At 42.2% G+C, this 144,179-nt stretch overlaps 1 protein-coding gene across 2 annotated transcripts; it reads right to left on the bottom strand.

The window, feature by feature from the left end:
• Window positions 1-24,009: 24,009 nt before the first annotated feature.
• Window positions 24,010-73,012, bottom strand: LOC126268132 (proline-rich protein HaeIII subfamily 1-like). 2 transcript variants are annotated; one of them, XM_049973662.1, is made up of 6 exons: window positions 72,963-73,009; window positions 55,217-55,278; window positions 41,416-41,466; window positions 34,459-34,482; window positions 31,620-31,709; window positions 24,010-24,230 (listed from the first exon to the last, which is right to left on the bottom strand). In XM_049973662.1, exons 1-6 carry the CDS (start codon window positions 72,972-72,974, stop codon window positions 24,203-24,205), a joined length of 267 nt encoding a protein of 88 aa, XP_049829619.1. In that variant the 5' UTR covers window positions 72,975-73,009; the 3' UTR covers window positions 24,010-24,202. The 2 variants fall into 2 exon arrangements, with proteins under 2 accessions (XP_049829619.1, XP_049829620.1); XM_049973663.1 differs by lacking the exon at window positions 34,459-34,482 and having other exon boundaries at window positions 72,963-73,012.
• Window positions 73,013-144,179: the final 71,167 nt, after the last annotated feature.

A 144,179-nucleotide genomic window follows, 5' to 3' on the forward strand; every position in this document is an offset into this window, starting at 1 on the left:
GATTTAGTCTTTGGTGCTGGATAAAAGTGACACATCAACAGTTCTTTCAGAATTCACCTTAGTGTACATAAAACTATATATTTTGTTTAATTTCTCATTTATTGTGAACTTAAAGTACATTTGGCACCTATACCTACTAATAACTAAGCTTCATGTTTTGAATGTCTTTCTGCATGGAAAGAACACCAGAATGTGTAGCACTCATTCAGAACATTGTTACTATATAGGCTAACAACAAGCAATGTATTAACCCACTGTAAATCAACAGTCATGCAGTTATTATGGCAATGTTATTGTGAGCACTCTACTGCTGTCACCTTACAGCATAAGCAACAGCCTGTACAGAAAGTGACATTAGTTTCCACATTTGTTATGAAAAGTGTTTGCCATATTCTGGAGTTGTTGCAAGAGAGATCATAAGAAGGCCATACAGGTGGCACTCTAGTTAAAGGCATTGAATTCACATTTGGAAGAAATGAGATTCAGATTTCCATCTACTTATTCAGAGTTAGGTTTCTCCATCGCTTCAGGTAAGTGATTAAAGGGTTTATTTGAAAATATTAAATCAGTTTGCTGTTCTCTGTCAGATTATAAGCCATCTTTAATTGCCTCATCCTTAAAAAGACATGAAACACGTCTTCCTTCATCTTCCAGGGAATTCTAAATGAAACAAATAATTGTAGAAGGTAGCAGAAAAACTGAAAATTGCAAACACAGAGTGAAAGAAATAGATATCAAAAGAGGATTTAGTGGCAAGGTGAAGGAGGCTAATTTAAAGAGGAGGACATTGGAGAAGCTACTACAGTGCTTCAGTTCTCAGCCAATGTCTGCATTCCATTGTCACCACAATCTATTCAAATACAACATTTATTCATACTGATGTTTGTATAAGTAATCTGATTTTCATTTTTACCATCCACATAGAACTTCTTCTTCCATAATTCTTCTGTCCCTGCGTAAATTCTAAGTACAAATGCTTCTTAATGCCTAAAATATGCTTCACTATTTTGTGGAATTTAAGCTTCATGAGCATACTGTATACAGCAAATGACACAGTTCTTCCACTTCTTACTACTGTCTTCATTCACTCAGCAGACTGAATATGTGACTGTGGCAACATTTGGTTTTCTTCACAGTACAAAAAATTATATTAATTTTTTAGTATCTGCATATAAAACACTGAAAGCTCAAATTCATCAAAGAAAATAACCTCAAATTTCTAAAGCTACTAGCTGAAGATTTTAAACTGCACAAAATATAATTTAATACCAAAGTTTCTTTGGATTTTAGTCTGCATACCTGGCAATATTTTTCTCACATTTTATGAATTTATTTTGTTTCTGTAATTACTCCAAATCCACAAAATATATGTTGTTTTCCATTACAAAAAGTGTCTTTGAAGGACAAGGAATGCATCTGTGTTAGCATTTTGCTCATTTTGTACCAGTTTGGATGAACAGTGATACTTCTGTCAAATATACCTTGTCACTAAAGTACAACCTGCCTTTAAATAATTCCACAATATGGCCAGACTAATTATGTGTTAATGATGGTTCAATCTTTTAACATTATCGTATTCAGCAAAATTCCCTGCCACCAATCTATGATGTAAGTAGATAGAATGTCTACTGACTTTTTAATCAAGAGATTCTCGTCAAAGACAGACAATGACAGCAGGCTATAGCATCAGAGTTAGACATAACTGCACATGAAAAAACGAATTAACTAATTATCCTACATGACTGATGCATCACAGTGCGAAGTAATTTTTTATATGGGTGCTTCAAATAAAAGGGTAAAGGTTCCTTAAATTGTGCAGAAAAAAAATAGGACCAGAATATTCTTTTTATGTGGGTACAAGTCCACAGCTGCTGAAAACTTTTTTCAAAGGGCATCATTTTCATGTGTATGTGTTGCACTTTTTCAATTTTAAATATGGACTTCATATAACGAAGAGTCATGGAAAACTCTTATTAAGTATGCCATCACCTTGTGCTTCCCCCCTCAACCCCCCACCATCATTGATGTGTGGAATTTAATGTGCTGCAAGCATAACAATTTTTATTCTGATGTAGCTTGATAATTCTAAATCGTATGAAATTAATAAATGGTAAATAATAAAATAAAGTGTTTATTTCAAAATAAAAGTTCAGCTTGTACAGGAAAATGACTTCCTTCAAGAAGTATATAACTCGATACAGGTAACAGAATGCATTTGTTTATCAAACTGATGTAAGCTTCAGCATTTCTTTTCTGTGGAAGTTACTTGGTATGTTCTCTGCTACAGTTTTTCTGCTATTATCAAAACATTTAAACATCGCTAAGCAAAGCTGTGACTGGCAAGCTCAAGACGTTATTAAATTAAATGAATTTGTATCATTCCCAAGATGAACTATCACAACAAACTTTCTGATTTCATATAAAATCTTTATAGGAATATCAGAATCACAGATTCCATTAATGTGGTTTACTTTGACAATATATTTTTTTGATAAATTTATCCCAAGAAGATAAACGTTGATGACAGTAGAGTTGTTGGTGACACGGTCCCAGATTTACGCAGCTGTTATAACTTGTCTGCTATCTGATAACATTTGTAGCATAGCTCATGAACAAAATTTAAAACTCCACTTCTTGTTATCAACAAGAAGAAAATGAGTAATAGAAAAGATTTTAAAACTCTGCAATAATGTACAGTCTGCCTTAGATATGAAAAATATGTGGGGTCGTCTAGCACACTGCTCTAATAGCTTATCCTCCAATGAAATGTCTGTATTGTCCAGTGGTCTTATCTCACTTTGATACCTAAAGGCACTGTATGTGTACACTGTAGGGAAAAATCTAGCTAGATACTGTAATCTACACCTAGAGAAATCTAGCTGTGGTATAAACAGAGAAATTTCCTCTAACCTGAGCACCAGTAGACACAGCTAAGAAAAAGCCTAGATAAATAACTGTATAACTTATGTACTTTAGAGATTGCCTGGACATATCTGCATAGATTGAAATAGAGCTGGACCCTCTGTATGGTCACCATGCAATAATAGTTACAATATGTCACTTGTACTTTTGAGAAACATTTTTTTAAGGAGAAAGGCAGATGTAATTAAAAAGGAAGAAAAGTCCATGGGAAAAAATATAGAGCACTAAAATAGGAGAAGAAGGAAGAAAATCATTTTTCTAAGGAAATAAGAAATGGAGGTGTGAACCCTTAAATGGATTTTGTAAGAAGGTCTCATCATGTTAGTCATTGTTTACTTGAGTTAATTACCAGAAATGACATTGAAACTGAAAATAAAAAACTAATTGAGGGATTGTTCCAATGCTCTATGAACCACTCTTCTCTTACTTCAAATTTCTGACTTCCAAAGTCATTATTACAAATTCTGCAGTTTCCTGACTACTTCTCCTACACTTCTCTCTGTAATAGTGTCAAATACTTAACCTTTTTTGAATCCTCATGTTCTCATGCCATAGTTCTTGATCCATAAAACTGCAGTAATTCAGCTGTGTTCTGCTAACATTTTGGCTTGCTCCAAAGATGGCTGAACAGTTTATGACCAAAGTTTTAACAGATCACAAAGTTTGATTACAGATGGAATCCATAAAATTTGTGGATCACTTTAGCCTTTTCATTCCTTGCCTCTATGCAGTGACATACTTCACAACTCAGTATGCAACTTAATAAGTCCAGTCAAATGATATGTTTTTTGTTGTCCCAGGCAAAACTCAGCATTCCATTTTCAAATCTACAAAATATGTATATCTGTAAAACATTTATAGTGGAATTGTAGAACATGAGGTCTTTCTTACCTGATAACTAGACAGACAACCCTCAATAAAAAGTGGAAATCTAAGGATTCAAATTATCTCTGCTAAGGAGTTCTTAATGGCATCTGGACTTTTAGACACCTCAGAGAGAGCTCTAGATCCCAGAAAAATCTACAGTGTATGTCTATCGCAAACAATCTACTGATATAATCACAGCTGACAAAGCTTCTCCTACTATGGATTTTCTGTGCCAAAATTTAGGCAAAAGGACTCCAGCTTTCTGGCATGTTTTCTTAACTATGTACATTTAAAAAACCATTGCCATAGCACACATAGATTTGCATGAAACTAAAAAAACTATGAATTCCATAAGCAATTTCCCAAACTACACACTATGTTCCACTCATCTTTCAGTTCTTGCTAACTGGTTCATTCCACTGTTGTATTGATTTCATGAAACTAACAAATCTAATCATCAGTGTTTTTGAATAATTACTGGCTTCATCCTCCATACAATATCTACCCAAGTCATTATTCATTAACATCAGCAATGTATTGTCATGAACTGTCTATTGCACAGTGCCTGTGCCATCGTAACTGATTATGTTGTTCATCACTGTTGAAACCACCTCCCCCTTTACAAATAACTTGATATATATGATTACCAAGCATATTATTTCCCTGCTCTCAAAGGATAACTTGTTCAAAATTATTTCTTTTGATGTTATCAGTCATATTTACATGTAGTTTTACCTTAATTTATAGCTAATGTGGGAATAAACATTTTTTGAAGTCCATTAATGATTTACAATAGTCAGTAAATTAAATGTATTTTGTTGTTTCAGTTATTATTTGCTGTTAAAGAAGTTTGATAAATTTGGGGATTGTCTTTCTTCTTGCTCTTGATAAGCACTTCATCTCTCCATAACGATATTCTTATTTTACTGTATTTTTAAGCCGCACATGAATGTATTATTTATATTCCTCATAGAAATTCAAATTATCATAGATTCAAAATTTGCCAAGATGACATGACATAGCATGACAGTTAAAGAGATGTTAAATAATAATGAAAGCAAGGAAAAAAGCACTTTGCATTTGCAGCTTGATAATGAATTACACTGAGTGACTGAAAGTCAAACTACACTTAACTTGTTGTACACCAGTAGCTTTCATTTGCAGAGGCCACATTTACAGAGGTACCAGAGATTCTTCCCTGAGAACTGTTATGGGCCCTCCACATATTAATATGTTCATGAGTTATGAGGAAATATGTTTCTGTGAGTCTCCTGATCTGTCTCAGATTGCTTGATGAAATCTTTCTTTTGTAATTTCTTGGAACTGGGGTCTACAACAAGTCTTTTTGTTTATTAAGCTGTGCAATACAAGACAAAAGTCTGTAGTCTAACATTAGACAGTATTGATTGTTGTCTAGTAAATATTGATAAATACACCCTAACAAAGGAAAAATAATGTCACTTTAATTTTTTTCCATGAGTGTGGATGTTAAGTGATATTTTTCTTTTTCCTACTGTGGTACACATGCCATCATTATAGACATTTGACTACAACTGATAGTGGCCATCACCACATAGATTTTCACACTGAAGTTATTAATAACCAATAATGTATACAGTTTGGTAACTGTCACATTTTCCTTATCTTACAACAGCTACTCTGCATTATTTTCTTACAGTTACTTACCATGGCTTTGCCCAAACTTTATCAAAATTCATTAGAATGCTACAGAAACCTTATTCCACATCACTGCTACTTTCCCAAACTGGAATACTTTACGGCTGACTTTTTTTTCAGAAGTATGTCCTGAGATAAGGTCTCTATCAGATACACAGCAGCCACTCACTATCTTTTTAGCTTTCATAATGTTTTTGTGAGCCTCCAGCCCCCTCCTCTCCTCTCTCCTCACTCTTTCCCACTCTTACATCTCTTATTGGCTCTTACCTTTGTGATAGTTGTATTTCTAAAATGTAACCCATAAATGAAATCATCTCTATCTGATATTCAGCTTCCTATGTTATCACACAGCTGTTCATTAGATAGAATGAGAGTAATGATTACACTGGTGACATATGTACCCTGTTGCAGAACATACTTTTGTAACATAACATTACAGACGTAACTGCTTGTTTCACTACATCCCTTGGTATTTGCGCTAATGACCAGCACTTAAAATTTCAATGAGTAACACATCCCTCTGCATTCCACCTTTCCTTCGTTTCCCATAATCCTGGAAACCATCTTATTTTTCTGCTTATTCTTTGTCTGTCTCTAGATGTCAGCTCCAGTTTGGCAAAGCAAATGTTCAATTTATTTGTGTAACTTCTTAAGATCTGAATGCTAGTATCATTCCATACAGTATTCTTATTATATTCTCATCTCAGGTCTAGCAAGCTTTTTCCCCTATTTCTGCATTCTGAATGATTTTTTTCTATGTATGCTGTACTTTTTATAGCTAGAAAAATGTTAATAACTACAGTCAGAGAATTAGATCATTTGATGAATATCGCTGCATGGAATAAGAGCCCATGGTTATGAAATAGCATGTTCCTCATTATTATATTTCTGTCTGTCTACCTCTATTTGTGTATCTCTTATTGTCACTGAGCTTAATTTTTGTGGTTAAATATTCTCTCTCATTTCCTTCTATGATTTCTATATAGTATTTTTTTTACACATTTCACATGAAAATACTTTTCATATTTCTACCTGTACACACATATTGTGTAAACAGCTATGAAGTACAAGGCACACGGTACACATTATGATTTCTTGCCAATCCATTTGCACATGAGTTGTGGAAAGAGTGACTGAGAAGTGGTAAGCGAAGGGCTGAAGTGTTTTTATGAATGAAGGTAGACTTCTGTTACGCTTTTCAGATTATAATACTTTTAATACTTTTTATTATGAACTATAGTTTGACACACCTCCTTCTCAAAGAAGTTCTTATTTTATTTTATGGATAATTTTTTTAGCTCATTAAAGATGAATTCCTTTCATACTGAACATCACATATTAATAGTTTCAGTGTTTTCTCCACCTGAATACAGAACAACATTTCCATCAAAGGATGTGCAATAGTATCACTCACGTGACTGCTGATATCCTAATGGAGACCATTAGTTGCCCCTCATACTGCTAAACTCAAGTGCAGATGGTTTGATGAAGTACCCAGGCTGTGATTTTACATCCAGTGCCATTTTTAGAATACTAATCTTTAATTAGTAATGACCTTGCCTACTATGTGAGGTTACTCTGTTAACTGCAAATATTGCTAACATAAAGATGTGTGAAATAGTACAACAGACAAAATACCATCCACATAGAATCTAAATAGCAGACTACATGTGAAGCATTCTAATTAATTATTTTGCTCTGATGAGATAATAATAAAAGCCACTGTGCTAGGATGGTGCAATGGTTAACACATCCACATACTGAGCAGGAGACCTGGTTTGATTCCTGGACTTAGCACAAAATTTCATTTGTTGTTTCAGTTTGAGTATACGCATCATAAATGTTTGATACTTGAAAAGGTCTCTGGAACCATATAGCTTCATTTTATAATAAAACTGCCTTAGAAACTCCATACTCATCAAAAACACTCTTTTAACACCACAGCATAGAGCAAATACCAGTACTATCAGCTTTGCAAACTTGCAGAAAAGAATTGCTGAATTTAAGAATGAAATAAGCTATCATCTTTGTAAAGTATATTCTTAGTTTCACATATATGATGAATGTTGGCTCCTGTTTTGTAGCTATACCTTAAATACCAAGTCCTCCAACAGAAAATTGCCAATGTGGACTGATAATTTACTAGCTTTAGTCTAGGGGATCATTATAATCTCAAATTACCCTGCCCTCACAAAAAATAAACGAGTATTCTTTGTAGTTTTAAATACTAGTGAACTTACAGAGACACTTTCCCTAATCTTGAGTGTAATGTTATTTTATTCTTACTGTCATAACAGTAGCATAAGCAACCTGAAAACAGCAAAAGTTGTATACAGAATATACACTAAATTATGAATGTTTGGAAATCACAAATAGAAATGGATAGTCAGTGGTAGGTATCCAACATCATTCCCTAGAAATATCAATTCATACATTCACCAATGGTGTATTTAAAAAAATTATTTTTCATTATTGTCTTTGTAAGTAACTACAATTTACTTTTTAACTTGTATCATTTTCAAGTATGAATTGTGAAACACTGATGTTTTTCTACTTGAATTTTCAAAATAAACTCACATTCAGTCCAAAAACACCATAATTTTATAAGGTGACCATACATATATAAATCATGTATGCTGTGCTGACTCTGTATATTAATTTATATGTTAAATATACATCTCCAGTATTGTAACTCACTTGTAATTTTGAGATACTAAAAGGAAGCATACCAATGACTTGTGGATGCTGCTTTATTTGCTGTAAATAGAACCCTTTGAAGTAGCATTGGACATCATCTGGAAACAAGTATTCTTAGAGAATAACTTTTGTTGGTTTTGTGAATTTGTATCGGAATTGCTATTAATACACTGTCCTTCAGTTAATATTGTTAAGAAGCTCGTATTTTACTGTACCCCATTTGTCCCACAGCTGTGCTCTTATGGAACAGTAAAAACTGAACTTTGCTAAAGATACTTGATCATCTGATAGCAGGTCAACTGCAATAAATTGTATGGACCAGTAACATACCCTCCTACAATCAGACATGTAGTTTATTATAGCATATCTAAGGAAACTGGTAGTATACATCAGAGTTCAGATTAACAATGTAATTTGCAACATTTAACCAGAATTATAACCTCAAATCTTATGTTGGACATATACGTTGAAATTATGGAGCTGTATTTGTGAAATAATGAAACATGTATGTATACTTTCCTACAATTCCTTCTACATTCCTTCCATCTACATGCTTTCCTTAATTACTTCTTGATATGTACACACCAAAACATGGCCTCCTTAGTTCTGCTGCTGTTTCACTCATTAATTAAAGAAAAAATAAAAAAATAAAAATTCAGTTGCCTCTCAAATCAGGACTGAGGATTGGGACCCTTGGCCAGGAGATTATCAGAAGAAAAGCACACTCATATAGCATTTCCTCCAGTTAAACTTAATAAGAACTTCTTAAAAACATTTGAAACATAATTTATACACTTATAGATGCACTCAGTATATACCCCTAAAACTACATCGATCTGAAGTCAATCAATAATTACCTTGTACATGGGTGTGCAAAAAACGTAGAGACAAAAGTAACTTTCACATGATGTGTCACTACCAGTTAACGTAGCTCAATGATACAGGGACTATACGTAGAAAGAACTGCTACAGTTTAGTGCAGAAGGTAACTGAAAGAAACATGTAATGATATGAGTGGAAATGACAATTTTATTCAAAAACAGTAATTACACTGAAGTTATTATGATTCATGGCAGTTCCTTAGGTATTACAAAACACATGAAATGGTTCTTAATAGGGTGTGCAATCACCATTCATGATAATGCTTACTCTGTACTGGCTCCCATGCTAGCAACAATGTTGATATGGAATTCTTCTGGTAGGGCATTCCATTCCTCCACCAGCATCGTTGATGACTGGTGAATGGTTGTTGGTGCACATGGATGTGCTGCAATATGTCTCCACAATATATCCAACATGTGCTCAATGGGATTTATGTTGGGGGAGGGGGCAGGTCAGTCTATTTGCTAAATGTCTTTTCGTTTCAAGAAATCCTTCAGCTGTGGGGTTTGATGCACTCATGCATAATATGGCAGAAGTAGGAATGCAGCACCATAATAACATTGACTGATTAGTGTACTATGTTCAAAGATTTAAAGGTCCTACATTATGTCTCCTCACGCCACTACACTGGACAACAAGGCTGATCACATTCAACAGTGTTCCTTGCTGCATTAGGTATTCCCACCTCTCGCAATTTAAGATTACATCCAGCATTGTCAAACATGATCATCTTGGTGGTCAAGGTGTTATGTTGTTGGGAGACATAATGTTGTATAAGCATGCTGACATCCAAATCTTTTAACACCATAAACTCACCAATCCACGTTATTGTGACACTGTGCTCCTTCCCCATGTGCATCCTTTCAGTGGTGCATTTGGCCATGACTTCATTTTTATGAATGAAAATGTGGCACTGCATCAAATAGCAGAAGTAAAGGACCTCCTGGAACAAGAGGATACCCAGTAAATTGATTGGCCTGTGTTTCTTGACTTAAATCAAACCAAGCACATGTGGGATGCATTGGGGAGATTTACTGCAGCACATTGACATGCACCAGCTACCATCCAGCAGTTGTAAAGCACACTGATGGAAGAGTGGAATGCCCTACCAAAAGAACTAACTACCAACATGTTCACAAGTACTAGAGCACATTGCAGAGCATGCATTGCCATCCATTGTGATCACACACACTATTAAGAACCATGTATCACTGCTGGTAATGTTCAGGGAAGCATTATGAATTGTGATGACTTATGTGAAATTATTACCTTTGAATATAAGTGTCATTTCTGTTCATCTCATTACATATTTCTTTTGGCTACCTTCTGTACTAAACTGTAGAAGTTCTCTCTATGTATGGTCCATGTTTCATTGTGCTATGTTACTTGACAGTGACACATCCCGTGAAAGTTAATTTTGTCTTTAAGTGGGTAAAACTTTGAGTTTGTTTCAACAGAAAAGCAACTTTCACTAAAACTGAAGCAATTTTATTTTCAAAGTCTGTCTGTTACTGTATATTTTGCACTTAATGTACGTATAGGGAAGAGTGTTATACCTAGAAAATAGTATAGCTAGGAACACTTGCTGTTTTTTTGCCAGTGCTTCAATCAAGTGACTGAGTTTAGAATCACTTGAAATAATGTACACTAGAGACAACTCCAAACAGTTTCTGACATTTTCTACAAGTTTTGTTAATGCTGACATGAGATTGTATTTTGTACAGCATTTGCAAATACTTCAAGTGCTATGCATTTAAGTGCTGTACAATATATCATTTATTGTTAGTTCTTGAGTTACAGAACTTTATAGGGAGTAAAATTTCATATAAATTTTAAAACTAGTTATATAACATGTGGACAATTAAGCTATACTTCATCAGTTATGCACCATTTTATATCTAGAAACAGAAGAAGGTACTTTGCCTTGGGATTTGGGATATTTACAAATTATCTGAGTTTTGTTAGTTTCTTAACAATATTATCTGTTTGGTGAATGAATATTTGTTTTAGTTTCCCATAATTTCACTTTCAAAATGTATTTCACTTGTAACTGGTTGTGGAGTAACACTTCTGCTTAATTTGATTTCACTTACTGATTTTTGATAATGTTACAGACAGGCAACTAAATACAGTATTGACAAGATTTTCTCAATTGTAACACTTCAAAATTGCCATAGAATGTTGTTCCTAGGTACAGGACCATGGTGGACCTTGGAACATGCTTTTATCTTTGAAAAAACCTTAATTTCCTGAGTGACTTTCGAATTTTAGAAAAAGATTGCAGTACATAGAAAGTGGAAGCTAGAAGTGAAAGTCAGCAAAGTGTCAAGGTAAAACACGGTCTCATACTAAAAATAGTTGGTGAAACTTCTTTAAATTTAACACCAAAATGTGGCTGAAAATGTCTAGGTGATGCCTTCATTCACTGCATTTATTCATTTGCATACTGTGTTCTTTGAATGCCATCATGGATGAGAGACTTCAGAGATGTAGCATAAATCAAGTTATATATTAATATGCAGAAGCAGTCACTGCAGACTATTCCTGTAAAGTATACTAACAGATTATGACACATGATAAGTTACTCATATTGATAATCGTGGGAATCAGTAACAAATAACTTTATGTATATTAGCAGAAAAACAAATACTTAAAAAATTCTACCCAGTCTCTTCTATTAATCAGCTGCTATTTATTTATCTGATACTTCAGACAAAGCATTTCTGAAACTCTAAACATACTGGTACCACTATCAGCTGTCCATATACTGGAAATTATGCATAATTTGTTCATGTGTCCAAATATTCTGATAAGCTGCATAAGGTGAATATAATGAGGTATTATTTGGGGATTTAAAATTTCCTTTATGATGCCTGCCATTGACCTATTATATACTTTTGCACCAATACCATTCTGAAGGCTACATAGGGAGGCATAGTCTACATGGTAATTATTTTTACTTCTGTTATTGTGGTTGTGAATTGCACTGTATGCCTTACACTAATTGTTAACTGGAGTTACATTAGGAAGTACTAAACATGCAATATAACTTGCATTTTTCATAGAGAATCAAGAGTTGGGTTTAGTTAGCACACAGTACTGTTAGCAGTAGATTTGTATAAGAGTATTTCATAATTTGTAGCAACAATATCTCTATTTAAATTATATGAAATTATTTAATGAGCTGTTACCTCCTTGTGTCACCTGTGCTGCCATAGAAACACTGATGCACATTTGTTTTATGAGCTGCCTACCCTACAAAATAATGTTTGTGGAAGGCTCAGATAGCTTCCAGCAGGCTCTTTCTCCATACATAGTGGCAACTTATGTCATTTGCACTGTGCATGTATTGGCACTTTAGTCAAACAATCCCTATGTCTTTGAAGAGGCTCCTTCAAGATATTTACTTATCAACTTTACACAGTATTTGTACTGGATGCTTCCATAAAACAAATTCTTCTGTTGACAGCTGTGTTGCCCCAGATTATTATGCTACAGGATGGTACTGAGTGAAGGTGCACTTGCAATCCCATTTCCATGTAATGTTTATTAGTCCCCCACCTTAAGAATTGGGCTACTGTCAAGGTGATGTGTGCTTCACAATTACAAACTACATCATAGAATAGTTGTTACTCAGGGATGTGGAGTGATTTGAGGGCATTGCACAAAGTGGTTTGGGAACAAAAATTTACTACAATCCAATCAGTTATTGTGTCATGATTGTTGCATTTGTTTAACGAGATAAAATGTTACTCTGCCATCTCACTGCTTACTCTGTGTGTGAAGAGCATGATTCTATGTGCTCTTAAATCATATCAGGCCCATAGTGCTAATGTACATGGCACCCATCTTTAACAAAGGTACTTCTATTTTTGAAACACATTATTTTACTTCCACATATAATAAAGTTCTCATCACAGAACTGAAAAAAAATTTTTGGATCACTACTTACCAAGATACCACGGGCTATTACTATTGTTTCCACTAAGTGAGAAGAATAACATATGACTGTTCCACATTTTTACCATCCTTGTAACCATACTAGCAGAACACACAGTTGCCACCATTTAAGGTGCTGACTTATAAAGGCTATTAGAAATTGTAAAATTCTTACTGTTGTAAACACATAGAGCTTAGACTAATGGATAGAACAAAATTTCATGACAAACTCCATTGCATGGTGTAACACAGTAATCGTCATAAATCACTGGTTGGGACATTCTGTTCAATATTGTGCTTATTGGAGGACATTGGAAAACCAACAATATGAAATTGGCAGAGAGAATGAGCACTGGGGTGGCTCTTACTATTATAGTTTCATTTTTTCCTTGATGCAACAGCTTTTTTGGTTCTGTTGCACAAAAAATGAGTTGCCTGTGATTTGGGCTCAGCAGAAAAAGTGAAAAGGGTGCCCTCTTCTTCTACATTTGTGGAGGAAAAAGAGGGAAAGAAAAATATTATGTCTTGTTGGCAATGTTGTGAGTCTCTCTGAGAAGAAATAATGGTACAGAGAGCATTTCATCTTCATTTTGGGCAATGAGACTGAAGTTGAGGGTGGCTTCAACATTCATGAGCACAGTTTGTAGCCCCCCCCCCCCCCCCCCCCCCCGGTAGTATACCTGCCATATCTGAAGAAAGCATACTGCTGTCTCACAGCATGTCTGCTGTCCCTGCAGAGTCGTAGATCTGGTCCATACTGGGCATTAATTGTGTGTTTAGCAGTTACAACAATGATGACATCATAGTATGGTCATCATGTGATTTTGTATTCATGGTACTGCTAATTACCTTGCCACTGATTTGTGAACAGGATGTATTCTTTCACACTTGAGCAAGTGTGGATCCAGCAGTTCCATTCTGCTGAGTAGGGGGGGGGGGGGGGGGGTGGAGGGGTCACACTTTGTTACTGTCTCTTGCTCCTCAGAGTGGTATAGACTAGTTTGGTCATGTTTTCATCTAGGCCCAGTTCTCATAGACAAGAGATCAGGGTCTGTCTGCGTATTGAATCACATGCATTAAAAAAAAAAAAACATTAGGATGTCTACCCAGAGGTGTCCACTGTGGCTCTGGTATGTAAGGGTGGTCTTGAGGTTTTGTATTTGCTCTGTGCAAGATCTACTGGCTTGATATTCAACTAGATGGGTGTCAAGTTGGTTGGTGACTCTAGTTAACAGGCCTCTTGAGAAAATCTTGTAGTTGACTTAACAGAGATATGCCTCTGTAATTGTCACATTCGATCATACTACCCTTCCTTAAAAAAAAAAAAAAAAAAAGAAGGGTGGATGACAGTGGAGGTTCATCCTTTGACAGTTAGTTGAGAAATTTGAAAATTGGTGTATTTAAAAATATAACCACATACCGGTTTGGGGAGGATCAGCACAAGCACTCAACATACAGTAATACTGAACTCAAAATTCTTATAGTAAGGCTTTCTTTCAGAGCCTGTTTGCAATACTTACTATAAATTATTAAATTAGCCAATAAAGCAATTTTGTCATGTCATGAATGACAAGTGATAGAGCTGACTCCTGTTACTGCTACCAATTGCCATTGTCACCTCCTTTATGTTACACCATCAAACATGCTCTGTAACATGGCACAGCATCAGTTGTGGTTTATGGTGCTGTCATCCTATTTTTCTCTCATTTACTTAAAGTTCATAAAAATCAGGTTGTTTGCAATGGCCCACAGAATAATGTAATCGTTTAATTCATACAAGTTGCTAAACAAGCAAACACAGCTTGAGAGCTTTCAGCAACACTGTAGCACATGAAGTGAATGATGTATAATCCCTATTCCATATTATGAGATAACAAACCTGTTGCCCATAGTTCAATTGTAACATGAATTTTGTATCATTTCAGCACACAACTGTGAAGAGTCCATGCTTGATGCAAACCAGGGATCCATGAATAAAGCCAAAGTTTTGACAGCTGTCAAAAGCATTTCATGAAAAAATTCTACACAAATAGAAATTACATGACTTACAATAGTCTAGTAATAAATGGACAGTTGACAGAGCACTCAATGATGCCATTTGGGCATCTATTGCAAACCGGTGTTTACTTGAGAATGGTGTTATAGCCAAAACAAGTTTCTAGTAAGGCAGAAGCACATTTAATTAAACTTAATTAAACTATCTGCAGCTTGCCTGAAATATTTCATTATAAAATGTCATATTACAATGTATTCTATGTTGCGATAATAGTCAAAAAGAAAATAGGGCCAAAGTTGTCATGAGTGGAGTACTGAGCAAACTCCAAGAATGTAAACCAGAATGCCCAAGTGAAAAGCAGGGCTGAATACTAAATAGCAACTAGTCATGATAGAACTAAATGCATGCTAGACTGAGATGCAGCCCATCCACTGGATCCAGGCTGATATAGGGTGAGACCATGTGACTTTGCAGTGATACCTGACTGAGTCTAACTGTAGTACCTCTGCTTGGCTGTTGTTAACCTTGGTTGGCTGGGATATTAAATCCCTGTCCTCTACATATAACATGTAGGGCTAAAAATGGCCAAGACAGTAGAAGTGACTGTTGGGAGAAGATTGGAAAAGTATTGTTCACCATCAGAGGATCAAGGATCATTGGCTAAAGGATGATCCTGGCAGGAGGCTCAATCGAAGGCTGTAGGGACAGAGGAGATGGCAGAGCACTCATGCCTTGGGACTCTTCCTGTGACGTTGGGGCAAGGAATGGTTGGGGCAGACGGAGTCGTTCTGTTTGCATAGGTTCCCAAACTGTGACCATATCACCTGCCCATGTGTGACTGGGGGTACAGAAGTAGAGGTTGTACTGTGGTGTAGGAGAGGGGTGCAAAACCTGGTTGGAAATAACCAAAGTGTGTGGTCTGTGAGACAGAAGAGGGAGCAAGGAAAGAGTGCCAAAGTACAACAGCAATTTCAGTGAGAGCTGGTTGTGGTGGTGGACCAGGTGAATGCCCACAGCCTCGGAGTCAAACAGCTGATGGCCCTTGTAGTCAATGACAATACCTTGAATCCACACTGAATGCTAGATGAATATGCGAGCCCAGACTTGGGTGCCCCATGCACAGGCTGGCCTATAGGCAGGATGGGAATGCAGCTTATGATACAGGAGGTCGAACAGGGTGTGATGCCTATGCTCCTGTAGAATTTTAGCTGGATAAATGGCTTTGATGGGGGTGGACCAATATGTTGGGCTGGGTTGGGTTGTTTAGCGAAGAGACCAAGCAGAGGTCATCAGTCACATCGGATTACAGAAGGACAGAGAAGAGAGCTGGCCTTTCAAAGGAACCATCCCAGCATTTGCTTGGAGCAATTTAGGGAAATCACAGAAAACCTAAATCAGTATGGCCGGACGCAGGATTGAACTGTCATCCTCCTGAATGTGAGTCCAGTGTGCTAGCCACTGTGCCACCTCTCTCGGTGGACCGATATGTCACGAGGAAACTGTGCAAGGCACCCTCAGTCAACGATATCTGCAAGGCCTTCCACATATGCGTCTTGAAGGTACTGACCATCAGTTCAGCCTCCATACTGAAGGCAGGGTGGAAAATGACGTTGCTCATATGGTCAATGCCACTGCAGCAAAAGAAGGTCTCAAACTCAGTCAATGTAAATTGGAGCCCATAGTCTGATATATAAGAAACTATCAGCCTCGATTGCGGTAATGAAACCAACCTTTACCTAGGTTTCAGACCAAGTAATTGAGCCTTCTTCAGAAGATAAACCTGATTCTATAATATGCCTACGAGGGCATAGTCTAGAAATAAAACTAAAACAGTTTGAATAGGCATAGTCACATTTTAAAAATGCGGTACATAGGTACTATTGTCTGACACCAGAGCATAAAGTGCCTGCTCAGTGGCCAAAATGCTCTCAAGAGCATAGATGGTGGCAAGGGAGATAGTGGATGATATGCACACCACATATGGGAAATTGGAAAGGCCATCCATCACAAATAGTCATGTATCTATCTGCTCCCTGAAATAGTCCAAAGAAAATTAATGTGGACCCTTTCCTATGGCTGTCAGGATGGGCCCATACAGAAAAATATTGCACTAGGAACACATGATTGAGGGAGCAGAAGTAGCATGTCAGTACTCATCCTGGCCGAACAGGTGTGCTGCCAATCCAAGGTCTCCAAGTGCTTCATCCCCCAATGTGACACATGAAGAGCTGAAGGATGTGAGGCTGGAGTGGGGGGTAGGGGGAATGAAGATTGTGCAGTCAGAGCCCTCCATGGGCAATGTCAAGGCAGTGAGCTGGTAGCACAGCACAAAATAATTATGAATTCCACATCGTTAGTGAGAATTAGTCGAGAGTTGTTTACAGCTGTTGACACAATGCAAAAAAAATTAAGAAGAAACAGTTTCATGGTGATAGAACTCCATGGTGGGCCATGGGAAGGCAGGCAGGGTGTCTCCTTTGGCATGCAGGCCATGGGATGAATGTCGATGATTTAATGAAAGGCGCTTAAAAGTAGAGACCAGCTCCGCAGGAGCTGTGCTGTTTCAACTGGGAGCTTTGACTGATGCCGAAGCATGAAAATAAAAGGCTTTTCGCCAGTCAACAGGTGAAATTTGCCACCAAACAAATGTGGTAAGGTGAAAATTTTTGACGTCATAAATAATCGCTAAAGCCTCTTTCTCAGTTTGGGGTAGTTGAGCTATGCAGAGTTTAACGATTTAGAGCCCTTTTGCAATGGAGATGAACCAAGCTGACAATATGTGTCCTCATAGATTAAGGACACAACAGCGCCGATGTCCAGCTGGGATACCAAAGAATGACTGAACAGCATCAGATCCAATATGAGCCTCTGTAGCGGCAGAGAAACTGCCAGCAGCAAAACTGTGACAGAGTTGGTGGCTGGGTTGTCCTAGCACAGCATAGGACACGGCCGGCAGATTACCTGTTGACACACGACAGCCAGATGATTGTCCTCTCTGTAAATTCAGCACACCACAGCACAAAATGTGCACTAGCATGTGGAATGCCAGTTGCCACACTCAGGACAAGACCATATGTCTGTGATGTGCATGATCGATGTTGCAATGCTGAGGAGGGAGGGAGTTTCGGACCCCCGTGCTTATCATTACAAAAAAGGTCATGCGATGCTGAGGTGGGGCGAAGGAGGCGGTGGGAGGGGGGGGGGGAGGTGTAGGAGACTTAGTATGCGACAAATGAAAGTCTCTCAGAGGATATTAGTGGTCCAGATACCCGTGAACTCTGATGTGACTTAGAAGTAGAATTAGAGGAGGACGAGTCAGAATCATCAAATGATGACCGCTGCTTAAGATGGGGACTAACAATCTGAGAAACGGGAAAGTCATTTATAAAGCATGCTGAGCTGCTGAAGCAACCTTGACAGATTTAGCAGTATTAAGCAGTTCACTGAGACTGGGATCGGACTTGACCAAAGCTTTAGCTGTGAACTCCCTGTCAGGGATGAGATGCATACTCATATATTGAATCAAAGATTCCGCATACAAAACTTTACAGTTCTGGCACGTAAGGCTGCACTTGCGTGTGAGATCCTGCAGCTTGTCAGCCTATACTGAGTACAATTTTCCATGTTATTTTTGATACTGATTAAAGTGGAGCTGAGTAGCAACTATTAGTATCTGCTCACTGCAGTATTCGATTAGCAGTGCGCAGAGGCCACTGAAAGACAATTCACTTGAATTTGAGAGTGGCCTCAATTTCTGCATGACGTCATATAAAAGACTACCAGAAGAAAAAGAAAAGCATTTTGCTTCCTATCATAAATGTTACAAGCGAAACAATGGAATTTGAAACAACGGAGTTAGATTTTCTAGCTCTCCACTGCCAACTCGTTGATTGCAGTGAACGGCAGTAGGGGCATGGAGATGGGCACCGCCTGATGTGGTTGTTTCTGTTGAGACACCAACTGCAGGAGAGCGATTTGCTGTTCTTTGTGCTTCTGCAAGTGAGATGTGATCTGTTGCTGTTACAGTGGCAGATGTTGCTGCCATATTTAAATAAACTTGCGGTCCATAATACGTGAACACAACGCCGTTAACGCAAGGGGGTAAGAACTCACTGTCACTTGAGCTGGAACACTTGGGCCGGCCGGTATGGCCGAGCGGTTCTAGGCGCTACAGTCTGGAACCGCGCGTCCGCTACAGTCGCAGGTTCGAATCCTGCCTCGGGCATGGATGTGTGTGATGTCCTTAGGTTAGTTAGATTTAACTAGTTCTAAGTTCTAGGGGAATGATGACCTGAGAAGTTAAGTCCCATAGTGCTCAGAGCCAATTGAACCATTTGAACCTGGTGATGACCACTACCTAGCCTTCGATTGCGTTAAGCTGCCATTTGGTAGTCCAGGCGCCAAGCTTATTGCAGGCATCTGTGGAGCCTGTGCACACTGATGCTCTGTACAAACAGTGCAGTGTCGTTGGTGTATAATGCCAATTGAACTCTTGGCATTTACAGGTCATCGACAGTGTATAGGGAATACATAAGGGGTCTGAGCACAGATCCCTGCAGCAGTCCTACCCTGCTGTGCCTTGCTCCTGAGATGCTTCCAGCAGCATGTACTTGAAATACATGTCCCTCTTGGTACGATTACAGCAGACAGGCATGCAACTCAGGTACCCCCTGCACAACTATCATGTACAGAAGGCTCCGTGCCACAGCAGTTGAAGGCTATGCACATCATCCCATCATCCCAAGGCGCAAGTGACACTCCACAGCCCTATCAATGTGCCCCTCCTGCTGTACGAGTTGATGCTGTGTAGAGTGTCCCCTGCAGAAGCAAACTGCTCTTCAGGAAGTAGATCTTTCTTGCTGATTTGACGCTTCAGCTTCTTGTTGTAGAGCTTCTAGAATGCTTTGGAAAGGATGGACAGCAGGCTGATGGGCTAGTAGCTCTGCTCCAGCCTAGTGTCCTTGTCCACCTTTGGAATGGCTACCACTTTTGTGTCTTTCCACACAGAAGTGTAGTGGCAGGTTCTGAGTATGCCGTTGAAGATCGCCATCAGAATGTATACGGTGTCTGGTGGCAGTTGCATCAGCATATGTTGTCTACAGGGCCACACCCTCCTGATTTCATGCGACTCAGATGACTGAGCTGCTGTTACACCTCCACCTCGATTTCTTCAGTGTCATCATTGTTCACCAGGAACACCAGTCAGTCTGGGTATAGTTTGCTGCAAATGTGTCACCTACAATGTGGGCATTGGTGTCTGGCTCTGACATGATGTCACACCCAACTTGCAGTGGAAGAGTGCACTGGCTCCGCCTCAGAAACTGATTCGTCATCCTCCAGGCACTGTCGCCATCCACCCTGAGTATGGCAATCTTGCCAGCCCAATGTCAATTCCGATGGTTTGTGTCTGCCACCAAGATGTTACAATGGACCTGATTCAGTAGCCGTTTGGTGGACGGGTTTCACTTGATCTGCCATTCATGAAAGATCCAAGTCTTCTTGGTTAACGCCAGTAGAATGTCCGGCAGAAGTTGTTGGGAGTTGTTATCTGCCTTCTGTGGTTGACGTGCAATGGCTGCATCAGCTGCATCCAGGGTCTGATGTGTGAATACAGCAAGTGTAGATACTGCACCCTCTATTCCTGGCATGGTGGCGATGGTCTCAGCATGTGTAATCGAAATTGCTCCAAGTTAACATCTTTCAGTTGTCAGTAGGATTCCAATGGCGAAGCTCTGTCTGTTTCCTTGTCAATGATCACTGACAGTTGATCTGATGACAGTGCTCAGGAGGTGGTTCTGACAGCATTGTGGTGCCCCCCTTGATGATTCCGGTGTCAAGGACATAAGGGAGGCTGCAAGCTGGGTAGATTGTGGGATGAAAAGGTGACACCACCAGTGCATTGTGGTTGTTGGCCACTGTGAGCAGGCAGTGTCCACTGGCATTACTGATGTGGAAGTTTCAGTCCAGGTACGTGATGTTTAAGTCGCTGCCAATGAAGAGGTTGCCATATATTGACAGCAGTACATCGAGGTCGTTTGCTTACAGAAGGCATTGTGGTGGTCAATATACCATCAAAAAGTTTATCTAGCTCACCCCTGTACTGACAGTGATGCCAGTAACTTCCATCATAACTGTCTCCAGAATTTTGCAAGAGATGATGAGTCTGTGATGGCTCCACATACACTGCCATGTCACTGCCCACCATCTTACAACCTGTCTAGTAGCAGAAGTAGTTTGCCACCTGCATGTTCACTCAAGACTTGAGGTGAATTTTGGTGATGGTGCATACATCCACTGCCTCATCCCATAGAAATAGTTGAAACTCGCCATCCTGGTTCCTGATGTCATTTACATTCCATACGCAAACAGCTAAATCACAGCACTGTTGTATTATGCTGCTTGATGAGCAGCTTGAACCTTATGCGATATCAACTTCAGTTCGTTTGTGTCACGTGGTGCAGGTGAGTGATCTGGTCTTGGAATGCTCTTTGTTAGCTGGAATAGTTTGGAAAGCTGTTAGACCTGGATATCTAACTGGGCATTCTCTCCAACCTCCATGCCTGCCTCCAGCCGTGTCTGGTGCTGGGGGCTCTGTCTCCAGTCTGCTACCATACACACCTGCCATGGTAGGTACAGAACACTCTGTCTGTGCTTCAGGCCCCTGTGTGTGTGCTTGGATGGCAGGTGGCTGGTCTTGATTCTGTTCCTGCAGCAGCGTAGCTTCTCCCTGGCTGCAATGGCTTAGATAATGCAGGTGGTATGGTTCATCTGCACGGTCATGTGGTTGCACACTTGAAAGCAATGCAGCCACTGCAGTTTGCCATATGCTTTTTGGAGCTGTTGTGGCACTGTGATGGTTCCACCTTCCAGAGTGGACACACTTTGTTGTGGTGGTTACCAGCACACTTCACACAGTATGCAGGATCATGCAGAAGCGCGAGATATAATCGATACCTTGGCACATGAAGCATTCTACTAGTCCCCATGTCTTAAGCAGCTCCGCCACTTACTTCACTTGGAAAATCTTCCTGTAGCTCTACATTGTCCATGAGACCAGCGCGGAAGAGAGTGGTGTGTCAGAGTTAACCTTGGGTGACTTTATATGCATCATGGTGAGTACACCAAAGTCCATATGCTTCATGGTGAGGACACCAAAGCCCATCTCTTTGAGAAGTTCCTTGAGGTGGCCAGGATCAATGTTGAACATAAGTTTGCAGAAGACTGCCTTCCGAATCTTCAGTGGCTCCAAAGAATGGGTAAGCAGTGGATGCCCTACTTGGTTATGAGAGTCTTGATCTCATGGTAGTCATGAGTATAGTGACTGGCAAATCAATACTGATACATCACTGAGATACGAATGGTGAAGTTACTTTTCACTGCTGCAGTAATCTTCTCGTGGAAGTTAAAGGTACTAGCCCACTGAATGACTATCAGTTGGTCCTGTGGCTGCTTCCTCTGTCAGTCTTCCTTTTCTTCCCCTACATTATCAGTGAGGTGGGGAATCGGTTGCTGGTTTTGACCTCAGTGGCTTTGGCGAGCACCAATACCTTGGCGGAGTGCTTACATGTGGGTTTCAGGAAGCCATCGTCTACTGAGTGCTGCAGATGGGTTCTAACTGCCCTCCACGAGGCCGTTTGTTGTGCTGCACTGCTGGTGGAGCTTGGAGCCTGTCTGTTAGAGCAGTGGCTTTACTTGCATGAGTAGAATGTTTCTATGATTGATGCTCCACCTCCATGGTTTCTTCTGCTGGTTTTGTCTCTTGTGTGAGGCCTGTCAGGAACTCCCTCCAATGACCAAGTTCTTTTTGTCCTCGGAAAAAAAGAGAAGCTGCGTGATACTAAGTCTATGGTGATGACGCAGCGTTACCACGCTACTCCAGGTGAGAAACTCTTGGGATGTAGCAACAGGTACAGAGGGCTTTAAGGAGCCATACGTGAATGGAATGAGAGGAAACTTTAATACGTAATGCAATGGAAGGTACCTTCTATCTTGCTCATCACAGTGTTTTCGATGAGTGTAAATATAGATATATGTATGAAGAACTAGACTTAGCGTACAACACATATCGGAGTGAGATAGTTTCCAGTTTTGTAGATGTTCGGTGTGAATCATAGAGCACGTTTGTAGTAGCAGCATTACTCGGTTCTGAAACAGCGATTCTCTTCCTTCCACAGTCTCTGTGCTGACTTTTCCGCATCGTATCCTGTTTCCAGTCAAGAAAAGTTCGAGAAACCGCCCTCCAGTCGGCCTGAAATCAACATCGTTGAAACAAAGAATCCAATAACAAGTTGCTAATTGAGCAAGCTGGGGCAAGGAATGGTATGTTGCTGCTCACAATTTTTTCCCGTCGTAGCAGCTGTTCTCGTGATGCTTTATTGTGTACGAAAATACCGTTAGATTTGAACGGCTAATAACTACGACACTAATATTGCGTAAATATTGGTTGAACTCCTACAATGCTAACCTGAAGGTACCCACTCACTGGATGACAGTGGGTAAGACCACGATTCAAGGTTAGAATAACATGTTTAGATATGGAGTACTGGCATTTCTTCTTTTGCTCCTTGCTAGTTCTTCGACAGCGATTTAATGCTCTCTTTCAAAATTTACTTTCTGCACCATGTAACTCACACAATGAGGGCGAAGTGCTGCATCAGACAAGGATAGATTAGTGTAGCAGTCAGTAAAAGTTAGAAGTGATCCCAATACCTCTGCAGGTGGACAATGGCCTGTCCATCCAGAGAAAGCACAAGAACTGAGGGCAATATCTGGCATCCTTCTGTAGACGATTAGTCCTGCTCCACTCACTCTATACCTGAGAACTCGAGTGTGAAGGGACCTAGTGGAAGTGGAACAATAGCAACTCAGTACAGTACAAATCTCATGAGCGGACAGGTCACGGAATTGTCAGAAAAACTACAGTGATATTTCATAGTGTCGTTCACTTACACTAAAATCGCCTTAAATGCCAAGCGAAAATACGTTTTAAAGTAACATGTAGAACGTGAGCCAAAGGAAACGACAAAAAATCTTTGGAGATAATTTTTTATTGCAGGCAGGTCTTTATTAATATCACTAAATAATGCATCTTCCAACACACTGCTTTTATTTTACCATTTGGTAGATTACGGGCTGACAAGCTGAACTGTTACACAGATTGGTTCTAATAGTAGCATAAGTACTTGAAGACGTGTTACGTTCCAGGTCTGGTGCTGTTTCTACTTATGGCCCAGGTCTCTGGACGGGTGGCCTGCAAACGTAACAATAACATTAATAATTTCATTGTCATTCGGCTATTAGATACCAAACACATAGTACATTAGTAAAATTATGCATAACACAGAGTGTTCATTTAAACTTAAGACATTGAAATATCTCGAAAACTACACATCAGATCAAAAAAATTATAATTCCAATTCGTTTGTTCCGTAAGAGGACATCCAACAATACTTTACTCGACCCGCCACCCGATCTAGAGCGAGGGTAGCGGAGGAGAGGGGAAACTTTGAAACCTTCAACGGGAACCCCATTTATTTTTTGGTGCAGATTACGACTTGACGGCAAAATCTACATACGTTTTGTCTGAAGCATTTTCTTCGTTTCGCCACAGATGGCGCTGTAATAGGAGGAATACAAATGAGTAAACAATGCTAACTTACCTCATGCTACTCAATGGCCCTTGAATATCCAATGGTACGTGGGACCGTACTTCCATGCTGCGAGGGTAGGACATGCTAGTATTCCATAACTTCTAATTGGGAACCCCATTCGCAACGTTGTATTCCTCCAATATATTGAACAGGGGACTACTCGATGAACCACTGAGGCCAAGGCTCAAGGCGAACGCTGCTCTGCTTGTCCAGTTAGAAATTGTGTTCCAGCGTAATACCACCAACTTCAGTACATTTAGTGATCCGCTTCTCAAAAGACAGTACGCAGGGCAGAAGCATATCTATGAGAATGTTACAAAATGCGTTTCTGATGCAGACGACAATGTCATCACGGTGTGCTGGCACTTGCTGCTACATCTTATCTTTTAAATAGCTTTACCCGTAAAATCGTAATCTGCAATAAAATATGGGTCTTCAAAGCTGAACACCCCCCCCCCCTTTCCCCCCCCCCCCCCCCCCCCTATCAACGCCTGGGTGTAGTATGGCAGGTCGAATGCGGTATCGTTGGATATCAACTTCCGAGACAAACAAACTGGAATTTTAGAGTTATAGCTTTTTGTGATATGATGTGTAGATTTCGGGATATTTCAATATCTTCAATTAAACTGGATAAAAATTATGTAGAGTAGTGAAATTTTTGGAATACATTTGTCCAGGTAACATATTTAAGTAACACTGCAAGATCGCAGGTTAATGCTAAATGCGAGGCAAGATATGGGAAATGTGAAATGCTTGTACGTTCATAACCGTTGTAACCGCCAGAATGTTGAATGAATCGGACATCCCGGCTGGGATGTTCGGGAGCTTGGTGCAAGTTCTTTTCCCTGACTTCGATGCATGATGAAAACAACCCACACATCCAGACGCCAGCAGAAGAAAAACCTACCCGGGTGGGATTCACGCAAATTTGGCGACGACAAAGAAATTATAAGAGACGCATGACGCTCAGCGGCTAAAATGTGACAGGTTTGTGACTGATATTAGTATGGGAGTTTAGATTAAACTCGCAGAGGATTGTATACACATTGTATTCACTACGTCGATTCATATAATGTAGAACACATCAAACTAAAACATTTTCACAATAGTCAGAGAGCAAACTCCTTATTCAAAGAGTAATTATTGTTCCATATTTAAGTAATTATTGTTCCACCAACTGCGACATAGTCGCGTGTACAAACAGTGATCCAATACTGTCAAATGTTTTTTTTTTTTTTTTTTTTTATTCCAGTCTTTCATCACAATATCAATTCTTTAGACGATGACCGGTTTCAGTCCGTAATGACCATCCTCATTGTAGGACATGGTGTAAAAGAGATCTGAGGATAGTCATTACCGACTGAAACCGGTCAAAGTCTAAAGAAATGATACTGTGCTCAAAGACTTGAATAAAAAACATTTGAATCATTGTTCCCTATTTCAAGTTACAATCTTCAAATTCAGTAAATATTTTATATTCTTCAAATTAATAAATATTTTGTAGAACACTGTTTAAAGTAGCCTATGCTCTTCCTCAGTATTCAAGATATCTCCGTATTTTATCAAAATCGATTAAGCGGTTAGTCGTGAAAGCGTAACAGACAGTGTTACTTTCGCATTTATAATATTAGTATTTAATATTTTCGAAGACGAATGGCGACATTAAATAACCATTAAAAAGCTCCAGCTCCGACCTTGTTGTAAACCGGCGTAATACAGACTTTTAAATTATCTTCTTGAAAGAAAAATACCTGACTGCTTTATATTTTTTCCTTTCTCTGAGAACTTCTTGTATCGTAATGCTGATGGGCAGATAGACAAGCATTTTCGCACTTACGTTGCTACTATTGTACAGCTCGGACAATCCGATTGGCTAACAGCTACAATTTACGCTACGTGGCTGCCGCCCAGTGGGTGCCTAAGATACCAACTAACAAGGGGAGGCCACGACGTTTCGAACGCGGATTTACTGCAAATTTCGTACGCTCGTAGTACTTCATTAGGACAACAAAATGTGTAAGCACTAGCGCGTACTTCTCAAGCATTATTGAGAAAATCGCATGATAATTTCGATCGGCCAATATATACCTGTGCGTGGCCATTTACATCATCAACCAGAGGCAGCCGACTGGTTAACGTTCAAGCCCCGTAACCATTGGGTCGCTGGATAGAGTCCCGTTCGTCAGTATTTTATTTTCAACACAGTCATTTTCTTTACTATTTATATTACAATTGATGTAATGGGAAAAATACGTGTAATCAGATGAACTTTCATTAAATTTACAATGTTATTTGGCAGCGTACAAATTTTTATTATCACAAATAATATAATATTCATAACTATCTACTAGTAAACCACCAAATGCATAAAGTGATACTGAAAATGTATGCTTGTCCGTGTCTTCAAAATTGTTCGTATTTAATCGAAAGAGAACGAGAAATTGCTTCTCGTGAAGACGCTATTAAAGTACAGTCGATGCTGCGTGACCAATTAGTAGCGCCGATATTTAAGGAAATGCTGTGTTATGCATGGTTTGCTCTCAAATTATCGTCTGAAAGAGAGGTTTTTGAAAATGTTCACGAGGTTTGTCTCCCCACGGAAAACCCCAAAAGACCTTGCGTATGCGGAAACAGAGCATTATTCAATGCAGCTGGTGCCGTTGAACATTATGTTTTCCATGTTTTTACGAAAAATACCATCCTACAACTTGTACCGTCGAAAGCGACGATTAATTGTACATTTTTCGAAAGCCGTCTGTGCCGCTCATAAACTTGGAGGTAACAGGTCGCTACGGGCTCCTTCCAGGTGCGAGGAATTTCACGAATCACGGACAAGCATATATTTTAAGTGTCACTTTATGCATTTGGTCAGTTACTAGTCGATAGTAAATCATATTGTTTGCGATAATAAAAATTTGTAGACTCTCAAATAATATTGTAAATTTAATAAAAGTTCATCCGATTACAGGTATTTTTCCCATCACATCAATTGTAATATAAATAGTAAAGAAAATGACTGTGTTGAAAATATTTAAAAAGACTGACGAACGGGACTCGATCCAGTGACCCAGCGATTACGGGGCTTGAACGCTAACAATTTTTTTTTCTTTTTTAAACCATTTTGTTCGTTTACGTTCGTTGTAACTGCTCGGGGCGAACATCGAAAGACACACGTTTCAGTTCGTTGTTGATCCATTAACTCATTTTTTTTAGTACAGAGGGCAGCTAGCCCTCTGACTAAATACGCTGAGTTACCGTGCCGGCAGCCACTCGGCTGCCCAACTTCATTGGAAGAAATGGCCACGCACACGTATATACACTCCTGGAAATTGAAATAAGAACACCGTGAATTCATTGTCCCAGGAAGGGGAAACTTTATTGACACATTCCTGGGGTCAGATACATCACATGATCACACCAACAGAACCACAGGCACATAGACACAGGCAACAGAGCATGCACAATGTCGCCACTAGTACAGTGTATATCCACCTTTCGCAGCAATGCAGGCTGCTATTCTCCCATGGAGACGATCGTAGAGATGCTGGATGTAGTCCTGTGGAACGGCTTGCCATGCCATTTCCACCTGGCGCCTCAGTTGGACCAGCGTTCGTGCTGGACGTGCAGACCGCGTGAGACGACGCTTCATCCAGTCCCAAACATGCTCAATGGGGGACAGATCCGGAGATCTTGCTGGCCAGGGTAGTTGACTTACACCTTCTAGAGCACGTTGGGTGGCACGGGATACATGCGGACGTGCATTGTCCTGTTGGAACAGCAAGTTCCCTTGCCGGTCTAGGAATGGTAGAACGATGGGTTCGATGACGGTTTGGATGTACCGTGCACTATTCAGTGTCCCCTCGACGATCACCAGAGGTGTACGGCCAGTGTAGGAGATCGCTCCCCACACCATGATGCCGAGTGTTGGCCCTGTGTGTCTCGGTCGTATGCAGTCCTGATTGCGGCGCTCACCTGCAAGGCGCCAAACACGCATACGACCATCATTGGCACCAAGGCAGAAGCGACTCTCATCGCTGAAGACGACACGTCTCCATTCGTCCCTCCATTCACGCCTGTCGCGACACCACTGGAGGCGGGCTGCACGATGTTGGGGCGTGAGCGGAAGACGGCCTAACGGTGTGCGGGACCGTAGTCCAGCTTCATGGAGACGGTTGCGAATGGTCCTCGCCGATACCCCTGGAGCAACAGTGTCCCTAATTTGCTGGGAAGTGGCGGTGCGGTCCCCTACGGCACTGCGTAGGATCCTACGGTCTTGGCGTGCATCCGTGCGTCGTTGCGGTCCGGTCCCAGGTCGACGGGCACGTGCACCTTCCGTCGACCACTGGCGACAACATCGATGTACTGTGGAGACCTCACGCCCCACGTGTTGAGCAATTCGGCGGTACGTCCACCCGGCCTCCCGCATGCCCACTATACGCCCTCGCTCAAAGTCCGTCAACTGCACATACGGTTCACGTCCACGCTGTCGCGGCATGCTACCAGTGTTAAAGACTGCGATGGAGCTCCGTATGCCACGGCAAACTGGCTGACACTGACGGCGGCAGTGCACAAATGCTGCGCAGCTAGCGCCATTCGACGGCCAACACCGCGGTTCCTGGTGTGTCCGCTGTGCCGTGCGTGTGATCATTGCTTGTACAGCCCTCTCGCAGTGTCCGGAGCAAGTATGGTGGGTCTGACACACCGGTGTCAATGTGTTCTTTTTCCATTTCCAGGAGTGTATTTGACTATCGAAATTATCTTGCGATTTTCTCAATAACGCTTGCGAAGTACGCGTTACTGCTTACACATTTTGTTGTCCTCATGGAGTACTACGAGTTTACGAAGTTTGAAGTAAATCCGCGTTCGAAACGTTGTGGCCTCCCCTTATAAGTTCACCCGCTACGGCCAGAATTGCGCGCTGAGTAGGAAAACTGTGCATAACTAGCAACAGAAAATGTTGGTGCTGGGTCAGTGGGATGTGTTGATATTGGCTCGGCATGATGTCAGGATTGATAACTAAAAGTGTTACGGCTTGAAACCGGTACTACTAAAATTGTTTTTGCGTTTTTTTTGTTTTTTGTTTTCGCTTGCTGCCTTAAACTAGCGGCAATGGAGTTACGGCAAGGGAAAAATGTATCTATTGCGTAATACCAGGCAACAGGCATCTACAGCTGCATCTACATCCATACTCCACAAGCCACCTGACGGTGTGTGGCGGAGGGTACCTTGAGTATCTCTATCGGTTCTCCCTCCTATTCCACTCTCGTATTGTTCGTGGAAAGAAGGATTGTCGGTATGCTTCTGTGTGGGCTCTAATCTCTGATTTTATCCTCATAGTCTCTTCGCGAGATGTACGTAGGAGGGAGCAATATACTGCTTGACTCTTCGCTGCAGGTATGTTCTCGAAACTTCAACAAAAGCCTGTACCGAGCTGCTGAGCGTCTCTCCTGCAGATTCTTCCACTGGAGTTTATCTATCATCTCCGTAACGTTTTGGCGATTAGTAAATGATCCTGTAACGAAGCGCGCTGCTCTCCGTTGAATCTTCCCTATCTCTTCTATCAACCCTATCTGGTACGGATCCCACACTGCTGAGCAGTATTCAAGCAGTGGGCGAACAAGTGTACTGTAACCTACTTCCTTTGTTTTCGGATTGCATTTCCTTAGGATTCTTCCAATGAATCTCAGTCTGGCATCTGCTTTACCGACGATCAACTTTATATGATCATTCCATTTTAAATCACTCCTAATGCTTACTCCCAGATAATTTATGGAATTAACTGCTTCCAGTTGCTGACCTGCTATTTTGTAGCTAAATGATAATGGATCTATCTTTCTATGCATTCGCAGCACATTACACATGTCTACATTGAGATTCAATTTCCATTCCCTGCACCATGCGTCAATTCGCTGCAGATCCTCCTACATTTCAGTACAATTTTCCATTGTTACAACCTCTCGATACACCACAGCATCATCTGCAAAAAGCCTCAGTGAACTTCCGATGTCATCCACAAGGTCATTTATGTATATTGTGAATAGCAACGGTCCTATGACACTCGCCTGCGGCACACCTGAAATCAATCTTACTTCGGAAGATTTCTCTCCATTGAGAATGACATGCTGCGTTCTGTTATCTAGGAACTCCTCAATCCAATCATACAATTTGCCTGATAGTCCATATGCTCTTACTTTGTTCATTAAACGACTGTGGGGAACTGTATCGAACGCCTTGCGGAAGTCAAGAATCACGGCATCTACCTGTGAACCCGTGTCTATGGCTCTTTGAGTCTCGTGGACGAATAGCGCGAGCTGGGTTTCACACGACCGTCTTTTTCGAAACCCATGCTGATTCCTACAGAGTAGATTTCTAGTCTCCAGAAAAGTCATTATACTCGAACATAATACATGTTCCAAAATGCTACAACTGATCGACGTTAGAGATATAGGTCTATAGTTCTGCACATCTGTTCGACGTCCCTTCTTGAAAACGAGGATGACCTATGCCTTTTTCCAATCTTTTGGAACGCTACGCTCTTCTAGAGACCTGCGGTACACCGCTGCAAGAAGGGGGGCAAGTTCCTTCGCGTACTCTGTGTAAAATCGAACTGGTATCCCATCAGGTCCAGTGGCCTTTCCTCTTTTGAGCGATTTTAATTGTTTCTCTATCCCTCTGTCGTCTATTTCGATATCTACCATTTTGTCATCTGTGCGACAATCTAGAGAAGGAACTACAGTGCAGTCTTCCTCTGTGGAACAGCTTTGGAAGGAGACATTTAGTATTTCGGCCTTTAGTCTGTCATCCTCTGTTTCAGTACCATTTTGGTCACAGAGTGTCTGGACATTTTGTTTTGACATAAGACCAAAATTTCTTAGGATTTTCTGCGAAGTCAGCACATAGAACTTTACTTTCGAATTCATTGAACGCCTCAAGCACAGCCCTCCTCACACTACAGCCAAGTAAGAGAGATTAATGTGTGATCGGCTTACCGGGGGCGGATGGTGGCGGGCCGAGGGGTGGATGCGGGCTCACGCCCCCCTGGCGGCGGCACGTCCCTCTGCTGGCGGGGTGGCGGGGGCCTGAAAAACACGCAGTGTATCGAGTTATTAGTGTTCTTCATGTTTTATAGTAATAACAATGATCCATATACGACAGACAGACTACTAACCACTTGTAAAAATCGCACCATACCCCCTGTTAGAGTCAAAAGGTTGTCACATTACGTTAAGAGCACTAGTGGTTAGTCATCCTTAAGAACAATGATGATAATATCGCCTAGTCACACAAGTAAACATACAGATATATTCTAAAGTAGTGTCCGGCAACCATTGTAAGAGCAACAGAAACTTTCTAGAGACGGTGTGTCAAAGACGCAGATGCCTGAACTGTTTATCACTATTGTTGTTGTTGTTGTGGTCTTCAGTCCAGAGACTGGTTTGATGCATCTCTCCATGCTACTCTATCCTGTGCAAGCTGCTTCATCTCCCTGTACCTTTTCCAACCTACATCCTTCTGAATCTATTTAGGGTTTCCCTCTGCGATTTTTACCCTCCACGCTGCCCTCCAACGCTAAATTTGTGATCCCTTGATGCCTCAAAACATGTCCTACCAACCGATCCCTTCTTCTAGTCAAGTTGTGCCACAAACTTCTCTTCTCCCCAATCCTATTCAATACCTCCTCATTAGTTACGTGATCTATCCACCTTATCTTCAGTATTCTTCTGTAGCACCACATTTCGAAAGCTTCTATTCTCTTCTTGTCCAAACTATTTATCGTCCATGTTTCACTTCCATACATGGCTACACTCCATACAAATACTTTCAGAAACGGCTTACTGACACTTAAATCTATACTCGATGTTAACAAATTTCTCTTCTTCAGGAAAGCTTTCCTTGCCATTGCCAGTCTACATTTTATATCCTCTCTACTTCGACCATCATCAGTTATTTTGCTCCCCAAATAGCAAAACTCCTTTACTACTTTAAGTGGCTCATTTCCTAATCTAATTCCCTCAGCATCACCCGACTTAATTCGACTACATTCCATTATCTTTGTTTTGGTTTTGTTGATGTTCATCTTATATCTTCCTTTCAAGACGCTGTCCATTCCGCTCAACTGCTCTTCCAAGTCCTTTTCTGTCTCTGACAGAATTACAATGTCATCGGCGAACCTCAAAGTTTTTATTTCTTCTCCATGGATTTTAATACCTACACCAAATTTTTCTATTGTTTCCTTTACTGCTTGCTCAATATATAGATTGAATAACATCGGGTATAGGCTATAACCCTATCTCACTCCCTTCCCAACGACTGCTTCCCTTCCATGCCCCCGACTCCTGTAATTGCCCTGGTTTCTGTACAAATTGTAAATAGCCTTTCGCGCCCTGTATCTTACCCCTGCCACCTTCAGAATTTGAAAGATAGTATTCCAGTGAACATTGTCAAAAGCATTCTTGAAGTCTACAAATGCTAGAAACATAGGTTTGCTTTGCCTTAATCTTTCATCTAAGGTAAGTCGTAAGATTAGTATTGCCTCATGTGTTCCAATATTTCTACGGAATCCAAACTGATCTTCCCCTAGGTCGGCTTCTACCAGTTTTTCCATTCGTCGGTAAAGAATTCGCGTTAGTATTTTGCAGCTGTGACTTATTAAACTGATAGTTCGCTAATTTTACACATCTGTCTTTGGGATTGGAATTATTGTATTCTTCTTTAAGTCTGAGGGTATTTCGCCTGTCTCATACATCGCGCTCACCAGATGGAAGAGTTTTGTCAGGACTGTCTCTCCAAAGGATCTATAATAGCCAACTAGATAAGATGAAGGTCTCAGCTGTAAACAATAGTAAGGTACCGTCGAAGAGAAACAGAATTATTGTGTCACATTATTGTGTGTGTTATTTATTCATATTAGTTGATAGTTCCTAGAAAAACCGGGAAATTGCACCTCTGTCTCTAATTTTAATTCTTACTAACGGCAGCTTTGGCAGGATTACTGCATGTGAACTGTGGTATGCGCCAAAAACCAAGCTGCCAGTAGTCGTAACGTCTGCGGTATTCCTGCCAGGAAAACACTTCTCAGAGACGATTTGTGCAAATCCGAGGATGATGTGGATATCTAAGAGTCAGATAAAGATCCTGATTTTGTTCCCGAACGCAAATGCGCTTCAAAATTGTTGCTGAACAGGTGAATGTGACAATTACTTAAGCAAATAAACCATGGTAAGTTGTGATACTTACTATTGTTTGCATGAATTTACGTGACAGTGTGACGGAGGAAATGTTTAAGGGTCATCCTTAAAACTATTTACGTGCTACAGCAAGGTGACAACAACATTACAGCTGCAGTTGGTTTCTGATTGTAAACAAGCGTTTACGAGATTCTTCTTTAAACACTGGCGTATTGTGAGATTGTAGTTAGTACTTCTAGTTGATTGGAGTTGCATACCAGAGAGAATTTACGTGACTTACAATCTTTAGGTCACATTTTTGTGCAACGAATGTCTTAAATCTAAGAACAGAATTGTGTTACAGTTTGCATATGAATATGAAGTTAATGAATGGAAATATAAAAAGGAAATTAAGTTTCTGGTAATCTAGTTAACAAAATAAGCAATCAGAGGCATAGTGAAAATTGTCAAAGTTAAGTATATGTAAGGTAAATGATTTCTAATTGTGGTTCAAACCGCAAGCTTGAAACGCAGCTACTCGCAGTGGTTTAATTCCCGCTGAGTACACATGCATATGCACATATTTGTGATAGTTGCAAGAAGGTGTGAAGGTGCGGATGCAGCGATGTTGAAGGCACAGCGCTTTATGGTGATGACTTACTTGGGTCCACCCGGAGTGACGGGCCTGAAACAAATGGTGTACATATTACGTAATCAGAAAGACGTGTCTTGTCATACTGCTAATGTTACTCCTAATCTAAGAGGGAGAAACTTTCTTTAAAATTAATTCTCAAATAGCGAAGTTGTTCCACTCTGATCACGTTGCCGGACTTGCTTTTTATTACTTTTTCATTGGCATATCGTATGCACAATAAAAAAATTATAATCATCAGTACATAATTGCAGAAGCTTAATGATTAGCGTACAAGTGTAGCATAGTCACAATAAGATCCCTACATTAAATTATTGCATTATGTTTCAGAAAGATGGCGTCAACTAAGAAGGTAATATGATGCTCTGTACATTAAAATGTGTTATGATGCTAACAGTACATTTTTTCTTTATTGTTATTTTAACACTTTATACAAGGTAGGCCGGCAGCGGCAATACTACACCGCTCTTCAGCCACAGATAGTACAATATAGGAAGACATAGAAAAACAAACCAAAATGATGAACAAAAAACAGTAGACACACTAGGTAAAAAACATGGAGCCATTCATGGGCGTAGTAAAATAAAAAACGTTCAACACTGGTACAAGAACGCAGATGACTGAAATGACACATGTGAACGGTGGAGCATAGTCGGTGAAACACTAAAGCACTAACACAATTGCACAAAAAAAAAGATGGCGATCTCTGGCCCCGTGAATGTTCACTGTACGTGTAGGAGTTCAGGGACCTGCCAAAGGGGAAAAGGTGGGGGAAAAGGGAGAGGGGAGGGTGTAGATGTCAGTGGCAGAGGAGATGAGAGGGGGAGGAAGGAAGGTAGGGGGTAGGGGAAGCCCAGGGGAGAGGAGGGAGGGAGGAAGGGGGGAGGGAGAGCAGGGAGAGAGGGCGCCCTTGGTAAAAGACACAGGGGGTGGAAGGGGAGGATCAAAGTTGGTAGGAGGGGTAGATGGAGGGAATGAGGGAATCATCAGGGAGGGGGAGTTGGCGGAGGCCACCTTCGGCAAGGGTATGGAGAGTGGAAAACCTAAACCAGGACGGCTAGACGGGGATTTGAACCGTGCGAATCAAGAGTGCTAACCTCTGTGCCACACTGTCCGGTCGAAGATAAAAGTGTCCACAGCACATCCACAGCATCCTCGTCATGAAGATATAGAAGAAAGAGTAACATCTGATCACCGAGAATGTTTAAACTAACATTCTGGTTCATGTTCATGGTAACCTGAACGAGTGGGCCCAAATCAAGGCACAAAAAAATAAAATAAAGCTCCCGAAACATCATAAAAGCACCTCCGGTCTGAGCTAAACACTCAACCCATCGCGCTTTACACGCTTCGTTGGGCGCTGTGTATTCGCCGTTTTGCGTCATTTGAAAAGAGGCGAAATCGTGACTCGTTGGTCGACACAATACGCCATTCAAGACTAGCAACTGTATGTGCCGCAGCAAGCAATGGTCTTTGGGAGGTTCGTGACTCCACATACTCACTGCATGTGGTTCCCTTCGCAAAGCTCGCTTGGAAAGTTGTTCAGGTGGACCTTTATTTACTGACACCAGCAACTCTTCTTCCGTTCCAAGCCAATTGTTACTGACAAGGTATGATATTCCCCTCCAGTCCCTTTCAGGATCTTTTTACATCCACTGTTCTTATGTCCAGTGGTACAACATTCCTTGCAAAAACATTGGACAGGCCACATTGATAACCTACAAGTTGGACAACTTCATTGAGGGTTTGTGCACGCACACGTCCAAACATGATATCTCCAGAATCAGATTTTCACTCTGCAGCGGAGTGTGCGCTGATATGAAAGGAGACGAGATACTGGCAGAAGTAAGGCTGTGACGACGGGGCGTGAGTCGTGATTGGGTAGCTCAGGTGGTAGAGCAATTACCCGAGAAAGGCAAAGGTCCCGAGTTCCAGTATCGATCCGGCACACAGTTTTAATCTGCCAGGAAGTTTCATATAAGCGCACACTCCGCAGCAGAGTGAAAATCTCATTCTGGAAACATCCCCCAGGCTGTGGCTAAGCCATGCCTCTGCAATATCCTTTCTTTCAGGAGTGCTGGTTCTGCAAGGTTCGCAGAAGAGCTCCTGTAAAGTTTGGAGGGTAGGAGACGAGATACTGGCACAAGGCTGTGAGAACGAAGCGTGTGTCGTGCTTGGGTAGCTTAGTTGGTAGAGCAATTGCCAACGAAAGGCAAAGGTCCCGAGTTCGAGTCTCGGTTCGGAACGCAGTTTTAATCTGCCAGGAAGTTTCATGATATCTCCAGTCTTCCGTTCTGCTATGTCTCCATCCTAACTCATCTTACTGCACTGATTAATACATCCGACTATCAGACTTCACTGCCATGATTTGCGTAAAATTTTTGTAAATTTGTGGCATGATCTTATGGGGTCAAACTACTTAGGTCATCGGTCCCTAAGCTGAATCTAGGAGACATCACGCCAGAACCGTGAAAAACCGCCTCCAACGTTCATAACGGCATCAGTATAGCAAGGAAGAGCGTTTACAAATTCCTTAAAGTATGCTATACACAGCATAACTTCACTATGGACAACACACACACGCATGCCCGAGGGAGGTCTCCAACCTCCGACGGCCGGGGGGGGGGGGGGGGGGGGGGGGGGAGCCGCGCGGACCGTGGCGAGACGCCCGCGTGGCTACCCCAAGCGGCATGATTTACGTCAGTGATGGACTCTCGCGTATCCGACTGGTTGCCACGCTCCAAAGTGACCACAGTGCTCTTTCAAGGAGGTAACTAATATACCGTCCAGTCACATTAATGTGACCACCTGTCAAAAGCCTGAATAACCACATTTTGCAGCGCGGGCAGCTCCAAGACGAGCAGGAAGAGCGTCAGTGAAGTTCTGGAAGGTACTGACAGGGATGTGGAGGCATGCCGACTCCTGTGCCTTGGCTAGCTGCACTAGCTTTCTTGGTTCACGATACACTGCACGAACAGCCTGATCGAGGTGTTCCCACAGAGTCTCTCGATTGGGTTAAAATCCGAGGAGTTTGGTGGCCAGGAGAATACAGTAAGCCGCGCGGGAATTGGGCGAGCGGTCTCAGGCGCTGCAGTCATGGACTGTGCGGCTGGTCCCGGCGCAGGTTCGAGTCCTCCCTCGGGCATGGGTGTGTGTGAGTGTGTTCGTCCGTAGGACAATTTCGGTCAAGTAGTGTGTAAGTTTAGGGACTGATGACCTTAGCAGTTAAGTCCCATAAGATTTCACACACATTTCAACATTTTTGAATACAGTAAACTCACTCTGGTGCTCTTAGAATCGTTAACGTACGCTGCCAGCTGTGTGACAATTACATTGTCCTGTTAGTAGATGCCATCGTGCCGAGGAAAACCAAACTGCATGTAGGGGTGAAAATTATCTATAAGAATGGATGCATAATTGTGTTGATCCACTGTGCGTATCACAACGAGGAAATCACCCAAGGAATGCCATGAAAACATTCTCCAGTTCATAAAGCTGCTCTTCTGGCCTGAACCCTTCCGACGATTGCTGCACGATGTTTGCAAACGTTTCATGCCGTACGCGCCAACAACCATCTATCCGATGGAGCATAAAACGTGATCGTGATTCATATGAAGAGCGCCAACTGTCGGCACTCAGTGGACTCCCAGCTGCGTTATTGTCGTCGTTGATGAAGAACAGCGGACATGGTTGCGTGAACCAATCGCCTGTTGCGCAAGCCCACACGCAGCAACATTCGCCGACCGATCGATGAGGAGACATTGCTGATAGCCCCCATGGATCCTATGGGTGGTTAGTTGATAAACAGTTGCACGTCTATTCGCCCATACAAATTTCTGCAGCAGTGAACTGTGGTGCAACACCGTTACCTGGGCTCCATTTGGGTAAGCATGGTATAGTTTAACCAAGGCAGCATATGAATAGTTTACAGACATAGCCGTTTGGGAAATGCTCCCATCCGTGGCCCGAAAGCCTACGATCATGCCCTCATGGTCGTCAGTTAAATCGCTCCATTTCTGTATTACGACAACGACTAGACTGTGTGTTTGTATACCCTGCACTGCTGGTACTGCTACATGCCGTCTGTGTGTGGTTATTGAACGGTTGACGCCGAACATAAGCGTTTGTCACGTTGTTGTGACTGGACTGTGAATTTTGAGCGGAGGATTTATGTTCTCTTATCCAACAAAATTAGGTATGATCTACTTATCCGACGCAACAAAGTCCACTGGACCTGACGGGATACCAATTCGATTCTACACAAAGTACGCGAAAGAACTTGCCCCCCTTCTAACAGCCGTGTACCGCTAGTTTCTAGAGGAACGGAAGGTTCCAAATGATTGGAAAAGAGCACAGGCAGTCCCAGTCTTCAAGAAGGGTCGTCGAGCAGATGTGCAAAACTATAGATCTATATCTCTGACGCCGGCCGCGGTGATCTTGCTGTTCTAGGCGCGCAGTCCGGAACTGTGCGACTGCTACGGTCGCAGGTTCGAATCCTGCCTCGGGCATGGATGTGTGTGATGTCCTTAGGTTAGTTAGGTTTAAGTAGTTCTAAGTTCTAGGGGACTGATGACCACAGCAGTTGAGTCCCATACTGCTCAGAGCCAATTGAACCATATCTCTAACGTCGATCAGTTGTAGAATTTTAGAACATGTTTTTTGCTCGAGTATCATGTCGTTATTGGAAACCCAGAATTTACTCTGTAGGAATCAACATGGATTCCGGAAACAGTGATCGTGTGAGACCCATCTTGCTTTATTTATTCATGAGACCCAGAAAATATTAGATACAGGCTCCCAGGTACATGCTATTTTCCTTGACTTCCGGAAGGCGTTCGATACAGTTCCGCACTGTCGCCTGATAAACAAAGTAAGAGCCAACGGAATATCAGACCAGCTGTGAGGCTGGATTAAAGAGCTTTTAGCAAACAGAACACAGCATGTTGTTATCAATGGAGAAACGTCTACAGACGTTAAAGTAACCTCTGGCGTGCCACAGGGGAGAGTTATGGGACCATTGCTTTTCACAATATATATAAATGACCTAGTAGATAGTGTCGGTAGTTCCATCCGGGTTTTCGCGGATGATGCTGTAGTATACAGAGAAGTTGCAACATTAGAAAATTGTAGTGAAATGCAGGAAGATCTGGAGCGGATAGGCACTTGGTGCAGGGAGTGGCAACTGACCCTTAACATAGACAAATGTAATGTATTGCGAATACATAGAAAGGATTCTGTATTGTCTGATAGCGGAACAAACACTGGTAGCAGTTACTTCTGTAAAATATCTGGGAGTATGCGTGCGGAACGATTTGAAGTGGAATGATCATATAAAATTAATTGTTGGTAAGGCGGGTACCAGGTTGAGATTCACTGGGAGAGTCCTTAGAAAATGTAGTCCATCAACAAAGGAGGTGGCTTACAAAACACTCTTTCGACCTATAATTGAGTGTTGCTCATCAGTGTGGGATCCGTACCAGATCGGGTTGAGGGAGGAGATAGAGAAGATCCAAAGATGAGCGGCGCGCTTCGTCACAGGGTTATTTGGTAACCGTGATGGCGTTACGGAGATGTTTAGCAAACTCAAGTGGCAGACTCTGCAAGAGAGGCGCTCTGCATCGCGGTGTAGCTTGCTCGCCAGGTTTCGAGAGGATGCGGTACTGGATGAGGTATCGAATACATTACTTCCCCCTACTTATACCTCCCCAGGAGATCACGAATCTAAAATTAGAGAGATTCGAGCGCGCACGGAGGCTTTCAGACAGTCGTTCTTCCCGCGAACCACACGCGACTGGAACAGAAAAGGGAGGTAATGACATTGGCACGTAAAGTGCCCTCCGTCACACACCGTTGGGTGGCTTGCTGAGTATAAATGTAGATGTAGTGTTAGCCACTATCATATAGGCCTCAGGGTCGTTCCAACGTCCATCCCCACTCACCCACCCCACCTACTCACAAATCCTTAAGTTAAGTAGTAGGAGACCTGGAATTGGACAATGGGGGAGAATACTTCGTGGCTCCAAAGAAGGCTGTAAGCACAGCAGTCATTATAGTGGCTCACTGCGTTTTCTTTCGAGGTTAATTACGTTTCAGCAATGTAACAATAGAACCTCATGTATTTGAATTTTGAAGCTATGTCTTCCCATCTGTCTTACAGCAGATTAACCTATAGAGCGAGAAAACGAGAAAGACCTATGGTTAGAACAGAAACTCACATACCCTTTATACGAACGGTATTTCTGATGAAACTAAGAGACTACAGTAAAATGTGTACACTATCACAGATACTTTTACAGACAACATGCACTGTATAAAATATATTCAGCAGGTTCGAGTTAGGCAGGATACTAACTCCACATTACAAACGGTAAAGCTGTTAGAGATAATTTGCATAATCTGAAATCTGTAGGGATTGTTCCTCATCATACTACAGTACATTTCCAGGCTAGTTCCTTGATGAAACAAAGAAAAGAAAACAATATTAATTTGAAATTCTCGCCTCATTCGTCACATAAAATTAGTTTGAAGCTTAAATTTCCGGGGATCATAGCACTGTCCTCATTTCCCTGTGAGGTTCGTGGTAATCGTGTTGAAAACTTCGGGTTACTGTTTTAACTTGTCGCGGTTTAGTACCAAGAGTGTTATTTGCATTGTTGTTGTATTGGAAAACTCAGTAACCACATCATAACATGTAAACAGATAGTGCAGTGTGAAAATTTTAAGTAATCTCTTTCGTGGTATTCTACGCTTGCCCAGTTACTCTTAGTAGACAAAGTCGTTTTCATCATTTAGAAACCTTCCAGTCGAATACTATTCGAAAGGTGGTCTCAGTGCCATTACTGCAGTGATTCATAAATACTCACGCTTAACTATTTTAGATTACTTGGATGTGACAAGTCGCATCAAAACAATAATAGCTTCTTGTTCAATATAGTATGTACGTTCCACCTTAGGCCTACAGCTTACCTGGGTCTGATGGTGGTGGGTCGTGATTTCTCCTCGCCACCTTGCCGCTCCCTGTAACAAGAGCGACAGTTCCTCAGCATCAACTATACAGCTTTTTTTTTTACTACTATCACATTATTTATGTTCACGTCTTCCTACAGAAATTCCTTTCATTACGCATCTACTGCTTTTTCAACTGAAGTTTTGACTAAACTTTTGATGAGACGGTTAACTGGCGTTGTCTGCTTGCTTATTTATCTCTTTTCCCCCTTTTTCCCTTAGCGAGTTTGTTTATAAATGCCACGTTTGTATATAATACCGTGTACATGTAGCCAATTCTCGAAGGTTCCAATGTGTTGCATTAATTCCTACAAAACTCTCCAAAGGGTTCGACAGAGTTCTGTTCTTCTATTCTTTTAAATTTAACCTCATCAGAACTGTCACCAGTCACCCTAGCGACAGAAAAGAGTATGGATTTGACAATAACATTGAACGTTTTTGGATATCTGCGTGTCATCCTTTGACAGCCCCGAGAAGATATTTTTTCCTAGTGCCATCCATTGACACCTCTGACGACGCCTCCCTCTCCCCCCCTCCCCTCTTTCTACTTAAAATGTCGTAGATCAAGCAAATTTTGTTAACCTAGGTGTTCTAGGGTTTCGAGTGTTGTTTTTTGTTACATTCAATACAATATTTTTTTCAGGTAGTAAAATTGTGTTACAGATTTCAGTTTTCGTTTTTGCATTATCCGATATGATGTGATGAATCGGTTTACATTACAAAATCAGAGTAGCCCGCTGCCCCTACCAGCGAGAGCAGAATCGACAAACATAACCGCTGCACGTGTGGCGAGGTACATCATCTGGTAACGTCAGATGTTCAACATTTGTCATCCATTTTTGGGGTGTTTCCCCACATTTGCTGCTCCATATGTCTTATATTACATTACTTGTCTCCGTGACAACTACATCGCTTCGGAAGCTTTTAAACGTCGACAAGAATCACTCTCTTACAGGATCAGTCGCATTGGTAACACTGTTTTTATTTCTTGAAGTGTTCAGGACATCGATGTGGGGTTTACGGGTGCTGGCAGAAGACAGAGGGACACGTAATACTGTCACATGTTTATGCTTAAACTCTTATATCGATCTAGATAGTGAAGCAAATATATATTTTTGATGTAACTGTACAAGTTTTTAATGGCATTCAAAAGCTCTTGAAAGACGAGAGTGACGCTCGTTAATGTTGGCACTGAATTGTTTAACAAAAGTGTCTGAGAAATGTATGGAAACTAAGACATAAAGATTCCGAAATCCGCTATTGTGGCGGAAACACCTTCAAACTGCTTGCTGCATATAACGATGGAGTGTGATATGAGTGGCCCATCTGGTGGTGTTCATACCATAATAACGGATGGTGGCAGCCTTTTCACTCAACTTCAGCACTATTATGAAATTAATTTGTGAAAAATCTGGAACCAACATTAATACACGTTATCTCCTGACATCTACCATTTACCGAAAACTTCGTTTCGATATCTCGAGCCATCCATGAAATAACATCTAATATGATTCAACTGTACACTGAGAAAAACACTATCATTAACCGTATTGTGAAGTGCTTAAAAATGTCATTAGGAAAGCAGATAGCAAACGATTATTTATGCAGTAATAAGAATGGCTATGAGGTGGCAGCCGATAGGGGCATGGTTAAGTGGGAAGTGCCTTAAGGGTCACTGCTGGGACCACTACTGTGACCCTTGAGGCACTTACTACTTAACCATTCCCAGCGTACCTTATTAACCTACTTTGCAGGGCAGCCTATACATCAAGGGCGAGAAAGAGATGGGGAGAGAAGGGGGTGAGGTGAAGATGGACAGAGAAAGAGGGAGAGTGATGTGAACAGAGAGAGAGGGTAGAGAGAGAGAGAGAGATTGTTAGTAGAGGGGGGAGGAAGAGATGCACAGGGGGTGAGGAGGAGATGGAAAAAGAGAGAGAAAAGGCGTACAATTAGTAAGCCTGGACAATCCATATTGCTATTTGTTAGGGTACGTGGTAAGCTGTCATGGAAAGTCCATGTTCAGGGAGTCATTCAAAACCTAAATAATGCTATATTTACCATTAAAGCAGTATTTGCAGTAAGTGATAATCCAACATGAAAATGAGCCTACTTTGCGTTTTTTCATTCGCTTATGACATAAGGCATTACATCCTGTTCGAGGTGGTTCTTTCTATCCAGAAAGGGATTTTTGGCTCTGAAACGGGCAATTTGAGCCAGATGTGAGGTAAGTTCGAGGCCTTCTTGTCGACGCAGTAATAGCAATGTAAGAACAATGTAATGTAATCGAGCAAAATTTTCCATATTACCATAGGTTGGAAATCAACTGTTGTGGCGTTATGAACATAAAACGACAGTCAATCAGCAACGAGCGAAGGCATTTTAAGCCGCTACAATCATTCGTATCATTTCATGAATTTTCGAAAGAGTACCAAATTTGTAGCGAGTTTGGATGAAAAATTTTGAACATTTGCTGCAAACAATGTGATTTGAGAAAAAAGAAGTGTTTAAAACTTAATTCTTGTTTTCTGTTTCACCGTTGTCTTTGGTCACACTGACTGATATGTTGTACTTGTTAGAATAGAAGTTCATTCATGCATATATTGGCAAACATTAAAAAATGTGGCCTTCAGGTTTCATTATTAACAACATTACAGTTGTCAAGTAGAGTTTAATATTTTAAGAAATTATAACATAATGTAACTTCCAGCAAAGTTGATTTTCACAGAAAACATCGCAGAACATTCTCATGTAGTCACGAATAAAGCTGTTAAAGTTTTTCTTCGCTTTGACTGCTAAGCTGAAACCATTATCTTCAATAATTTTTTAACTAGTTGCGCTCCTTAGCAGTTATTAGCTGCGTCGAGTTCATTTAACTGTACATACTTCAGGGCACCCGTCGCTGACTGGCTATCGTTTTGTTGTCGTAGCTCTTTACCTATAGTAATGTGGAAAACCTGCTGGATTCGACGTTCCCTACCATGCACTGAACTTATCAGTTTGTTTCTCTCCACCCCGTTTATACATACTGATGTATGGTGTGCTTTTGAGATGAGTAAAGAACAACGATCCATAATAACCCCAGCACCACTCAGAAGCCGCCATTGCCTTCGATAGGATGCATGCATTTGATGTGCATTGTACACCTAGCGTAAGAGACAAAGCTCAAATAAGGACTTTCTCTACTCCAAAGAATACTGTGGGGTGTTTGAAATAGTGCCTATTATAGAGGCTCAGTTCTTTCCAGCTAACAGAAGCGTTGCCAGCACGTTCAAGAGTAGTGTTGCTCCGCAATAACTGTTAATTAAATAAGAAACTCGGCTGAACGGAAACGTGTGTGTAGAATTTATAAGACGTATTAGTCTTTTTTCTTCTTTTTTTCTTTCCCGGCAAAATTATTTTTTTCTACATTGTAGTTATTGTGGTCTTCAGTCCAGAGAGTGGTTTGATGCAGCTCTCCATGCTACTCCATCCCTTGCAAGCTTCTTCATCTCTGAGTAACTACTGCAGCCTACATCCTTCTGAATCTGCGTTGTGTATTCATCTCTTGGTCTCCCTTTACGATTTGTACCCTCCAGCACTAAATTGGCGATCCCTTGATGATTCAGACTGTGTCCTACCAACCGGTCCCTTATTCTAGTCACATTGTGCCATAAATTCCTCTTCTCCCCAAATTCTATTCAGTACCTCCTTATTAGTTACGTGATCTTCCCACTTAATCTTCAGCATTCTTTTGGAGCACCAAATTTCGAAAGCTTCTATTCTCTTCTTGCCTAAACTATTTATCGTGTTTGACTTCCATACATGGCTACACTCCATACAAATACTTTCAGAAAAGATTCCCTGACACTTAAATCTATACTCCATGTTAACAAATTACTCTTCTTCAGAAACGCTTTCCTTGCCATCGCCAGTCTACATTTTATATCCTCTCTACTTCGACCATCATCAGTTATTTTGCTCCCAAAATAGCAAAACTTCTTTACTAGTTTAAGTGTCTCATTTCCTAATCTAATTACCTCACCATCACCCGACCTAATTCGACTACATTCCATTATCCTCGTTTTGCTTTTGTTGATGTTCATCTTATACCCTCCTTTCAAGACACTGTCCATTCCTTTCAACTGCTCTTCCAAGTCCTTTGCCGTCTCTGACGGAATTACAATGTCATCGGCGAACCTCAAAGTTTTTATTTCCTCTCCATGGATTTTAATACCTACTCCAAATTTTTCTTTTGTTTCCTTTACTGCTTGGTCAATATACAGATTGAATGACATCGGGGAGAGGCTACAACCCTGTCTCACTCCCTTCCCAACCACTGCTTCCCTTTCATGTTCCTCGACTCTAATAACTACCAACTGGTTTCTGTACAAATTGCAAACAGCCTTTCGCTCCCTGTATCTTACCCCTGCCACCTTCAGAATTTGAAAGAGAGTATTCCAGTCAACATTGTCAAACGCTTTCTTTAAGTGTGCTAATGCTAGAAACGTAAGTTTCCCTTTCATTAATCTATCTTCTAACGAAAAGTCACAGAGTCAGTATTGCCTCGCGAGTTCCAACTTTTCTACGGAATCCAACCTGATCTTACCCGAGGTCAGCTTCTACCAGTTTTTCCATTCGTCTGTAAAGAATTGGTGTCAGCATTTTGCAGCCGTGACTTATTAAGCTGATAGTTCGGTAATTTTCAAGCCTGTTAACACCTGCTTTCTTTGGAATTGGAATTATTATATTCTTCTTGAAGTCTGAGGGTATTTCGCCTGTCTCATACATCTTGCTCACCAGATGGTAGAGTTTTGTCATGCCTGGCTTTCCAAAGGTTACCAGTAGTTGTAGTGGAATGTTGTCTATTCCGGGGTCCTTGTTTCGTTTCAGGTCTTTGAGTGCTCTGTGAAATTCTTCACGCAGTATCATATCTCCCATTTCATCTTAATCTACGTCCTCTTCCATTTCCACAATTTTGCCCTGAAGTACATCGCCCTTGTACAGGCCCTCTTTAAATTCCTTCCACCTTTCTGCTTTCCCTTCTTTGCTTAGGACTGGTTTTCCCATCTGAGCTCTTGATATTCATGCAGGTGGGTCTCTTTTCTCCAAAGGTCTCTTTAATTTTCTTGTAAGCAGTATCTATCTTACCTTTAGTGATACACGCCTTTACATCCCTACATTTGTCCTCTAGCCATCCCTTCTTAGCCATTTTGCGCCTCCTGCACATCTAAGTTTTGAGATGTTTGTACTCCTTTTCGCCTGATTCATTTACTGCATTTTTATATTTTCTGCTTTCATCAGTTATATTCAATATCACTTATGTTACCCAAGAATTTCTACTAGCCCCGGTCTTTTTACCTTCTTGACTCTCTGCTGCCTTCACTATTTTTCATTTTCTTCTTGTAATGAGCTAATTGTGCACTGCAGCACTGAGGATAAAGGAAAGAGTCTTATAAGTAAAACATGAGTCTAAAGCGTTTTAAAAGTTAGAAGAATAGATCGAAATTACGAGATCTTTGTGAAGGAATCTCTGTCATTTGTCTGACATTCTTCTTTTGTTACTTCCTTCATTATCTTTTCTCCTTCTGGCTTTGGTTGTTATAAAGTTGTAAAACTACCGTATGCTACTGGAGACTATATAACTAACTGCAGACTACAACTGTTTTCCCGTTAGCTTTTGTTAGTTAAAGTTGTACCTGCCTTACCTGTATATTAGGTGTGTAGCATAGCTGTCAGGTGTTACTTCACAGCGATCACTTTATTTAGGTATGTGGCAAGTGTGGTACTACGTTCCCCTGGAAACCGAGAGTGTGAACCGTCAAGAAAAGCAGTGAAGATATGCAAAGGGCCGTGTAACCTATGGACAGTTTTTTGTTCTACATAGTTATCCTCCTGTCTGTTACGTAAAAACGTACAGTATTTATAGTGAAACTGAAACCGTCAAATTTTAACTGAGGTTTTACTCGAAAATTCTTGATTTGTAACGTGAAACAAAGGAACGTTGTAATAAAAGAAAATAAAACACTACGGATCACCATATAGAGCTAGAAAATATAACTTCTTCAAACTTCTTCAAACTTTACTTCAGCAGTTCGTCGAACGTATATAAAATATATTTATGTTATTCACAAACTACTTGTGCATTTATAAATCATACCGGGGAACCCTTGCCTTTGATTATGATGAATAACGTTCTACTCAGGACTTAATACCAACAATAATTATATATATATATATATATATATATATATATATATATATATATGTTTATGCATCTAAATTGTGCTTGCATCAAAAGCAATTGACCTGGTCCGATAACAGGGCAGACGTTACGCGATCAGCTAATTTCTATTACTTATAAAATGCAACTTATATTCTGCAGGGATATAATATATACAATAGACTAACACTGAATGATGTGCAGTTCTAATTACGTTCAAAACAAATAACCATAGAAACAGAAACGATTCCCAGTATCTAGCTTACACATTCATTAACTAATCTCTCCCTACCAACGCTACCAGTACAACCGGTAATCCTACCATTTACTATGTCATTTATGTACTCCACCAAAACTGCCAAACCGTAGCTTTGGTAAATCGCAACTCAGTTCTATTAAAATGTATGTATCATTGTAAGCTCATATAAATGAGAATAATTATTTATTTTCGCTCAAATATTGACTCATTTCTTAATATTTATTACCATTAATCACTCTGATATGTTATTGACAGGTTCCCAAGTAACATGAATAAACGGCTTGGGCTGTTTCTGTTTAGCCGCAATTACGGCTATCTCATTGAGAGAGCTACGGATTCTAATAATTATTGAGGACCTGCTTGCCATTTAATTTGACAAAATCCGGTTTGTTTTGGCGCACTTTAGATACTGGTATTCAAAGCTAACATGTTCGCGAGTAATAAGAAATTAAGCTAATTTTTCGACAAACAATTACTATTTCCTAAAAAATTAGAATTTTCAATCACTCATCAATTTAATTCTCGCGCTTTGAAGGATTAAAAATTGTATTAAATAAATATATAACACCTTTAACTGTAAAAATAACACCGAAAGTCTTTTGTAGTGACATAGAATATAACAACCATCTGCGAGTCTTTGTAATGAATAATCTGTTGCCTGCACTTAATGAAATAGGATGAAAATTAGGCCACCGGAATTGGGAAGACACCGTCCTGCCTTACATTTTCTAGAATTTTCATAATGAAATGGAAATGGAAAAGCTTTCCAGCAAGGGGGAGTGTCTGTTCGGCTATGAAACAGTCAACCACATGACGGAAGCACCTTCCATAATACCGCAGGCCAAAACTACTTAAAGCTATAAAATGTTGACGTTTATGGGTTTGTATGTATAACTGGAAAGTGGCGCTTATCTTATTAAATGTGATTAAGTACACAAACATGGAAATGTGGTTATTTGGTAGCTACCCGCATAGTGTGCTGTTTTTGCATGGGATACATTGTAGCAGGCGCTATTGGTGAGTAAATACATGATCTCGTCTTAAGTCTATTATGGAATTAATATGTTGCTGACATAATGTAAGATTTTGACTAATGTTTCTGACGACAAGGATTAGTTAATTGTACTTGTAACAATGACTGTCAGAGCATTAGAGAGGAGACTAAATCTAGTAATTGTAGTTAAAAAAAATCAGTTGGTAAGAGGCTGTCTGTTGACGACACTAAAGTGGATAAAACTGAATTAAGAGGCAAGACCATTGACAGTGTTAATCAACATAAAGTTCCTTATGTTATTACGAAAAACAGGTAATATCTACTGTCACTTCACTGACATATGAAAATAGGGCTGCAGATATCTCAGGATTAGTTTTCTTTTATGCATTGCTTCATTTGAAAACGTGGCTCCTTTTAGTGTTGTGATATGTTGTTTGATGGAAATTATATTACACAAACAGGAGCAAACATCATTTAGTTACCACTGCAGACTGTATTTTAAGTGATAATGAGAGCTTTGAATAGTTTTCCCATTAATACTGAAGGTTACAAAAACAATGATTTTGTTATTCGTAAATATTAGATGTGTACTATAACTTTAGTGTCTTGTACTGATGTCATTCCTTAGTCACTATAATTACTGACGCATAGAAAATTTATGCAGTAACGATATTTTCCATTCAAATGCGACAACGTGGTTGAATATTTATGACACACTTAATATCATGATGTATATCTGTAACACAGAGATTTCATTTAGATCTCCTACATAACTATATAATGTTGGATGCAAACACACTATTGTTATCAGAATGAGATTTTCACTCTGCATCGGAGTGTGCGCTGATATGAAACTTCCTGGCAGATTAAAACTGTGTGCCCGACAGGATACGGCAGAAGTACAGCTGTGAGTACCGGGCGTGAGTCGTGCTTCGGTAGCTCAGATGGTGGAGCACTTGCCCGCGAAAGGCAAAGGTCCCGAGCTCGAGTCTCGGTCGGGCACACAGTTTTTAATCTGCCAGGAAGTTTCACACTATTGTTATGTTCCTAAATCACGAGGGACATTGAACAAGTAATGAATCACTTATTTTTCTACGTCAATTTGGGTTGAAGAAATACTGAATTTGTTGTGGGCATCTTGGAATATTCCCGCTTCACCACCTATAGTTTAATGAAGATACAGCAGGTGGCTGCGCCATACGAAGCATTTAAAATGACATCTGTAGCGGAGGTGCGATCCATGCAGAAAGCCGTCATTAAGTTTCTTCTGGCGGAAATCTAGGGCATCGCAGGTATTCATAGGGGCTTGCATAATTTCTACGGAGACCAGGCAGCGAACAAACGCATGGTGAGTCGTTGGGGGAGGCGTTTGTCATCAGCGCAACAAGGTCGCGCAAATCTGTCAAATCTCCTGCGCGCCGGCCGGCCACATACAGTTGTAAATCCTGCAATGGTGGAACGTGCGGATACTCTCTTTCGAGGTGATCGACGGATCACAATCAAACATCTCGCTACACAACTGGACGTCTGTGTTGGTAGTCTAACACGCTCGTCCAGGATTTCGGATACTTAAAGGTGTGGGTCAGCCGAATTCCTCGACGCCTAACAGAAGACCACAGAGAGCAACGGAGGACCATCTGTGAGGAACTGCTTGGGCGTTACGAGGCTGATCGTGATAATTTTTAGTCTAACACAGTCACAAAACCACACGACTTCTCTTTCACATCCATTATACAGCCTGGAATTCCATCTGTTTGGCCCGATTAGGGATACACCCCAACAGATGCATTACGTGGAAAACAGGGAGGCTACTGATGCAGCAAGACTTTGGCTGCAACGTCGACCAGTAAAGTCATTCGGGTATACAGGTCCTCCCAGTGAGGTGGCGTAAGACCGTTGCATTGGACGTACATTATGTTGAAAATATGATTTTGCAGCCAAAATAATGGGGAATAACATGATGTACTGAAATCTTGAATAAAACCATCCTAACCTCAGACAAAAAAGTGTTGCATTACTTATTGAACGCCCTCCATATTTGCACTACTGGCCATTAAAATTGCTACACCAAGAAGAAATGAAGATGATAAACGGGTATTCGTTGGACAATTATATTATACTAGAACTGACATGTGATTACATTTTCACGCAGTTTGGGTGCATGGATCCTGAGAAATCAGTACCCAGAACAACCACCTCTGGCCGTAATAACGTCCTTGATACGCCTGGGCATTGGGTCAAACAGAGCTTGGATGACGTGTACAGGTAGAGCTGTCCATGCATCTTCAACACGATACCACAGTTCATCAAGAGTAGTGACTGGCGTGTTGTGACGACCCAGTTGCTCGGCCACCATTGACCAGACGTTTTCAATTGGTGAGAGATCTGGAGAATGTGCTGGCCAGGGCAGCAGTCGAAAATTTTCTGAATCCAGAAAGGCCCGTACAGGACCTGTAACTTGAGGTGGTGCATTATTCTGGTGAAATGTAGGGTTTCGCAGGCATCGAATGGAGGGTAAAGCCACGGGTCGTAACACATCTGAAATGTAACGTCCACTGTTCAAAGTGCCGTCAATGTGAACAAGACGTGACAGAGACGCGAAACCAATGGCACCCCATAACATCACGCCGGGTGATACGCCAGTATGGCGATGACGAATACACGCTTCCAATGTGCGTTCACCGCGGTGTCTCCAAACACGGATGCGACCATCATGATGCTTTAAACAGAACCTGGATTCATCCGAAAAAATGACGTTTTGCCATTCGTGCACCCTGGTTCGTCGTTGAGTGCACCATCGCAGGCACTTCTGTCTGTGATGCAGCGTCAAGGGTAACCGCAGGCCATGGTCTCCGAGCTGATAGTCCATGCTACTGCAAACGTCGTCGAACTGCTCGTGTAGGTGTTTGTTGTCTTGCAAAATTCCCCATCTGTGACTCAGGGATCGAGACGTGGCTGCACGATCCGTTACAGCCATGCGGAGAAGATGCCTGTCATCTCGACTGCTAGTGTTACGAGGCCGTTGGGATCCAGCCCGGCGTTCCGTCTTGTCTTCCTGAACCCACCGATTCCATTTTCTGCTAACAGTCATTGAATCTCGACCAACGCGGGCAACAATGTCGCGATACGATAAACCGAAATCGCGATAAGCTACAATCCGACCTTTCTCAATGTCGGAAACGTGATGGTACGCATTTCTCCTCCTTACACGAGGCATCACAACAACGTTTCACGGGGCAACGCCGATCAATTGCTGTTTGTGTATGAGAAATCAGTTGGAAACTTCCCGCATGTCAGCCACCTGCGCCAACCTTATGTGAATGCTCTGAAAAGGTAACCATTTGTATATCACAGCATCTTCTTCCTGTCGGTTAAATTTAGCGCCTGTAGCACGTCATTTTCGTGGTGTAGCAATTTTAATGGCCAGTAGCGTACATTTAAACATTTATGTTCTGCATAGTAAACACTGAAACCATCTTTACTAAAAAGTGTTTTTGGACCCTCAGTAGATAATGAAGGTAAAATAAAATATGGCAAAATAAAATAATAGAGAGAGGTAAGGGATGACAATTGGTGCCGTGTTGATGGGATCTTCAGAATGCAATGGTCATTAATACTCTGTAGCATTAAAAGGTAACTAAAAATATACACAAAACGAGTAAATATAACGAGGTGCCGTTTTCGCTCAGTTATGGTGGAATATGTGATGAATTGCTTGATGTACGCAATTAAATATTATTGTTTGTAGCTGCCGAACTTCGAAACTTACTTTTTACTATGAAGCTACACACTTTTCCTGTAAAATTTGTCAAGTTGTTCACTACAAGTTAGCGAAAGTCACATTTCGATATAACTTTTTCTGGATATACATTCTAAGAACAAAAACGAGGCACCACGAAGATATCATCAGAACTGGGCGGAAATCGTAGATGCGGTGTACGTGTACAGACAAAGGATTACAATTTCAGAAAAAGAGAAAGAGCTTCTCAAACTGGGCAAGTCAGTGACGCATTGGTCCACCTCTGACCCCTATACAAGCAGTTATTCCCCTTGGCATTTAAAGACACAGTCGTTGGATATCCTCGTCACGATTCTGTCCGTCTGGCGCCTTAGGTCCTCAAAATGCCGAGCTGGTTGGAGAGTCCCGTCCAAAACGCTCCATACGTTCCCAATTGGGAAGAGATCCGGCGACCCTGCTGGCCAAGGTAGGGTTTGACAAGCACTAGACACTCTCGCCGTCTGCGGGCAGGTATTATCTTGCTGAAATGTAAGCCCAGGATTATTTGTCGTGAAGGGCAGCACTACGGGGTGTAGAATATCGCCGACCTACCGTAGGCTGTAACAGTGCAGCGTATGACAACCAAGGAGATCTCACTATGATGGCACCCCGGGCTATCACTCATGCTTGTTGGGCTGTATGACAGGCGACAATGAGGTTAGTATCTCATAGTTGTCCAGTAGTCTCCAGACTCGCCTTTGGCCTGGAATCTTATTAACCGACGTAGAATTGTCTTCAGCGATGAGACCCGCTTACAACGAAGCCCTAGTGACCGCGGTACACCTACGGAACAGCGGTACGTCGACCATATTCTGTGCCCTGTTTTGTTGCCCTGCATGGCAAGCCACCGTGGACTTCCAGCAAAATAATGCCCGCCCGCACACGGCAAGGGTTTCTGCTGCTTATCTTCGCGCTTGGCGCATCTTGGCCAGGAAGGTGGTCAGACTAACATCTACACCTGCATGGTTACTCTGCAAATCATGGCTACTTTGCAAATCACACGTAAGTGCTGGCAGAGGTTTCACTGAACCACCTTCACACTAATTCTCTGTTATTCCACACTTGAACAGGGCGCGAAAAAAACCTATATCTTTCCGTGCGAACCCCGAGTTCCCTTATTTTTATTATGAGGATCGTTTCTCCCTTGGTAGATCGGTTCAATAAACTATTTTCGTATTCGGAGAAGAAAGTTGTTGATTGAAGTTTCGTGAGGAGAACCCACTGCAACGAGAAACGTCTTTGTTTAAATGATGCTCACACCAAATCCTATAACATGTCGGTGACATTCTCTCCCATGTTTCTCGATGATACAAAACGTGCTGCCTTTCTTTGAAATTTCTTGATGTGCTCCGTTACTTGTATCTGGTAAGTATCCCACACCGGACAGCAGTACTCCAAAAGAGGACGGACAAGCGTAGGGGTAAGCAGGCTCTTTAGCAGATCTTTTATCTGCTAAGTGTTCTGCCAACTAAATACAGTATTTGGCTCGCTTTCTCCACAACATTTTCTGTGTGTTATTTCCAATTTACGTTGTTCGTAATTGCAATTCCTAGGTATTTAGTTCAGTTTACAAGCCTTAGATCTGATTGATTTATCGTGTTACCGAAGAATAACGGATTCCTTTTAGTACTCATGTGGATGACCTCACACTTTTCATTGTTTAGGGTCAATTGCCAATTTTCGCACCTTAAAGGTGTGTTTTCTAAATCGTTTGGAATTTTTTTTACCTTCTGATGATTTTACTGGACGATAAACGACAGCATCATCGTCAAAAAACCTAAGACGTCTGCTCAGATTGTCTCCTAAATCGTTTATATAGATAAAGAACAACAGAGGGCCTATAACACTACCTTGGGCAACGCCAGAAATCGCTTATGTTGCACTCGGTGACTTTCCGTCAATTATTACGAACTGTGGCCCCTCTGACAGGAAATCACGAATCCAGTCGCATAATTGACACGGTTTTCCGTAAGCACACCAATCTGATTACAAGCTGCTTATGAGGCCCCGACTGAGAACATTTGAATTATTATGTCTAGGGCCCTCCAATCACCTCGTGATTTTGACGATCTAACGCGCCAATTGGACAGACTTTGGCACAATATCCCTCAGGATGACACCCAACAGTTCTATCAATCAGTGCAAAGTCGAATAACTGCTTGCATAAGATCAGAGGTGGAGCGACAGGTTTTTGAACTGCTCGTTATGTGAAGTTCTTTCCCTTCAATAAATCATCCAGTTTTTTTCTGATCTTGTAATAATGTGTTTGGTTATACATGTATATCACATCTACCGATTTCCGTCCAATTCTGATAACTACTGCGTGGTGCGTTGTTTTTTTTGTCTTGGAGTGTATTGAGGGAGGTACGTCTTAGCTGACTCGCCCTGTAGATGTAGAGGGCTAAGGCAAACTCGTGCTAAGCATGACTTCTGAATGGATCTATCGCAAGCTTAGAGTGTATGTCCGGCAGGTGTCCGGATAACCTTAGGCACTTACTGCTATCTGCGCAGTGGAGCCGGCGGCGTACTTACTGCGAAAGGGCGCAGGCGACGGCAGCCAGCAGGAAAACGGCAGTTAGCAGCCACGCGGTCCTCTGAAACACACATGGAGGGAACAGCTGACTGACTGTCTACCTGTCCAGCTCAAGCCACGCATGCAACAAGCGAAGAGCGTCCGCAAAGCCATGAACCCGCCACTTGCTGGAAAGTGCGTTGACGCTTGCAAGCCTCTGGTCCTGTACTGATACATTTAAGTTTGCAGTACGAGAGGACTCACTGCCTTCCCATTATTTCCACCCCACATGATGTGACGAAACGCATTGTTCATGTGACAATACCTTGTTCCGTATTACCTTACAAGTGCACAAGGTGATGATTAGTAATACATTACAAAGGCCCGTGAGATGCAGCCCTTGACTGGTCGAGACATACGTCTGCTCTCTACAGTGTCTCCAGGCAAGAGTGGACTCAGAATACCGTGGCCAATAGATGCGAAATCAGCAGGGCAGACGTGGGAGAGCAACAGTCGTGAGGGTTACAGGCAGGGCTGTAGGGGAAATGCCGAATACCGGAAGGGACGTTTCGTGCTAAACTGAAGCTTACACTCACATATTTTGTAAATATTAAGCAACGATTTATTTTCGCCTTGCTTGTTAACCATTTAACTTCCAGAGAAGCATCATGAGTATTGAATTTTTAGTTCTCTTGTTACCATGTTAAAATTTACTTCTTTTGCCGTAACACAGCGGAGTTTACACAATGTCACCTCATTAAAATGTTATTCAGATGCAATTGCGAAAGAATTTTGAAACAGACGCTTATTAATTGAAGAGCGAAGGAAAAGTAACGTCAATAGCTTATGAAAAAGCACATACTCGGTATAAAAATAAACGTGTAATGTCTTCACTTATGTTGTGCAAAACCCAGAGCATTTCTCGTTTCACCAGCAATAGATGACCCTTAAAAATTACTTTCTTTCATCGGAAAACTCTATAGTTAGTGGAATGGCACGGTAGATCACTAAGTTTCGTATAATAACCATATAGAAAAATACTCTCCTCTTTGTGTGTTATCATTTACCAAAATATCATTTCGATATCTCAAACCGTTTATGAAATGTGATAAATGTTGTGGATATTTCATTATGGCTATACCACTGGCGCACGCTACTGTAATTGAGTCTGCTAGATCAGATCAATTTTCCCGAGACTGTTATCAGATAAGACTCCATCCAAATTTCAATTACGTTACCTAAATTTCATATACAGTAACATGTTATGTAATATGTACCAAACGCAAAATCATAGCGATCCCTATTTTTCATAGTAAACCTTTTCAGATTTATCGCAGAGTTTTACTTAAATGCGAATAACACAATAAATATAACTACACTCCTGGAAATTGAAATAAGAACACCGTGAATTCATTGTCCCAGGAAGGGGAAACTTTATTGACACATTCCTGGGGTCAGATACATCACATGATCACACTGACAGAACCACAGGCACATAGACACAGGCAACAGAGCATGCACAATGTCGGCACTAGTACAGTGTATATCCACCTTTCGCAGCAATGCAGGCTGCTATTCTCCCATGGATACGATCGTAGAGATGCTGGATGTAGTCCTGTCGAACGGCTTGCCATGCCATTTCCACCTGGCGCCTCAGTTGGACCAGCGTTCGTGCTGGACGTGCAGACCACGTGAGACGACGCTTCATCCAGTCCCAAACATGCTCAATGGGGGACAGATCCGGAGATCTTGCTGGCCAGGGTAGTTGACTTACACCTTCTAGAGCACGTTGGGTGGAACGGGATACATGCGGACGTGCATTGTCCTGTTGGAACAGCAAGTTCCCTTGCCGGTCTAGGAATGGTAGAATGATGGGTTCGATGACGGTTTGGATGTACCGTGCACTATTAAGTGTCCCCTCGACGATCACCAGAGGTGTACGGCCGGTGTAGGAGATCGCTCCCCACACCATGATGCCGGGTGTTGGCCCTGTGTGCCTCGGTCGTATGCAGTCCTGATTGTGGCGCTCACCTGCACGGCGCCAAACACGCATACGACCATCATTGTCACAAGGCAGAAGCGACTCTCATCGCTGAAGACGACACGTCTCCATTCGTCCCTCCATTCACGCCTGTTGCGACACCACTGGAGGCGGGCTGCACGATGTTGGGGCGAGAGCGGAAGACGGGCTAAAGGTGTGCGGGACCGTAGCCCAGCATCATGGAGACGGTTGCGAATGGTCCTCGCCGATACCCCAGGAGCAACAGTGTCCCTAGTTTGCTGGGAAGTGGCGGTGCGGTCCCCTACGGCACTGCATAGGATCCTACGGTCTTGGCGTGCATCCGTGCGTCGCTACGGTCCGGTCCCAGGTCGACGGGCACGTGCACCTTCCGCCGACCACTGGCGACAACATCGATGTACTGTGGAGACCTCACGCCCCACGTGTTGAGCAATTCGGCGGTACGTCCACCCGGCCTCCCGCATGCCCACTATACGCCCTCGCTCAAAGTCCGTCAACTGCACATACGGTTCACGTCCACGCTGTCGCGGCATGCTACCAGTGTTAAAGACTGCGATGGAGCTCCGTATGCCACGGCAAACTGGCTGACACTGACGGCGGCGGTGCACAAATGCTGCGCAGCTAGCGCCATTCGACGGCCAACACCGCGGTTTCTGGTGTGTCCGCTGTGCCGTGTGTGTGATCATTGCTTGTACAGCCCTCTCGCAGTGTCCGGAGCAAATATGGTGGGTCTGACACACCAGTGTCAATGTGTTCTTTTTTGCATTTCCAGGAGTGTATTAATGAAATGATGGGCACGTCATCATGATGGGTGACATATAACTGTATATTGAGCGCAAAATGAATTTTTTAACGAATAGTTTCTGTAAAATAGTTTGAGAGAGTATGCAGGGCGTGCGCCTCTATTCTGTCATCTCAGTGCATCGCTGACCGGCCGATAGTGGGATAACAGGGTCGGCCTCTCCTTCTGAAGAAACAAACTCGCCCAGCACTATGGGCGAAAATTGGTCACGGCGCATCGGCCACCGTACTCTGCGTGGACTCTACATGAGACGTTCGCTGTCAACGGATACTCGGCAGTACTTGCGTGAACACAGGACCTGGGAAGTCCAGTTCCGAACATACAAAGTTAAAACATTCCCGACAGTCAGCGGACTGTACTGATCAGACCAATCTGACCGCCGGCCGCTGCGGCCGTGCTGTTCTAGACGCTTCAGTCTGGAACCGCACGACCACTAAGGTCGCAGGTTCGCATCCTGCCTCGGGCATGGATGTGTGTGATGTCCTTAGGTTTGTTAGGTTTAAGTAGTTCTAAGTTCTAGGGGACTGATGACCTCGGATGTTAAGCCCATAGTGATAAGAGCCACCAATCTGTCCGGTTGCAAAACGCCGCTAGATGGCGCTTGGAGTGGCAAGTGAGCTACGGAACTCAACTGTGGAACAAGTTAATGGTATTAGAAGCTTATTGTGATGTGACATCAAAATGAATTGTCCCACAATGCTACCCCATAAGTCGATAGCAGTCGAAAAATGAAGAACTTTGGAGATACTGGATTTGGTCGTTTTTCAGTGTTTTCGCATTTTAATTTGTGTTTTATGACAGTGTGCAGCTGCAAGGCAATGTCACATTGAAGATTTATCACAAACACACCACTCTTGGTATAGTTTGCTATAGTTAAATGTCGGTTAATGACTCACTGGCGGTAACAGCCTTCAGAGAACCTAAGAAAAAAGCTTCTGTTTGGTAGTATGTATTCATTGTGATCGAGAGCTTGCCAGCATGGCAGATCAACATATTCGGTGACGGGACTGCCAAGCCTTTGTAATAAAAACAATAAAAGAGTAAAATTTCTATCGAAGAAATATGAGACATGTTATGTAAATCCACACAGAACAGTAGAAGAAAAACGACAAAGAAAGAGAAAGAAAAAAGAGGTTAGAGACGTGGAGTTACGGAGGCGTTCTGAGTTTCATTTTTTTTTTTTTCGTTTTTGTTACTCTTCTTTGCGTTTGTGTTCTGATTACAGACCGAAAGATTAAATTTCTGCGAATGAAACGAGCATAAATGACATTGGCTTTCTTGCTTGTCAAAAATTTAGCTGTTTATTTTAGAAGATGTCGCGGTTTCCGTGAATCTTGTTAGGCAGAATTATATTCGCAAATTTTAAGCTTTTTTCCAATATTTGCGATTTCCGAGGGTCAGTTTACCCATGGAAGAAACTAATGTTACTCGCGTCATTATAGAATGCTATCGACTTTTATGGTTATGTGGTTTCGTCATTTTGATATCACTGCACAGCAAACTTCTACTGAAACTAGATGCTCCCTCATGTTGCAGTCGCCTACGAAACTATTCACTGCTAGTCGGGTTTTGATGCTTGTGCGTAAGGTGACATGATATTTTCATACTATTATGTTGGAAGCAAAACTACACACGTTTCACAGTATGACGAATGTATGAATGAGACTTCGAAAGCTCAGAAGTACCGCTAAAATACTGTTAGCTGCTGCTATAGTAGAATGTGTGTCTTTTTTCCTGTACCACGGAAGACTTTCCCGCATATACGATATACGGAAAAGCACGATATCCAATAAATTTTGTGTTAATGTTAATTAGTACTCACAGTAATAATTGTCTAAAGTAAATCTAAAACATTTTTACTGTTTTGCCGGCCGGAGTGGCCGTGTGGTTCTAGGCGCTACAGTCTGGAACCGGGCGACCGCTGCGGTCACAGGTTCGAATCCTGCCTCGGGCGTGGATGTGTGTGATGTCCTTAGGTTAGTTAGGTTTAATTAGTTCTAAGTTCTAGGCGACTGATGACCTTAGAAGTTAAGTCCCATAGTGCTCAGAGCCATTTGAACCATTTTTTTCTTTTTTTTTAATTACATATACGACGCAGTGTTTGGACAAGGGATGACAGTTGTTCTTTCAGCGGGATCAGAATAATATGTAGCCAAAGAAACTGCTATAGGTATGCGTATTCAAACACAGAGATATGTAAACATGCAGAATACGGCGCAGCCGTCAGCAACACCGATATAAGAAAAGAAGTGTCTGGCGCAGTTGTTAGATCGGTTAGTGCTGCTACAATGGCAGGTTATCAAGATTTAAGAGAGTCTGAACGTGGTGTTACAGTCGGTGCACGACCAATGGAACACAGCACCTACTAGGTAACGATGGAGTGGGGATTTTCCCGTACGACCGTTCTACGAGTGCACCGTGAATGTAAGGAATCCAGTAAGACATCAAATCTCCGTCATCGCTGCGGCCGGAAAAGTATTCTGCAAGAACGGAACCAACGAGGATTGAAGAGAATCGTTCAACGTGACAGAAGTGCAACTCCTCCGCATATTGCTGTATATTTCAATGATGGGCGATCAAAGAGTGTCAGCGTGCGAACCATTCAACGAAAAAACATCGATATGTGCTTTCGCAGACGAAGGCCCACTTATGTACTCTGCACTATACAAAACTTTACGCCTCGCCTGGGCCCGTCAACACCGGCATTGGACTGTTGATGACTGAAAACATAGTGCCAGGTATGACAAGTGTAACTTCGAATTGTATCGATCGGATAACCGTGTACAGGTATGGAGACAACCTTATGAATCCATGGACCCTGCATGTGAGTAGGGGACTGTTCAAGCTGGTGGAGGCTTTGTAATAGTGTGCTGGCCGTGGTGGCCGAGCGGTTCTAGGCGCGACAGTCTGCGACCGCTGCGGTCGCAGGTTCGAATCCTGCCTCGGACATGTATATGTGTGATGTCCTTAGGTTAGTTAGGTTTAAGTAGTTCTAAGTTCTAGGGGACTGATGACCTCAGAAGTTAAGTCCCATAGTGACATGTACGTAAGCATCCTGTCTGATTACCTGCATCCATTCAAATCCATTGTGCATTCCGATGGACTTGGGCGATTCCGGCAGGAGAACGCGACACCCCAAAAGTCCAGAATTGCTACATAGTGGCTCGAGGAACACTCTTCCGAGTTTAAACACTTCCGCTGACCACCAAACGCCCCGTACATGAACAGTATTGAGCACATTTGGGATACCTTGCAACGTACTGTTCAGAAGAGACCTCCCTCCCCCACCTCCCCCCCCCCTCGTACTCTTAATCATTTATGGACACCCCAGCAGGATTCATTATGTCAGTTCCCTCCACTACTTCAGACATTAGTCGAGTCCATCCCACGTCGTGTTGGGGCACTTCTGCCTGCTGTCGGGGGCCAGTTTCTTTGGCTTTGCGGTGTATTTCACTTGGTCGACGGACATACGGAAGAACCCTGAAGTGGCGCCATTTATCCTGAGGCGATTGTGACGGTACCATGAATAAAGAAGAATACTGAAACATGTATATTGTAACAGTAATCAGTTCTCGTTCTGGCCACGATCAAGCGAACTTATACGTTATTGCTTAAAGTTTTTGGGGTAGAATAAACACATTTAAATGGGAGATAAAAAGTGATCGTCAAGTCACAGTACCTAACAAAAATGTGAAGCACCCGAAAGTGGAGGAAGAAACGATTTGAAACTTCAGGGATCGAAAAGGTTCGTGATGTTATTTCAGTGATTATAAAACCGAGCCAAATTTACGAAAAACTTGGAAGTATAAGCCCACCTATCCGTATGACACTGCCGCCCTTTGGCCTGGATGCATGTGCTGATACAGTTGAGAAGGACCTCACAAAGCCGTCGTATCCTCTCCTGAGGCAAGCTGCCCACTACTACTGTCATTTGGTCCTTGATATACAGCGTACTGGCTCATGGACTGAGTTGACGTCCAAACTAGTCCCATATATGCTCTATCAGGGGCACACCTAATCATCTTCCTGGTCAAGGAAGTACATCAAGAAGCTTCGTAAGAAAGCGAGCCATGCGTGGACGCGTATTATCCTTTTACAGAATGGTACAACGATACTGCCGCATGGGAAGTAAAAGATGATGACGTAGGATGTCCGTAGCGCACCGTTGAACTATTGTATTTCCCTCAGTCACTACTAGCCGTGACCTGAAGTAATACTAGATGGTTCCCCGCGCGATAAAGGCAGCCGTAACACTGCTGTGCATCTCCGGAACATTGGAAGGATGGCACCTCTCCTCATGTCGCCGCCATACAGTCCGACAATGGTAGTGTAGAAGCGCGCTTCATTACTGAACACAATACGACATCACTGATCAGCAGTCCATGTTCCTACTCTCGGCACCACTCCGAACGCAGCCGTTTGTCATATGGTATCAGCGGCAACCTACGTATTCTCTATCCAGTAGTTTCTGCTCTTCGATCGGTGGTGCGGAACGACATTGAATGTTGCAGGGAATTATTTACTTGTTCTCGGGTGGTGGGTGATGCTTCGAAGGCGTTACGATGTGCTTGGTGCACAACACGAGGGATCCTCACTTGCGGTTGTTAGAGGTGGTCGAAAGAGCCCTTTACGGCGAGTACGCCTGCCATCATGTTTCCAGGTAGTCCAACATCGGGCCACGGTCGCATCCAAACGTCCTACAAATATGGATACTGCACTATGCGACCAGCTGGGTTAATGAACACTCACAAAGAGCCCCTTTCCCGTTCAGTCAGGTGTTGATAATCTTGTGTCGCATCAGAAGGCATCTCCGTGTTGTTCGCCGTGATCGCTCAACCCCTGACACTGTTTACGCTGCTTTTGTTCCCCGCTGTGCCAGATAACATCGCTGAACACTAATAATATTAATACAGCAACAATTAATTTTCCATACAGCAGCTGAATGTGTGCTGGTATGAAACTCCTGGCAGATTACCACTGTATGCGAGAGTGAGACTCGAACTCGGAACTTTACTGTTGGCGCATAGGTGCTCTATCGACTAAGCTATCTGAGTACGACTCCCAACCCCTCCTCACAGCTTCCTTCCGTCACTTATCTCCTGACTTCAAAACACCACAGAATCATTTTCTGGAATCGCAGCTACAGGTAAAAAATTCATTTGGTAAAGATTCCCCGTTCGGTGACCAAGCCATGCGGCCGCCATGGCCCTTCTTCCAGGAGTGCTAGTTCTGCAAGTTTCGCAGGAGAACTTCTGTGAGTATATATGAAGATGGTATCTGTTCTTTCGGACATGTCCGGTACCATCCACACAGAAGAAGATGGTCAATGGCCATTTGACCATCTTCTTCTGTGCGGATGCACAAACAGTGCCCAAACTCTTACGGGAACCGGCAAAAAGCCGCAAGTAATGAGTATAATGGGCAGGGGCACTATGAATATAGTGCGGTACAATAAGGTCTGAATGTGGGTCTCACGGGAGGCGTGCCAGAGATAAGTCCCTGCAGTCGCACTGTCCTCTGTGTCCTCGGTGGCTCAGATGGAGCCGGCACGGTAGAGAGCCGGTTGTCCTCTGTAATAATAATAATAAACTGAAAGAAAGGATCAATAACGAACTTGAACCGATGTCATGTGACGTCCGAAACGCTCAAACACAATGATAAAAGAAAAAGACGATCGATAGAGCGTCTGCCATGTAAGCAGGAGTTCGAGTCCCAGTTGGGGCTCACATTATCAACTCTCTCAGTTGACTTATATCAACGCCTGTATGCAGCTAGGGGTATTCATTTCATTGTAACTTCTGTGAAGTTTGTAAGGTAGATGATGAGGCACCGCCGAAGGTAAAGCTGTTCATGAGTGGAGCTTGGTTAGCTCAGCCGGTAGAGCAGCCGCGTGCGAAAGACAGAGGTCTCGAGTTCGAATCTCAGTCCGGCACACAATTTTAACCTACCAGGAGGCTCAACATTAATGCATCGGGGTAGCCATTCTACATCTCACAGAGCAATGATACGGTAAAAATTGCATTTGATCAAGAACTGGTAAGGTAGATGGCAAACGGAACAGAAAATTTGATACAGGAGGCGTGAACAAAGCTGAGTAGTGCTGAACTCTACAACACGATTGCGAAAAAGTGCGAGGGAACATAAAACTCTGTCGCAGCAAAGGTGCTGTGTAAGTTGCTGGGTTCGGAATAAGAACCATAAGAACTGTCGAGGTTCTCCTTAAAATTACTGGCGAAATCATAAATTTTGTTTCACAAGGTGGACTAGTTTCAAATTTAGCTGAGAGGTGATCTGCGCTTCAAATGTTTTCACTTTTGAATGCTGTCAGATAATACAAAATAGAGTTATAGCAACGTGTACCATCATACATAATTGTTTATGGGGTTCATACTTTAGTAAGACGCGACGACCAACCGCATACTTGCACGATTTGTAATCATCTCTGTCATATACAAGCTGAGTGCAACGGAAAACACACGCCGCTCCTTCCTGAAGACAAATCGACACCTCCGTATCCCGTAATTAGCATGCAAGTCTCTTAGCCGCTGCAGCCTTGGGCAGCGTGGCATCGGAGCGCGAGCCAGGGGGCCTACGGAAAAACTCCGAGCCACGAACAAAACCTCACAACAGAGAAATTGCGCTCCCAACTTCATAAAACAGGAAATGCTCCACCTTCTACAACAATAACTATCTCTTCAACATACCTATGTGTTCCTTACTTTAGTGACCCCCCCTCCCCCTTCCAACGTTTCCCTCCAATTTGTCTGCAGAGTCCACAGTGTCATCTCTTGCATGTCGTGCGAAAATACTTCCAAATCCCACATTAAATATAAATTCGGAAATACGACGGGAGAACAAAAGGCCAGAGGAAAAACGGTGAAACAGCGGCACGATGATTTCTCAGCAGGGAAAGTTTGCCAGTGATATTCGTATATTAATCAAACCAGGGAGGAAGGCCTATAATGAATCGTAGCCAAGGTACTTAATGTTGGCAGGAAGGTTTGTAATCTGGGTACAGTTTTGGGTGGAAGATGTGGAAGATGAAACAAGAGAAGAAGAATACGCAGTTGCAAGAGGTTAAGCAAATTGAAAATAAACGAAACGAAATTTCGAACCAAACAACTAAAAACAATAAAAAAAGAACTGCCCTATGTGACTACAACAAAGCATACAGCGAAACAAATTTATTTGTACTCTAAATATAAATAATAAAACGAGTTATAGCGAAATTGGCTATGTCGAAGTAAAGTTCACATCAGACACCCATATAGTCCATTTGGGGGAAAAATAGCAAGAATATTTAAATGTTACCTGACTCCTCTTGTGGCACTGCTATTCTTGTTGAGGAAAGTGTCACTATAAATCTGTCTCTTACAGTTGAAAAGGACAATTAGCTATAAGACCTTCACTGACATTAAAATAAATGCGAGAGACAACAGGATAAACGTTTCTTTAAAAGAAGTGATACAGCATATTTATAAAAAGGAAGCCTTGCTTAAATGTTTATTGACGATGACTGGAATTGCGTGTTAAGCAGAGAAGACCGACGTCTAAATTTCGTTTACTCTATAGAACTTCGTAAAGTCATAAAATATGAAATGGTGATATAGGAAATTAAATATGCCAACCAAACGCACCTCCATCAGCGACAGAACGCTAAGCGGAATCCGTAGAGTTCACGTGACATCGAATTTAGAAGACAATCACATTATGAAGGAAATGGTATCCAGATTCTATTCGGATCACCTTTGCGTAAGATGCAATATTAGATATCTGCACCAACAAACATAAAGGATTCGACCAACTTGGGAACTGAACTTACACACAACCCCGGATTACGTTTTAAGAGAGCGAACAAAATAAATGAAGCATGGATTTTAAGGATAGAACAGAAACAACGTCAAACATAGAATGGCTAGTTATGCACAAGAAAAGTACTTTAAAACATATTTTCTATGGGACGGACAAATCGAAACTGGTTTTAGATTAGATTAGATTTACTTTCATTTCAATTGATCCGTAGTGAGGAGGTCCTGCAGGATGTAGAACATGTCAGAAAAACAACAATACATGACAAATATTTACAACTAAAACAAATAAGCTAATGTACCATTCCACAGGTCCCAAGTGAAATGATCGTCATTTTTTAATGAACCCTTTATAAAAGTCACTTTTCAAATACTAATGCACTGAATTTAAAATAAAAACGTATATTTATTTATTTATAAGGTAATAAACGTGTAATGCAACTACTGTAATACTTATTTACAATGAACACATTACTGCACTGAAATGGTGCAGAAGTTAGATTGTACACACCCACCCACCCACCCACACACACACATATTTACAATGAAAACATTACTGCATTGAAATTGTGCAGAAGTATATATATATATATATATATATATATATATATATATATATATATATATATATATACTGAGAAATTCATCAATGGAGTAGAAGGAGTTGACCACCAAAAAATCCTTTAGGCTTTTCTTAAACTGAATTTCATTGGTTGTTAAGCTTTTTATGGCTGCCGTTGAATTTCAGTATTCATGTGTACGTGACGCGTACGACGTATCGGTAACGTCTAAGGAACAATTTAAACGAAGAAATAAGCTAAAGGCAAAATCAATAAGTAACAAAAGGGTACTTTACATTATTTGAGGCGCCAAAAATACGAGTACGAATAAAAACGATCTTACAACAAGGAGATGCGTCTTTATACCACCTAGCAAAATATGCACAAAACAGGAGGAGAAATCAGTCGGCGGAAGGCGATATCGGACACAGCGGTAGGCGCTTTAAATGCGCTTCCTAGAATTTTCGGTATACTATACGACAGTGATGAAATGGGATTATTAAAACATGTCGAAAACTGGTACATATTAACACGAGGGTTGTCCAGAAAGTAAGTTGTGATCGGTCGCTAAATGGAAACCACAGCGAAAATCAGAAACATTTTATTTGCAAGTGTTAGCTACGCTTTCCAGATACTTCTTTACGTAGTCTCCTCTCCTACTTTACATTTGTCAGAGCGTTATACCAAATTTCCAACACCACCGTCATAGAAGGCAGCCGCCTGTGCTTTCCGATAATTCTCTATACTGGTCCATAGCTCTTAGCATGCGCCCAAGTGTTGTCTTCGTATCCAACGTTTCATGTGAGCAGACATGCTACTCAGGACAAGCCAATTAGTGCTGTGTTGTGGGTGATCGAACACTTCCCATCGAAAAGGCTGCATGAGCGTCTTCACTGCCCCTGTCGAGTGCTGCTGAAACTTGCCATGAAGAAGGAAGTGCGTGGCAGTTTTGTTGAGTGGGCTTCATTCATTAAGGCGAAGGGTATCAGCGGGCCCTTCTACTTGGCGGGAGACATCGTTGTTCTAGGCACATTTACTCACTCACAGTACACTCACAACTGAAAAGAGCGTCTTGGTGCGATCGACGGTCATACTACAGACACTACCCAACACATCTGTGCAAAGCTTCATCAAGTTTTCACTGTGGTGTCCATTTCGCGACGGATCGGAACTTACTTTCTGGACAACTCTCAGAGATACGTTCCAAGCAAAGAGCTGTCATTGAGGTTCGGCTGGCGGAAAACCAGAGCAGACAGTCATAGGCGCTTGCAGAATGACTATGGAGGCCTGGCAGTGAACAAAAACACGTGAGTCATTGGGCAGAGATCATCACAGCAAGGTTGCACAAACCTGTTTGATTTCTCGCGTGCCGGCCAGCCGCGAACGGCTACGACTCCCGCAAATCTGGAACATACTGACACTCTCATTCGAGATGATCAACGGCTCACGATCAAATACCTCGCTGCCCAACTGAACGTCTCTGTTGGTAGTGCTGACACACTCGTCCACCATTTGGGGTACTCAAAAGTGTGTGCCCACTGGATTTCTCGCGGCCTAACGCAAGGCCATAAAGACCAACGAAGGGCCTTCTGTGCGGAATTTCGTGCGTTTTAGGAAGCTGATCCTGACAATTTTTTGCCGAACTTAGTCACAGGCAGTGAAACATGGGTTTATCACTTCGAACCAGAAACAAAACGCCCGTTCGTGGAGTGGGGCTGTACACCACCTCTTCTCTGAAGAAAAAGTTCAAGGCCCTGCCCTCAGCCCGCAAAGCCATGGCGGCACTCATCTAGGACCCTGATGGGGTTACTTATTTGCTGTCGTCCATCTTGGTGCAACGATCCGCTCTGAAGCGTATTGCGCTGTCTTCAGGAAACGGAAGACACGAATTCAGCGTGTTCCTCGCCAGAAAAACGTATGAACTTTCCATGACAACACGAGGCCTCACACAAGACTGCGCAAACGAGAGGAGTTCATAGAACTTCATTTAACTGTTCTGCCTCATCCATGCTGCAGGCCGGATCTCGCACCTTCCGACTTCCATCTGCTTGGCCCAGTATAGGATGCACTCCACGGAAAGCAAAACGTAGATGATGGGGTGGTTATTGATGCAGCAAGACGTTGGCTCCGACGGGGATCGACCAGAAGAATCGAACTGTGCGGGCATACAAGCCCTCCAAGTGAGCTCACGTAAGGCCGTCGCAGTGAACGGAGATTATGTTGAAAAAGTGGGGTTGTAGCCAAAAGAGTGGGGAATAATATGATGGATTGGAAACCTGAATAAAACAAACCCGCTTTCGGAAAAAAATACGTGTTGGATTACTTATTGAACGCTCCTCGCAGTATGGCCTGACAAGTAGCGAATGTATCTCTTGTCAAATGATGCAAGGCGTCGCTTGCACCGAAGGGCCAATGAAGCGTTTAACCTGCAGTGAATGAAGGTTGTAGTTTAGAGCAGAAATGGTTCTGTGATGTTTCAGGGGTACTTCTCGTACCGTGACTTGGACCCAAGTTCGCGGCCCAGGTCGACACACAGTTTTAGTCCGCCAGAAAATTTCATGTAGAAACCTCTTTCGCAATAATGACAGCGATACATAATGATATGTACTCAAAACTATATAACAGCTGGCGACAACTCACAGAAATTGATCAGTGCTGACTTATTCCCTGTCAGACGTTGTTAATAGGACTGACATCAGGTGGCCTGGGGTTACACAAGCACATTCTCGTCTTTGGGGAACTAACCAGAATCCGGGAACGATGCGACAGTGCAATGTCTAACTGAAACGACAGGTCCCCTGAAAGGAACTGTAAACGAACAAAAAGGTGCACATGCATGAACAGCAGGTTTCGGTAGTTCTCGCCGGTGAGAGACTTGTCATCCCATGAGAAGATCACCCACACGTAAATACCTCCACCACGAGCCTAAAAGCAGCATCTCCTCATATTGCATTCTTATTTGTACCCCATCATCCAGACCTACCAGTGTATACCATCATGACTTCTTCTCCTCAGTGAAGAAGTGATGCTGGGTTGTATGGCTGTTAACCTACTGATGTTGTCCATCAGTCAATAGGTAATTGATTTGCTTCATAGTGTAGCTGCTAACCGCGATAGTACACAGCATCCCCCAGGCGGTGGCAGATGACTCTGGAGCCTACGGTTTTCCCTTAGTAGTAGTAGTAGACACGGCATGTGGATGACTAGTACGTGTAAATGGGAGAGGACTATGGCTGAATGAGTTCCGCAATAACTTTCGTCTGTTAACGGCAAAGTCACTGTTCAAAAATCGCAAGCGAAGGAGACATACTTAGAAAAAGGCTGGAGACCCAGAAGATTTCGTTTGGGTTACATCATGGTCAGACAGAGAGCAATGAGAAAAGCGTTCAATGATTTTGAAAGTAAGACGTTGTCAACCAAAATTGTTCAAATGGCTCTGAGCACTATGGGACCCAACTTCTGAGGTCATTAGTCCCCTAGAACATAGAACTACTTAAACCTAACTAACCTAAGTACATCACACACATCCATGCCCGAGGCAGGATTCGAACCTGCGACCGTAGTGGTCTCGCGGGTCAATACTGCAGCGCCTAGAACCGCACGGCCACTTCGACCGGCCGTTGTCATCCGACCTGAGCAAAAACTCTAAGACATTTGGTCGTATGTAAAATCAGAAAGTGGGTAAAAATCTTCAATTCATATTCTCAGCATCAACACCGGCACTGAAACGGAGGATAATAGAGAGAAGGCCGAAATAATGAATTCGGTCTTCCGAAGTTGTTTCACCGCGGAAGATCGTAGCACTGTACCTCCTTTCAATCGTCGTACGAACGTCGAAATGGCAGATATTGAGATAACCGACGGCGGAGTTGAAAAGCAGCTACAATCGCTTAGTAGTGGACAGGCGTCACGACCCGATGACATACCTATAAGATTCTGTAAAGATTAGGCGAAAGAACTTGCTCCCCTTCTAGTAGTAATTTATCGTAGATCGCTCGAGCAATGAAAGATATCTAACGACTGGAAAAAAGCGCAGGTCGTTCCCGTTTTTAAGAAAGGCCTTGAGACAGATCCACACAATTGTAGACCTATATCGTTGACGTCAATCCGTTGCAGAATTATGAAACATGTTCTATGCTCAAGAATTAGGACGTTTTTGGAAAATGAACATCTCCTCTATAAAAATCAACATGGATTAAGCAAACAGAGATTCTGCGAAACTCAGCTCGCTCTGTTCCTCCATGAGATTCACAGCGCAGTGAACAACGGAGCTGAGATTGATGCCGTGTTCCTCGACTTCGGTAAGGCAGTTGACACCGTCCCGCATTGTCGTTTAATGAAAAAATTACGAGCTTACGGAGTATCGGAGCAGACTTGCAATCGAATTCAAGACTTTCTTGCAGATAGCACTCAATAAGTCGCTCTTAACGGAACAATATCAACAGATGTAAAGATAATATCCGGAGTACCACAGGGAAGTGTGATAGGACCGTTGCTGCTTACAATATGTATAAATGATCTAGTAGATAGAGTCAGATGCTCTTTAAGGCTATTTGCAGATGATGCAGTCGTCTATGACAAAGTAGCAACGCCTCAAGATAGTAAGAATTTGCGGAACGACCTGCAGAGAATTGATGAATGGTGCAGGCTCTGTCAGTTGAGCGTGAACATAAATAAGTGTAAAATATTGCGCACACATAGGAAAAGAAATCCACTTCTGTACAGCTACACTATTGATGACAAAAGACTGGAGACAGCATCTGCCGTAGAATAGTCGTAACTATCCAGAGCGACCTTAAGTGGAATGACCACATATAACAGATAGTGGGAAACGCAGGTACCCTACTCAGATTCATCGGAAGAATCTTAAGGAAACATAACTGATCCACGAAAGTAGCGGCTTGTAACGGCGCTTGTTCGGCCGATTCTTGAGTATTGTTCATCTATCTGGGATCCCTATCAGGTAGGACTGATAGAGGAGACAGAGGAGATCCAACTAAGAGCGGCGCGTTTCGTTACGGGTTCGTTTAGCTGGCGAGAGAGCGTTACGGAAATGCTAAAAAAAACTCCACTGGTAGACGTTACAAGAGAGGCGTTGCGCGTCACGGAGAGACTGACTATTGAAATTTCGGAACAGCACTTTTCAGGAGGAGTCGGACAACATATTACTTCCCCCCACATACATCTCGCGTGTTGACCACGAGGAGAAAATTCGAGAAATTAGAGCCAATACAGAGGCTTACCGACAGTTATTCTTGCCACGGACTGTCCGCGAGTGCAACAGAGTTGGAGGAATCAGATAGTGGCACCGAAAGTACCCTACGCCACACAGCATTAGGTGGCTTGCGGAGTATGATGTAGATGTAGATGTACAGAGATTCCAGAATTAGATATTGTATTGGAAGGCGTACCCACAAACATATATAGAATCTGAGCTAGAAAAAGTGAGTGATCTTCACTGCAGTATTGCAAAAAAAACTCTGTAAAATTTTGGCTACACAATACATTACCGGTATTTTTGAATTGTCGATACAATTAAACGATGATTACAATCATAAATTACTTAAATTGAAACCATCACATAGAAAATATTGTGGGAAGGCGAAACAAAGACTATGTTTTATTGCCAGAACACTTCCATAATGCAAAAAATTTATTAAAGAAGCTGCCGACGCTACGCTTGTCCGTTCCGTTATGAGCACTGCTACTCGTCCTGGATCTTTGTCAGTTGGGACTGACAAAGGGCATCGAAACATTCAGAAAAGGGCAACTCATTTTGTATTGTCACTATTGAAAAGATATGATAAGCTGCCTGTTGTAGAAAACACTAAAAAGAAGGCGTTTTCCATTGCGGCGCGACCTTTAACGAAATTTCAGTCGTCAACTTTCTCCTCCCAATGCCAAAATACTTTCTTGACTACCAGCTAGATAGGGAGAAATAACCATTGTTATAAAATAAGAGAAATCAGAGCGCGCCCGGAAAGGTTTAGGTGTTTTCTCACGTGCTATTCGAGGGTGGAAATGTGGAGGAATAATCTGTAAGCGCTTCTGTACACCTTTTGTCGAACACTGAAGTGTAAATTACAGATCAACCATGTAGATGTAGATGTAGTGTGTCTCTTTCTTAGCTTTTCTCCCGTCATAGGTGGTCCGGTTGTTTTCATAATTTCCAAATTTATCTTTAACTTTGTAACCTGATACACTTCTTGCCGCCACGGTAAACAAAGGGGAAGGTAAAGACCTATATAGAGGGAGTCATTTCGGTTATCTGTGACGTGTATGAACTTCGCTCTCTGAGTTGTCAAATGTTAACCACTTGTGCATCGTATTTTCTGAGGTGTAAATTGAAAAGAAGCCCAGCATTTGCCTAATACAACACTGAGACTGGCCACTGGACCAGACCCGAGCCTGTGTCCCCCCCCCCCCCCCCCCAGGCAAGCTATTGCAGTGCCCGTTCAGCTATACGAGCAGTCAACAGCATGTGTACGAGCATAAACGCACTATGGAGCTCAAGAGCGGATGAACTAGAGCGTGTTGTGAGCGCGGTCGCAGACCTAATAGCCAGCGCAGTCTTACCTTGAAGGCCATGGCGGTGCGCCAGCGAATGCTGCTTGCCACCGCGCTGGCGGCCTTTATAGGTGGCGTTGGGAGCGTCTCTGCAAACAAACGACTGCTGGTCACGCCTCTTCAGAGAAACCAGCAGCGTCACCGCCTCTCCACAACAGACAGGCTTCACACACTTCTCCGAGATGGCCGCTAATAAACACCTGCGAGAGTTCGTGCAAATATACTCTTGGCCGCCAAAATTAACTAGTCACATCACAGCAAAAAAAGCAAATAAATATTACGTCTCATGCAATAGCAAAATAAGAAGTACATGGATTCCGGTCGTAGCAAATAGGCACTTCGACGTTTTACAAGTAGAAAAAAAGTTTTAAAAAACCTGAAATTACATTATAACTTGGCAGGTTTCAAATTAATATGCACTGAGGTACCAAAAGACATGGCATACCTCCTAATAACGTGTCAGACCTGCTTTTGTCCGACGTAGTGCAACAGCTCGATGTGGCAACGACTCAAAATTCTGTTGGGAATCTTCTGAAGAAATATTGAGCCATGCTGCCTCTGTAGCCGTCCACATTTGCATAAGGGTTTCCGGTGCAGGATTTCGTGCACGAACTGACCTCTCGATGATGCCCCATAAATGTTCAATGGGATTCACGTCTATGTAGCTGTATAATTCGCTCGATTTGTCCAGAATGTTGTTCAAACCAATCACGAACAATTGTGGACTGATGACATCTTTGTTTGGAAACATGAAGTCCATGAATTGCTGCACATGGTCTCCAGATAGCCGAACACAACCTTTTCCAGTCAATGACCGGTTCACTTGGAACAGAGGCGCTGTAGTTGCTCATTTGTTTTGTTTTCAAAGCAACCATACGTTCGTTTCGGAAGCAATTCAGCCAGGCTCTAGCTCTCAGCTGATATAAAACTACAGAGCGGCAAGTTAAGTGTTTATTTTTTCTGTGTTTTCCTTGCAGCATATTTATTAAATTTAATGCGAGTTTTTCTGCTGAGGAGCTTTGGTTCAAATGGTTCAAATGGCTCTGAGCACTATGGGACTTAACTTCTAAGGTCATCAGTCCCCTAGAGCTTAGAACTACTTAAACCTAACTAACCTAAGGACATCACACACATCCATGCCCGAGGCAGGATTCTAACCTGCGACCGTAGCGGCCGCGCGGTTCCGGGCTGAAGAGCCTAGAACCGCTCGGCCACCGCGGCCGGCTGAGGAGGTTTAATTTTGCGTTTTTGTAAGGGTAACTTCATTCAGTCTGTAGCACAGTAGTTGGTCGCTGGACAGCCAGCTACATAGCTCATTCACGCATATGTGCCCATTGGTGACACAGGAAGGTAACAAGTTGCATATCTAGAATTCTGTCTGGTTTTATAGTTTATTTCTCTCGGTTAGTCTTGCTAGGATGTGTGCATGCTGTGTGCGGAGCTGGCTGCAGTTCGCGAACAGCTGAGCATTCAGCTACTATGTGTTTGCTACTGTGTGTCACCTTCAGGTTGCTGCCTGCGTTGTAGCGGTGGCGGAGAACCTTGAGCGTCGCGTGGAACACCTCTAGTGCCGCTTGTTACGTCCACGAGCTCTGCTTCCGAGGCATCTCCTAGTGCAACCGACACGGTGGATCCACCCTCACAACAGGGTGAGTGGCGGGGGTAACGCTCGAGGCGGAGGACCAGTGTGTAGACTGAGCGCTTAGTCTAGCCCACTCACCATGTGAGTGGAGAGGTGCCCGCTCCCTCAGCAGGGTCCGAGCAGGCACACGGTGGCTAGAGTTTGGTAGTTATTGGGAACTCCAATGTTAGGCGCGTTTTGGAGCCCCTTACGCAGATAGCGTTGAGAGCTGCAAAGAAAGGCAATGTGTCTGCTGGGGAGCCTTATTCGAGATGTGGAGGTGCACTGCTTGTTTCTATCGAGCGCGCAGTGTGCAATCGTCTGCAAGAGGTGGCTCACGTCGGCACCAGCAACGCCTGCCCCATGGGTTCTGAGATGATCCTCAGTTCGTCCAGGCGGCTGGCGGAGATGGTTAAGACTGCTCGTCTCGCGCACGGGGTGTAAGCAGAGCTCGTAATTTCCAGCATTGTTCCCAGAGTCGATCGGTGTGCTTTGGTTTGAAGCCGAGTGGTGGGTCTCAACCAAAGGCTTCGTCGACTCTGTGAATCTTGGCTGCAGATTTTTAGACCTGCGTTCCTGTGTAGGGATTTTTAGAAATCTTCTTGATAGATCAGGGGTGCATTACACAAAGGGAGCAGCTACTCGGGTAGTAGAGTACTTGTAGAGTGCACATGAGGATTTTTAGGCTAGACAGCAGTTTGAGACGGTCTGATGAACACTCGCCAGTCGATTCACAGCAAGGGAAGTCAGATTTCATTCACAATAAAGACACTTCGGCTGTCATGATTTTATCAGTAAACTGTAGATGTATTCGTAATGAATTTTCCGAATTTACATCCCTCCAGACGGCCAGGGTGGCCGAGCGGTTCTAGGCGCTACAGTCTGGAACCGTGCGACCGCTACGGTCGCAGGTTCGAATCCTGCCTCGAGCATGGATGTGTGTGATGTGTTAGGTTAGTTAGGTTTAAGTAGTTCTAAGCTCTAGGGGACTGATGACCTTAGAAGTTAAGTCCCATAGTGCTCAGAGCTATTTGAATCATTTTTTTCCCTCCAGGACGTTCTCACGCTGAATTTATTCTTGGGACTGAGCGCTGACTGAAACACGAAGTGGAAAGCTCTGAGTCGTGGAACGTATATCGGAAAGACAGGTTAGAGGCCACAGAAGTGGTAGTGTTGCAGTTGCCAAAAATATTGTCTCCATTGAGATCGAAGATGTGTGTGACAGTGAAGTTATCTGGTCGCGTATAATAGTGTAAGGAAACCAAGTTAACTGATGGACGTTTTTATCAGCCACCTGATTCTGCTGTGACAGTTCTAAAGTAATTCAAAGAAAGTCTACGGTCAATAGCGCGTAAATTCCCAGATCATGTAATACTGGTTGGAGTAGACTTCAGCTACTGAGTGCAGATTGGGATGTCTATGAAATCCCTGAGGGTGGGGTTACAGACAGAAAGGCACGCAAAATACTTCTGAAAACTGTCTTAAGCAGCTAGCTCGGCATCCCACATGCAATAGAAATACCTTAGACCCTGTTGCTACATATAGGCTGTACCTTCAAATGGTTCAAATGGCTCTGAGCACTATCGGACTTAACATCGGAGGTCATCAGTCCCGTACAACTTAGAACTACTTAAACCTAACTAACCTAAGGACATCACACACATCCATGCTCGAGGCAGGATTCGAACCTGCGACCGTAGCGGTCGCGCGGTTCCAGACTGTAGCGCCTAGAACCGCTCGGCCACTCGGCCACCTTATTGACAATGTCAGTATAGAAACGGGGATTAGCGATCATACTTTCATTATAGAAACTATAATTACGAAAGTTAATAAATCAATCAACAAGGCTTGGAGAGGGTTTCTGCTAGACAGAGCAGATAAGCAGTTATTAGCATCTCACTTAGACAGTGAATTTGTATCACTTAGTTCCAGTAAGATGTATGTAGAAGAGTAATGGGCAAAGCTTAAACAGAATGTAAATCGTGGTATGGAGAGTTATGCGCCTAGAAACTACTTTTGGTTTAATAACAAAATTCGGTAGATTCCCAGGAAGCACAGGCTATTGCCCTCTCGGTCCAAGAGGAAACGCACAAATGACGGCTAGCGAAGATTAATAGAAATTAGTGCGTCTGTGGAAAGTTCTATTAGCAACGGGGGAAAATTATAGTCTTATGTAAAATCTATAAGCGGTTCTAAAGCTTCCATTCAGTCCCTTCTTGAACAGTCTGCTGTGGCAGTTGAAGACAGCAAAACAAATGCCGAAGTTCCAAATTTCACGTTCAAGAAATCGTTCATACAAGAGAATCGTACAGACATACCGCCACTTGATCATCGGGTAGTCTCCCGTATGGATGACACAGTAATAAGCATACCTGGCTTAGAGAACATTTCAAAGATTTAAAAGCAAATATATCACCACGTCCGAATGGAATCCCAGTTCAGTTTTGCAAAGAGTGCTCTATGGCAATGACCCTTGACTAGCTTGTATTTATCGTGAATCTCTCGCCCAGCACAAATCTCAAGCGATTGGAAAAAAGCGCAGCTAACTCTAGTACATAAGAAAGGTAAAAGAATGCATCCGCAAAATTACAGACCGATATCCCTAACTTCTGTTTGCTGCAGAATCCTTGAACATATTCTCAGTTCGAGTATAATAAAGTTTCTTGAGACTGAGTAGCTTATGTCCACGAATCAGCATGGTCTTAGAAAGCGCTCTCATGTGAAACTCAGCTTGTCCATTTCTCACATGATATACTTCGAACTGTGGATGAAGATAAACAGGCGCATTCCATACTTCTAGATTTCCGGAAACCATTTGACACAGTGCCCCACTGCAGGCTGTTAACGAAGGTAGGAGCATATGGAGTGAGTTCACAGATATGCGAGTGGCTCGAAGACTTCTCAAATAGTAGAACCTAATATGTTGTCGGAGAGTGTCAATTAGATCGTCAGGAGTGCCCCAAGGAATTGTGACGGGACTGCTGTTGTTCTCTATATACATAAATGATTTGGCTAACTGGGTGGGCAGCAATCTGAAGTTGCTTGCTGATTATGGAGTGATGATGATGAGGATTAGTGGTTTAGGGCGCACAACAACGAGGTTGATTATGCAGTGGCGTACAGTAAGGTGCCGAAGTTGAGTGATTGTAGGAAGATACAAGACGACGAACACAATATTTCCAATTGATGTGATGAATGGCAGCTAGCCCTAAATGAGAAAAAATATAAGTTAATGGGGTTAAGTAGGAATACATAACCTGTAATGTTCAGATACAGTATTACTAGTGTCCTGCTTGATAAATCAATTCGCTGGTACGACCTATTCTCGAGTACTACTAGAATCTTTGGGATCTGTACCAGGTCAGATTGAAGGAAGACATCGAAGCAATTCAGAACCGGGCTGCTAGATTTGTTACCAGGAGTTTCGAACAACATGTAACTATTACAAGAGATTCTTAGGGATCTCAAATGGGGATCCCTGGAGGGAAGGAGACGTGACGTTGTTTTCGAGAAACGCTATTGAGAAAATTTAGAGAAACGGCATTTGAAGCTGAATGCCAAACGATTCTACGGCCGCTAACGTGCATTGCGCATAAGGACCACAAAGATAAGATACCAGAAATTAGAGCTCATATGGAGGCATTTAGGCATCGTTTCTGCCTCGCTCTGTTTGCGAGTGTAACAGGAAAGATAATGACTGTTAGTGGTACAGGAGGTACCCTCCACCGTGCACCGTACGATGGCTTGCAGAGTGTCTGTGTAGATCTAGATGTAGATGTAAGACCCAGTCAATTCCACGTGAACACAGCGTGCATCATTACGTATCCACCACCACCTTGCACAGTGCCTCGTTGACAATTTAGGTCCATGGGATCGTGGGGTCTGCACCTCTACCATCAGCTGTTACCAACTGAAAGCGGAACTTACCTGGCCAACCACTGTTTGCCAGTCGTCTAGAGTCCAACCGATGTGATCACAATGGCAGAGGAGGCGCTGCAGGCGATGTCGTGCTGTTAGCAAAGGCACTCGCATCGGTCGCCTGCTGCCGTAGCCCAATAACACCCAATTTCGCAGCACCGTCTTAATGTTCATGGTACGCCCGACATTGATTTCTACTGTTCTTCACGCAGTCTTGTTCGCCTGTTAGCACTGACGACTTTGCATTCGGGAGGACGACGGTTCAATCCAGCGTCCGGCCATCCTGATTTAGGTTTTCCGTGATTTCCCTAAATCGCTCCAGGCAACTGCCGGGATGGTTACTTTCAAAGGGCACGGCCGACTTCCTTTCCCGTCCTTCCCTAATCCGATGAGACCGATGACCTCGCTGTCTGGTCTCCTTCCCCAAAACAACCAACCACCCAACCACTGACAACTCTACGCAGACGGGATGGTTACTTTCAAAGGGCACAGCCGACTTCCTTCCCCGTTCTTTCCTAATCCGATGAGACCGATGGCCTCGCTGTCTGGTCTCCTTCCCCAAAACAACCAACTAACCAACCACTGACAACTCTACGCAGACGCCACTACTCTCTGTCGTTAACTGAAGGCCATCAGTCAGTTCGTTGTCCGCGGTGAGAGACAATGCTTGAAATCTGGTATTCTCGGCACACTTTTGACACTGTGAATCTCACAATATTTAATTCCTTAACCATTTCCGAAATGTAATGTCCCATGTGCGTAGTTCTATCTACCATTCTGCATTCAAAGCCCCTTCGTGCGGCCGTTATCACGTCGGAAACCTTTTTACACGATTCGCCTCAGTAGAAATGACAGCTCCACCAATGCACTGCCCTTTTATGCCTCATGGACGTGATACTGCCACCATATTTATTCTGTGCACATAGCTAACCCATGATTTGTATTACTTCAGTGTAACACTCAGTAAAGTGAAACCCAAAAGGGTGCATATTTTAATATACATTGCCTGACAAAAATAGTGAAGCACCAAGAAGGCATGACTGGACGTCAATGTAACATTGTCCACTTCTATACTGTCGGCAAATATATAAATGATTAGAGTTGCAATTCTCTGCGACAAGTAGAACGGACAGCACTATGCATTAGTGTTGTTCATATTTAGTGCTTTCACCAGGCCTAGTAGGGCATAGCGGAGCGAGTACAGAATCAGATAATGAATGATCACTGTAAAGAACACGGTGATGCCACATCCTCGTGTGAGATTGTAACCTCCCCCTTACTAATCGGCCTGTCGATATAAAATATGGCCGTGGATCGCGTATATGCCTAACGGATTTTTTATAATTGGGTAGGGCTATCTTTCCAAAAGAAGTAATACCGACAAGTAGAAGGAAAGTGTACAACCGACCCTTCTGATGGAAAGTCTACTAAAAATTAAAGCAATTAAACCGAACAGGGCTATAATTTGGAAAATGAGTGCATTCACTCACGAACAGCACTGGACCTGAGTTAACTGATGATTATTTAAATAAATCTTATCAATCAAATCACATTCAGTTGTGCTGCTGGGTTAGCCATTAATACTTTCTACCAATGAACAGTCTTACTTCAGTGCTGTGCATACGACGAAACTCGGAGCCGACGACGAAACTGTGTTGCTGGAACTGCTGCTGTTGTTGAAGACGGTAGCATATTGCGGAGGCACGGCTAATTATAGGAACGGACAATCGTGATTAATACAGCCTCTTCCGCCCGTCCACTGTCTGTACTCCTGCTCTAGACATCTGGCCAGCGCGCGTACATGATGCCACCGAAATTGGTACTCTCGACTGCGAGAGCGTTAATACCACACTTCTGTACACTACAAGCCCTTGAACCCGTCACCCCTCTCTCCGCGGGCTCCGCGCAAAAACTACCTGCCCAAAGATTTTACAACGCACAAACACTGCTATTTTCGTTGCTAGTCGATGCAAATAATAATTCCTTTGGCTTTTTCCCAGAGCTTATAAGTTTCACAGTAAAACACAGAGAAATACAATGAAACGTTGCCGGCCGGTTGGCCGAGCGGTTCTAGCCGCTTAAGTCCGGAACCGCGCTGCCGCTATGGTCGCAGCTTCGAATCATGCCTCGGGCATGGATGTGTGTGATGTCCTTAGGTTAGTTAGGTTTAAGTAGTTCTAAGTTCTAGGAGACTGATGACCTCAGATGTTAAGTCCCATAGTGCTCAGAGCCACTGTAATGAAACGTCAACAGACTTCTACCTAAATGTACACATACAGTGAAACAATGTCCTTACTTATTAAAAGAAAGCATTTAAATTACAAATATTCACATACAATAAAAAAAAAGTTACACAACGGGAGCAGGTGCCAGGCATCCTGCAATTCCGGTGTTACAAGATGACGGTGTTATCAGCACCTGACATAGTTTGAAAGTGACCTCACTGGTGGGCTCTATTAAGCCGACTTGTGCGGCACTCCGATGTGACAGTGGCCAGATGTTAGACTGCTGGGAATGAAAGGCAGGCATACTCGTCAATGCTGCGGTCAACCACGTCTAAGAACCACAAGGGAGCATCACCATATTGTGCACCAGGCACGTCTTAAACCCCTCGACTTCTGCGCCTACCATCCGAAAACAAGTTGCGGATTCCGTTCAAGGTACTGTATCATACTGCACCATTGATCAGAGACAAGCAGCACCAGACTGGGAAACTACCGTTCCATGTGTATGCTGCCGTTAACACAACAACACAAACGGCTGCATTTGGAGTGAATTTGTGACGAATAAAAATGGGCTTCTGACAAAATGACGTCGTATGGTGTTCACTGATGAATAGCAGTTCTGCACTACCTCTGATGGCCATCGTTGGTGAGTGTTTTTTGAAGAGGGACAGCGGCGTTACTCATGTCGTCGTGGTGTGGAGAGCCAATGTGTATGAGTTCATGTCACAGCTGGTAATGACTGGAGGAACTCGGTGAAGCAAAGGTACGTCTGGTCATAATGATTCATCATAATTATGGCTATGTTTGTGAACCGTGACTGTGTGGGATAATTATTTATTTCTAATTTCTGCTACCAGTCACTTTTTTATTTTATGTTTAATCTATCATAATACAATGCGTATCGAACATGTTCTGTTCATCTTCAGGCGTTTATACATACATACACACATACAGAGAAATGTTACTTAAAAATAAACAGTCTTGAACTAGATTAATCTAGAACTCTTTGTCCATTTTTTGTTACTGTAGCGGCCGGTGTGGCATTTCGGGGGGAGGGGGGTAGAGGGATGAGGGGGGCAGAACCGGCCGTTGTGGCCGAGCGGTTCTAGACGCTTCAGTCTGGAACCACGCGACCGGTTTGGTAGCAGGTTCGAATCCTGCCTCGGGCATGCACGTGTGTGATGTCTTTAGGTTAGTTATTTAAGTAATTCTGAGTTCTAGGGGACTGATGACCTCAGATGTTAAGTCCCATGGTGCTCAGAGCCATTTGAACCATTTTTTGAGGGAGGCAGTGAGTGGCTAGAAATCGAAATCAGTGATGTCTTCTGCTGGTTTTCTCCCTTGTGGCTGACTATATGATATGACAGCCTGTATAGGATGCAGATAGATTTGCATCAGTTACGTGTTGCGATAATAGTGTGAAAGGCTGTTATACGACGATTGATAACTTACGATTTCATCGTCTTGCTGCTTCACTTACAGCACTGGTATAATGGCGGAACTGTTGATTGACATTACATTATTGCACATTGTATTATGTCACTGATTGCCAACGTAATTAACTGCACAAATTGCTTCGGCGTTATTTACACAACACAAGGTGACGAACTGTAGCATGTGATCCTGTATCGATTATCGAGGTTTTGTATCGATATTTTATTGGTACAGTCAGATTTGTAGTCAAGATATGTCAATGTAAATAATTGACTACAAATCTGTGCCAAGAATATTGATACAAAACCTCGATAATCGATACAGACTCACAAGCTACAGTCCGTAATCTTGTGTTGTGTGCATAACGTAGAAGCAATTTGTACAGTGAATTACGTTGGCAATCAGTGACAAAATACAATGGGCAATAGTGTAATGTCGATCAACAGCTCCGCCATTATGAGATTTTCACTCGGCGGCGGAGTGTGCGCTGATATGAAACTTCCTGGCAGATTAAAACTGTGTGCCCGACCGAGACTCCAACTCGGCACCTTTCCCTTTCGCGGGCAAGTGCTCTACCATCTGAGCTACCGAAGCACGACTCCCGCCGGATCTCACAGCTTTACTTCATCCAGTATCTCGTCTCCTACCTTCCAAACTTTACAGGAGCTCTCCTGCGAACCTTGCGGAACTAGAACTCCTGAAAGAAAGGATACTGCGGAGACATGGCTCAGTCAAAGCCTGGAAGATGTTTCCAGAATGAGATTTTCAGTCTGCAGCGCAGTGCGCGCTGATATGAAACTTCCTGGCAGATTAAAACTGTGTGCCCGACTGAGACTCTAACTCGGGACGTTTGCCTTTCGCGGGAAAGTGCAAGTGGTAAAGCACTTGCCCGCGAAAGTCAAAGGTCCCGAGGTCGAGTCTCGGTCGGGCACACAGTTTTAATCTGACAGGAGGTTTCAGCTCCGCCATTATACCACTGTTGCAAGTGAAGCAGCAAGACGATGAAATCGTAAGTGATCAAGTGTCACATAAAAGCCTTTCACACTATTTTCGTAACACACAACTGATGCAAATCTATCTGCATCCTATACAGGCTGTGGTATCACACATAATCAACCACAAGGGAGAAAACCAGCAGAAGACATCACTGATTTCGATTTCTAGCCACTCACTGCCTCCCTCAAAAAATGGTTCAAATGGCTCTGAGCACCATGGGACTTAACATCTGAGGTCATCAGTCCCCTAGAACTCAGAATTACTTAAATAACTAACCTAAAGACATCACACACGTGCATGCCCGAGGCAGGATTCGAACCTGCTACCAAACCGGTCGCGTGGTTCCAGACTGAAGCGTCTAGAACCGCTCGGCCACAACGGCCGGTTCTGCCCCCCTCATCCCTCTACCCCCCTCCCCCCGAAATGCCACACCGGCCGCTACAGTAACAAAAAATGGACATAGAGTTCTAGATTAATCTAGTTTAAGACTGTTTATTTTTAAGTAACATTTCTCTGTATGTATGTATGTATGTATAAACGCCTGAAGATGGATAGAACATGTGCGAAACTCGTTGTATTATGTTAGATTAAACATAAAACAAAAAAGTGACTGGTAGCAGATATTAGAAATAAATAATTATGCTTCAGCATGTTTTACCTTTCATGCAACAGTATCATGGCACCATCCTGCATTAGGACAATGCTCGTCCAACTTGATAGGTAGCTCTATGAACTGTCTGACTGATGTTGAGGCACTCCCACGGCCAGAAATATCCCCAGATTTGTTTTTGATAGAGCATTTTTGGGACCAGCTAGAACGTCAACTCTGTCCCAGTGCCGGTATTCAGGATATTATGGACCAGTCACAACAGTTGTGACCCAGTTTTCCTCAGGAGAGGATACAACGTCTTTACAACACTCCTCGCAGCTGTATCAGTGTACGCATCCTGGCGGAAGAAGGTGCAACGTCACACTGATAAGTGTGCTCATACTACCAAGTTCTTTGCGAACTGGACTTCATTTTGCGATCACTGAAATAACATTACATACCCTCGTAACTCATTAAGTTTCATATTGTTTCCTCTTCCTCTTCTGGGTGCTTCACATTTTTCTCATGCCATACATTTGTATGGCCGCAGTTCAAAGACATTTGCTTGTGACATTGTAACATCCACGTCATAAATTTTTGGCTACAGTGCGACGAGAGGAAGTTATGCCTCTAACAGTTATAAACATTATCTATTCGACATATGAAAAAACAGTGAAAACTTATAAATATTAATTATTTATATAATATTCTACGATGTAATTGGACATATCGATGTGTATCATACTAAGACAATGATAATTGTAAACTACTTTTATGATCTGCATTTGTTTTCCTTTTTTTTACCTTTTGCTGGTTGGCTTATGTAGATTGCGGACGCATATCAAACTGATGTCTGTTAAGAAACTGTAATTATTTGTTAATTATTACTTGAAAATAGAGTTCATTATTATTATAAATATGAGTGAATAATTATTTGTAACTTTAATTCCTCTCTCAGTAAGCATTATCTGTCTCAATTATTTCTTTCCGCTGCAAGGAGCGCAGCTATTGATGTTAGCGATTTGTATCACGTTTTTTTCTGTGTTTTCCTTATAAAGAAATCAAATGTTTGCTTGATGAAGTCTAAATAGTGCACAATACGAAAGTATAATTTATAGAGTTTAATAATCATTTCAAATACTTACTTATTTGGTCTAACAATAGAGAGTCTCTATCAACTGTCTGCCGCCATCTTAACAATTATCTTAGCGGCAAATTCAAATTACGCAACTCTGCCGACATAAATGCCGAACGTAATACAAATGTGTAAAGACAAATGTGCACCGGTGGTCCCGAACTCATTTTAATGAATATGATTCTAATCAGATTGGTTCTTTAGAAACAGTGCTCATAGCACGATCCTTATAAGAAACTTTTCTATCAGATGTATGGAGCCGAAATTAATTACGCACGAGTTGCGAAGAATATTGTTTCAGGTAACATACGTCAGTGTTGTGCGCGGCTGGTATTCGGTGGTTTTAATGATCATTTTGCTGAAGATAACTGCTTCCAGCTTAATCAATAGTTGTAAGGAATCGGTTGTGTGAACTGTGATTTAGTGACATTTACACAACTTACAGACAACACTTTAACACGACGTTAACTTGGAGTTCTTTAACAACTTGATCAAATCTTTAGCCGGGAGAAAAATTAGTAATTACTCAATGTAACAAAATAAGATTACCATTTCCATTTACAAATTAGTTAAATACCAAACCACAGAATAACCCAGCGAACTCCACAACATTTCGTTTAGCAAGTACGCTACCAGGCAATTAGTACTAAAAATAGAATAATCATTTTCTGTGTGTTACGGCGCCGAAAGAGACAGATATTTTCTTCTAGGTAGTTAAGTATATTTGGATTATTTTAATTTTGATTTTACTTTTCTCAGTTTGTAATTATTAATTTTCTCTAAGATGTCGGTAACCACTAGAATAACTTTGTGTGAAGTAAGACGCCATGAGCGCAAAGATATCTTTGATGGGACATACAGGGTAAGATCCAGAGAAGTAATGACCAACTGATGGATCTTTAGACTTCCCTCAGAAATCTCTTATAAAGGGAATATGGTTTTCTGTAGCAACGACCATTTCGGGTGACAACAGAAAATAGTGGCGACCCAACACTGTTGTTTTCTTGCTGAGGAAGGATCTTTAAATAGGACCACTCATTCTCAGATTCGTCGTTTGAGTAAAGCATCCACCACGTAATGTTTGCGTCGTATAGTCAGTGTTCAGCGCCGTGGACGTCATCGTAGGTGACATACTGACGAAAGTCTTGTACAAATTGTTTATGTACACAGAGGAGTACTGAGATCGTCTAATACAGATTGTTATGTTTACCGTTTGCCATGCATAAACTAGTTACACAATTTTACGTGAGCAGAAGAGACAAACCATGCTCGCAGTCTCTTGATAACGTCAACACGGTATCACATATAGGCTACATCAGTGGTCGTCAAACTTCTTTGCTGAAGAGTCAAAACTCACATTGTGGGGCGGATTCTCGGGCCAGTGATGCACCTGTCTTATTATTAATTGGTAACTCACACACACAGGGTGTTTTGAAATTCACGTTACAAACTTCTAGGGCTTGTAGAGGTGAGTGAGTGTATAAAATTTTGAATAGGAACCCATGTCGGGAAACGTACCAGTGTAACGCGTGTATGTCTGCTGATAGAAAGAGAAAGGTCACAGAGTTGCTTGTCATGGTATGCAATAGAACAGACACGATGACGCGTGCTACGTCAGACAGTCACCTGATGTCACTTAACATCTGTCTTGCATCATTACTCAGAAAAGTATAATATGCTGCGTTCTTTTTTGTTTTGGAATAATGTTAACGCGTAATGTTTGGGTGTTAACACAAACGAACGTTCTTAAGTTTTAATACAAACATACGTTCTTAAGTGATAAATGGATGTTTCTTTGTGTTTCCTTCCGAACCTGCTTATCACGCCTAACTCAGTTCCTCAAGCAGAAGTTTATGAGTCAAAAATCCGAACTGAATCCGTCATAAAAAGGAAACGGTGCATTCCCGGACATGGGTACCTATTTAGAATGTTACGGCGTAACATCAAGCGCCGGCACGCCGGCCAGGAACGTTGTTACAGCAGAGAGGGCTGTGAGGTGACGTCAGCCAATACTACACTGACGGACCCCTATCTAGGACGACACCGAGACATAAGAGCCGCGCCGCCTAGCCGCGGCCGGATACGGATCCTCTACTCTCCCGCAAGCTTGATCCCCCTCACCCGCTTGTCTCTCCCATCCTCTCCCACCTCCGTCCGCTGCCACGCCTGTATTCCCACATCCCACCTGCTCTCCATCTCGCCACTCTCCATACCCTCGCCCAAGGTGGCTTCCACCAACTCCCCCTCCCTGATGATTCCCTCCTCCCCTCCATCCACCCCTCCTACTAACTTTGATCCTCCCCATACACCCCCTGTGTTTTTTCCCAAGCGCACCCTCTCTCCCTTCTCTCCCTCCTCCCTCCCTTCCTTCCCTCCTCACCCCATGGCCTCCCCTACCCCCTACCTACTTCCCCCCCCCCCCGTTCCCAGTGGCATTACACCCTCCCTTCTCCCTCCTCCTCCACCTTTTCCCCGTTTTGAGAGGTCCCTGGACTCGTACACATATAGCGACCTTTCGCACGCCGGAGATCATCTCCTAAAGTTTATGTGTGCCGTCGTGTTCGTGTTTCCAGTATTCCAGTGTTTCATCGTTTGTGCTCTCCATACCCTCGCCCAAGGTGGCTTCCACCAACTCCCCCTCCCTGATGATTCCCTCCACCCCTCCATCCACCCCTCCTACTAACTTTGATCCTCCCCATCTACCCCCTATGTTTTTTTCCCAAGTGCACCCTCTCTCCCTTCTCTCCCTCCTCCCTCCCTTCCTTCCCTCCTCACCCCATGGCCTCCCCTACCCCCTACCTACTTCCCCCCCCCCATTCTCAGTGGCATTACACCCTCCCTTCTCGCTCCTCCTCCTCCTTTTCCTCGTTTTGACAGGTCCCCGGACTCGTACACATATAGTGACCTTTCGCACGCCGGAGATCATCTCCTAAAGTTTATGTGTGCCGTCGTGTTCGTGTTTCCAGTTTTCCAGTGTTTCATCGTTTGTGCTCCATCATTTGCGTGTATCATCTCTGTCATCTCTGTGCATGTCCACGTTTCTGAACGTTCTTATTTTGGACACTGTGCCCGTGAACGACTCTGTGTGCTTTAATATCGTATGTCTACGTTTGTATGTCCACCATATCTGTTCTGCAATTATCTCCTTTTGTATCATGAGGCATATCTGTGGCTGAAGAGCGGCGTAGTATGCCACTGCTGGCCTACCTGTGTCAGGTGTGAAAATAACAATAAAGAAAAAAATAGCCGCTGCCGGAGATGAAGTCAAGCCAACCTTGAAACGCTGCAGCAATGAGTTCTGAACTGTATTGGTTCACTTGCATTATGAATTGTGCATACTAAAGAGCTTGCTTGTGTTTGTCTGTCGCCCCTTCCTTGCAACACACCTATATCTCACAAAGTTAAGTATTGTAATCATTTCCTTTTGTAATAAACTCTATTAATACGATTTGCTTGAATTGTTGTCTACTGATCCGACAAAGCAGCCTTCCTAGGCACCCTACATTAGACGAGTGGGCAGAACACAACACAGAATATTATGTACTCTGTCTGCATGAGTGGATGAGTGACTGATTTTTAACAGCAACTGTACTTATGTTTATTTCATTATGCAGCAGGAAGCGATCACATATACTTACAAAATGTTTTAAATGTTATTTTTCTTTACCTCATTGCTTTGTGTTACTACACATTAAATGTAATGTAATATATATCGCCGTAAATATGTGCGCATTTGAAGCTGACTGTCTGTAATGTGCATTCACGAATCTATGTTACTTCCGTGCCAAAATTTATATCATAGCAGCTGATGGGCACGAGTCACGCAAGCCCATGAGTTGTCAACATTTAAACACAAACAATAAAACGTTGCCCCTTAAGTCCTGTAAATTTGTAATAACTGCGTTACTTAGCATTCTGCCCCTAAGGTAGGTGGCCAATTTTAACTCTCTGAGTCCCAAAAATACGAAAAAATATACACACCTCAACAAAAGTATGGAATATCATAGAGGTTACTACATTGATTTCTTATTATTATACCTTATCAGCAAAATAAACATAATTCTTCAGGAAACAAGAATGATATTGCTTAGTTGCAAAAAATCATTATAAAACAAAGCAGGTTCCTTCCGAAGTGTATATCCCTTGAAAACAAAATCAGTGAGAAAATCTTTGTCTCATGATGGTGATTATTAGTCTTTAGCAGTAAGTATATCCTCCCCGCACACAGATCAGTTCTTCCAGTCTGTGAGGCATGCCTGGATGAGACCATCAAGTTTATCTTGGGGCAATAGGTCTCACTCTTCAATGGCAGCTTCAGTGAGGTCCTGAAGACTGTCATGTGGATTCGCATGCTTGGAAATGGCCACTTCAACAGTTGCGTTCATATCTGCGGACTGCACTGGCCAGTGCATTCGGTTGATGTTGCATCTTTGAAGATAACCAGACACCGCTAGAGTATCTGCCCCTAGCAGCTGAGTGGTCAGCGTGACAGAATGTCAATCCTAAGGGCCGGGTTCGATTCCCGGCTGGGGAGGGGGGGCATTTTTCTCTACTTAGGGACTGGATGTTGTGTTGTCCTACTCATCATCATGCCATCCCCATCGACGCCCAAGTCGCCGAAGTGGCGTCAAATCGAAAGACTAGCACCTGGCGAATGGTCTACCTGACGGGAGGCCCTAGTCCCACGACATTTACATTTTATTTACTGCTAGAGTACGGTATGGTCTTACACTGACGACGACTAGGATGAAGCTGTCACCGACTTCTCATCTCTAAGGCCTTACAATCTCTTGGAGGTATCGGACACCTGTCAATTGATGGGAATTAGAGGCGTTCACCGTCCCATAATTATTGCTCTCCAGAACTTAACACTTCCACCTACAAACGGATGGACTCCTTGAACATACCGACGTTCCTGGTGTCGTCTAACGCTTCTCAAATCCCTGACATGTCCAGTGTCCGGTCGCAAAACCAATCCTGGTCTCGTCAGCGAACATGACATTACTCCATTCTGCAATGGTCCAATGTTTAAGTGCAAGAGCGCAGGTCCATCCGTTGGGTCGGTTCCGTTGGTTCACTACAAAACATCTCATTACTCTTCTGGAATAAGCCCTGACGCAATGCTCTACTCACTGTTTGGTCTGAGATACGGATCCCTGCTGCTCGGGAGAATTAGTTTCCAGTATTTCTGGCCATTCATGTTGGGCGCCTGCGACCCAACAGTTGGAGAAAACGATCCTGCATTGGTGTTGTTATACGAGGACAACCACTACGAGGTCTACCGTTCACATTTCCCGCCTCTCTGTACTTTCTCCAAACGTTAGACACATACTTTGAGTGACGCGTAACCGATCGGCAACATGTTTTTGTGTATGACATGCTGGCGGTAAAGCCACTATCCCGACTCTATCAAAGTGTTGTAAGCCTCTACGTAGCACGTTACTACAGTGCTGACCACAGACTGAATGAAGCTGTTGCAGATGCTGGACTGGTCACGGTGTGCCGCTGCGACAGCGGTATGTTTACGTGACTGGGAAACGGCCACAAAGCATGACAGTAGTAAACACAGTACAGTATATGAGCTCTAACTGGATAATGCATGCACCACTAAAAATGAACACTTAGAACGTTAAAACACCAGTTTAAACAAGTGATAAAATCTGGCTACCAAAACACAGGGGATGCAAATCGTATACTTTGAAGCATTTAGGGATTACAGCAAACACATTGCTGGAAAAAAATTACTACGACTGGGAAGACCACTCGATTTTGACCGGATGACGGCATATGCTACTTTGGGTTGGTTCAATTGGCTATGAGCACTATGGGACTTAACTTCTGAGGTCATCAGTCCCCTAGAACTTAGAACTACTTAAACCTAACTAACGTAAGGACATCATACACATCTATGCCCGAGGCAGGATTCGAACCTGCAACCCTAGGTGTCACGCGGTTCCAGACTGTAACGCCTAGAACCGTTCGGCCACTCCGGCTGGCGCTACTTTGGGGATACTACAACATCCTCCAACAGATATCGCAGTGGCCTAGCTACCAGCGCCAACTGTGTCTACCGTTTAACAGGGAATGTTCACAGTCAAAAGGGCTCAGTGTGGTGCAAACGTGAGAAGCAGGCAGGCGACGCAGAAACACTCGTCCGTCCTACAGCCAAATGAGTGATTTTTAAAAAAGTCACATTGTGGCCTTCCGAGTGGCAGGATGTTCCTCCCGGAGAAGTACTACGTAAGTGGGACGTGCTGCGTCACTAGTGCAACGATGTTGGTATCAGTGGTCACGTGAACATTCCCACAGCTGTAGACGACATTCTGAATATCCACGTAGCACTGACTCCCGCCAAGATCGTCGTATTGTAGAGGCAGTAGTGTCAGATCGTACAGTTGCCAGAACACAGGCAAGAGGGCTTCTGCGCCCAAACGTGTCAACACGCACCGTAGATAACCAGTTATTAGCAGTGGAACTGCAGGCACACACACCTTTAGCCCATCTACAACTCACGCCACGGCATCGACGTGCTGAACTGGTGCCGTCAGAGAATCTCTTGGAAGATGGAATGGCGCGCCGAGGTCTCCAGCGATCGAGGTAGAATCTGCCAGCACGCAGGTGAAGGTCATCTGCTCATACGACGTGGATCTAGTGAGCGCTGTCCCGTACAGTGCTTCCGTCCGGGACACACTGGACCCACAACACACCTTGAGGTCTGAGGTACGATAAGCTATAACTTCCGTTCACCTTTGGCATTCCTGGAGGGGGCGCTACCCAGCGCTCGGTACGTATAGAACGTTGTTAGACCTGTTCTTTTGCCATTCTTGCAACGGTAAGGTGATATGCTGTTCCAACAAGATAACACTCGCCCACACAATGCCTGTGAAACTCTGCGCGCTCTGCGAGACACGCAGCAATTTCCCTGGCCAGCACGATCTCTGGACTTGTCTCCGGTACAGCACATGCAGGATACTATGGGATGAGAAGTCACTCACTCAAGCGACTATTCAACCAACAAACTACTTAAACCTAACTAACATAAGGACATCACACACAGCCATGCCCGAGGTAGGATTCGAACCTGCGACCGTAGCGGTCCAGACTGTAACGCCTAGAACCGCTCGGCCACATTCAAATAATGAGGAGATGGTAATACTCAAGGATAATTTGTCTAAATAAGTGCGCTTCATACATAACACACGTTTTTTAATGCTACGTACCTTTTTATATTACAGTTACAATAGCAGATTCGTATTAACAAACGCTTTGCACATAACAGATTAATGTCCTCTTGCTGGAGTCTGCTCGTAATTAATTACATAAACATATATGTTCTGTGATTGAGAAGACAATTAGCACATTTGCAGAATATTTTACACAAACTATAAAAAACAAATTGAGGAATGCAGCAAGTCCGCCGCCGCCTTTCATGGGATAGAAACAGTAAAAGGTGAAACGCCCAAGGTCTCATTTGTCTTGAAACAACAGAATTCTTTTTATATCATTAATCAATACGTGTATATAGAGATTTACAGCTGCCGCTCAGGAGCGGCAAAGATAAAGATATTCTTTCGCTGCTATGCGACGGTTCATATCTTTTACATTACAATTGTTTGATAACTTCAGGCCATCAGGCGTTTACTATTGAGCGTATACTAGTGTTTGTGAGGCGAAAATTACCAGTATTACAATAGGCCCCGCGTAAGTTATGATCTTACTTAAGAAAAACAAAACGGTTATAAACGATCTCCATCTGAGATAATGCGCCTCCAACCGTTATTATTCGACCCAGGGACACATAAGAAAGGTGTCATAACTCACAATAAATGAAACTGATAAACACAAACATGAAGTATTAATTGTGGCAAGCAGCAATAAGTGAAAGTTCAGCGCCAAATTTCCGGTGAGATCCGCAGAGACAATTTTAGCATTAAATTCTTAACAGATAATCTTTTCCTCTGTGATCGTCCTGAAGTAATAGCTCCATAGTCTTCGATGTCGTGAGCCCAAAACTGATAAAGTCAGGCTAACTTCCTGCTTAAGGCGCTTCTCTTAGTTAACAGCCAGAGCTGGACTGCAGGAACCTCCCGAAAGAAGAAGGCATCAAGTAGCACTCTTCCACTAGGCCACAACATGTAAACGTATGGCAGTATAGCGCCCCTAGCTCATCACCGGTGTAAATGTCTTACTAACTCCGGCAGACGACTCACCGCGCGAGCGTAACTTGTTCGCTTCAATCGGCGAAGCACCGGCTGCCTCCTGTGATTGCAGAAGATAAACACGTATCCGAAATTTAGGCAAAGACAGAATAAGAGAACCTAACGATTGCGCGGCATGCACGGGTCGGTGTTAACGGACGTTTCTGGATTCGGCTGTAAGTTGATAGATGCATATTATTATAAAATACGGCTAACAACCGCGTACCACACGAATATTTCACTCGGGCCACATGCGGCCCAGCCGGCCGGAGTGGCCGTGCGGTTCTAGGTGCTACAGTCTGGAGTCGAGCGACCGCTACGGTCGCAGGTTCGAATCCTGCCTCGGGCATGGATGTGTGTGATGTCCTTAGGTTAGGTTTAATTAGTTCTAAGTTCTAGGCGACTGATAACCTCAGAAGTTAAGTCGCATAGTGCTCAGAGCCAGAGCCACATGCGGCCCACGGGCTGCTGTTTGATGACCGCTGGGTTAGACGGTAGCACTCCGTCATGTCTCACTGTCGCTTTTCATTGTTCACAGTTCTCATCTCACAATTTTCATCGTCCCACCCCTACAGTGGCTTTCGTTAAATCAGAAGGCATTTATCTTCTAACCTTTTTTGAGTGATATTTTTCCTCTTGACGGAACCTGATAACCATTGCTAGTAAACTCTTTACCTCTGACTTCAGTGCGAAATGCTTGTTTGCTTTGTTGTTTGTAAATCTTTCGAATACAGTGCATTCCAATTAGAAGTCCAGTTTAAGGTCTTTCATGTGTTAAAACTGTGTTATGACCCTTCCTGTTCACCGAACATTGCAAGCTAGCTTGTAGTGGCAGCAGTTATCCGTCTGCCAAACGACTAAACATTCGTAACCACCAGACACAAGAGGTGCCACAGTTATCAGTAGCTCAAGGAAATCTGACTAGTGGCCCCAGTATAGATCACCCCCTAAGTTCGCTGACTTGTCATAAAATTAATTTAATCCCTTCAAACCCACAACAAAATAAATGACATCGTAGGGGTGTTGTTTAAAAATTAATGACAAGGACCACGGTATCACGAAGAGATTTATTAACTAATGTCAAGGTCAAGTGAGAACAAACAGATAAACAGAAACTTCAACAGCGCAACATTTCATTAACACAAACTCACGTTGGTTGGAAATAGATTTGAGAAACCTAACTGGAATTTATGTGTAAAGGAGACTGGCTACTGTGAGTGGAAGGATACCAATCTAGGCAGGCACACTCTGCTGTATCGTTCCACTGATTGGTCTCGCGCGTCAAAATACAATTAAGCATGCAGTGGTTCAAAATGGTTCAAATGGCTCTGAGCACTATGCGACTTAACATCTGTGGTCATCAGTCGCCTAGAACTTAGAACTAATTAAACCTCACTAACCTAAGGACATCACACACATCCATGCCCGAGGCAGGATTCGAACCTGCGACCGTAGCAGTCGCGCGGTTCCGGACTGAGCGCCTAGAACCGCGAGACCACCGCGGCCGGCCATGCAGTGGACACTGGGAGTGACTACTGCGAGTACAAGGCTGCTATGAAAAAAGATGGTCGTGACAACGATTGATAGGATTCTGAATTTTCCGAAGCTGCGCAACGTTACCGATGTAGCTGATGAAAGACGAGACGCTGTCATCTGCGGACGGACGCTGTCGAAGCGTCGTACTGCGGGAGATGACCCCACGTCCGCCGGCGATTGTGTCACGTCCGCTAAATATTAAGTTTCACCCGGGTGTCAGACGCCTTTACAACTAACTGCTTTGTCTGTAGAAACGGAAGAGCTCTAGCGACTGCCGGCCGGAGTGGACGTGCGGTTCTAGCCGCTACAGTCTGGAACCGAGCGCCGCTATGGTCGCAGGTTCGAATCCTGCCTCGGGCATGGATGTGTGTGATATCGTTAGGTTAGTTAGGTTTAATTAGTTCTAAGTTCTAGGCGACTGATGACCTCTGAAGTTAAGTCACATAGTGCTCAGAACCATTAGCTCTAGCGACTGTACTCCGCGATGGTTGAGAAGCAAGCCCAACGCCTCTCTTTTGCTCAAAACTTTCCAGAAAACAGCCTCTCCCCCCCGCCCCCCCCGATGTCCTAGAATAAACCTATCATGGCACAGCAGTGGTTACCGTGACAATCATGTTTTATAGCAAGAAGACCCGATCTTCCCCAACCAATCACTGCAGTGCAGTACACATTTTGTTCTCTGAAAAAACAGCACACAATGCCTGGAGATCCTGCAGCCAAACCCCCAGCGCATTTCACAAGGTGAGGAAAGCTTCCTCGTGAAAACAAGCTCCGCCTCGTCCATAAAAAGAGTTAGTGGGCGCCGTTTTGGGAGGGCGCATCTAAGAAACGCGACATCCGGAGACATTCGTCGTCCCAAGGTACGCTGTTCTTGTAATAAACACATTAGCTTGGCGCCAACCCGACGCCGCTTTACCTGGACCCGCACATGGAATAAGGAGACCAGGCTCCCTCACCACGTCCACTCACTAATAGGCGCCAGGGTGCCCGGCGCCGTCAGTTTCTAAAGAAGTCACATTCCGCATTCAGCCATGGCGTTCCCACCCTCTTGCTTGGCCGCTAGCGGAACAAGGCCACCTGCCAGAATGGCGTCCTACAAACCACTGCCCTGCCAGGCCGTCGGACCGTTTCGGTGACACCAAAGGAGTCAGCGAACTGGCTTGCTGCTCGGGGAAAGTCCTAAAGCTGCCCCTAACGCAATGGTCACCTCCAGCGTCCAAAAATCTGTCTCTATAGCCGAGTTGAATTCTATTACTACTACTCAAGTCGTGCAACTACTGTGAGATCAGTCAGTGGTTTATACTAACCCTAATAGTCCATCAGATTAAATCAGTCAGGGAAAATTTCGATAGACCAAAGGCGAATAAAATTGTATGATAATCACCGGAACAAAATGAAATGGGAGGTACCTGACGAGTATCACCACGGCAGTGGCCTGCGTGGAAGGCACCGCCATCTTTCAACATGTCGATGGTTTATACCTATTAATCTTTGTACCAAATGACTGTTTGATGCACGCCTGTAAGTAGGATAGAGTACGATGTTTTCGAGGCTACACGAATCAGCTTCTTTTTCTTTGGGTTCTAAATAACTTACACCACGAAGAGGACAAATGTAAATTGCATAAAATACGCACATTAGTCAGTGCAAATGCAAACTTTCACATTACTGACCAGTAACTCATGTGTGACCAAAGCAGCAACTTCAGAATGAAGTATTAGACAGAAACAAAAAATGAGCTCTGAAACAATGAGCTCCCACGAATGAAGATTTATTCAAATATTATACAACTAGCTGTTCCCAGTCATGCGTTGCTGAGGCTCAGTGTGGTCAAATGGAAAAGAATGGAAAGAGAAGGCGCACTTTTCTAACGTGAACGGGCATTGTGTATACGTCCTAATCTTCTTCTCCCACCCCTGTCTCTCTCTGTCTCCTCCTGCTCCTCCTCTCTTTGTCCATCTCCTCCTCCATCCTACTCTCTCTGTCTGTCAACTCCCCTCCCCCCTCTCTCTGTCCATCTGCTCCTTTCCCTTTTCCATGTCTATTTCCTCCATTCTCTCTGGCAATCTCCTATTCCCTGCTCTCTGACCGTGAACCTTGCTTATTGTTACCGCAGCTTAGTGGTTCTGATCATAAGCCAATAAACCATAAATAAAACTTTCCTGTTCGCTAACAGTGTTTCACTATATAATACAGGCTAAATGCGTCCATACGTTTACTGCAGGAACATGTAAAAATATGAAGTAAATCGGTCGGGAGCTTATAGATATTTTTCGTAAAAACGTTTCCCCTTTACATACTACACATTTATTTCTACAGTATATTGTGTATGCTAGAAATACGTTATAAGAACACTTACATATTCAAATGCAACGTTTTGTCACAGTTTAGAAGCAATCGGTGAAGAACTTTCGGTTACTTAAGATTTTGAACGAACGAACATTTACAATTTCGTATAGATTTCGCCTATAATTATTGCACATGTGTATTACATGTGACGCTCCAGTAGGTATACATAAACATGTACGTATGTGATTGCTACGTTGTGTCAAAATTGAAAGCAATCGGTAAAGAACTTTCAGAGGTTTAAGATTTTCAACAAACGAACATGAGGTATTTGCTAAAAACGTATCACCTTTATTGTTAAATATGTATTTAGATACCACATGGCGCTCCTATAGGCATATACAAACACGCTCGTATTTGAATGCAACGTTGTTTCGAAATTTCTATGGAGCCTGTGCCGAACTTTCGGGGATATACGATTTTGAACAAACGGACACTCAAATTTTTATTTACACACATGATCAGCAGCATCATTATGACCACTGCCTACGGCGAAACAGAATAGCGGCTGGTCACGTTGCGGGCCCGTGACGTGGTAAGGAAAGTATCTAAGAGGAGCAGAGACGAATGAGGACTCATTCTAGCCACGATACGGGCCTCGAATGGAGACATCGATTGAGGTAAGTGAATTCGACAAATGGCACATTGTCATGGTCCGTGGCCAGCGAATGAGCAAATCGCAAACGGCGACGATTCTCAGCTGTTTGTGTACTACTGTCGTGAGCATCTGTGCAAAGTGTTTGAGAACAGTGAAACCGCGAGTCGGCGACAAAGTATTGGACATCCAAGCCTCATCACAGCCTGGCCCACTCTGTAAAACAGGACAGACGGCTGTCTGTAGCAGATCCAACGGCAGAGTGCTCTGGAGTGCATTGCTCACCGTACATACCTAACCCTGGGGCTTCACGACAGACAACCCCTACATGTTCCCTTGCATACCGAACTGCATCGTTAACTACGATTGTAATGGGCACGGGATCACTGAGACTGCACTGGGCATCATTAGAAACATGTGGCCTGTTCGGATGAATCACGGTTCCTGTTACACCAGGTCAAGTGTCTTGTCCGGGTACTCTGTCACCCAATCGATCATCTGCTCGTAACATGTTCTGCTCCAGGGAAACAGGCTGCTTGGGCCACTATTATGATAAGCGAGGCATTCACCATACACTTACATGAGACTTGTAGTAATCTAAGACACGATGACATTTGTGGCTTACATGATCGTTATGGTGAACCACCTGCATCCCTTCATGCTTGATGCTATTGCTGATCATGGTGATTCTTCCTGTAGGATGATTCTCCATGTCACAAGTCCAAAAAATCATCGTACAATAGTTTGGTGGGCACGATAGGGAACTCACGTTGACATCTTGGCCACCATATTCTCTTGATCTGAGTCCGACTGAACACATCTGGGAAGCTATAGAGTCGTAGCTTCTCTTCCACAAACCACTGGCCCATAATTTACGGAAACGGCGTGAGCTGTGTGTCGACATTTGCTGCCACATACCTCCAGAAACTTAACGACTAGTCAATCCAATTCCGCCCAGAATCGCTGCTGTTTTGCATTCCATAGGTGGACCAACACTCTGTTAAGCATGTGGTCTCAATGTTTTGGTTCATCATGGTATGTTGATAGTACACAAGGTGTTCGAAAATTCCCGTTACATACTTCTAGGCCTTGCAGAGAGGATGATGATGATGATGTTTGGTTTGTGGGGCGCTCAACTGCATGGTTATCAGCGCCCTTACAAATTCCCAACCTTTTCTCAGGCCAATCTCGCCTCTTTCATGAACGACGATGAAATGATGAGGACATCACAAACACCCAGTCATCTCGAGTCAGGTGAAAAATCCCTGACCCCGCTGGGAATCGAACCCGGAACCCCGTGCTCGGGAAGCGAGAACGCGACCGTGAGACCATGAGCTGCAGAGGAGCGAGTACGTAATATTTTCAATAGGAACCCATGTGTGACGCAACGCGACTATTGCTTCACATTTCAGAAGTAAATACGAGGGTTGCCCAGAAAGTAATGCACCACATTTTTTTCTTCAACAATTCTTTATTGAACACAATGAGAATTACACACACACGAAAGAATGGTGTTTTATCTACACATCCTACTTTTCCACATAACCTCCATCCCATTCTATGGCCTTCCTCCAGCGCAAAACAAGGGTGTTCATGCCCTGACGTTACCAGTCCTTGTTCTGGTATCGGAGACAGAACTTCACTGTGTGAATCACCTCCTCATCGTCCTCAAAATGTCTTCCACGAATGGCATGCTTTAATGGCCCAAACAAGTGGTAGTTCGAGAGGGCTAGGTCAAGGCTGTCAAGTGTGACAGACTTGGATGGTCTCCCCGACCGCAACAAATCGTAGAGCTCCGCTGAACCGCCTTCTGATGACCTCACCCTCCATGCCCAGCGACTAACTGTACTTCTGTCGGCAGGTGCTCCACAGACTTTGCACACCCGTTTGTGAATATTCACCACAGTTTCTTTCTCTGCAGTGAGAAATTCAATGACGGCACATTGATTGTAACATCACCTACAGATGCATTTTTGAAACTGTCCTGCAGCTACGCTATCTGTCGGAAGTGGTGGAAACTTGGTGCGCCCACTCAAGAGACTTCAGATAATACATAGATAACGTTTCGCATTCGTAGCATTGTTTTTTTCTGAGAAAAAAAATGCGGTGCGTTACTTTAGGGGCAAACCCCCACCCCCCACCCCCGTTTAACGAAACATCTATTTATCACTAAAGCACATTTTTTTGTACTAGCACTTAAACATACATTACGTGTTTACATTACTCCAAAACAAAAAAAGAATCCAGCATACTGTACGTGCGGAATGTAACGTTTACGTGTTAGTACCAACAAATGTATTGTAAATAGATGTTTCTTTTCGGATTGGTGCCTAATAATTGTATTGCGTCACGCATATTTCAGTTCCTCACAGAGAAATAGATAAGCTTAACACCTGAACTGAAACCGTCGTAGCGTTTATATTCAAAATATTATATAATCATTCCCCTCTACAAGCCCTATAACTTTGTAATAGGAATTTTCGAGCACCCTGTAGATACACATTACAGGCGCCGGCGCCTATATCTTTGAAGCTCTGTTGCGTCGTTGGATGACGTTTCTGAATTCGGGATCTTATACAAAACATTATGTACTCTTTCCACTGCACAAGTCCTGGATGTTTGTAACTGGAATTTCCTAACACCGTGTATTTTAACCACTTGTTGACTGTTTTTCCGAGTCTGCAGATTAAATGCAATTTCTCATATGTGTTTGTTTTGTTTGCTGCCATAATGAAGGCATCAAATTTTGAAGGACTGTGCTTTAGTACTCACTACAACTCATAATGTATCGGGCAGATGAAACGCTCAGCCCACCGCTCCGATGCAACAGCTACTTGACAGTGAGGGACGCCTAGAGGCGTTCCCCAACCTCTGTTCTATGTTCAAACAAGTATCGGACCTGTCGTGGAGGAAAACCCACATTGTCAGGCTGGAGTGAAAGCTAAAGTTTGTAAATACACTACTGGCTGATGAAATTGCTACACCAAGAAGAAATGCGCATGATAAACGGGTATTCGTTGGACAAATATATTATACTAGAAATGACATGTGATTACATTCTCATGCAAGTTGTGTGCATAGATCCTGGGAAATCAGTACCCAGAACAACCACCTCTGGCCGTAGTAACGGCCTTGATACGCTTGGGTATCGAGTCAGAGCTTGGATGGCGTGTACAGGCACAGCTGCCCATGCAGCTCCAACACGACACCACAGTTCATCAAGAGTAGTGACTGGCGTATTGTGACGAGCCAGTTGCTCGGCCACCATTCACCAGACGTCTTCAATGGGTGACAGATCTGGAGAATGTGCTGGCCAGGGCAGCAGTCGAACATTTTCTGTATCCAGAAAGGTCCGTACAGGACCTGCAACATGCGGTCGTGCATTATCCCGCTGAAATGTAAGGTTTCGCAGGGATCGAGTGAATGGTAGAGCCACGGGTCGTAACACCTCTGAAATGTAACGTCCACTGTTCAAAGTGCAGTCAATGCGAACAAGAGGTGACCGAGACGTGTAACCAATGGCACCCCATACCATCACGCCGGGTGATATGCCAGTGACGTTTTGCCATTCGTGCACCCAGGTTCGTCGATGGGTACACCATCGCAGGCGCTCCTGTCTGTGATGCAGCGTCAAGGGTAACCGCAGCCATGATCTCCGAGCTGACAGTCCATGTTGCTGCAAACTTCGTCGAACTGTTCGTGCACATGGTTGTTGTTTTTCAAACGTCCCCATCTGTTGACTCAGGAATCGAGACGTGGCTGCACGATCCGTTACAGCCATGCGGATAAGAAGACTTTCATCTCGACTGCTAGTAATACGAGGCCGTTGGTGTCCAGCACGGCGTTCCTTATTACCCTTCTGAATCCACCGATTCCATATTCTGCTAACAGTCATTGGATCTCGACCAACGCGAGCAGCAACGTCGCGATACGATAAGCCGCAATCACGATAGGCTACAATACGACCTTTATGAAAGTCGGAAACGTGATAGTACGCATTTCTCCTCCATACACGAGGCATCAGAACAACGTTTCACCAGGCAACGCTTGTCAACTGCTGTTTGTGTATGAGAAATCGGTTGGAAACTTTGCTCATGTCAGCACGTTGTAGGAGCCGCCACCGGCACCAGCCTTGTGTGAATGATCTGAATAGCTAATCATTTGCATGTCACAGCATCTTCTTCCTGTCGGTTGAATTTCACGTCTGTAGCACGTCATCTTCGTGGTGCAGTAATTTTAATGGCCAGTAATGTATAAAGGCAGAGATGAAACACGAGACGTCAGGACTTAACCGACGACATGCCAATTTCCAAACGTGGAAATGCCTTGTAATCTCGGCCATTGTGCATGGTCTTTCTGCCATGAGAATTGTGGGTCGTTGAAAATTAATCTGATTGGCCAGAAAAATAACAAAGGTCACATACGAGCCCAGAAAGGGATCTCTGCAGAATACCAAGATGGTGTGAGTGGGGGACTTCGGAAGAGCCGGAAAGACAGACGAGACGCGATAGGAGAGACTCCTGTACCAGAGGTCGGACTAAGGACATCGGTGACGGCCTTGATGTGACTTGGCTTCCAAGCGGCACTGCCGCTAAGGCTGGAGATCCAGTTCTGCAGCTGCCTCCGCATCCACTCCGCCAGCCGACACCAGCGTGCACTCAGAGATGCCGCCAGTAGCTTGACCATCGCCCGGTAAATGACTTGCAGTACAGCACTCTCAACGAAGTCCGCCTGCCAGATCTGTTTCGCCTCTTAGCAGCCACGATTGAAAACCTGGTAACTACTTTGACAGTCATATGTTATTACTAGTGGGCATATTATTATTTTATTTCGTTACTTATACTAGTGGGCATATTATTATTTTATTTCGTTAGTTATAGTGATTTGTAAAGTATGTAGTAGCTGTGGCCCATAACACTGTTTTTTGTCGAAATAAATATTTGTGATAATTCAGTTATTCTTGCACTGACATTCCTAGTCCCTTCATTTATTATACAGATGCCGCCTTCGAGTAGAATTCGATATACAATACATCCTGAATTCCTTTACCCCTCCCTCTGTACATCTCCTCATTCCCTTTCCTACTCTATATTCATTTACCCGTCCCTCGCTACCTCAATTTTATTTTTTATTTGTATTTTTTTATTTTTTTATTTTTTTAACCTCACGTATTGGTGTTGCGAATGAAACCAAAGAAATCTTGAAATGGAAACCAAAGTCTCTTAAAATGATTGGATAAACCTGTTAGGATGTTTGGTACACGGGGTATGCGGGGGGTCTCTCCAGGTGCTGGACTGTCAGGATGGTAGCCTCAGTGACAGTATTTACCATGGTTTTAATTTGCGAGTGGTACGATTACAAAGATTAGAACGATTCAGATTTTCCAGTATTGCTCTAATCGTCTTTTTTCTTTGTTAAAACCGAGTGAGAGAAACAAAACGAAACAGCAGATTGTCATGCGTACAAATTTTGTTTAAAATTACAAATATAAGGAGAAAGAATATATACAGAATAAATGGTTCAAATGTCCTGATACAGTAGTTAAAACTAACTGCAAGAAGGAAAACTAAACCACACCTTTTCATAACACATCATTTTTTCTCGCAGTCGTTTTTAATAGAAAACCTCTATACTTTTGTTAAATAAATTGTTACTGTCCGACTTGATATTTATTAGAGTATTGTGCAAACATTTTCAATATATCTACATCTACATCTACATCCGTACTCCGCAAGCCACCTGACGGTGTGTGGCGGAGGGTACCCTGAGTACCTCTATCGGTTCTCCCTTCTATTCCAGTCTCGTATTGTACGTGGAAAGAAGGACTGTCGGTATGCTTCTGTGTGGGCTCTAATCTCTCTGATTTTATCCTCATGGTCTCTTCGCGAGATATACGTAGGAGGGAGCAATATACTGCTTGACTCTTCGGTGAAGGTATGTTCTCGAAACTTCAACAAAGCCCGTACCGAGCTACTGAGCGTCTCTCCTGCAGAGTCTTCCACTGGAGTTTATCTATCATCTCCGTAACGCTTTCGCAATTACTAAATGATCCTGTAACGAAGCGCGCTGCTCTCCGTTGGATCTTCTCTATCTCTTCTATCAACCCTACCTGGTGCGGATCCCACACTGCTGAGCAGTATTCAAGCATTGGGCGAACAAGCGTACTGTAACCTACTTCCTTTGTTGTCGGATTGCATTTCCTTAGGATTCTTCCAATGAATCTCAGTCTGGCATCTGCTTTACCGACGATCAACTTTATATGATCATTCCATTTTAAATCACTCCTAATGCGTACTCCCAGATAATTTATGGAATTAACTGCTTCCAGTTGCTGACCTGCTATTTTGTAGCTAAATGATAAGGGACCTATCTTTCTATGTATTCGCATCACATTACACTTGTCTATATTGAGATTCAATTGCCATTCCGTGCACCATGCGTCAATTCGCTGCAGATCCTCCTGCATTTCAGTACAATTTTCCATTGTTGCAACCTCTCGATACACCACAGCATCATCTGCAAAAAGCCTCAGTGAACTTCCGATGTCATCCACCAGGTCATTTATGTATATTGTGAATAGCAACGGTCCTATGACACTCCCCTGCGGCACACCTGAAATCACTCTTACTTCGGAAGACTTCTCTCCATTGAGAATGACGTGCTGAGTTCTGTTATCTAGGAACTCCTCAATCCAATCACACAATTGATCTGATAGTCCGTATGCTCTTACTTTGTTCATTAAACGACTATGGGGAACTGTGTCAAACGCCTTGCGGAAGTCAAGAAACACGGCATCTACCTGTGAACCCGTGTCTAAGGCCCTCTGAGTCTCGTGGACGAATAGCGCGAGCTGGGTTTCACACGATCGTCTTTTTCGAAACCCATGCTGATTCCTACAGAGTAGATTTCTAGTCTCCAGAAAAGACATTATACTCGAACATAATACGTGTTCCAAAATTCTACAACTGATCGACGTTAGAGATATAGGTCTATAGTTCTGCACATCTGTTCGACGTCCCTTCTTGAGAACGGGGATGACCTGTGCCCTTTTCCAATCCTTTGGAACGCTTCGCTCTTCTAGAGACCTACGGTACACCGCTGCAAGAAGGGGGGCAAGTTCCTTCGCGTACTCTGTGTAAAATCGAACTGTTATCCCATCAGGACCAGCGGCCTTTCCTCTTTTGAGCGATTTTAATTGTTTCTCTATCCCTCTGTCGTCTACTTCGATATCTACCATTTTGTCAACTGTGCGACAATCTAGAGAAGGAAGCACAGTGCAGTCTTCCTCTGTGAAACAGCTTTGGAAGAAGACATTTAGTAATTCGGCCTTTAGTCTGTCATCCTCTGTTTCAGTACCATTTTGGTCACAGAGTGTCTGGACATTTTGTTTTGATCCACCTACCGCTTTGACATAGGACCAAAATTTCTTAGGATTTTCTGCCAAGTCAGTACATAGAACGTTACTTTCGAATTCATTGAAAGCCTCTCGCATAGCCCTCCTCACACTACATTTCGCTTCGCGTAATTTTTGTTTGTCTGCAAGGCTTTGGCTATGTTTATGTTTGCTGTGAAGTTCCCTTTGCTTCCGCAGCAGTTTTCTAACTCGGTTGTTGTACCACGGTGGCTCTTTTCCATCTCTTACGATCTTGCTTGGCACATACTCATCTAACGCATATTGTACCATGGTTTTGAACTTTGTCCACTGATCCTCAACACTATCTGCACTTGAGACAAAACTTTTGTGTTGAGCCGTCAGGTACTCTGTAATCTGCTTTTTGTCACTTTTGCTAAACAGAAAAATCTTCCTACCTTTTTTAATATTTCTATTTACGGCTGAAATCATCGACGCAGTAACCGCTTTATGATCGCTGATTCCCTGTTCTGCATTAACTGATTCAAATAGTTCGGGTCTGTTTGTCACCAGAAGGTCTAATATATTATCGCCACGAGTCGGTTTTCTGTTTAACTGCTCAAGGTAGTTTTCAGATAAAGCACTTAAAAATATTTCACTGGATTCTTTGTCCCTGCCACCCGTTATGAACGTTTGAGTCTCCCAGTCTATATCCGGCAAATTAAAATCTCCACCCAGAACTATAACATGGTGGGGAAATCTACTCGAAATATTTTCCAAATTATTCTTCAGGTGCTGAGCCACAACAGCTGCTGAGCCCGGGGGCCTATAGAGACATCCAATTACCATGTCTGAGCCTGCTTTAACCGTGACCTTCACCCAAATCATTTCACAATTCGAATATCTGTATCAAGAACTTCTCAAGATTCTTACTAACAACGTTTCCCCTTTATGGTATGAGTATTTATGTGTTACATATATTGAAAACGATATATCCTATGTGCGTCCAAAGTTTTGTTAGATTATCACGTAAAAATTTGAAGTACATTGGTAAAGAACTTTCCAAAACTTTTGGTAACAGCGTTATATTACAACATGTCCTGATTTAGAACTATAGATTTTTTCATAAATACTTAAATACCGTACATATTTAAAAATATGTCTGTCCGATCGTCTATTACAGTGTCGCGTAAAAATTTTCCAAACGTTTATTAGAGTATTGTGTAAAAATCTGAAGTAAATCGACCCAGAACTTTCCGTGATGTTTGATAACAACGATAAACAACGACTTGTCGTTCAATAACCCAAAACTCCAGTCACCACTACAATCGTTTAGGGTCATTCGGCTGAATGTAATTTTAGAGAATCATTGTTATTGCTCTGAGCCTAGCATGGATTCGTCGAAAGCATTTCACTTGTACTCATGTACGGGCCAAAAATGTCACATGCAGGGTTCAGATATCATGGCAGGCACGGGAATATCGGAAAGCAGTCGCGAAACTGCATTGCAAGCATATGCCTGTATACAAGAAACAGTCCAGAGCTAAAGCATGTCTTGAGATATACATGCTGGAATGCTCTTTACGAAAATACAGTTATATTTTAATGTGAGATACATACATTAGTCGGCAGGAGTGAAGCAATTGAATTCGGATAGGGACAGGGATCGTTTCTTCCGCTTCCGTTCGGCATACATGTAGAAATTTCAAGAATAAATGTAAAGAGCATATAAGGCCATAAATGAGCGACAGCTTTAAATTTCTGAAATGACGTAACAGCGTTCCACAGAAATTTATAATTGAAGAACACTGCCACATACAAAAAAACACAACATGAAACAAGTGGAACATTCTTTTAAATTTACACATTTTCGTTTTCATATTTAGGAAAGAAGTGAAAGGCATCTTCCTCATCAGGTTCATTTCAAGTTTCCTCTATAGCTTCCTGACGTACAAAGGACGTAATTCTTTGAGTTCCTAATACACGTCTTATCATCCTATCCATTCTGCTTGACAAGGTTTTCCACAATTTCCTCTCCTGATTGATTCTGCGGAGAACCACCTCACTTCTTAACTTACTAGCCGCAATTTTCGAAATCTTTTCATAGCACCACTGTAGAGTTCTTTTAAATAAATAAAATAAACTTTACTATTACGTTGAATGAATGACTGAACTGTGGAATGTGTACTGAACTCGAATGATCGTGTAGCGTGTTGTAGCTGCAAGTGGTGTGCTTACCCTGTGTTATTGATAGCAATAACTTTATACGAACTGATTGGGCAGTGCAACTCCCAATAGCAATAAAGAAATACAGTCACTGCAAAATACATTCAGCCCCTTAGGCACTGAATCGTCTGGTCCTGTTCAAAACTGTCCATATTTCACTTATGTACAATACCATGCTGAACTGTTCATCACGAGAAACTTTCACTGTGTGATCTTCAGGCCCAAAGAAAAAAAATCAGAAATTTCTTCCTCAAATTAAGGCTTATCTTGATATCAGCAGACTTCTACTGTACAAAAATGGCCTCTTCTATATTTTATCTCCTCTTTGTTTCCTCCTTCGTGTGTTATTTTTATCCAAAGTAGCAGAATTCCTTCACTTAGTCTGCTTCATTGTTGCCAGTTTCCATGCTAAGTTTAGAGCTAGTCTCATTTCAACTACTCCTCATAGCCTTCGCTTTCTTTGGTTTACTCCCCATCCACGCTGTGTTCTCAGTAGACCAGCGTTTGAAAGCATTTTTGGCAAAGGAACCGTTTTGAAATACTAATTATTTTACGAAGCACTAAAATAAACAAAACTTGGTATTATAATAATACTTTAATTGTAGTCATTTAATGAAAGTCCTGCAAAAATAGGATCATTATACTCTATTGACTTCTACAACAATACACAAAACAATATCTAACAATACAATACACAAAATAACATTATATTGATTTAAATGTAAACTGATCAAATTGTTTCCATTTAAGGGGAAGAAGGAAGCTGTTTTTAATTTTGATGAACTCCTTAATGACAGTCTGGACAGAAGAGAGTTTAAGACGTATGTCAGGCTCACCATCCAATCTATTGCGGTATATTGTCTTTGTAGCATATGCCGTGAGTCCCGTTTTAATTAACATGTTGCTGGTAAGGGGAGAAGAACAGTCAAATGCTGTGTGGCAGGTTGTGTACATTCATTACGAATCCCGCACCAAAAATAATCAAGTGACATTGTTTTTAACAATGGATCTATCGTCATATACAAAATGGATTCACAGTTTTCGTTTGACACATTTTTGGCTCTGCAAATCTGCTAGTACAAAAGGATTGTGAACTCATGAACTCCTTTTCAGTTTTGTATTCTGCTCTTCAGGAAAATACGTATCAAAATATGCGGGCGTAGCACGGAGGCAGTGGACCAATTTTTCAAATATTTCACCTGCTAATTCTGCTGTCTCATCTACGAATACTTTCAGTGTTGAAAAGCTTTCTAGTTCTCTCCAGCCAAGAAAAGCAATCAAAGAAACTAGTCTTTAAAAAAATCGTTTATTTTCGTATTATTATCGAAAACTGTCTGTTTTACTTGTAAAAGTAGATTTAATTCATAATTTTTTGAAACATTTCTACCAAAATCCTTGACTCAACAATCAAATGAACTTTTCATTTAAAAGAAATATCATTCATAAAAGTTTGTAATTCATCTCTTAGTGCGAATATTCATGTTACGGACTTACCCTGAGATAACCATCTAGCTTCGGTGTAGAACAGTAGTGTTTTACGTCCGCTCCCACAATCTTTACATAATATTGAAAAAATTGGCACTTATCTATTTTGTATTACGCATATTTTTCTACACCTTACTCCTGTTTTTCTCAGAATTTAGAACTTTAAACCACATTATCTTTTTCTACATCGACAAATATTGTTAACGTGTCTTTATTTTTCTCAAATATTTCTCCCATTATCAAGTTTCAACGTCAGAACTGATTCTCTGGTACCTTTACCTTTCCTAAGGAAAAACTGATCGGCATCTGAGAGATCCTCAATTTTCTTTCCCATCCTTCTGTGTGTTATTCTAGTCAGCAATTTGGATGCACGAGCTGTTAAGACGATAGCGCGGTAGTTCTCGCACTTAATTGCCCTTGCTAGGAAATGGTCGGTTGAGCGATTAGCATACCCCTGAGATGCTACATGATCTCTACCTGGTAACTTAGAGTGACAGATAGCTCCCCATAATATCATCCGAATTAAAAGAAATAAAGTCAAGGAATGGAAAACGGTTGTCTAATTAAATTACCATGGGTGGCCCAGTGGACCATGAATTATGGATACTGCTTCTTGCATAGACATGTTGATAACCGGCGCTATTAATTTATCGCAAGAAACTAACGGACAACGTTGTTGCTGAAAGACATTTTTATCCATTGGAGAAAAATACTGTTGAGGGATCTAGGGATTGCAAACAGGTACAATAGCCTTGGCACAGGTGGGTTGGTACATGATAGAAACGATAAAAAAATTTGTGTTCGTAAATAGGACCAATGATTGATGAATAGATTACTAAGCTAGAGAAAAGTCCCGGAAACACCAGTACTCTTGTCTAAGCTGTGAAAATTAGACAAGCAAAACTAAATCTTGATGCAAGACAAATGACTTCACGCTCGTCTTGTCTCTGTAATGCAAATATGTCCCAAACCACTTTGGTGATGCAGAAATGCAGAAAGTGACTTCAGTAATGGCAGAGAATTCTAAGTTCAGCCTCAGCATTTGAGTTCTGCTCCAAGCTGGAGACATCTTACTATATAGCTCTATGACGAGCATTCTGTCTGTAGCCCAGCGGAGAAGTCCGCTCTATGATGCCCTAAAGTGTATTCACTGAGATGCCTGTGGAGCAAATTCTCTCTTCTTTCCCTCTACAAACCTTAGCTGGTTTGTGCCAACACCGTAATCTTACTGGTAATTGCAACAGACATTGTGAGTTCTCGACAATGATAATTTAAAAAACATACGAACAAATTCCCTACTCTTACAGATTCTGTTATGGTTAACCAATAAAGCACATTTCTCCGTCAGAGTGGAGTAGAAGGTAGCAAACCTCCCACAAATATGACAGATTCTTTGTTAATGGTCAGTGGGAAGGTGCGCATTAACACAAGTTCTCTCCTTCAGTAAAAAAAATAATTGCTATGAGCCAATCATGAACCTCCTTACTAAATATTGAACAAAAATTTCAGTTGTTCTCCTTTGGGTCTAATAGCTGACCCAACAATAATCTTTATCTTTGCTAAAAGGCATTTTTTATGCTTAGCACACAGTGAAACTTTATAACGGGCTGGGCCGCTTTCGCCAGTCGCCTTCACTGCGTTCGGACAGCAGAGTTCTCAACACGTGCCTGTTTGGGACTTGGCTTTCATCGGAAACAACTTGTGCAGAAATATTTTTACAACTTTTGCAATTCCTTTCATGACTCTCACCTTTTTCCATCCAACTAAAAGCTCCAGGCTGCTGCATATTAATATAATCTGTCACTGTACCAGAAAAAAAACGGACAAAGCTAATTAGACGTACAATAACTGGCATTAGCTATCACTGCTTGCAGCTTTCATGTAGCATTAGTGATTTGATTTGACTTACTAGTCGATCTGCATACTGACTGCTTACTGAATTATTAAACATGTCAAGAAATAGTTTCGGAAAAAACTACCACATAACACAGGTTCGATTCCTGGCGGGGTCAGGGATTTTCTCTGCCTCGTGATGACTGGGTGTTGTGTGATGTCCTTAGGTTAGTTACGTTTAAGTAGTTCTAAGTTCTAGGGGACTGATGGCCATAGCTGTTAAGTCCCATAGTGCTCAGAGCCATTTGAACCTACCACATAACACTTAATTTGCGCTGTGAAGATAAAATGACAACACGATTTATCATGTAGAGTGACCCATGGAACATACGTCTAACTAAATAATTAAGTTTCTTTGAGATGGTGAGGATAATATTCTCGCAAAGTCTGATGTCGTCTCTCTAGACTCATAGATTCAAGAAGTCAATTTCAGTAGTTATTTATTCAACACTTCCAACCTGTAGTTCCCAATACATCTGTTCAACTTGTTTTCTACATCTGGAAAGCATAGAACACTAAATAATATACAAGAGTGCTTATTCCACGTGGGCGAAGCTGGCAACAAATCGTTAAATCGTTTACAAGACCTTGTAGTTTCTCCGTTATTTCAGGACCTAGTACCTGATCTAGAGGGGAAATTAATGCTCTTTTCATATATGCAACTCAAAGATCGAAAATTTAAGTTGGTATTCTTCCCCATGCAAATAAATTCCTTATAATAGCCTATGTCTTACTGAGAAGGAATTAGACAGTTAGGCACCCTCAGATTAATATATGAGTATAATGAATTCCACGGAATCTCTGTACTTTTCTTTTATGCCCTTTGATCTTATTCTGGCAGAAGCAGACATTCTGTTAACAGGAAGGGACTCGAGAACCAAACGAACTGCACCAGCACCTTTGCTTACAACAATTAGGTGACTATTACACTGATCAGATAATTTGTCAACTGCTGCATCTTTGCGGGGAAAGAGAATAGAAAAGGGGCTGGGACAGAAAGGCTCGTTAGGCTTTGCGCTTATCTGAATTTCCTAAACTGTCAAAATATTTGTACATCTTGGAATTATAAAATCAGTTTCTCAAACAGGATACTGTAGTGCCTGTGTTCGTCCGAATTACGATGCAAAGTTCCTTTGGACATCCATGAATTTTCGAAGGATCAATCACGGCCGCAACTACAACCATTAACAGTAATCCAACTGATGGTTGTCTTTATTCGCAACTGTGAATGTATTTCCCCTAGCAGCGTAGTCACCGCAGTGCCTGTTCCTTACAACATTTGTGCACTTCCCCAGGGAACTTTGCATCGCAGTTCGGAAGAACAAAGGCTTTGCAATATCGTATTTATCCGCCGACACCGTGCAAGCGACTTTCAATTAAAATGTCTCCCCTGTAAGGAAAAAAGCATAATGAATGTACACGTTGTAGACTCACATTTGACAACATATAGAAGTTAGTGTCTAACCGTGAGTCGCTAGCGATAAGCGGGAAATTAGAGTTCGAGTCGTGGTCCAGCATAAATTTTCATTGTTGTCATTCCATTGGACTGTTGATAGTTATCCATATTCGCAACTGTGAATACATTTCATGCGTACAGTTTCTGAAATCCATCCACTTGTTAAACAGGGGGGCAATCAGTCTTACCTATTTCCTTTCGCACAAGTTTCTTTGCGTTATCTTAACAGTGGTAAGCTATTTATCAAAATTGTAAGCCCTTGCTTTCAAAAGTTGTGAGGCAGAAAATATAGTACCTATATTTCCTCTTTTATAATTAACTGTGTAGTCATGCAACGTTGCGCTTCACTCTTCTATAGTGCCACTACCTTCTTCTATGGAGTCTCATTCTACGTGGTATGAAATGGATTTGAGATCGATTGCTGAGACAGCCCTGATAATCGTAATCTCCCTTTTCTTATTGGTGTGGAAACGTCGCCCAACTTATGTGCAAGGGCTGTACTGAAAAATGGTGGAATAAAAATTAAGCTCTAATGATCTTCAAGACAAAGGTATGCAAAGGTATGCAATCCCGTATGGCCATATTGCTGATGAACTATTCTATTGGTGCCGGCTGAGGTCCTAGTCCTCCCTCGGGCATGGGTGTGTGTGTTTGTCCTTAGGATACTTTAGGTTAAAAGTGTGTGAGCTTAGGGACTGATGACCTTAGCAGTTAAGTCCATTAGGATTTCACACACATTTGAACATTTGAACTACTCTATTGACATTCATTTCACATTTATAAATTTAGCGCGTCTCTCAGATGCCTCTACAAAGTGGGTGTCTTGCACTGGTAACTCAAACTGAAGAGTAATTCTCATATAAATCTGATATTTATTATATAAAGTTTCAGTTCAACATAAGAAACAATCTTATAATCAGGAACAAATTTAAGTTAGTATCGTTCCATGTCACACGAAAACACTTCGACTAAATGGATCAGTGAAAACACCTCTCGACGAGACGTGGGTTATCATTCACTCTAGGGACAAAAAAGCTCCAATTTAGCATGCCTGTTAAGACTTTAATTATTCCAATAACAACCGTTCAAGGAACGTGTCGCCGTGCATGTCAGGATTCATTGTACTCAGGGTAACTAGTGTCTTGCTGTTATGTCGGAAGCTATGAATGTACAAAGGAAACAGGCCAACGTGCAGTGGCAAAGTTCGTTATTCCCAAGAGATTATTCGTGTGGTTATCCTATATATTCTTAGAATCGAGTTATCTCCGATAAAAGGACTTTTTAATCATAAAATACAAGTCTCTCGCCACGTGGTGTCTAATACCACACAAAGAATCAAAATGATTCTGCCAAACGTGGCCACACATTTTAAATATAACGGAAAAGCTCGTCAAAGGCGATAGGAGGAACAAATAATAAAGAGAACTCAAGATTAGAGCTCAAGATTACAAAGAAACACACACAGGGCCATCATTCATGAAAGACACCAAGTCCGCTCAACTAGTAGAATTTCGTTAGTGTCGGGAATGTTGCAACTGAATGTTACTCTTAGTTCAGTCCAAACATCCACAGTAACAGAAGAGTGTTTTACTGCTGTAGTTCCTTAACAGTAGCACCTTGCACACTACAACCAACAACCTAAACATTCGCCTGACGGGCGGCCCTAGAACAGAAATGTGGCAATACAATAAGAAACAAGGAAGAACATTTATTAACAACTACGATACCATACAGCACTTTGGTACAGTTCGATGCGTGGCACTTAATCTTCTAAATCTATGACTGATTTTTTTTTCTTTATTACGTTTCAATTCCCCATTCGGGGCGGGCTGGCAGCAGCATAGGCGCCGCTCTTCAGCCGAGAGACAGTTAAATACAGAACATGGACACATTTAAAACAACATTAAGGAGAAAATATGTCGAAACAGAGATATAAAAAACGGGGGAACGTAATGGAAGATAACATACAAAAGGGGCTGACTGTAAAAATGGAGGTAAAAATCTAAAAAAAAGCAGTGTACAAAAAACCTACACCCTGTGGCGATTAAAAGAACACAGGACGAAGCATGGCCGGAGCATAAAAGTTGCGATGGGTGGCGTATCACGGAATAATCATGGACAGCAACACTATGTACAAGGCAGGCACACAATTAAAAACACAGCACTTGACTTCACTGTAGAAAAGCAGCAGAGACAACACTGATGTAGCACACTGACAACAAGGAACAAACTGGGAGGATCTGCCAGGAATATGAGGTAGAAGGGAAGAAAGGGAGGGAATGGGCGGTGCTGGGATGGGGGAGGGAGGGGAAGAGAGGGGGCACGCTGAAGGGGGTCAAGGAGGCAAATACAGGAGAGGGAAATAGCTAAGGACGGGTGCAGAGACTCAAGGGGGGGGGGGGGGAGAAACCGCTTTGGTGAAGGAGGGGAGAGGAAAACGAGAGGGCCCTGGGGAGTGGGGGGGCGACAAGCAAAGTTCATCATCTGGCAGGGGGAGGTGCTGGAAATTGCCCTGATGAAGAAGATGGAGCATGTGGAGGTGGAGAGAGGGAGGGACATAGCCATAGGAGAGCAGCAGTGGTCAGTGGGTGAAGAGGAAGGAGGCCACCAGGAGGTCTAGGAGGTGAGGGGGATCAAGCCTGTAGACAGTGTAAAGGATGCGTATATGTAGCAGGAAAAGGAGGCGGTGGTGGAAGGGGATAAGGTCATATAGGGGGTGTGTGGGGGATGGAAGGCTGATATGGAAGGCAAGGCAGAGTGCATGGTGTTATGGGATTTGGAGGACCTTTTAAAAGTGAGGGGTGGGGGGAGATCCAGGAAACACTGGCATAACAGAGGATAGGGAGGATGAGGGTTTTGGAGGTGTGGAGGATGGTAGAAGGAAGAAATCCCCATATCCGGCCAGAAGGAGTTTCAGGGGGTGGAGGCAGGTATGGGGTTTCTTCTGGATGGTCAGGAGATGACACTCGAGGGTGAGGCCAAGGTACCTCAGGGTGGGGGCGAGCTGGATGGCTTGGCTCAAATGGCTCTGAGCACTAAGGGACTTAACTGCTGAGGTCATCAGTCCCCTAGAACTTAGAACTACTTAAACCTAACTAACCTAAGGACGTCACACACATCCATACCCGAGGCAGGATTCGAACCTGCGACTGTAGCAGTCTCGCGGGTCTAGACTGTAGCGCTTATAACCACATGGCCACTCCGGCCAGCCAAGCTGGATGGGACAAACATAAATGTTTAGGTAGAAAACATGGAGATGGTGGGAGTGGGTGGTGTGGCCTATGGCAATTGCTGGGTCTTGCAGGGGTTGATTCAAAGCAAACACTGGTTCCACCAAGTGGTGAACTGGTGAAGGTGGATTTGGAGGCTGTATTCAGACCATTGAAGGGTAACGTATGAGGGGTGTTCAATAAGCAAAGCAACAGCTTTTTTCTTAAAGTGGGTTGGTTTTATTCAGGATTCCAATACTCCATATTATTCCACACTCTTTTGGCTACAAACCCCTATTTTTCAACATAATCTCTGCTCAATGCAATGGTCTTACTGAGAGGGACTATATGCCCTCATGGTACCACTCTATTGGTCGACGTTGGGACCAATATCTTGCTGCATGAGAAACTCCAAATCACTCATGTACTGCATCCCATGGAGTGCATCCTTCATTGGGCCAAACAGATGGAAGCAGGAAGACGCGAGATCCGGGCTGTAGCGTGATTATGACTGAACAGTCCAATGAAATTTTTTGAGTGCCTCTCGGGTGTGTAGACTTGTGTGAGGCCTAGCATTGTCGTGTTGATGGAGAAGTTCCTTTGTTTTTTGTGACGACGAATACACTGAAGTGGTTTCTTCAACTTTCTGAGGGTAATACAACAGACTTCATGTTGATCGTTGCATCACGAGGGAGGACATCAAACAGAATAACCCCTTCAGAGTTCCAGAAGACCATCGTCAAGACTTTACTGGCTGAGGATGCGGCTTTGAACCGTTTCTTCAGAGGAAAATCAGTGTGGCTCCACTCCATGCACTACCGTTTTGTTTCCCGTTTGAAATGAAGAACCCATGTTTCATCGCCTGTGACAATATTTGACAAAAGATTGTAACGATCAGCTTTTTAATGTGCAAGCAATTCTGCACGGATTGTTCTTTGTTGCTCTTTACAGTCTTATTTCAGATGGCGAGGAACCCAGGGGGCACGCACCCTTCAGTACCCCAACTGGTGGATGAGTGTGTCAGCGCTACCAGCAGAGACGTCCAGTTGTGCAGCGAGATGTTTGATTATGATCCGTTGTTCATCCCTAATGAGAGTGACCGCATGTCCCAACAGTGCAGGTGTCACAGCTGTGTGCGGCCGCCCGGCATGTGGGAAATCAGACATGTTTGTGTGACCTTGTTGCGATGATGAGAGACGCCTCCCCCAAAGACTCACCGTGCTTTTGTTCAGTACCGTATCTCCATAGACATTCTGCAAGCCCCTATGAATGACTGCGATGCTTTGATTTTCCGCAAAAAGAAATTCAATGACAGCTTTCTGCTTCTAACTCACCTCCATTACAGACGTCATTTTGGAGGTTATGTATAGCGCTGCCACTTACCGGAACTTCGTGGAACTACTGGAGATGAAGCGAGAATATCCCACTATGTCCAACAACATATTCAGTATTTTTTCAACCGAAATTGGATGAGAAAAAATTGTGTTGCATTACGTAGTGGACGTCCTTCGTAGTGCCTAGACGTCTAAATAACTCTTCCGTCTCTAGACACTCTATGATATTGTCACTATGACTCAATGCAATTTGCAGACACCGTTCTAGTTCCCCATCAATAGCCACTATTAACTAGTGAAACTTCTTTTTTTAAGTGTGTGTGGCTGTACTTAAATTGCTGAATGACTGAGAAGATGGAACTTCTACGTTATTTGATTCTGAAACAGCTGAGTAAAACTCAACGTACTGAGCCTACTTTCTCTTTACTTTTTATTATCATGTCACCAATGACCCACAATATCCTAGCGCAGCGCAATCTGACTGCTCAAAAAAATTACAACCTGACTTCAAATAATTAATACAAAAGAATGGCCCTGAATAAGAAGCAATCCTGACAATAATCTATACATTTCATTAAGCACTTACCTCACAAAAATCATCATTACGTGAACTACTGAAATATACAAGCATCAATACCGCCAGCTAAATAAAAGACTCTAACTACTAGAGTCACTAACTACTAATAGGTATATTGTTAGCAAAAGAAAGATTTTGTTGCAAATCATATAATGTATTTTTTACCTTAATAATGTGAAATCCAGTTCAAATACGAAAATAAATCGTCATTGACATCCAGTACAAAGATATATAATCATGAATAATTTTCAATCTCCAAGTCGGATACTTCCAGATCGTTAGCCTACGCTAACACTTCAGACCTCTACCCTCCATCAATGCTAACTTCTCACATTTAACATCCATCACTGCTCACTGTTTACCTCCAAGTGCCCAACAGTACTTCCATCTCTGCTGGCGACTAACTGCCCAACACTACTGGCGATTAACTTCCAACAACGAGTGCAACCAGCCGTAGAAGTCTCTTACAAAGAAAGCGCAGTCAGAGATCCAATGCAAATTACTACACAGCGCTGCCAACACAGTAGCAGCCCACTTACGCTAGGAATGTTGTCTTCTCAACGGAAGTCGGTAATCTGTGCTTTGGAGTGCAATTGCAGGAGATGTACTGAGCTACATATTGGCACTGATCTGTACTGCCTGACTGCTGAATGGAAACTCTGCGAGTGTCTGCGGCGCGTTGTGTTTTCTGCCGCTCGGTAGAAGGATTTCCGTTTCTGTTACTATGAGGTGGAAGCAATATAGTCCATGGATGACAGCACTCTCTTTGGCGGCTGGCTACACTATCTGGTCCGAAAATTGTGAATGCCATCTTGAGGCTCTGTTCGATTGCACCTAGTACACATCATCCGTCTCTTGACGGCGGCGGGGGGGGGGGGGGGGGGGGGGGGGAGGGGAGGGGGGGGGGCAGAGGAGCGTGAGAAAGCTGATGAAGCCGGCTGCCTTCATTAGCATCCTACTTCCTTCCTTGCCATTGTGCATATTTGGTGGGTGCATTATGTTGCTCCCTGGCGTTAACCTGCAGCATCGTGAGAAACCCGCTCAAAACCGCGGTGATGGGGCGGCTGGTCAAGCGTTTGCCATCTTGAGTCTGTTTGCTGGTCTGAGGTGCGAGGTGAGAAGTCCACTTCCGTCGGTTCTTCGTTGGTTGGATGCAGCTGGGGCCGACTGTTGGATGCGCTGGCAGTGGCGGCTCCCAGCTACATCGGAAGGTCCCACAGACAACAGGTATTCTGATTCTATAAAAGAAAACCGCATTAACTGTATGTTAGGTGAGTTGCACACCTATCAGGCGTTACCTCATTTCGATCACTTTGTTTGCATAAGCGATCAGCTTCTTATTAGATTCCACTACAAACAACCACCTAGAAAGTGCATGATGTTAGGACGAACTCCGCTAACAGCTGGTAAAATTGTTGTTTATTAAAACACAACTGGTTTCGCAGCCTTAAGCCGCATCATCAGGTGCGACTTACATGCTAAAAAGCAAAGTACAGTATCACCACATTTTGTGGAGATTAAAATAAATAAAGCAATGTCTAAAATATACTTTCAGCGTTAAAATATCATAGGTATACCCATTGCTTCTCGCCAAAATTTACTATTCAGTGAATCTCGTCAACACTATGGCGAACAAAAGGTAAAGAAGACGTGCTTCATGTTTTAAAATTAGCCTGCATCTAAAAAGAAAAAAAGAGAAGGGGTTACGGAGAATATGGGTTTGGTAGTAGGAATGGGAGAGGAGAAAGACTGACTGAGATCTCCAATAAATTCCAGCTAGTAATAACGAATACTCTGCTCAATAATCACAAGAGGAGGAGTTATACTTAGAAGAGTGCGGGAGAGACGGGAAGCTTCAAGTTAACTTGCTTCATGGTCAGTCAGAGATTCCGAAATTAGATACTGGATTGTAAGGCACGCCCAGGAGCAGACAGATCACAATTTAGTAATGACGAAGAGTAGGCTGAAGTTTAAGAGGCTTGTCAGGAAAAATCAGTGTGCAAAGAAATAGGATTCGGAAGTACTATGGAATGAAGAGACACGCTTGAAGGTCTCTCAGGCTACAGGTACTGCGATAATGAATAGGTCAGTAAGCAGTTCAGTTGATGAAGAGTGGATATCTCTCAAAAGGGAAATCACGAGTGTTGGACAGCCAAGCGTAGGTACAATGAAGGTAACTGCGAAGAAACCTTGATTAACAGAAGAAGTACTTCAAATACTTGACGAAAGAAGAAAGCACAAATATTTTCAGAGAAAAACAGGAATACAGCAGAATAAATCCCTTAGGGATGAAATAAACAGGAGGTTCAGGGAAGCTGAGATGAAATTGCTGCATAAAAAATTTGAAGAAATCGAAAATAAATAATTGTTTGAAGGACTGGTTCACGACTAAAACATGACAAGTGCCATAACCCAATTTTTCGGAAACTTCGCTCAATGGAAGACGGATCGAAATAAGCGAACACCTGTCTCAGCTTGTCAACAGATACTCGACAGTTCCTGGGAAAACGACTTTCAAAGTTTTCAAGTACTTTATGTGCCTTCAAATGTGAAACAAAGGTCAGCTGAAGCGGTGGCACAGTGGTTAGCGTCGTAGCTTCATCCTTTTTGCGCCCCGAGTTCGAAATTCGATTACCATTTCTATCTTTGTTTTTCACTTATGTCCACAGAAGATTTCTCCGTGAATGTTTCGCAATGTATATTGAAATAATGTTTTCCCTCATTCGTCTGCTAATTATATGACTTGTGAATAAATGTAAAAAAAACGGGTAAAAGCAATAAATAAATTAGAAAATTACTGGAAATTATTTTGGGTGAAATTTATGTAGTGACTCTAGATACATGATCAACTGGAAGCGATAATTTTTGATAAAGTGATACGTTATAATAGATAGCCGCGAAGTTATTGGCAACGAGTGAAATCTTCAGCAATGTTAACGGCGTATCAGTCCCCAGTAAGACTGATACGAAGAAACAGGACAGGAGGCAATGCTGATCCTACGACTTATCTTAGAAGATAGATTAAGGAAATATAAACCTACATATCTAGCATTTGTAGACTTAGAGAAGGTTTTTGAAAATGTTGACTGGAATACTCTCTTTCAAATTCGGAATGTGGCAGGGGTGAAATACAGGGAATGAAACGCTATTTATAATTTGTACAGAAATCAGACGGCAGTTATAAGAGTCGAGGCCATGAAAGGCAAGCAGTGGTTGAGAAGGGAGTAAGAGTTGTAGCCTATCCCTGATGTTGTTCAATCTGTATATTCAGCAAGCAGTAAAGGAAACAAAAGGAAAATTTGGAGTAGGAATCATAATCCATGGAGAAGAAATAAAAACCCTGAGGTTTGCCAATGTCATTGCAATTCTCTCAGGGACAGCAAAGGACCTGGAAGAGCAGTAGAACGGAATAGACAGTATCTTGAAAATAGTATGTAAGATGAACATCAGCAAAAGCAAAACGAGGATAATGGAATGTGTCGCTGAGGGAATTAGATTAGGAAATGAGACATTTAAAATAGTAGGTGAGTTTTGCTATTTGGGGAGCAAAATAACTGATGATGGTCGAAGTAGGGAGGGTGTAAAACGTAGACTGGCTATGACAAGGAAAGTGTTTCAGAAAAGAGAAATTTTCTAACATCGTGTATAGATTTAAGTGTCAGGAAGTCTTTCCTGAATGTATTTTTATGGCGCGTAGCCATGTATTGAAGTGGAACGTGGACGATAAATGGTGTAGACAAGAAGAGAATAGAAGCTTTCGAAACGTCGTGCTATAGAAGAATGCTGAAGATTGGATACGTAGATTATGTAACTAATGAGGAGGACTGAATACAATCGGGGGGAAGAGAAATTTGTGGCACAACCTGACTAAAAGAAGGGATCGCTTGGTACGACACGTTCTGAGGCATCAAGACATCACCAATTTAGTATGGGGGGGGGAAAGTGAAGGGCAAAAATCGTAAAGGGAGACCAAGATATGAATACACTAAGCAGATTTAGAAGGATATAGGTTGCAGTAGTTACTCGGAGACGAATAAGCTCGCATAGGATAGAGTAGCATCTAGGGTTGCATAAAACCAGTCTCTGGACTGAAGACCACAACAACAACATCCCCACAGAAAGTAATCCGGCGGTAGCATATCAGGCGGCCTAGCGGGCTAGTTAATAGGCCCACCACTGCCAACCCATCGACCAATGTAAACATGGTCTAATACCTTCCGTGCATAAAACCAGTCTCTGGACTGAAGACAACAACAACAACATATGCCCAAATCAGTGGCAGACAGTTTGGAAATATGGATTTGTTAGACTAAGCAGATCCTTCTTTAATTTATCATAAGCGGAATACGTGATAGGCATATCGCGAATTAGAGATTCTGCGTAAGATTTTTTTAGAATTGTTATTGTTGTTGTCTTCAGTCATGAGACTGGTTTGATGCAGCTCTCCATGCAACTCTATCCTGTGCAAGCTTCTTCATCTCCCAGTACCTACTGCAACCTACATCCTTCTGAATCTGCTTAGTTTATTCATCTCTTGGTCTCCCTCTACGAGTTTTACCCTCCACGCTGCCCTCCAACGCTAAGTTTGTGATCCCTTGATGCCTCAAAACATGTCCTACCAACTAATCACTTCTTCTAGTCAAGTTGTGCCACGAACTTCCCTTCTCCCCAATCCTATTCAACACCTCCTCATTAGTTAAGTGATCTATCCACCTTATCTTCAGCATTCTTCTGTAGCACCACATTTCCAAAGCTTCTATTCTCTTCTTGTCTAAAATATTTATCGTCCATGTTTCACTTCCATACATGGCTACACTCCATACAAATACTTTCAGAAACGACTTCCTGATACTTAAATCTATACTCGATGTTAACATATTTCTCTTTTTCTGAAACGCTTTCCTTGCCATAGCCAATCTACATTTTATATCCTCTTTACTTCGACCATCATCAGTTATTTTACTTCCTAAATAGCAAAGCTCCTTTACTACTTTAAGTGTCTCATTTCCTAATCTAATTCCCTCAGCATCAGCCGATTGAATTTGACTACATTCCATTATCCTCGTTTTGCTTTTGTTGATGTTCATCTCATATCCTCCTTTCAAGACACTGTCCATTCCGTTCAACTGCTCTTCCAAGTCCTTTGCTGTCTCTGACAGAATTACAATGTCATCGGCGAACCTCAAAGTTTTTACTTCTTCTCTATGAATTTTAATACCTACTCCAAATTTTTCTTTTTTTTCCTTTACTGCTTGCTCAATATACAGCTTGAATAACATCGGGGAGAGGCTACAACCCTGTCTCTCTCCTTTACCAACCACTGCTTCCCTTTCATGCCCCTCGACTCTTATGACTGCCATCTGGTTTCTGTACAAATTGTAAATAGCCTTTCGCTCCCTGTATTTTACCCCTGCCACCTTCAGAATTTGAAAGAGATTTGAAGATATTTCTAGATTTCCAGAAAGCTTTTGACACCGTTCCTCACAAGCGACTTCTAATCAAGCTGCGGAGCTATGGGGTATCGTCTCAGTTGTGCGACTGGATTCGTGATTTCCTGTCAGGAAGGTCGCAGTTCGTAGTAATAGACAGCAAATCATCGAGTAAAACTGAAGTGATATCAGGTGTTCCCCAGGGAAGCGTCCTGGGACCTCTACTGTTCCTGATCTATATAAATGACCTGGGTGACAATCTGAGCAGTTCTCTTAGGTTGTTCGCAGATGATGCTGTAATTTACCGTCTAGTAAGGTCATCCGAAGACCAGTATCAGCTGCAAAGCGATTTAGAAAAGATTGCTGTATGGTGTGTCAGGTGGCAGTTGACGCTAAATAACGAAAAGTGTGAGATGATCCACATGAGTTCCAAAAGAAATCCGTTGGAATTCGATTACTCGATAAATAGTACAATTCTCAAGGCTGTCAATTCAACTAAGTACCTGGGTGTTAAAATTACAAACAACTTCAGTTGGAAGGACCACATAGATAATATTGTCGGGAAGGCGAGCCAAAGGTTGCGTTTCATTGGCAGGACACTTAGAAGATGCAACAAGTCCACTAAAGAGACAGCTTACACTACACTCGTTCGTCCTCTGTTAGAATATTGCTGCGCGGTGTGGGATCCTTACCAGGTGGGATTGACGGAGGACATCGAGAGGGTGCAAAGAAGGGCAGCTCGTTTTGTATTTTCGCGTTATAGGGGAGAGAGTGTGGCAGATATGATACACGAGTTGGGATGGAAGTCATTACAGCATAGACGTTTTTCGTCGCGGCGAGACCTTTTTACGAAATTTCAGTCACCAACTTTCTCTTCCGAATGCGAAAATATTTTGTTGAGCCCAACCTACATAGGTAGGAATGATCATCAAAATAAAATAAGAGAAATCAGAGCTCGAACAGAAAGGTTTAGGTGTTCGTTTTTCCCGCTCGCTGTTCGGGAGTGGAATAGTAGAGAGATAGTATGATTGTGGTTCGATGAACCCTCTGCCAAGCACTTAAATGTGAATTGCAGAGTAGTCATGTAGATGTAGAAGTCATGTAGATGTAGAGAGTATTCCAGTCAACATTGTCAAAAGCTTTCTCTAAGTCTACAAATGCTAGAAACGTAGGTTTGCCTTTTCTTAATCTTTCTTCTAAGGTCAGTATTGCCTCACGTGTTCCAACATTTCTACGGAATCCAAACTGATCCTCCCCGAGGTCCGCATCTACCAGTTTTTCCATTCGCCTGTAAAGAATTCGCGTTAATATTTTGCAGCTGTGACTTATTAAACTGATAGTTCGGTAATTTTCACATCTGTCAGCACCTGCATTCTTTGGGATTGGAATTATTATATTCTTCATGAAGTCTGAGAGTATTTCGCCTGTCTCGTACATCTTGCTCACCAGCTGGTAGAGTTTTGTTATGACTGGCTCTCCCAAGGCCGTCAGTAATTCTAATGGAATGTTGTCTACTCCGGGGGCCTTGTTTCGACTCAGGTCTTTCAGTGCTCTGTCAAACTCTTCACGCAGTATCTTATCTCCCATTTCGTCTTCATCTACATCCTCTTCCATATCCATAATATTGTCCTCGAGTACATTGCCCTTGTTTAAACCTTCTATATACTCCTTCCACCTTTCTGCCTTTCCTTCTTTGTTTAGAACTGGGTTGCCATCTGAGCTCTTGATATTCATACACGTGGTTCTCTTCTCTCCAAAGGTCTCTTTAATTTTCCTGTAGGCAGTATCTATCTTACCCCTAGTGAGATAAGCTTCTACATCCTTACATTTGTCCTCTAGCCATCCCTGTTTAGCCATTTTGCACTTCCTGTCTATCTCATTTTTGAGACGTTTGTATTCCTTTTTGCCTGCTTCATTTACTGCATTTTTATATTTTCTCCTTTCATCATTTAAATTCAATATTTCTTCTGTTACCCAAGGATATCTAGCAGTCCTCGACTTTTAACCTACTTTATCCTCTGCTGCCTTCATTACTTCATCCCTCAGAGCTACCCATTCTTCTTCTACTGTATTTCTTTCCCCCATTCCTGTCAATTGTTCCAGATCCCATATCCTTAAATTCCCACCTTTTTGCAGTTTCTTCAGTTTTAATCTACAGGTCATAACCAATAGATTGTGGTCAGAGTCCACATCTGTCCCTGGAAATGTCTTGCAATTTAAAACCTGGTTCCTAAATCTCTGTCTTACCATTATATAATCTATCTGATACCTTTTAGTATCTTCAGGATTCTTCCATGTATACAACCTGCTTTTATGATTGTTGAACCAAGTGTTAGCTATGACTAAGTTATGCTCTGTGCAAAATTCTACCAGACGGCTTCCTCTTTCATTTCTGAGCCCCAATCCATAATCACCTACTATGTTTCCTTCTCTCCCTTTTCCTACTGACGAATTCCAGTCACCCATGACTATTAAATTTTCGTCTCCCTTCACTACCTGAATAATTTCTTTTATACAATTGTCATTAAGAAAATGAAATTTTAAATTTCGGATAGACAATAAGTCGTATGTGTGGTTTGGGGCCATATTGATATTAAAAAAAATTATAACGACTTTTGGCGGATCGCTAATAAGAGTCACATGATGTTAGGAGAACTTCTTTATTGCAGTACGCGTTTCGGGCGTAGGCCGTCATCAGATGATCAAAAAATAAAGTTTCTGAAAAAAATTTTTTAGGCGCAAACAGTGTCATGTCACACCTAAAAATCCACAGAGAAAGATAGTAACGACAAATGATAAACATCATTCCTTACTCAGGCCCTGTAATTGAGTCAAGAGTGAAAAAAAAAAAGAATCTGTGTCTGGCACGAGCAACATGGACTTGTGAATCAAAACATTTCACAAGCATTTCTTTAATATCAGAATAAGAGAGAGTCATAAAATCAGAAGTAGGTGAGAATTTCTGAAAGAGTTGAATGCAGTGGAGTCTGAAATGCTAATAAAACGGATTATCATTGCACATCAATTGATATCTGATTTTTGATGTAGTACTGTTCCAGACGCTTGATATAGTTGTTCCAGGACTCAACAATCCGATCGAAACCCAAAAAGGGTAGTACTGGCATCTTCAATGACTTCAAGACTCTTTTAGCCGATACCATCGATGTCTGAACACAATTTGAAACACCCCATAGGTTTGTTCTTCTTTATTATACAACGAGCTACAATTTGAAATTTAGTCCATCGCCCAATTTAAGTTTAGTACACAGTGCTTTATAAACTTTGAATGCCACAATACACTTCCCTATGCCAGTGTCGTTTCTTTGAAGTATTTACTTAGCTTTATAGGTTAAAATTCGATCTGCAGCATGGCGATCTGACAACCCTTAATTTGCAGCATATGCCAAATCCTGCTCCTTGCAGGCCTCAAATGGCTCTCAGCACTTTGCGACTTAACTTCTGTGGTCATCAGTCGCCTAGAACTTAGAATTAATTAAACCCAAATAACCTAAGGACATCACACACATCCATGCCCGAGGCAGGATTCGAACCTGAGACCGTAGCGGTCGCTCGGCTCCAGACTGTAGCGCCTAGAACCGCACGGCCACCCAGTCCGGCTTTTTTTATTCATTTTCAAATAATTCTTAAATATCGTCTACTTTACTTTGTTATGATTGCACATTCCGGCGAAATACAACTAAATTTTATTTTAAATTTGGACTTGGTGACTTGTATTTGTTTTTGGCCATATTGTCTCTGGGTATTTGTCATGTGTCACCACGTAAGTCCTAGTTGTGTTCTGTGATCTTCAAGGTTTTTTTCGTAAGTTTCGTGTTTCCTCTGAATCTGCTAATGTTTCTGTTGTCAGTGCTATTTCTGTAGTTATGGAGTTGCCCATAGCTCTAGCATAGCTACTTACTGACAGAGCAGCTTTTCTTTTTATTATCACATAATATAATTTGATCACAAAGGAAACTGACAAAAATAGTGTTTCCATTTCTTCAGTAAAATTTTGCTCGAAATTTGCAATAGAGCTTTTTAATTTTGTGATACAATCTAGTTCACAACTTTCCAGGCCTCATCAAGTAGATTAAACCCTATCACCGTAAGTGAAATGCTTTTTTTTAGTTTTCTTCCAGAGTCCACAGAAAATTTATACAGGAATATTAAGTTCAAATTGCCATTTATGGAGAAAACCATCACCACCTCTCATGGTATGCTACTGCACTGTCTGAGGTTTGCACACAACGTTATACACCAAATCGAGAGTGTCCAACCAATTTTTTCTTATGCGTGAAAGCTGAACGATTTTACTAAATTCCTTTTCCCACAATACAGAACTTTCCTGTAATTCCTTTGCTATTTCTTCACCGTCACTATCCTAAGAGATGCAAGTTATCTGGTTTGTCCTCCGCACTCTGGACACTGTGGAGCTATCTGTCGACTAGTTAGTAAGACAAGACTTCTCAAACGCATTTTTGTAGTTCGAAAGACGCACCAAATCACCTACGTTGTACTTCTGCTTATAATTTACTAACATAGGTCTAACAATTTTAAAGAATTTCTTACTGTATGGGTATTTCAATCGTTCTTTTTTACCTTTGTCCTGCCTATGTAAGTCATACACAATATTTCAGTTTATGATCTCTTTTCTTTCGACAAACCCTTTTTGGTTTTCGAAGTGTGTTGGAATATTATCTCTACTAAATCAGTGTCCACTGAAACTCCCTATCACTAACGTGTAGAGTGCCCCCGTTAAGCTTTCCTCGTTAAGCTTTCCTAGATTATACGGCTCATCTCAACTAGCACTGTGACAGTTGATGAAATCGGTGATAATATATGCTTCTTCTTCTCTCGTCCTACCACCATCCGCCAGCACTGTGTATGAGAGCTATTGAAAACTTTCTGTTATGGGTCTAAGAGTTTGAACGAGAGACTCTTCACACTCCAGCTGTCCCAGTTTTAAAACCCGCATTTTAAAACGAATTTCTTTCCACACCTCTTCTTAGCTCTTCCATCTGAGAATCATGTCGATGGATTCTGTAATTCGCCTCCCCCATCACGAATTCATACTACTCGACTTTCATAGCCATTGACACTTCTGCTGACTGCGTCAATCTTTGGCTTAACATGTTCCCCACATAGCTGGATTCAGCTCTTCCACCTTAGATAATACTTTCGTAACTGCTGCCTTGGTAATGCTATCCAATACTGTTAACTTTATGTTGACTGCTTGCTCACTTCGTTGGATTCTATCATTCAGCAGACAATCACATTTCACATCCGCCGCCTTGACACTGATATCCAATTCCACTTATCTTGCATTGATTGTTTCGATTTTTCTGTTGATGTATAAACGCTTCTGTTTCATCCCATTGGAACGAACACATCGCATACGTGTGAATTTATCTATAGCCTACAATATACTGACACAGTTGCATTTAGGTAAGCTGCCTATCATGCAGAATATCGTTGAAGTTTCGTCTATATCGGTCTTCTAATTTCCTCGTTTTATCACTAACCAGAAAGCCATACTGCGAGTTTTTACAGCAATCTCCACACATATGGTAACAAATTCATTCAATGACATGTCTGTTCGTATGTGAGCTTTGTAAATATGCTTTAAATTAAGATTGTTTTGTTTGAAAGCAATAATAAAATCCACATCATCCCAGATTAACTGCTTTTGTGTTCTTAAGTATGTCTGCCTCAAATAAGATGTGTCAGCTTGAATATGGCGGCCAAAGCAAACATATTTGCACATCTCGCTCTGATTTCCCACTGCTACTTGATGAAATAGAAATACACTGTTTGGCTTTACTTTTTGAGGCGGTGGAAAACCGACACTTTCATTGCGTCTGCTAAGCTGCTCCCTCAATGCCATGCAAAATCTCCTGCCATAGCTGATATTCTGGCTGAAAAAAAAAAAAAATATATATATATATATATATATATATATATATATATATATATGCTCGAAGCATACCCCCTCAGGAAGTGTTAACAATGTTAGAACAAGATTTGTCTTTCTACAGTCTCAAAGTTCAATGATTTAAGCATGTATGTTAGACGAAAGTAATACCCATACTATTTCTTTTTCTTCCGGTTTCCAGCATCATCATTGATGCTGGGATGGATCATACTCATCCATCATCTGATTCTTCATGTACCCCATCACATTACACATATATTATAGTATTTCCTCTAGTACTGTGCATATTGAACTCTGGTACCAATGGATTGTGCATTTTAAACTTTAGTCACTATGGCAAAGTCATTATCTCATGACACACCCACATTTATTCGTTTAGATCCAACAGCAGCCTCGCTACATATGCCGGTGAACAGAAGTGCTCTTAATAGGGCACTCACCAGCAGTTCTGTAAGATGTGGCAGTTTTTATGGTAGCAGCTGCTACTGTACCTGCTACTGCGATGGTGTATAGTGTAGAGGAGCGGCACCAGTCCGATAAATGAGGAAGACCATCTCTGGGTTGCTGTGGCAGTGGAGCCAGTAGTATGTGGGTTTCCTCATCCAGCAGCTCTGCCAATACTGGATCAGGGGCTCATTGTGCTGCTGGAACAATAACAAACTGTATGTATAATCTAATGCATATTTCTTAATAACAATGATAATTATATTATAATTAGATAATTATCAGATAATTAGATAAACCCGAGGTTACACAGAGTTTCAGGGAGAGCGTAAGGGAACAAACGGTAGGAATGGCGGAAAGAAATACAGTAGAAGAAGAATGGGTAGCTTTGAGGGATGAAGTACTGAAGGCAGCAGAGGATCAAGTAGGTAAAAAGACGAGGGCTAGTAGAAATCCTTGGGTAACAGAAGAAATATTGAATTTAATTGGAGAAAGGAGAAAATATAAAAATCCAGTAAATGAAGCAGGCAAAAAGGAAAACAGACGTCTCAAAAATGAGATCGACAGGAAGTGCAAAATGGCTAAGCAGAAGCAGGGATGGCTAGAGGATAAATGTAAGGATGTAGAGGCTTATCTCAGTAGGGGTAAGATAGATACTGCCTACAGGAAAATTAAAGAGACCTTTGGGGATAAGAGAGCCACTTGTATGAATATTAAGAGCTCAGATGGAAACCCAGTTCTAAGCAAAGAAGGGAAAGCAGAAAGGTGGGAGGAGTATATAGAGGCTCTATACAAGGGCGATGTACTTGAGGACAATATTATGGAAATGGAAGACGATGTAGATGAAGATGACATGGGAAATATGATACTGCGTGAAGAGTCTGACAGAGCTCTGAAAGACCTGAGTCGAAACAAGGCCCCGGGAGTAGACAACATTCCATTAGAACTACTGACAGCCTTGGGAGAGCCAGTCCTGACAAAACTCTACCATCTGATGAGCAAGATGTATGAAATAGGCGAAACACCCTCAGACTTCAAGAAGAATATAATAATTCCAATCCCGAAAAAGCAGGTGTTGACAGATGTGAAAATTACCGACTATCAGTTTAATAAGTCACAGCTGCAAAATACTAATGCGAATTATTTACAGACGAATGGAAAAACTGATAGAAGCCGACCTAGGGTAAGATCAGTTTGGATTCCATAGAAATATAGGAACACGTGAAGCAATACTGACCCTACAACTTATCTTAGAAGCTAGATTAAGGAAAGGCAAACCTACGTTTGTAGCATTTGTTGACTTAGAGAAAGCTTTTGACAATATTGATTGGAATACACTCTTTCAAATTCTGAAGGTGGTAGGGATAAAATACAGGGAGCGAAAGGCTATTTACAATTTGTACAGACACCAGATGGCAATTATAAGAGTCTAGGGGTATGAGAGGGAAACAGTGGTTGGGAAGGGAGTGAGACAGGGTTGTAGCCTATCCCCGATGTTATTCAATCTGTATATTGAGCAAGCAATAAAGGAAACAAAAGAAAAGTTCAGAGTAGGTATTAAAATCCATGGAGAAGAAATAAAAACTCTGAGGTTCGCCGATGACATTGTAATTCTGTCAGAGACAGCAAAGGACTTGGAAGAGCAGTTGAACGGAATGGATAGGGTGTTGAAAGGAGGATATAAGATGAACATCAACAAAAGCAAAGCGAGGATAATGGAATGTAGTCGGATTAAGTCAGGTGATGCTGAGGTAATTAGATTAGGAAATGAGAGACTTAAAGTAGTAAAGGAGTTTTGCTATTTGGGGAACAAAATAACTGATGATGGTCGAAGTAGAGAGGATATAAAATGTAGACTGGCAATGGCAAGGAAAGCGTTTTAGAAGAAGAGAAATATGTTAACATCGAGTATAGATTTAAGTGTCAGGAAGTCGTTTCTGAAAGTATTTGTATGGAGTGTAGCCATGTATGGATGTGAAACATGGACGATGAATAGTTTAGACAAGAAGAGAATAGAAGCTTTGGAAATGTGGTGCTACAGAAGAATGCTGAAGATTAGATGGGTAGATCACATAACTAATGAGGAGGTGTTGAATAGGATTGGGGAGAAGAGAAGTTTGTGGCACAACTTGACTAGAAGAAGGGATCGTTTGGTAGGACATATTCTGTGTCATCAAGGGATCACTAATTTAGTATTGGAGTGCAGCGTAGAGGGTAAAAATCGTAGAGGGAGACCAAGAGATGAATGCACCAAGCAGATTCAGAAGGATGTAGGTTGCAGTAGGTACTGAGAGACGAAGAAGCTTGCACAGGAAAGAGTAGCATGGAGAGCTGCATCAAAACCAGTCTCAGGAGTGAAGACCACAACAACAACAAGATAATTACTTTCAAATATAACAATCCTACTCATCTTGTGCCTGGAGGCGTTGGCTGATACCTCTCAGCATGAAGATCCGACCACTAATGAGGCAGGCTTGGCCAGCTGGATTCGTAATATAATAAAGGGGAGAGGTGGGGAGAGCTCGTTGCCTACTGTTACAGCCTTGTTATTTGTCAGCAGGTTGGAGATGAGGTAAGGGGGAAGGGGAAGAATGGGGTTCCCATGGATGACCTCTATCATTTGCTGCTGGTTCCTGAGGGGGGGGGGAGAGTGACCATGAATAAAAGTCGCCTAAGTGTGTAACCTGTCACTGCAAATCCTTATCAGTGACCCTGAGGTAAGATCATCATCTGGCCTTGTTCTCTCACAGGTGATTTAATAGTAACTTACTATTATGTATTAAATGAAGTAGGTAACAAGTGCTGTGTAACCTTATTTCACAGTTGCTTAATTGACTAGAATTCCAGTGAAAGCTTCCTCTGCATTACTGTAAGAAGCAATAACATGTTTATTTTGAAGAAGCAAAATGTAACATAATTTTAATGAGTTGTTCCGAAAAATTTTCTTGTATCTGTAATTCCATTTGCAATTTATTCACATCAAAGGCTTACAAATTAGAGAATGCAAGAAAAAGATTCTATGTGTGTACAACGTCCCTTTAGGTAAATAATGCCTTGAAAGCTTTATGATAGGAAAAATTTCACGTGGGATGGTTTGACATTAGTATAAACATTATGTTTTTGTTGTTACCACAACACTGTACTTTCCAAGACTGGAGAATCAATAATCAAAAACCAGAAACACATATACGTGAGCAAAGCATGTAATTATTGGAAAACAATTTTACACCGTAAATAAATTCACACTACAAGGTAATTAAATTTTATTTTCCCTGAAATATATTAAGTTTCATCTTACTTTTATTTGCCACTTTTTCTGACTGTATGTCTGCCCACTTATCTGTGTGGTCAGTGCATCTGACTACCTTGCATTGGGCCAAGGTTCGATTCCCCGCTGGCTCAGAGATTTTCCGCACTCAGGGACTGGAGGTTGTGTTGCCCTCATCATCATTTCATTATCATCCACATGTAAGCTGCCCAATGTATTTGAAACTGTATTTGATACATCTTCATACACATCACTTAGAACATCACCACACAAACAAATATCATGAAGAAAGTAGTTTAGACTCGCATCTGAAGAAACAGTTCTTTTCAAAATTAACTTGTGAACCTGTTTTTGGTTACACATTTTTAGAAATGTAGTTCATATGAATGTCGTATTAGTACACATACACTATCCAAGCTAGGTGATATAATTTTCAAACAGTTGAGGATGGCAAAGTTAAGCCACCCTTATTAAGAATGTCTAAATAAAGACATTAATTTGATCTCAGTACTGGAACACAAATTTCACATGACCTCTTTTGTACAGCCTTCTGTGCCATATACCCACAAACTTAAACAATAACAGGATTATTATTAGGTATATAATTTTTGTTCGTATCTTTGGCACATCTATCTTCAATTCTTGGCTTGCTAGACATACTGAACCACTCCAAAATCGTCATTCAGAATCTGGTGGTTGAAAGAAATGCTTCAAAACGTGAAGACAGAAGTGAAGTAAACTCTTGCCATCAATTTTGGTTTCGTATTATAAAATTTAAGTGTACAGTATGTGATAATTTGCTCCAGACAGTTGTTTGTGCAATCCAAATCTTGCTTCTAAATTATTGGTCTGAAACTTTCTAGTCAGAAAATACTATTTAGAAATTGTTGAGACATAACTGAATAATGTAAGAAGAACTTCGTTAGCACAATGCTTCGTGTTTTGCTCTTGAAATGGATTAACCCTTTACGTTTTGTGACTTCTATCTGCTTAACCAATATTTAGAACTTTCTAACAAATGTAGTTTATAACAATTACAAACAAATTGTGAACTGGATTTCTCAGTATCTTTATCTTCAACCATTTCCTTAGGAAAATAAATTGTTTCAAAATGTGCTTTTTTCCTTACATGGATGCAAATACCACCATGGCTGTAATTTTTCAACAAAATTGATCAGCTAATTCATAACTTTAAAAACCTACCATGTAAAGTTTATCCTTGTCAAGCAAGCGTTATGATAGACATATGGAAGTCGGGTATGGTGAGGGTACCATATAAGTGAGGTGTGACATGATATGGTAGACCTACACATTATTGAGTGAATACATACACAGATAAAAGAGGAATGACTGTTCACCATGGATGCTAAGAACAGAGTCCAGCCTCTGGTCATTGACAAGTATTGCACTCACAGCACGTCAGCAATCTAAATCGCATTGTATGTCCCCACAGTACACATGTCCCCCATAGTGTGAAGCTTTGAAGTCAAGACAAGACTCGGGAGAGCGACTGTGGAAGTGCTAGATACAGACATACATGACTGGTAGTATCACAGCCTGCAGTTTCGTGAGACATGCCTGGCCTGTTTTTCAAAGTGATATTGTGCAGGTGTGTTTGAATATTCGTACTGTGGCTGTCACTTTCTCGAGACATGACTGGACGGTTTTTCAAAGTTACATAGGCGTGGTATGAACACTGAACGGGTGGTGTAGCTGTGGCTGATGTTGGAAGCATTCAATGTATACACATGAGATGCAAGTGGAACCATTGGAAAAATGGGGTTGAGATGTCAGTAGTGATGATGTCGTCATGTGGAGGCCTCACATGTCAGAGAGACTTTGAGCTAATCACAGTGATGGCATACATTGAGGGGGCAGTGCGGTTGACATTAACTGCTAATTTATAAGCCAGTACAAACTTTGGTGGGTGCACCTGTATCAGTTGACATCCATGGCAAACTGGATGTCATGATGAGGTAGCAATGCTAAGTGACTACCCGTTCTGGGCCATGGTTGAAATGGTACTGTTGGAGATAAAACTTGGAGTCCAGCATTGTTGTGTTGAACTCATGTTGGGGAGAAGTGCTAAGGTTGTCAACAGTGGTTGAGGGAAAACTGTGCTGTTGAAAGAGGTCAAAAAAGTCTGTTTGGTTCCTCTGATGTTTTCTGTGTGTGGCATTGTAGAGCATCATCAACCTGTAGCAGGTGTGTAGTAGTCTTAACATGGAACCAGGTGGACACAGCCAGTGAAATCAGTGTTTTCATGTGAAAACCAACAGTAGGTGGTCGGGATGCGTAGCAGTGAGTCATGTGGAAGACAGTGTGTCGACATTGTACTGTGCAGCTGGAAAGCATGCCTGATGATGCCAGTGGCAGGGTAGCTGGGTGGCAAGGTAGGGCACTGTGTTCTAATGTGTGTGCTTGAGCGTGTGCCAGGGAGCCATGACAAAGTGATTGTTGCATAGAGCAGAGAGTGGGTGTGATCAGACATATGGTGGGCATGACTGGTCGGCAGAAATGGGGCTACACAGAATAGGGCCACACATATGCTCCCACTGTAATCATCATGACGATTGTGTGACATGTCCTTCGGCTGGTCTGACAGCAGGGCGGGTGCAGTGAATACGTCATTATTAAATGTGGGAGCAATGTTTTCCCTGTATGGAGTGAATGTTGTGATTAATAGCAGTCAGTGTAGCGTTGTTGAATTACCAAGAGCTCATCGACCGTGGAAGCACACTTGTTGAGTGTGTTGATAGATGTACAGTTGTCTTCCTATTGTTTGTATTGAGCAGTTGGTGTACCAGATAGGGTTGGAGGCCCCAGAGCTAAAAGTCCTGGGATGTAGTGGCCTGTATCAAAGTACAGGAGCAGGATGTTCTGTATAATTGAGAAATGGGAATGGATTAAAAAGTCCAGGAATGGGTCAGGTTTTATTATACTATTAATGAGGAATGTCCATTTAAGGTGGCATGAAAGTGACAGTTTCATGGTACAAGTCATGGATATGTGCACTGTATTCGATGACCTGGCAGCTTTCTGCAGTTGCTGCACATGCAGTGCAGTATGTTCATCCATCGTCGAAGAGCGAGAGTGGGTGTCACAACTGATGTCGGCCAAAACATGGTATGTCAGAGGCAAAGAGGCAGTGGGTTTGGTTGAAACAGCTGTGCTCACAAGTGGATCCAGCGGAAGTGGAAGTCTTATAGAACACTAGAATTCAAGTTGATGAGAAGATCATGTTCATGTGTGTGATCAGAAATTTGAACCTGGTAGCAGTTATTGTCACTAGGATGAGAGAAGATCTGCTGCTGTGTCGAGTGTCAAGGTCAACAGAATAGATGAACTTGTTACATGCGCTATCGAGTAGTCGAAAGACTGGCGACAGTCGCATGAAGTTTTGGCAGACATTTGCGTGAACATGGTGACACATAGGAGTGGTTACTCAACTCACAGTCGTTTTTTTGGCTGTGTGACAGTCATTGTGTCGGATAGTGGCTGTGACATATGTTGCATGATGCCGATAGAACTGGTCTTGCTTGGTTAGTGTTGTGGCTGCATGGGCATAGCTTGGCTGGCAATGTTCTGCACAGGCATGTGAGCAGCATGCTCAGTAGTATTTGGTGGAGGCCTGAGCACGATGCAATTAGAGATATTCTGCACAGGTGAAGGTGCAGCGTTGTTGGCGGTATTCCATGTAGGCATGGGCGCAGCACAGATGGCGAGGATGTGATGGTTTGTTGATGCCCTAAGGTCATCACTACAGGTAGATGCAATATTGTCAGAGTCAAAAGTGACCAGGCTGAAGTTGGTCGGGCATGGCCAATGCGTGTAAGTTAGCTTGTTGAGGCTGACACTGCAGTACTAGGCGGTCAGCATTGCTGTTAACAATGTGAATACATTGTTGGCATTCTATGGAACATTCTTTGTGTAGTTGTCCATTTGTTGTGCCAATCGCTACAAATGAGTTGTCAACAAATGCAGACCAGTCTTGAGGTTGGTCCAGGAGAAACTAAGTATGATCCGGATTCCTCCACAGCACAATGTGAGTGTCTGAAACCCGGGTAGGTGGCAGCACCAGATGTGGGTAGAACTAATTTGCATGGTTGTGGAAAACACAGTATCAGTGGCGGACGAACCCAAATCTGAGGAGTTGGGATGTTGCATTTCACCAGTTATGTAGTATTTCTGTAGGGCCAGAATATCAATGAGATGCCACATTAGATCATATGTTGCTTTTAACTGTTCAGCACTATCATCATAAGTTGAAGCGAAGTATTGAAGCACATCACTTGCAGTACACATCACTGTAGTGACTGAGAAGTCGGTTGAGAAGCACTACACTGTCCAGAACAGAAAACGTCGGTGTGGTGCGTGAATTTTGGCACACGACCATTACTTGTGGATAGCTTTTTCATAGTATGACAACTGTATTGGCGTTAATTTTATCTTATATGTGGTCCAGGCGATTTGTCGGGATCACCAGTGTGGAATCAGGTATGGTGTAGGTGTGTTACAAATAAGGTACAAAGCGGATAATAATGAGATGTAGTTTATTTTTTTGATTCAAAAATGGTTCAAATGGCTCTGAGCATTATGGGACTTAACTTCTGAGGTCATCAGTCCCCTAGAACTCCTTAAACCTAACTAAACTAAGGACATCACACACTTCCATGCCCGAGGCAGGATTAGAACCTGCAACATAGCGGTCGTATGATTCCAGACTGTAGCACCTAGAACTGCTCGGCCACCCTGACGGGCTTTTTTGATTAATTTTCAAATAATTATTGAATATCATCTATGTTACTTGGTGATAATTGCACATTCTGGTCAAATACAACTAAAATTTAATTTTGGACTTGGTGACTTACTTGTATTTGTTTTTGGCCAAGCGCTGGCTTGATATATTGTCTATGGGTATTTGTAATATGTCACCACTTGAGTCCTGGTTGTGTGCTGCAGGTCAGTGTTTCCTGAATGGTGGTGTCATAGTCTTCTGGATGATTGGAGTTATGCTCTCAGATGTAATGTGATCTTCTGTTGCTGGAATAGACAGATGGCATCCAGATGTGATCTTCAAGGTTTTGTTTGTAAGTTTTGTGTTTCCTCTGAATCTGCTAATGCTTCTGTTGCCAGTGCTATTTCTGTAGTTACAGAGTTGCCCTTAGATCTAGCATAGCTACTTACTGACAGAATAGCTTTTCTTTTTCTTATCACATAATATAATTTGATCACAGAGGAAACTGACATGAATCGTATTTCCATTTCTTCAGTAACATTTTGCTTCAAATTTGCAACAGACTTTTTTAATTTTGTGATACAATCAAGTACTCATATTTCACTGGACGTTTCAGTTGTTACATACCTCTGCAGAATGTTCTCTAATAGTGGCTATCGGTTTATTTCCAAGTTTAGTGGCGTTATCCTTGACAGCTCGTGGACATTACAATATTATTGCCAACAGATACTTGAACATACACACAACTAACAATCTTTACACTAACTTGAATTTTTTGAATGCTTCCCACTGATAACCCATAGAAACATGTAGAATCATTAATTAAAGTATGGCACCACATGACACTTTGCACAGTTCTATCTATATTTTTACACAAATCTGTGACACTTTTGATTACATCTTCCGCAAGCTGTTCTTCGTTCCTCTTATAAAGATGTTCCTCTCATTTAGGTCTTCTTTCATTTGAATTTTCCCAGAGTCAGTTTTAGATGTTTTATTTAAATAATGAGATATATTAGCGAAAACTCTTGGTATTACGCTGTCTCTTGATTTTGGTCGAGATCTTAGGTATTTCTGTTGGTTTCATAGCATATCCTTAAATGTATCAAGGTTTATTCTGTCCTCTTCTTTGAACTCCTTAACACATACCACAGAACTCTCGGAAGGGAACCAGTATTTTCCTGGGATTGCTTTCAGCCATTCACAGTGTTTGTCCTTATCTACTGGGAATCAGAATAACATGATGTAGCTCTGGCCGCCACTGGGTTGGTAATTGTTTGGACATCCTGGAGCATAACACGTGTCTGGCATCTGAAAAATGTCGTTTAACTAATAGTAATACACTTTTCCTGTAGTTAACAAACTACTCTTAACTAGCATGTTTTCTATTTGGCCTCTTTCTCTTATATTGTATTTAAATGTCGTTTTTATAAAAACATATCAGTCAGAAAACTTACCTTTAGAGAGAAACTAGCGATCTTTGGACGTATAGAGACAAAGTTTAACAAAAGTAGCAGACGTCACTGCAAAGAAAGCCAAACATTCATAATCTGGACGTCTCACAACATAGAACTGCATAATTTCAGTAGGCTGTCTTCACAGCTTATCCATTTCTCATGACTATGGGCATTGTGGAATAGAGCTTAGGATGAGGTTGGCGAAAAAGAATGGGCACAAAAATACTGGATACAACAATCGGTATTTGTAGAAATCGTTTGGAGATATTCAATAAATTAATAAGGGAACTACCTGCCGAGGACGAAATTCATTTTCATCACTGTAGTACATGTGTTCCGGACAGCACTATTTCTAAAATTTTATGTTAGGTGCAGTACTTTGATGCTACATATAACAGGTTTTTGTCTCAACAATTCTATTTTGTTTTTATTTTTAGAGGTAGTTAAGATTCTGATACCTTGTAGGCGACATAAACATGATGCTTTCCTTACCAACTCAGTACTTAATTTTGTAACCAAACTTTCTACTGCTGTCCAGAACAGTTATTATTCAGTGGTTGCAGCAGTAGAAACACTGTTGTACTTACATAGCTTTTTAATGAGGCTGAAAAGTAGCTTCAAATTCATAAAGCGCAAATAAATTTCGAATTTCCAATGCACTCGAAGACTAAATAGAAAAACTGTTCCAATAATGGTGAAATGAAAAAATCCCTGTAAAATTTAGTCTATTCAGCAGTAATATGAACCTCAACAACTTCATACTCCCAGTTACAATATTTTTCTAATCCATACATCACTTTAAACAATGCTGTATTACTTTATTCCAAATAAATGCTTATAAGGAATTGTTGAATGCCAGAATGAATTTCCTATCATACAGTTTAAGAACATTTTTCCATTTTACAAAATATTTTCTCCTTACTTGGAGAAGTGCTTTTAAAGAGCCCAAATGCAAACAATGGATTGCAGCGATCCTATGATTGCTTCATGGGTCACAATTGTGTGGGTAAATCGCAAAAATCCATTGCTCACTGCACGTAAATCCCAAGCATTATGAGGTTCACATGTGATTCATGCATGAAATATGGCTACCTGGTTAGAATGCAGTGAATGTGGCAATATGGCTACAATCTACTTCTGTAGTTGTTAAGTATGGTTGTGCAGTTTTATTTCATTTCACTTTGCCCATGTTGAGTAATAACTTCACATTATAATTCATAGTTATTCAGGGACCATGAAAAACTATGAGACATGGAGTACAGAGCTGCCATTTATATTAAGAAGTAATACAAAATGCACCCTAAGTTTTTGCAGTGGTTAGCATTTTTAAACTTGTGATGCAGGAGTAGAATTTTTGGGAAGTTGATAAAAGTATCCCTGTACACTGGGCTTCTCCAGATGATATTGAGTTATTCATCAATAATTACATGCATTGTTAACAAGTTTTAACTTTAAAACAGAATGATCAACTGTAATATTAAGCAGCAGTCAAGCTACACTCAAGTTCCTTCTCACTTCTCATAGTCTTTTTCTCATAAAATTTATAACAAGGTTTATGGTAATCAGAAGTACTGATATTGAAAACATTCCTACAGATTTAAAAGTTTTCTGAGCAAAGTTGTTTCCATTATGTCATGGAATGATACTCATAAAAGTTGTATGTCAACTGACTCTGAATGTGGAAGGCTACACAGACATGAACATTTCTATAGACACATAGAGATGCCAAAATAAATTGTGTAAATACTTGAAGTTAAGCTATAAAATAGGCAAAAGGTTTTTAACAGATGAAGAAATTGAAGAAATGTACGATGAAATAAAAGAAATTATTCAGATAGTGAAGGGAGACGAAAATTTAATAGTAATGGGTGACTGGAATTCGAGTGTAGGAAAAGGGAGAGAAGGAAACATAGTAGGTGAATATGGATTGGGGCTAAGAAATGAAAGAGGAAGCCGCCTAGTAGAATTTTGCACAGAGCACAACTTAATCATAGCTAACACTTGGTTTAAGAATCATGAAAGAAGGTTGTATATGTGGAAGAACCCTGGAGATACTAAAAGGTATCAGATAGATTATATAATGGTAAGACAGAGATTTAGGAACCAGGTTTTAAGTTGTAAGACATTTCCAGGGGCAGATGTGGACTCTGACCACAATCTATTGGTTATGACCTGTAGATTAAAACTGAAGAAACTGCAAAAATGTGGGAAATTAAGGAGATGGGACCTGGATAAACTGAAAGAACCAGAGGTTGTACAGAGTTTCAGGCAGAGCATAAGGGAACAATTGACAGGAATGGGGGAAAGAAATACAGTAGAAGAAGAATGGGTAGCTCTGAGGGATGTAGTAGTGAAGGCAGCAGAGGATAAAGTAGGTACAAAGACGAGGGCTGCTAGAAATCCTTGGGTAACAGAAGAAATATTGAATTTAATTGATGAAAGGAGAAAATATAAAAATGCAGTAAATGAAGCAGGCAAAAAGGAATACAAATGTCTCAAAAATGAGATCGACAGAAAGTGCAAAATGGCTAAACAGGGATGGCTAGAGGACAAATGTAAGGATGTAAAAGCTTATCTCACTAGGGGTAAGATAGATACTGCCTACAGGAAAATTAAAGAGACCTTTGGAGAGAAGAGAACCACGTGTATGAATATCAAGAGCTCAGATGGCAACCCAGTTCTAAGCAAAGAAGGGAAGGCAGAAAGGTGGAAGGAGTATATAGAAGGTTTATACAAGGGCGATGTACTTGAGGACAATATTATGGAAATAGAAGAGGACGTAGATGAAGACGAAATGGGAGATACGATACTGCGTGAAGAGTTTGACAGAGCACTGAAAGACCTGAGTCGAAACAAGGCCCCCGGAGTAGACAACATTCCATTAGAACTACTGACAGCCTTGGGAGAGCCAGTCATGACAAAACTCTACCAGCTGGTGAGCAAGATGTATGAGACAGGCGAAATACCCTCAGACTTCAAGAAGAATATAATAATTCCAATCCCAAAGAAAGCAGGTGCTGACAGATGTGAAAATTACCGAACTATCAGTTTAATAAGCCACGGCTGCAAAATACTAACGCGAATTCTTTACAGACGAATGGAAAAACTGGTAGATGCAGACCTCGGGGAGGATCAGTTTGGATTCCGTCGAAATGTTGGAACACGTGAGGCAATACTGACCTTACGACTTATCTTAGAAGAAAGATTAAGAAAAGGCAAACCTACGTTTCTAGCATTTGTAGACTTAGAGAAAGCTTTTGACAATGTTGACTGGAATACTCTTTTTCAAATTCTAAAGGTGGCAGGGGTAAAATACAGGGAGCGAAAGGCTATTTATAATTTGTACAGAAACCAGATGGCAGTAATAAGAGTCGAGGGGCATGAAAGGGAAGCAGTGGTTGGGAAAGGAGTGAGACAGGGTTGTAGCCTCTCCCCGATGTTATTCAATCTATATATTGAGCAAGCAGTAAAGGAAACAAAAGAAAAATTTGGAGTAGGTATTAAAATTCATGGAGAAGAAGTAAAAACTTTGAGATTCGCCGATGGCATTGTAATTCTGTCAGAGACGGCAAAGGACTTGGAAGAGCAGTTGAACGGAATGGACAGTGTCTTGAAAGGAGGATATAAGATGAACATTAACAAAAGCAAAACGAGGATAATGGAATGTAGTCAAATTAAATTGGGTGATGCTGAGGGAATTAGATTAGGAAATGAGACACTTAAAGTAGTAAAGGAGTTTTGCTATTTAGGAAGTAAAATAACTGATGATGGTCGAAGTAGAGAGGATATAAAATGTAGACTGGCAATGGCAAGGAAAGCGTTTCTGAAGAAGAGAAACTTGTTAACATCGAATATAGATTTATGTATCAGGAAGTCGTTTCTGAAAGTATTTGTTTGGAGTGTAGCCATGTATGGAAGTGAAACATGGACGATAACTAGTTTGGACAAGAAGAGAATAGAAGCTTTCGAAATGTGGTGCTACAGAAGAATACTGAAGATAAGGTGGATAGATCACGTAACTAATGAGGAGGTATTGAATAGGATTGGGGAGAAGAGAAGTTTGTGGCACAACTTGACTAGAAGAAGGGATGGTAGGACATGTTTTGAAGCATCAAGGGATCACAAATTTAGCATTGGAGGGCAGCGTGGAGGGTAAAAATCGTAGAGGGAGACCGAGAGATGAGTACACTAAGCAGATTCAGAAGGATGTAGGTTGCAGTAGGTACTGGGAGACGAAGAAGCTTGCACAGGATAGAGTAGCATGGAGAGCTGCATCAAACCAGTCTCAGGACTGAAGACAACAACAACAACAACAACCAAAATCATTAAGGAGATAAAGAAATTAAACTGATTTAAAAACTGTTGTAAAGTGTACCTTACAGAGAAATGTGTTTACAGTATGAGTGAGTATGAAATATTACATTAAATATCAGTTGTTATGACATAAAGCAGTAATGACCTCATATGTACCTGCAAAATGTAATCCTGTTTTCTTTACTGTGCATTTATTACATATCCAAAATTGAATGACATGCCCTACACACTCAACTGAAGACGGTCAACTGGACTCCATGGGCAATAATAAATAAACAACGTCAATAAACGAACAATGAATTTCATTAACCTTGTAGTAAGAAGTACACAACCCACTGGTGTCAATGAAAAATGCTGCATATTGTGCATAATAGTCTACATTTACTAACTTGAAGAAATCGTTTCAAAACAAGTTTAATAAATTAAAATTCCTGTATTTTTTATTTATTTTTTGTGTGGGAATACCTACTGCTGCTAAACAGTCGATTTTCCAGAGGATAACTTCTCAACACAGTGACATTCATAATAATGGACTGATAGAAATTGCTCGTCAAATCGTTCGTGTGTGGCGGTGTTAAGGCATGTGACCAATTGCAGCAACACCATATGTGACAGATTGCTGTGATCTGTCGCTCATATGTGGGACTCTTAAGAAAGTTAAGTGGATATTAACTTTCAAAGGTTATGTGTGTAAGGTGTGATGGCAATGTGCAAGTAGGATGTCTCCACTTGCCGACCGGGATGGCCGAGCAGTTCTAGACACTACAGTCTGGAACCGCGCGACCGCTATGGTCACAGGTTCGAATCCTGCCTCAGGTATGGATGTGTGTGATGTCCTTAGTTTAGTTAGGTTTAAGTAGTTCTAAGTTCTAGGGAACTGATGACCTCGGCAGTTGAGTCCCATAGTGCTCAGAACCATTAGAACCATTTTTTTGTCCCCACTTGTAAGTTGGCTTTCGCCAGTGGTGGTGGGGGAAGGCTCATGTAAGTAATCGTAATACAAGGCACTGGAAACCTTAATTTAAGCCAAGTTCAAACACACAACTACAGTGATGCCATAGACAAGGCACCACAGTTGGAGTTGTACAGTATTGTGTATCAATAAAATACATAAAACACAGTGAGAATAACCTAACATCATTATTTTATCCATGTTAAATCTCGGCGACTCTGTGCCCATTTATCATAGTTAGTGAGTGACTCAACCATCCACAATCACTTTTGAAAATGTTTTATTTCAATGCTATAACCGATTTCTTGTTACCATGTTCATCTATCATTAGATGGCTAATATGATCAGTTAGATAGATATTTTGATCAGCAGAATGTCATCTATCCCTGCAATAAAGCTAGGTTCACACATGCAACAAAGTGTAAACAAAGCTAATAGTAAACTGCAGTTTGCAATGCAGTTGCGTGTGTGAGCTCACAGTTTTTAGTGGCGCAACTCAAGAGAAATAATTTTTGTCATGCCTCTGAAAGTTGAACTTGGTTGTACTTTGTTGCACCACTTTCCTTCC

Source organism: Schistocerca gregaria, chromosome 4, assembly GCF_023897955.1.
Source record: "Schistocerca gregaria isolate iqSchGreg1 chromosome 4, iqSchGreg1.2, whole genome shotgun sequence".
Taxonomy (NCBI): Eukaryota; Metazoa; Arthropoda; class Insecta; order Orthoptera; family Acrididae; genus Schistocerca; species Schistocerca gregaria.

Coding starts and splice junctions, on each gene's coding strand:
- LOC126268132 (XM_049973662.1), bottom strand. Junction 34,483..41,415: donor CCCACCACCATCAGACCCAG/GTAAGCTGTAGG, acceptor CATTTGTTTCAG/GCCCGTCACTCCGGGTGGAC. Junction 24,231..31,619: donor CCCGCCACCATCCGCCCCCG/GTAAGCCGATCA, acceptor TTACGTTTGCAG/GCCACCCGTCCAGAGACCTG.